General features: G+C 46.2%; 1 protein-coding gene across 5 annotated transcripts; it reads left to right on the plus strand.

Annotated features, from left to right (window-relative positions):
• The first annotated feature begins 11315 nt into the window (after positions 1-11315).
• On the plus strand, positions 11316-84612 carry PNP (purine nucleoside phosphorylase). Of its 5 annotated transcripts, none has more exons than XR_013594867.1 (7): positions 11320-11638; positions 75348-75517; positions 76941-77044; positions 79322-79497; positions 80142-80332; positions 80666-84355; positions 84429-84612. XR_013594867.1 is itself a non-coding variant. In XM_078644073.1 (6 exons), exons 1-6 carry the CDS (start codon positions 11607-11609, stop codon positions 80881-80883), a joined length of 891 nt encoding a protein of 296 aa, XP_078500199.1. In that variant the 5' UTR covers positions 11316-11606; the 3' UTR covers positions 80884-84612. The 5 variants fall into 5 exon arrangements, 3 of the variants coding, with proteins under 3 accessions (XP_078500199.1, XP_078500196.1, XP_078500197.1); XR_013594866.1 differs by lacking the exon at positions 11320-11638 and adding an exon at positions 54500-54781; XM_078644073.1 differs by having other exon boundaries at positions 11316-11638; positions 80666-84612.
• The last annotated feature ends 59567 nt before the right edge of the window (positions 84613-144179 follow it).

The following is a 144179-nucleotide window of genomic DNA, read 5'->3' on the forward strand; positions in this document are numbered from 1 at the left end:
ATTATTGTGATGTCATCAGGATTACGGTTATGTAACCACTTCTTGGGACGATGCAGGGTCTAGGGTCATAGGATGTCGTTTCCTGTGACATCATTAAGGTCAAAGGGATTATGATGTCACTTCCGCTACCCAGGGGCAGCTCTTCCGTTATGGTGCTTTTAAAAATTTTAATCGCCGCTTTTAATACTGTTTGCTGATTTTAACGAGTCAACAGTTATTCCCCTGTATTACTCACCGTGCCACCCAATTGTCACGGGGCTACAGCGGTGTGCTTCACCGCGCTGTGGATCGCTGCAGAGTTGAGTTGGCTGCCCTGAATCGGAATCACTCCCAGACCACCCCCACTGCAGCCGAGTAGGTGCTGCCGAGCGGCCCGCCATCTTGGGTGAGGAGCAGGATCAGGGCGAGCAGACTAGTGCTCGGCCCCTCCTGCCCTCGTCACTACAAAATGGAGCCGTTACCCCGGAAGCGCAGCGGACGCGCCGGCAGCGCGCCGAAGGCGCGCCAAATGCAAGCCCGTCTGCGCCCGTCATCGCCAAGCCAGCGCCTCTCGCCAGAATCCCTGGTCCTGACCCCATGGGGGTCCGAGTGTATGATGCTCTGACACTACGCTCATTGAATAACGGCCAGGTTTGTAACAACTTGCCGACTTGTTTTGGGGATTCGAACTATGCCTGTGATTCATGTTGTTTTACCCTACCTCGGCCAGGCTTGGTCGGACAGAAAGCGGGGGCGGATAAGCTTACTCAGCTGACTGTCCTACAGTTGAATGTGAGGTCCCTCGCTAAGCATTATTTAGATATTCAGGCACTCCTGCTTGAGGAAACACCTGATGCTCTTTTTATTTGTGAGACCTGGTTACATGATGCTGATATTAGCCTGCCCAATCTCACTCTCCCTGATGGCTATTTGATCAAACAAATTAACAGAGAGGCACGTGGTGGCGGGATCGCTGTTATTTTCAAGGAGCAATATACATGCTCCTTTATTAGAGCTGACATCTGTGACTGAGAATGCGCCAGATTCCAGATAGCTTTTTGTCCGCAGTTTACGTTCTCTGGACTTTATATTTACCGGCTCCCGGGACCTGCCTCAAAGTTTATTGAATCTTTACTAGAGGTAGTGAGCTCCCTAGTAATAGGACCGTCCAATTTTACTGTCCTAGGAGACTTAAATCTCCATTTTGACCAGAATCATGACGCTACCATCAGGAATCTTTTAAGTGATTTAGCGGCCCTTCAATTGGAATCTTTTGTCCACACTCCCACACATGTGGCGGGGCACATACTCGACCCTCTCTTCTCTAATATCTTGGAGCTTAGAGTAGACGTCCCTAAATCCATGGGATGGACGGATCACTTTCTGATTAAAGCTACCATGCAGGTCAGGGAACCTTTCAAAACTATGGGGTTGAACCGGGTCCTCAAAAGACCGTGGCATAAACTCAAATCTGATGATCTCCAGTCAACATTGGGGATGTTTCCCGGTGGAGATGAGCCAGATGTTAACGCCGCAGACTCCATCTTCCAGGTTTGGATCGTGAAGGGACTCGATGACCTTGTCCCTGCCAAATGGACTAAAGGGCGTAGGTCACCATCCCACCCTTGGTATAATGATTCCCTTAGAGCCTGGAGGAAAGAGTGTAAGAGAGCTGAACGCCTATGGAGGCGTGAATATAGGGATGAGCATAAACGGCTGTACTTGGCCAAGCTGAAACTTTACCATAAAGCCATTTGTTCCGTGCGTGCCGCTTTTTATGCTGAAGAAATTAAGGTCAGCCCCAACCCCACCAAATGTTTGTTTAAACTTGTACAAGAGCTTCAGAATAGTAGAGCTCCATCCTCCAATATCACCTCGGCACAGCAGTGTGAGGATCTGGCCACTTTCTTTGTAGAGAAGGTAAATACAATATATAGCTCCTTTCCGCAGCACCCCTCTGAGTCCTGTACTTACACTTGCCCTAGTTCTGAGGGGGCGGTCCTGGCCTGTATCCCAGAGATTACTGCCGATGAATTGGCTATAATCTGCAAAAGAGTTAAATCTGGGAGCCCAACAGATCCTATGCGGCCTGCCCAATTTGTTGATTCCCTGAATTTTTTTCTGTTACCCCTCAGATCTCTTCTTAACCTGTCCTTTTCCACGGCAACAGTTCCTGATGCTTGGAAACAGGCCTGGGTCTCCCCGATTATAAAAAAGCCGACGTTGGATCCATCCAAACCAGAGAACTTCACCCTTCTCCCCTGGGTGGCTAAACTCGCTGAAGCCCATGCCAACTCTGTGCTTGAACAATTTGTGCACCAAAATGACATCCTGGACCCATCTCAAAATGGGTTCAGACCGGGCCACTGCACAGAATCTGCATTGCTGGCTACTACTGAATACCTCCGAGAGATCCTCGAGGCCGGTCAGAGTGCAGCGCTGATCCTGCTTGATCTCAGCGCTGCCTTTGACACGGTGTCGCACGGGATCCTGCTCCGCCGCCTGGAGGAATTTGGTATTAGGGAGTCTGCCTTGGAATGGTTCCGGTCATTCCTTCAGGACAGATCTTTTCGGGTTACTGCCCCTCCTTTCCTGTCCAAGTCTCACCATATTGGTCAGGGTGTCCCCCAGGGCTCAGCGCTTAGTCCGTCCCTTTTTAATCTTTATGTGCAGCCACTTGCGGCGATCGCCAGAGAGTGGGGCTTGACGCTGGTATCATATGCTGATGATACTCAGCTGGTCGTCACACTCTCTGAGAGTCCATCTGTCGCTGCTACAAGATTTAGGGACGGAATAGCTGCAGTTGCTCACTGGATGACCAACAACTGTCTCCAGCTGAATGCCGGTAAAACTGAGATTCTGCTGCTGGGGAAGAATATGACCTTGTGGAACGAACGCTGGTGGCCTCCCTCTTTAGGTCTGATGCCTGCTCCTAAGGCTTCAGTGAAAAACTTGGGTGTCTGGATGGATTCCTCATTGGGCCTCCAGACCCATACCAAGAGAGTGGCAGCGACTTGTGTAGGTCTATTAAGGAGCCTTCGCCCTATCTTGGGCTTCTTTGAACCCGCTATGCGTCAGTTTGTGGTTCAAGCTATCATCTTGTCACGCTTAGACTATGCCAGTGTCTTACTGTTAGGTGCCAACAAAACTGAAGTAGCCCGTTTCCAGAGAGTTCAGAACTCGGCTGCTAGGACCCTGGTTGGTCTCCCCCGTGATGCTCTGCCAGAGCTACGATTAAAAAACTGCACTGGCTTCCAGTGGAATCTCGTATTAAATTTAAGGCACTTTGTCTGGCATTCAAAATTCTTAAACTTCAGAGCCCGGCCATTTTGCGCCCTCTTTTGGCTCCTTATGTCCCGCAACGTAATTTACGCTCCCTTGGTCAGCACCTTGCAATCATCCCTAGGAGCAGGCTCTGCCGTATGGGTGGACGCTCTTTTCAGGTGCTGGGAGCCAGGCTCTGGAATTCCCTTCCGGTTGCCATCCGTGGTATTGAGAATCTGCTTGCTTTTCGTAAAGCCGTGAAGACCTTCCTGTTCTCCTCCTCCTAAGGCTTCTGCCCTGCTTGGCCCGCTCCATTCATTCCACCCTCATTGATCGCTAGCACCGGGACGCCTCTTTGCTGGGGCAGCTGTTGCGCTCTTACAAACTAATAACATAACATAACATAACATGATGGAGAAGCATCGCCCCTCTGCTGAAAGTCTGCAGAGGCAAACGTGAAAAGTAAAATGATAAAAGTAATTTTATTATCATGTTATTTTTCACTGAAGTGGAGAAGTGTGGCTCTAATGGTTAGAGCGGCAGACCCTGATGCAGAGGTCTGGCCCAGGACCAGGGTTCAATACCCGCCTTGGCGGGTCTTGGGCTCAATTTCCTCGGACCTGATAATTCTCGCCTCGGTGCCTATTCTAATCATGGGTCCCACTCTGCGACTCTGGGCAATAGCTTGCTTAATCTCCACAACGGCCCCAAAAGCGCTGGGATGCCTGGCTTCACCTTGGGGGTGCCCAGGAGTGGACACTCACAGGGAACACCAGGAAGGGTTCCTAAGCGGTATACGGACAGCGCCGGGACACTACCTCAGGGAAGTAGCTGTGCGCTCTATAAATACCGGTACATTTACATTTACTGAGCCAGAGCTAGCCTGGTTGGGCGGGGCCATCCTCAGCTTTAGGGGGAAGTAATGAGGACTGCCAAGTGCGCATGTTGGTTTGGATGGCCATCCAAACCGACATGCGCACTTAGCCTTTCTCCAACCCAGGCTGTATTACACAGCTGGGCGGAGAACAGTCCCAGGCACTCTCTGAGCACCACGCCAGGCCAATCAGACCATACCCTACGCTTCTTTCATCTGGGTAATAATATTCCCAGCACGAGAGAAGCGTTGGGATTGGCATCCGGGAGTCTGCACAGTATGCACCAGCCATGGGCTGATGGATTCGAGGTTCGGGAGATAAGAGTAAAGCGTTGACCGTGGGAGCTGCAGGTAAGTACAATTTTATATGTTTTAATTATGCCTTCTGTGCTTTTTTTTGTCTTTTCCCCGCTGCTCCACCACTTCCTAATGCGAGCAGCCACCACTGCCGCTACCCCTGCCATTTGTGCCCCAAGCACCACACCCAAGGCCATGGGCGTCCGCAGAAATGTTTCCAGGGGGGGCAAAATTTTAACTTCATCACCATCCTCTGACATGGTTGAACACAAGTATTAAATACATTAAAAAAATCTAATAAGACAAAGATCTTAAATAAACAAAGAAACCCCTAAGGGGAAAAGAAAAATGTTTGAGGCGCCACAGCAGACGACCTGGCAACTACAATAAAACAGAGGGAAAAACTAAAAATAGCCGGAAAAAAACAAAAACATTCTAAATCAGGTTGATGTGGTTCTAGAGCATGGGTACTCACAAACTTTCTTTCAGGGGCCAAATTTACAGTGTGGTTTGTGGCCGAAGGTCGCACCAGTGCAGGCGGGGTCCGTGGGGGAGAGGGGTGGGGCTAGCAACAAAAAAAACTATGACCATGAGGTTGAACACATACCCGGCAACGGCCGTCTTCATCCACTGAGCCACCAGACCCGGCATACACACATCTATCTTTCTCTCTCTCTCTCTCTCTCTCTCTCTCTCTCTCTCTCTCTCTCTTTCTCTCTCTCTCTCTCTCCTTCTCTCTCTGTCTCCCTCCTTCTCTCTCTGTCTCCCTCCTTCTCTCGCTGTCTCCCTCCCTCTCTCTATCTGTCTCCCTCCCTCTCTCTCTCTGTCCATCTCTCCCTCTCCATCTCTCTGTCTCCCTCTGTCTCACTCACTCTGTCTATCTCTCTCTCCCTCCCTCTCTGTCTCCCTCCATCTCTCTCCCAGTCTCCCTCCCTCCTCCTCTGTCTACCTCTCCCTCTGTCTCCCTCCCTCTGTCTCCCTCCCTCTGTCTCCCACCCTCTGTTGCCCTTCGCCCTCTGTCTGTCGCCCTCTGTTTGTCTCCCTCTCTCTCTCTCTCTCTCTCTCTTTGTCTCCCTCCCTCCCTCTTTGTCTCCCTCCCTCTTTGTCTCCCTCCCTCCCTCTTTGTCTCCCTCCCTCTTTGTCTCCCTCCCTCTTTGTCTCCCTCCCTCTTTGTCTCCCTGTCTCCCTTTGTCTCCCTCCCTCTGTCTCCCTCCCTCTGTCTCCCTCCCTCTGTCTCCCTCTCTCTCTCTGTCTCCCTCCCTTTCTCTCCCTCCCCCTGTCTGTCTCCCTCTGTTGCCCTCCCTCTGTCTTCCTCCCTCTGTCTGTCCCTCCCTCTGTCTGTCTCCCTCAGTCTGTCCCTCCCTCTGTCTGTCTCCCTCAGTCTGTCCCTCCCTCAGTCTGTCCCTCCCTCTGTCTGTCTCCCTCAGTCTGTCCCTCCCTCAGTCTGTCTCCCTGTCTGTCTCCCTCTGTCTGTCTCCCTCTGTCTGTCTCCCTCAGTCTGTCTCCCTCAGTCTGTCTCCCTCAGTCTGTCTCCCTCAGTCTGCCTCCCTCTCTCTCTGTCACCCTCAGTCTGTCTCCCTCTCTCTCTGTCACCCTCAGTCTGTCTCCCTCTCTCTCTGTCACCCTTAGTCTGTCTCCCTCTCTCTCTGTCTCCCTCTCGCTCTGTCTCCCTCTCGCTCTGTCACCCTCTCTCTCTCTCGCAGGGGAACAGCACAGCCTGCTGTAATTGTGAAAATTAAGGGGACCAAAGGCGTCCGTAAAAGGAATGTTGACAGCCTCCCTGCTCAGAACACATGGGCGTCCGCTTCAGCAACGTGCGTTGCCTGAGTGTTAATACCACACTGTCACTGGGCCAGCACCGGACGGACCGGCGATCCAGGCAGACCCGGTTCTATGATTCTTGCTCAGGGAGGGCCACGAGCATCGATGAGTGGGCCACAAATATCGATGGGTGGGCCACAAACATGAACGGGGAATGGACAGGGTACAAAATATTGCAAAGATCTGATATTTTAGGTATTTACATTGTCAACTTTTGACATTTTGAACACCATAAGTATCAAACAACGAGGGACCTACATTATTTTCCCTGCTTTGCTTCTGGCTTTATGTTTCTGTTGCCACACATCTCTTTGCAGCTTTTCATGTTTAAAAAAAAAATTACATTCCACTTTGCACTTTGCAAAGCATTGAAGTTTAAAAGTGTGGTGCAGTAAGCCCTCTGACAACTTTGCACAAACCTGCCTAATAAAATAATTCAGACTTTACAATTATTTATCCTCCCTTTCTATGTACATAGGCAATAAAAACACAGTTAAAACTGAGCTATGGTTTTGCCAAATGTGCAAAACCAATGCAACTCACCAGTTGTGCTAACGAATGCACACATAATTCATGTTCCCCATCATGCTCAAAACCCTATCTTAACTGGGCCTGGGTCTTTCTCCCATCTCTTTTCAGGCCATCAAAGTTTTTACTGACATATTGCTTTTTTTTCCCTTCCAGCCTCTGGCTGTCATCCCTGTAGAGGTGATACTCTCAGCATTCACATCTCCCCCTTAATGGAATGAGCAACAATGTGCTTGAAGTGCTAGTAGTGCGTTGTCTGCTTGTTTAGGTAGGAGCGACCCTTTCTGGTAGCCACAGTGCTGCTAACAAGTCAACGTCAGGGCAGACAGTGTCTTCTCAAAGGAGGCTCCGAGACAAAAAAAAACCTCTGATGGAAGAGGTGACTCCAGAATCCAGGCAACAGGACACGAAAAGGAAGATAGTCAGCAAGGGGATGACAGACCTGCGAAGAAGAGGAGAATTGCAGAAGAAGGAACCAACAGGACCAAAATACCAAACTGTAGAAAAGTGTCACCAACAGAAGTGAATAGATATCAACAGGAGAAAAGAGACACCAACAGGAGTGAAGAGTGTTGCAACACAATAAAAATGAGAATTCCAGCCCCTTATATACACACAAGGACAGCAAGGAAGTGACGCAACAGGAAAAGGAGAACCACCATCTTGGTTTGGGAAGAAAAAGGAAGAAGGTTATAAAACCTCCATCTTGGAATGGTGAAGAAAAAACAGTACTCAAGGCCCTCTGGGAACCAGACAGAGGAATTTTGGAAGGAAGGAACATGAAAAAATAGCCCATAACCATGACTGCAGGCAGCTCATATTAAGGTCACTCTAAGATTCAGATAAGTCTACAGCACCTGGTTTTCCCAGGCAGTCTCCCATCCAGGTACTAACCAGGCCCGACCCTGCCTAACTTCAGATGAGATCAGGTGCTTTTAGGGTTGTATGGCCACTGCCCACAGTGGCGGCGTACCCCAAGAGAAAAGAGAAGTGCTTCATGGTGCGTCTTTGCACCCAGAAAAGAAACTGCAGGGCGCCACACTGAGCTGCGGCATGCCCAGCGTACAGATATAGGTGCCACGGACCGAGTTACAGCCCGCAGCTGTGAGGCGGGAGGTGCGCAGGTTATGACCCAGTACACGGCGTATCACCAAATCTATTAGATTTTCAAAGTTTCTGAATGTCTGACCATATATCATACCAACTTTTCATTCTGTCTCCCTCCCTCTGTCTTTCTCTCATTCTACCAACCCCTCCTTTATCATACTCTATCCCATTATCCATCTCTTTCATTATCCATCCCTCTTTTCCCCTCTCTCTTCCCGTTGTTACCCTGATTTTCCCATTTCAATTGCCCCTGCACTATTTCCCTCCCTCTCTCTTAGTCTATAATTTACACCTCTTTCTCACTTGTCTCCCATATACACTCTATACTTCGTTCTATTTCTACCTCCTATGTCCTTAGTCCCCACTCTCCAAATTCCTATTGCTTCTTTGAGATTTACATCAGTTCTTTTTCCTGTATTGAAAATTCTCCTGTTCTTCAGTTATGTCTTCTTATGCCAACTACCTGCTTTATCAAACCTTGTCATTTGCAGAAGACCCTTCTCTGTAGACATTAAATAGATTCCTGTCCCTGTGAGTGCTTTCAGTTCTGCATGCTTCTAAAGGTTAGGAAAGTGGAAAGACCTTGTTCAACCCTTATTAGGCATTCGATCAAAAGAAAGTTTATTGCTGAGTGGTAAAGGAAAATCCACCTATTTCTGGAGGAGTTGTTGGAGACTGTGGAGACTCCACATGTGGCATTTCTTTTACCAAACTATCCTTTTCCTGAAGTGATAGTGCCATATTTCTTTGATTCTACTCCTGATTTGGCACTTCCTCAAGGTATCACCAACCTCTAAATCATGCTGTAGGCTGCTGAAAGTTAGAACTAAGAAGTGTGTGTGAGGCCTTGATTCATCCTTTCCTTATTAATACTGACCAGGAAACTTCTAATAATCCTCTTCTGCATCCATCCTTTGCGTTGTCATTCAGTATTCTTTTTACTCCCCTTGCCATCGCCCTTCTCCACTTTCGTTTCCTACCCTATCTTTACCAATCTCTTGCTCTAACCTTCTCTCCACTTAGTCTGTTCTCACTTCATCTTTTACTTGGCTGTTTCCCTCTTTCATTTTCCCCTCTCTCCTTGTACTTATCTATAATTATGTCCCTCCCCTCTCGCCTCTTTTCCTATCTTCTCTCGTCAATCATTTCTCCCTCTTTCCTCTCCCCATCTCCGTTTGTCTCTACTCCCCACTCCGTCTCTTATTTTTCCTTTTGGCTCTGTCTCTCTCTTTATCTCTCCTCTGCTCTTAAGTCTCCCTTGGTCTCAACATGGAGGGTTAGTAAGATTTTTCACTACAACATTGTCAAAATCGAATTTTCATTTTTTTCCCCATTTTTAGTCATATTGTTCTTTAAATGTAGTTATTTCAGTCTTCAGTGTTTTTTCCGGATTTTTTTCACTCTCGGATATGTACAGCACTCTTCCCATTGCTCAAACAGATTAAGTGCAGCCTGTGTTGTCACGTTATTCCAATATCTTCATAACACTGAGACTTTCCAATACCTCTAATAAGGAGCCAGAGATGAGTTACCAGAGATGAGCTGCACAAGTTGCCTCTCCTTCTAATGCTCAAACGTAGCTGCTGCTTTGACTGGAGTGAAGTTTTATTTTATAATGGTAGACATTTCCATCATTCGTTTCATAGAGGGGCGGGGGTAGTTATGGTTCAACGAGTTATGTCTGTAATGTATATCATCTTATTATGCGAACAATAGAAATACTGGCACAGTTACTATACATTGTTATGTTAACTATGTAATTATCAGCGTCCTGCTTTGCATGTACTATATTCACCTCAAAAACTATAAAACAGATGGTGTGGTAGTTTCCTTTACTCCCACATAAGTATTTGTTGACATGAGAGTCGGTCTTGCGATCCTGGTATTTGAATTGTGACTTTCAAATAAAATTGATCTCCTTTCCCTTGGAAGGATTGGTTCCCTTTAAATCCGACTATTAGTAGTAATGCGCATTCCGTGATCTAACTCAAAGTGATGGGGCTCACTGCAGAATACAAAGTGGGCAGTGCTTAATATGAAAATAAATAAGAAGTGCTAGGGATACACATTGCTCCTGCCAGAGCTGACAATGACAACCCCTATCTATCACACTGTCACCAATGTGACAATTCTGAATATTCCAGGCCCGGCTCAAATCTGTAAGAATGGCTTGGGTTGCAGGTATAAGTCATTCTAATGTAGGTAGAATTAATAAACGACTATTGTGCTCATATCTGAATTAGGCAGACAGCGCTACCCTGCAGTAGCCTTCCATAAGTTGCGGTGTTAACAATTGAGTGCTGTTTTGAGCACAGGAAACAATCGGCTCAAATTAAATACTAATAGAGGGCCCACTGAATTTAAACATATTTCACAATCCGGTCTGTCACTTCATAGTTTTTAAACTAAGAATATTGGAACTAGCCCCGCTCCCCAAACGCCCCCACCCGCGCCCCATACCTTTGTATCCGATCGTTGTTGCCTGCTGTGAGGGACTAAAGATCACGTCCCCTGCCTAAGACTTGTTAATTGTGCTGCTTGAAAGCATCAGCAGCACCCCAAGGACTCAACCTCTTCTCCTGAGGCGTGGGATGGGAGGAGATGCTCCATGCTGTGTCTCCTCTGCCGGCTCATTATCATTCTGACCATGACAATGCAATGGCTGACTCTGTGTCCTGCTGAGAGTCACACTCGAGCTGTACAGCCTTTCAGGTGTTGCCCCAGCAGGAATGTGGGCCTGCTTTTCCACTTCTGAATCGCCTTGGGAATCGGGCCTAGATCCGGGGGGGGGGCAAGCGCCCCCTCTTGCCCCCCCCCCCCTGCGGACGCCCATGAAGGCTCTGACACTGTGCACAATCCGAACATCATCCCAATCAGCAGGCAGAAGAGGAGTAAGTGACAGGAAGGGGCACCCGAGCTGATTATAAATCAGATTAAGGCCCAAACCTCTGCACACAAATCTCTCTCACTCAGGCAACCGAACCTGACTAGCACGGGGGTGTTCATACCCAATCGCCCCCTCCCTCACCCCACCCTGCCCAGCCTCCTCTCTAAGATACGCTACCGGAATGGAAATGGCGCCTGAAGGGACAGGAGGCCTGGAATTTTTCTTAAAAGTGAGGGAAATTTGCAAGCAGTTTGCCAAGCACGCTCAATGCTCCGCTCTGAACCGAGGCACCCTGGGCTTGGGCCAAGGTCGCCCACACCAAAAGCCGCCTCTGCTTCAAGGCCTGCTGAGATGCATGGTGCGGTGAGGGCTGCTTTGCTAGTTCTTGCCAGGAGTAGGTGTGCTTGCAGTCTGGCCCTGTCGGTTTGAGAACGTAGTCATTTACTCACTCGCTGCCATCCTGGCACTCCCTGGATCTCATGCCACCGTCGGCTCTCCCCTCATAGGTTAACACGGCCCCTCCCCCTCCGGTAACAGGAGTGAAGCATCTTATTGAGCAGGTATTTCTGGTTGGAGATCAAGGCGGGCGGTGCTCAGACTCCGCAGGTGATGCACGCCTCTCTCCCGCGCCTCCTTATATCGGGTGTCGTGGGTGGGCCGGGCACAGAAGGCTCAGGAGCACCGCAGACACAGCAGTCCCCTCGAGCGGCGGCGAGTCACTGAAGAGCGAATCCAGCTGTTCCTCCCAGAGCACCGCCGACGACGCATCCATCCCACGCAAGGGGTGAGACCCGAAGACAGGCGTCCTCCGCACAGAGCCCACCGCAGGCGCCGCAGGGAGACCGGGAGATGACGACCCAGGCCCCTGCAAAGGACGGCAGGTACCAGACTCCCCGGAGGCCTCACGTCCTCGCGAGCCTTTCAGAATCTCCTGCTCAAATGTACCCACTACCCACTTTCTTTTGCCTTTGGTTTTTGTAATGTCTTTCTCTCTCTCCCTCTCTCTGTCTCTGTCTCTCTCTCTGCCTGTCTGTCTGCCTCTCTTTATCTCGCTCTCTCCCTCTCTCTGTCTCTCCATCTCTATCTCTGCCTGTCTGTCTGTCTCTCTTCTTCTCTCTCTCTCTCTCTCTCTCTATATATATATATATATATATATATATATATATATATATATATATATATATATATATATATATATATATATTTTTTTTTTTTTTTTAACTTGTAAAAACAAATAAGTGCAAGCGCCCAAAGTTTTTCGTAGGAGCACCCTGCTGCCTTCTCTTGAGACCACGTCATCCACCCGACACTTCCTGTTTCCTTCCCACACTCTTGTAGGTTTTGTTTTGGACCCGATTTCTTCTTTTGTCGCTGTTTTCCTGTCTTCCATTTTTTCCTTCATTCTCCCTAATCTGTCCTTCTCTTTTGCTTTGGGTCGAAGCCTGGGGATGGAAAAGAAGTCCGAGCCCCCATAGAGGGTGTAAGTCTGGTGCCCCACCGCGTGCACACATTAGATACTAGCACTTGGAAAGAGTACAGTAATAATTGCAGAGTCCCTGGGGGTAGGGCGTTCAGCGACATTGCTGACAGTCTATCACAAGTTACGTTCTCAGTTAGCATGTGTTTTTTACTCCGGTAGCCTGAAGCTGGGATTTGACAGGCCAACAGCAAACCTATAAATTCTGGGAATACAGGCAGACATTTTGTGTTATAGTTTTACATTCATGGCTCCCTGATACCCAGGATCTAGTCCACAATACAGCACATTAATGATGTAATTCCGGTCAACTGCGTGCCTTTCAAACGCATCTGCTGCAGTCTAGGCATTCACACATGGATACCAATGACAAATGCCCGTGACCAAACACATTCTCAGCAATACCCAATAGGGAATGTTTGCATTTCACTTGGAACGTGCAAGGTCCCATGCAATACATTGTAGTAATGGGTATTTCAGCTAGATAACAGGCACCAACTGAACGCAGGATCTAAGGTTTCTTAGTATCATGCATAAGTAATGCATCTATCCAGATTTTGGCTTTGCATTCTGGTACTTGTAGTCCTGTTTTTAGAATGATATCAATGTACGAAGTGCAAGGAAAAACGTATACTGGGGAACAGCAGAGCTCTGAAGCAGATTCAATATATTCTACATGGAAAGGAGAAGCCTATATCGGAAAGCACAGTTATTCTAAACCACAAAGTCTCATTATTTAAATTTAAAATTAGTGTCATTTGGAAATTAAGATACTGGTTTCGAGGAGAGCAGAAAGAGAGAATTTGCCAAAAAACATGGGTTCCCCATCTTCAGCTCTGATGAAACAACCACCCTATTTATTGTATGTTGACAGACAAACTACCAGTGGCCCAAGGCCTGGAGGTATCGCCGGAAGACATGGTGGTGGAGCACATGCCCAATCTTGGATGACTGCTCTGCTACCACGAATATGTCTCTTCACCCTGAATACTATCATACCGCTGCCGAATATGTCTCTGGCGTTGCATACACTTGAAAATGGTGGTAGACTTTAATTAAAATGAATGCATAATGTTGCTGACCACATCACGTTAGGCAGTCGGTTATTTGGGTCTCTGGTGTGTTCCCTCACTTTGGGGCTACATTCCCAATACCTATGTCTGACGTGAAATTTCTACCTGCTATGGTGGACGTCGGGACATGTTCTATTAAAATGTAGCGAAGTGGCTCCTTCCATTTTGGACGCAGCTACTTTGGAGGAGAAATATCTGGCAGGCAACCCTACATCAGGTGACGTTTCACCCGCTGTCTTGGCTGAAAATGTAGGCCATCCAGCAATGGACACAAAAATGGCAGAAACAAAACTTAGAAGCAAGATGTAATGCTGCACCTCTACATAGAGGGTGGTCCAGTGTGGTCGGCGTAGGAGTCTCGATGGTGCAAAGAAGAGAAACACAAGGGCCTCTGTAGTGAGACCCAACAATGTTGCCCATTACAAATGTCCTTCACGTACAACACTGTGGGACAATAATATGCCCAAAGTAAAAGCACAATCATCACATTGTCCATAGTATGGAGGTCTTTTGTGCACACACTGTGTACACAAGTGTTTTCTCATCCCAGACAGCTGCTTCAACTTTTTTCACAGTTAACACATGCATATGGAGATATTTAAACATTGTAGGAAGAGTCACTTTTTTATTGTCATACATTTATGCTTATTCATCCTGCTAAAAGTACTTCTCTTAGCTGATGCCTGTTTACCAAGGGACACCCATGTCTTATGTGAAACTTGCACCCAGGCCAGGCCTTTCAGGTAGCAGCATTTTGCAGCAGTGTGGCCAAAGGTAATACAACAGTCACATTGAAACCATCACTTGATCAAATGAGGTAATTCATGTGTGCACGACACAGCAATAACAGCGGTGACATCCCTGTATGTTCCCCCAAATGATCCCAACCTATTACGTTTCAATTTAATTCAATATGACAAACTTTGACAGCAGTGGGTTGGTTCTACGTTAGCAAACTTACTTGCCCAGCTGTGAACAGGTGCATTCTGATACGTGTAGTATTTTCCCATTTGCAATAAGTGCTACATGTGCAGAAATACAAAATCAGTTACAAGAACAGATGCATGAGTAGATCCCTGTCCATCCTTAGCAACCAGAACATTCATTTAAATCTCTTCTTATCCGTAGTCATGTTTTCTATTTCCTTACTTTTGATACAATCGTGGCACCCGCACTCTAGCTTACGATGTTGAAAGCTAAACCATGGGTGCCACAGAGGTCTCGCATTTGCAACACTTTGAGCTATTGGCATTTTAAATGACAATGCTGTTTATTTATGTGTTTACAAAACCTGCAAGCGGTGTTTACGCACCGCTAGTAGGTTTTGTAAACAAATATATTTAAAAGGCATTATCATTTACAATGACAATAGCTCAAACTCATGCAAATGAGAGACCTATTGCATTGCAAATGCTTGTTACTTACATTGTGAACAAAATTTGGAGGTTCAAAGACACCTAACACCAAACTTTCTTTGCTGTGACGAGGAGGTGAAGAACGGGCAACCGGTGCAGTTCACAACTATTCTAATTTTTGGCAGATGCTGTACAGGAGAGCAGATCAGAAATACATCAGCTTCGGTCAATCACACACTGCATAAAAACACTCCCCCCGCGACAGTGCCTTATAAACATAAGTCCTATTCCTCGCCTCTGTTTGCTCCACAACATGCCAAGATACATTGATGACAACTCTGGCCATCACACACAAGACCGAAGGACTCCACATAAAGGCTGCACTACAACCCCAACCATTTCCAACCAAGCACAATCCAAAGAGCAGAGTGGCACCATTCTGCAAAGCACTTTAGTACCTCATTCGGGGGGGGGGGGGGGGAATGAAGCACTATGTAAATACAACTTAATGTATGTTGGTATCTGTAATCTTGATTTCAACGTTGGATCCAACTGAATCAAATAAGCAGATTGCAATTGTCTACAAGTAAAGCCAAGCACCGGTACAGTCTCCTCGTTGACTGGCAGTGATCTGGTCATCATACCGTAGGGAGGAGTAGGAAATGTGCACATAGTCCTCAATGTGTGTTCGAACTATCTCTTTAGCCCAGCCTTTTATATGTATAACTGACAAATTTGCATATATTCTAGTTATTTTTTTCCACAAAGAAACCCATCGTGCTGAACATTGAAATCGACGTTTTTCTATTTTTAGTGATTTTAGCAGATAAATCGACAGAGAGGTAAATACCCACACACTGCCACACAGATTCAGAAACGACTTTTATTGCTAGCGTGTCGACCTTAGAATGGTGACTAGCCAAGTTGGCCCTGCAGAGATTCAGATCTGCATGTGCAGGGTGCACACAGAAGAAAGCCGAGCCCTAGCAATATCTTACTGGGATTGGAACCGAGGGCCGTTTGGTTACAAGTAAATCTGTGCAGCAGACCCATAAAACCCCTTCTCCATCACAAACTTTATAAAATAAAATAAAAAAAAGCCCCACGTCCCCTTAGCCCCGCCGAGTTATCCTACAGCTCCAGGAACATGTGATCTGCGTGTATTATTGTAAAGCAAATCAGCCGCAGGCATTTCAACAACGCGAACGGTCTGACTGTGATAGGAACACGGGGTCTAGTAGTGGTCACAACGCACCTCTGCAGCGGGCAAACCTGCCCTGTGTGCATTATCACTGTAATTGCATCGGGAAGGCGACCCCCTTAGCTGTCTTGGTTTATCGCATGTTATTTCCCTTATTTATTCTTCTGTTTTAAAGTTTTCAAGATAACATGTAATCGGAAAGCTGCGTGACTGAGTCACATGCAGGGACTGTTTCTCAGCCAGGCCTACAGCGATGGAAGTGGGTGGAGGGGGGTGTGTCTGAGATCGCCAGTAATGATTGGCCCGTTTTAGGAGGTGTGTTCGCTTAATCCTCCTCTGAATTGAGTCATTCAGACGTACAGCATCTGGAACGCAGCAGAGCGGAACCGCTGTGAAACCAGACGGCCGGGGCCCGCAGGCCCAGTCCTAATGGGGAAGTGAAAACTGTGTACACAGTCACCTTTTCCCTCCTCCCGCTTCCCTCTCTACACTCTGCTCTACCTCATGTATTCCCCTCACCCACCCCCGCCTTTCCTCTGCGCTCTTTATCCCGCACCCCCCGCCCCCCCCCCCCGACTTTTTAAACCCCCATCCTTCTTGCACAAAGTAGAATGCGGTTTTCTTGAGGTGGAGATGACGTCAGACGTGCACAGCTAAAGCGAATAAAGTGCACAAACAGAACGGTGGATAAAAGCGCATTCTGTACTTTCTGTAGGGTGACCAGACGTGCCCGGATAGTCCCGGTTTTTCATCGGCAGTCCCGGCAGATTTCGATAATTTTGGCTCATAGCCCGGTTTATAGAGGGGGTCGACTGAAAGCATCGAGAGGCACTTTTTTTGGGTGTTATAAGGCTGTGCCAGTGAGCAGCTGTTATAAGTAAGCAGTTTAATTAATATGTATGATGTTGGTTGTAGAAATTACATTTTATTTTCTTAATGCCTTTTCTGTGACCTTATGTTGATGAAAACTGTAATTCTGCACCATTCTGTTGATGAAAAATGGTAGTCCTTCTTTTTTCCTAAAATATCCCGGTTTTTGGTTCTCAAGATCTGGTCACCCTAACTTTCTGGGCAGTTTCGGCGTCCGTGGCCTGCGGAGACGTCGTGACGGGAGGGGGAGCAGACGCAGTCCGTCAGGCTGAGATAATCAGATAGCCGCAATGGCATTAATATAGTGCTTCGCACACGGTGACTCTAAAGAAGTGAATCATTTCACTCCAGAGTAATATTACCCCAAAATTACACAATACCCCACCCGAAAGGTGGGATGTGGCTGTTCCAAGCACTGGGAGTTTGTGATCACCTACAAACTTGTGAGTTTGTGGGCAGTCACATCATTTCCATCCCCTTGTCCTGCACGTGTTCAGAGATTTACTCTTGCCCATGGCATTCTCTATCCTTGTAAAGGACCAACACACTCTCCTCAACTTGGCCTGGGATCGAGCGCCAAAAAACGACAAATCCCGAAGGTTCAAGCAGGACTTTTGGAACTTGATGAGGAGGTTCAGGATGCTCAGTGTCTGAAAGATGACATCCAGCCGACCGGTGGCCGGGCTAGGAAAAATACATGGATGGACCAATCATCGTGATGCCTTAAGAAATACACTGCTAATGGAAACCGCCTATCAGAAAAGCTAGAATGGTTGTAAATACTCTGGTTTTTTTGCCCGAACATAAGTGTAAAAGGGGGAGAAGAATCTCAGAGATCTCCAGTCTTCCTTCAGAGTCAGGATCTGTAGGAGATGTGTGGATATGCATCCTCCACTCTAAGATAGCTACAGATTCCTGCAGGAAGCTAAGAGGGTTAGGGCCATATATATCAAGGAACCATTTCGCGATTCTGTAATAGCGATTTTTAAGAAATCGCTATTTCAGAATCGCAAAATGGTATGTATCAAGAAAAATGCATTTTTTTAGCGATTTCCTGATATTCCTTAATTGCGAATTCGCAAATTGCGAATTCGCAATTAAGGAATACTTTCCCATTCATTCCTATGGGCCTCCTGGCCCATAGGAATGAAGGGGAAATTTGTGAATCGCAATTTGCTAATCGCAAATTGTGAATATTTTCAAGGGTGCAGGGGTGTCTCAAGAACTGCACCCCTGAAAATGACATGTGTGCGCATATGGCGCACATACATGCCCTAAGGGCCCTAAGGGCATGTATGAGCGTCACATGGCACCTTTTGATTTTTAAAAAAATGCTTTTTTAAAAGAATTCACAACTTATCACCAACTAGAAGTTGGTGGTAATTTGCGATTCCTTAATGGCATTTTGGAATGTTTTTTTCCTTGATACATTGCATTTAAGGAATCGCAAAATTTGCAATTCCTTAAATGCAATCGCAAAATAAGGAATGGCAAATTTAGCGATTCCTTATTTTGCACCATAATTTGTTTCATACATACCATTTAGCGAAAATGGGTTCGCAAACGCCGGAATTCTGCGAATTTCGGCGTTTGCGAACCCATTTTGCCTTGATACATATGGCCCTTCGTTTTTCTGTGTGATATGCATCTAGAAGTTCATGATTCCCACGAGGAAATGTCCTCATTTAAACTTGGTGATTATTTTGGGTGCTTTATGGCTTTGTGAAAGTGAAATTCTACTTTTGTCTAGGACATCTTCAACTTCTGGAAAATCAGATCCCCCACAAAGGTTCCATGACAACTTTCATCCATTCCCCGAAATGCAGCCGATGGCTGGAGTAGGCCTTTGGTGGCCATTCCTACTCCGGAGGATTCTGTGATGCAGTGCAGGAACTGAGAGAGGCATGGTGTGTGTATAAACCCTGTCAAGGAGTGAGTGTGATACCTACAAAGGGGTTTAGGATGGTTCTCTCCCCCCTAGAAAACAGGGGGAAAAATAGCAACAATTATGCATTATATATCCAATTGTATACGTTTTTCCTCAAAACAGACTTTGTGCTACCCCCATGTCGCTACTTCTATTTCAATTCCAAGCGTCGCCTACTAAAAAAGAGCACACAGAGAACTGTCTACATAAAACAGGACAAGTTAAGTCCCCTTCCAACAACGCGCATGGCATCCCCTTGACAAGCTGTAACACAGGAAGGAGAGCATGCTTCCTAGATCCTTCAGCTGCCTCCCTTTGCATGGAGAGGAAAGGATGAGAGAGTAATCATAAGGGGAATCTGGTGAATAGTTATTTATTTGACACAAGCAGCAGGATATTTCTCATAGAAACACAGTTCATAGAGAAGGGTGATAGTTCGCATGGTATGCTGAAAAGGGAAGAGAAAGAAAACAAAGTGGATGCTTGAGGCATTGACCGAAGACGTAACAACCAAATAACAGTTTAGTTTTACAATAGGCTAATTTACAATTGGCGTAGTAGATGAATCCTTGGTTATTATTACTCTCTATGATCACATAAGATCGCTCTCGAGGCTGGCTTTGAACTCGCTGAGCATGGGGTCATGCATGGATATAAGTACCGTGGAGGATGAGCAACGGGGTCAAGGTGGTGGGTGGGAATTCCTGATGAGTGCAGAGGGTCAACATATCGGAAGGGTAGACCGTTGCAAGATCATGGGCCACATTAAAAACAATTGAGAACAGCTGATTCTGGCCAAGAGATGCAGATGGCCAGCTTCCTGGTTACTGCACTAGATTCCAGCAATATTCTTTTTTATATGTACATATATTATTGGCTTAAAGTACAACCACCATTAAAATGTACACGCTCTCAAACTAATGACATTTGCACTCCTCATTTGCCCTCGTTCAAGCTTAAAACTGAATTTGAACTGATTACCATTATTGTACTTAAACAAGATTGTAAACAACAAATTAAAGAGCACAATAAAAAAAAATGGAATTAATACTTTAAGTCAATATAGTCCCTTTACCACAAGAATTGGAGCCCTGTGAGTCCAACAATGCAGTGCCTGACCGGCTGTGGAGTGCATGGAAATACATTGCTGTAGGTACCAGTTAGGAGGGAATGCATGGATAGTGAGGTAAGAAAGACAAGTAACTGGTAGAAACAGCAGAGGATTATTGAGTAGTTTGGGAGTTTGAAGGGGGCTGAAGGTGCACAGGAAGTGGGGATGAGGACATAGTGATGCAATTTTTGAAAATACTTGTATTCGGCTTGGTTGAGAGACTGAGTATGTTCTAGGTGTCAAGGTTTTTTGGGGTCCTACATTCACTCCATTTGCGCAGTCTATTCTCCTGGTTCCTCTGCCTTCAGTGAACAGAACACGGCCCTACATTTATGTAAACTTTATAAGCAAAATACTGAGACAGCCTCTTGAGCCCTCAAAGAGCACATCACTAAGTCATCAGGACCCTGGGTCAGGCTCGTGTGCCCTATGTAAGCATACTCCTGTGGGCCCTCAGAGACTAGAGCTCTGTGCTCCTGTAACTTCAGTGAGCAGCTCACCTCTGCCAGCTCCTGTGCTCACTCAGTGAGCAGAACAATGTTCTAGGCCTTTGTGTCCATTGAGGAGATAAACCAGATAGCGTGCCCTCAGTGAGCAGGGCATATTGCAGCATGCACTGGCACCCTCTAGGCACTAGGGACTCTCTGGTGCAACGCTCTTCCTCTTTCTGTCCCAGCTCCGTCTGAGCTCATACATTTCCAGAACACCGACAGTAAGGAAAGCCAACCATGCATCATTTCTGACTTGTGATTCAGCCCCATGACCGATAATGGCAACAGAAAGCACAAGAGAAGGATTAAATAAGGATTCACAGTAGGACTGCCAACGAGAGAGATGGGTTGAATAAGGACACACAGTAGGACTGCCAACGAGAGAGATGGGTTGAATAAGGACACACAGTAGGACTGCCAACGGGAGGAATGGGTTAAATAAGGATACAGAGTAGGACTGCCAAAGCCTGAAGTGCCAGCGCGGCATTCTAACTGGGAGCACATGTGACCTCATGCATGTTACTACCTCTTTCTGTGCAGAAGCTCAAGCTTGCAACAAGCCATGTGTGATCCTGATCTTGTGCACATCCCCCAAACACCTATGAAGCTGCAAATCAGAGTTGGGACCTGAGGACTGCTGTCAACCCAGGAGAATACAGTTCTTATTTACTTGAGCAATGAGTGATGATGGGCAAGACAGTATCTCTCTGTGTTGCAGGGCCCTTTTCTTCCCTAAATGAAATTTCCTATACTAATGTCTTTTACATGTTATAATAAGATTCAAGTCTTAAACAAGCATTGGCAAAACCAATAGGTAGTGATGCCCAAGCTATTGGCCTTGTCAATGTGAATGTCTTTAATCCATGTTGCCTAGCAGCACATCTGCTGTTCAGCTCCAAGACTTGGCACTTGGCCACCAGCAGAAGATGTTTCTATTTTTAAAACTAAGCCTTCACAGGCCGGCCTGAAAACAAAGCAGACAAGAGAAGCATCGAGGGAAGGCTTGGCTTTGCAGTTCGGGCTGGACTGCTCCCATGAGCCACAGGGTCAGTCTGATTTGCATATGGCCATGTCTGAACTGGGGTGGCAGAGTGGGCTAAAGAATGGTGATGGATCAAACCCAGATCTGTTGACTGGGTGTGAGTGTCTGATTGGTTCAGATGCTCCGTCCACCACCACCCCCTTTTGTACCGCTTTGGCCGCCATAAGTTGGCAGGGTATGCTCAGACGCGAGTCCCTTGCTCACTTTGCCACTGGATTCAAGCAAGCCTGGCTGAAGACGCTGTAATGCCAGAAACCGGTCCTAGGGAGCTTGTTTCCGGCCCAGGGAAGGCTTGGCTTAGCAGTTCGGGCTGGACTGTTCCCATGAGGCACAGGGTCAGACTGATTTGCATATGGCCATGTCTGAACTGGGGTGGCAGAGTGGGCTAAAGAATGGTGATGGATCAAACCCAGATCTGTTGACTGGGTGTGAGTGTTTGGTTCAGATGCTCCGTCCATCACCACCCCCTTTTGTACCGCAAGAGAAGCATTCAAACATGACCCCAGCATCACAACAGCGGGGACCTGGGCAGCCAAGACAACTCCCCTGTGTGGCCCCTAAGCAAGCTTGAACCCTGTGGTTTACCTCAGTATTCCCTGGCCTTGCTTTTCTCAAAACCATTCAGTTCTAAAGGCCCCTCCAAAAATGTCCGTAGGTCCAATAGTGGTTACAGCTTAATGTGCTCACACTGCACCAGGACAGAGATGAGACCAGACGCACGGCTGTATCACGTCTGATTCAAATATGGAGACAACTAATCTGAGGGCTTCACCCAGGCATGAGGTGGGGGCACAAGCCAGTCACAAAAGAACACAGCTCAAGTGATAGATAATGCAATGTCTAGACAGAGGAAGTGAAAAATACGAGACACCACTTTATGGCCATGAACGATCAACCACCCACTGATGGACATACCTGGTTAGAGCCCGAAAGTAATGTACAGCTTTACATATAAGGGGAGGCGGGAAGGCTCTGAAAAACGACTACATTTTCATGGGTGTGGACGGCTGGCAAAGTCTGTAAGAACCGCGCCATAAACCGGAATTTCCTGCTCAGTGAACTCTCTGAGAGTGACTGATCTAATGGGGACAGGCAGAGTTTGGCTTGTATTGAAAGAGTCATTTTGCAAGTGCCTGCAGGGGATATTATACACGGTTCTCCACCCTGGTGCGTATTTAGATGTGGGGAAACGTGCTTTAGACGAATTCCGAGCCTTTGAATTAAGGGGGCAGATTGGTGGGGCTCAGAGAGCAGGCAACACCTGCAGGTAGAGAGAAAAACAACCTCGCCTTCACACAATGCCAATCATAACAGCACCTATTGCCAAATAACAATACAGTATAAGAATAATAATTCTACAGAATGCACGTTTATTCCTTCTAACGTATGATTGAGTGTTGTGAACCACCAATTGCATATGGTGCTACTGCTTCTGTTGACCACTGTTGTAAAGATATTTCGAAACCTTACCATACTCCTTCCCCCAGAGTATGCCACGCTCCCATGCACTGGCAATGCCCATAGATGGTATGACTGTGATATCCTAGGTTGCCAGTGACGCTAGCAGACAGGGATGTTCGGCCAGGGCTCGCGTGGCACCCAAAAACAAGGTGCGCTGGCTAGGCTGTATCGCGGTCGCTGGCGGGTGGAGCGCAAGACAGCCCCTCCCAAGCCCCTAAATCAGCCTGTGTCAGGTTATTAATGCAGTCGACTCCTCTGACCTTATCACAGTACTTAAGAGAATACTTACTCTGTATGTCATGTTTTGGTATTTTAGGTGCGTACTACCAATTTTATGATTTTGCAACCTGAACGGTTCGGGGGTACATATAATTTTGACCAGAGTGAAAATTGTTTGTTGGCCTGCTATTTGGTTGTGTTTGATATTTTTTAACGGTGTGTCATATTGTTTCATGACCTGCTAAATCTTGGATCTCTGAGGAGAATTCTACGTGTAGATCTGTGCGCCGAAGCGCGCTGCCGTTTGCTTCGTTCTGTTGGGTGTACTGTTGTCCATTGCTCGGCACTGGTAGGAAGTGTCCGGTCCCCTTTACACCACAGGTCGGAAGTGTGTGAAGGGGCGGCGTCTTGTACTGACACCATCCTTGGACACTGGTGGCAGAAGCTGATGTTCAACGTCAGTTCTTTCCAGCCTTCTCTCTCTTAACAAGGTCACAAAACTCAGCCTCTGTAAAGTCCTAAACCCCCCCCCCCACATAAGTGACTTTAATTTACTTGTTTATTTACCTAATGACTAGTTAGTGAACCTCCCAAGATATGCACAGTCTGCCGGTTTAAATGGGCATGCCAGGCTCGTCCATGCTCAGTCCAAAGCTGACCATTTGGGAGTTGCGGACCTTGGCCCAACCTCAAGGGAGGCTGTGGGCGGGGCACACTCACCCCCCTGTGGTTGTATTAGGTTAGAAGTGACTGCATTGGGCCACGCCATTCATTGAGACACATGCCTGCGCTCCGCCAGCACTGTGAAGTGAGAAGTGACTGCCCTAATAAAAGCTGTTCTTATATGTAAAAAACCTAATGAAGGAATTTGAATATAAAATGTCATGTTATCCATATGTCTATAGCGCACATCTACCGTTAGTACACAGGTCTGTCTGAAATGCATTTCCACGTGACTGCTTGTCAAGGGATGATGTGTTTCCAGGTCGCGTGTTGCAGTCCATTGCTGAATGTGAATGTTTATGCACATGCACTGCATATACCGAGACATTATGCTATCAAAATACATGGATTTGTCTTGTATTTTTATCACAGCACCAGGCATACATAGTTTGACAACAGTAACACTACTTTCACCCTTCGCTGCACATTCATTCATTGTGCCTCTGTAGCCTGCTTTCTGTGTATATAGAAGTGGGAAGTAAATCTGAAAAGGTTACTGAGGGGCGAGAGTCACACCTGAGCGTCATGCTTGTCTGACTCCAGTGGCCTGTCACACAGTTATACCTTCCTGTTTTCTGTTAAAAAATAACTTTTGGTTGAAAAGCTTACCGTTTCTCCCGTGTGAACTACTGGACATTGAGCTGTACATGTGATAGCACGACCATAATATTATATTTTTTTCACTCCGCTGACGTTATTACCTATGCCCTCATCAGCCCATGGGGATGTTTGGCTACAGCATGTTCCATAAACAAGTCCCTTTGACACTATATCAGAGCAACGCCTGTCTCGAAAGGTCAAAATTAAAAGCATGAGGAGCTCGACGATCATTAAGGCCTGGGAAGCTAGGCCCCCGTCTATGTCTGGGAAAGCAGACGTCGGTCAAGGCCTGGGGAGCAGCGCCACAGTTCAAGGCCTGGAGAGTGCACCTTGGTGCATGGTTTGGTTTCTAATTCCTCATTTCAAGGACTGTGGAGAGTGATGCCTCAGTTCAAGACCTGGAAATTTGGAAGTTAATCCTGGGAGGCTAGTTCCCAAGCAAGATCTGGCAGCTAGCCCTCGGTTAAGGCCTGCAAAGCGCGGGCAGGTAGTTCTTGATTTAGACCTAGGCCTAGCTCCCGTGCAGTTATGTCATAGGGAGGAATCAGAGTCTGCGTAAGGATTAACTAATCATCATGGTGGCCTGTTAGAGTCCTAGGCCCGCGAAATCCAAGGCCACCAGGAGATGAGTCCTTCGCCATTCTAACAGTGTCTACAGCCGTTATGCTAACAGTGAGCACACTCAGACTTCATCAGATGCCTCTCCCAGACCGACAAATTCCCCTCCCAGCCCTCAAGAGGAAGAAAGAATTGGCGAGTTTCAGATGGAGATTAATAGGCACACTCCCCTTCATTTCCCTATGAAAAAGATAAGAAGAGAGGAAATGAGAGAGAAGACTTAGGCATAGAATAAACTTCCACAAACAGGTTGTGTCTCACTGGCATTGGGTATTTTGACCTCTGACAGGGAAGATGTATCTATGTTTGAGGAGGACTGCCCTTCGGTCTAAGATAGGTCATGCCATAGCCCACATCAAAGCTAGCATCACTTGGAATATGCTTCCAGATCTTAAGATCTGACCGAACTTGGCTGTGTCGCGGCTCATTAAAAAGAGTCCCATTCCCTTATCATAAGAGAAGAAGGGTTTATCTTAAGGTGAGCCTGGGAAGCTCCGTGATTTCAAGGACAACAGCCAGTGTGAATATTGTGGATTACATGTTCCATGGGAAGGTGTGAGAGTACTGTATCTATGTCTAGGTGTAGGAATAATAGTTCTTTGGTGTACGTAAGGCAGAAGGCTTGTATATGTGGACTGCATAGATATTAGATTCATCTAGAAGAAAGGGGTCATGGAAATTACATCACACCCCATTTGATCTTTGATGACATCACAGCGTTGATCCCCTGTCCCCCTCAACAGTTGCCTATTATCTGCTGATGGTTCAGGTGAAGGATAAGAAATGCTACAGAAATTACCAACAGTTGCTTTATGTTCTGTAGCTGTTTTCATGGCCCCTGAGATTAGTGGTAGCAAGAGCAGTGTCAGGGGTAGCAAGAACAGTGTCAGGGCTATAGTATTAGAAGACAGCAAAAGCAGCGGCTACCGCTCAATACCAAAAAATGAATGTGCCGGGTGGAATGGTGTAGGAGTGTGGGGTTTGTGGGAGGGTGAGCTAGCATTAGTTCCGTTCAGTCTCAGCAGAAGGCTGCAGCTGCTGTCTAGATAAGATGTAAAACACAGTTAACAATTTCAAAGTGATTTTCTTTTCTTTCAACTTTTCAAACTGAATGCATTTGAAACGAAACATTTTAAACTGCTCCTTAGATTGTATTTTTTTAGGGTTTCCATCTTCCTAGGTCATCTAATATTGCACATTTATAAAATGAAAAAGACAGGGAGCCAGTCCTTCTCAGACCCGTCTTCAGGATACTTTAAGACTCAACAGCGGAGGAGAAAGGTGGAAGAGAAAGAAGGTAAGATGGCAAGAGAATAGAGTATAAAGGAAGCAGAGGAACCAAGGAGAACCAAGGAAAAGAGAGAGTGAGAGAAGGAAAGAGGATTACACAGTCCAGGAAATGAGGGATGAGAATGAGGGGAACAAGGAAAAGGAAAGGAACCGAGGATGAGAGGACAAAATGGAAGGAAGAAGCCAGAACTGTAAACGAGGAGGAAGAAGATGAGAGCAATAGTAACAAGCATTGGCATGGCCACTTGGTCTCGCCTTTGGGCCCTTATAAGTGTTTAGCCAAAGGCGAGACCTATTGGCTATGCCAATGCTTGTTTTTTACTGTCGCCACCTGGAGCAAGTAACAATGCCCCTTAATGTTTAGGTGTCTGTGAAATCTGCACCATTGGAAAACGCTAAATCCTTGAATGCCAAAAAAGTGCCTTAAAACAGGAAGACGCGTTTCAATGATCTAGGGGAGAAAAGAAATTTACTTTCAACCGCGACATCAAGAAAACTGAAGCATTTTTTATTAGTGCCCAGTAATGAACGAACTTCCCAAAGAGTGGGGGCGTAACTTGTGGCTGAGCTCAGAAAGACATGTTCCACAAACATCTTTTTAGACGTTATGGCTGTGTACAGCGCCTTAAAGACTCTTTAAAGCATAAAATAATACAAACTATGAATAAGCGCCTTAAATACAAAACTTGCAAAAGAAATCACCAACCACAAGTATAAACAACAAAGTACGTGCATATTTTGTATCTTTTATATATATTGCCTTGTGGCGATTCGGCGCTCTGTGTGCGCGACAGGAGACCTGTACTTTACTTTCTGAGGCTGTTGCCTTTCACTTCTCTGTGGAGAGCAGCAATAAATAAATAGTGAATTGATGTTTATTTAAAATACACGCGAACAGTATATCTTTAAGTGCATTTTTGGCGACAGTTATCGTACAACCAGCAGTAGTTTTACAACCTAAAATTTGCATCAGTGAGCATCAGATGTGGTCCGCCCTGGACAAATACCTGGGAGCAGTCAAACCTCCATAGGCAGACCGGCATCATGCACCACAACGCCTGGATGCAGGACAAGCACGAACACACCACCTACCCTGTCCCCCCCTCTCCTCTCCTCTCTTTCTCCTTTCTTCCTACTTTCACCTTTCTCTCTTGAGGGTAATACTAGAGTCCATCACAGCCAATCACGCCAAGATGCCGTCCACGACTGACTGCACAGGCTATCACCCTTATCTGATGTCACGCCCAGGGCCGGACTGGGAACCAAAACCGGCCCTGGAAAGTGCTCGGCCGGCATCCCCCCTCCCCATTCGGGGGGGTTGGAGGTGCTGCCCTGCGCCGATTTTGCAGCTATGCTGCAAAAACGGCCCTGTAACAAAATCGGCCCCCAGGAGCTCAAAAACGGCCCCCACCCTTGCGGCGCACCGGGGGATTGCCCGGTGCCCGCTATGGCCAATCTGGTCCTGGTCACGCCTAATGTAACCCCAACGGCGTTGGTAGCCCATCTGTATTGCCTTCACTGTATCGGTACCAGCCGCGGCCGGTGGTGGGAGTACCGGCCGGACGGTGATGTGGGGAGGGGGAGGGGCAGGATGGGGGGTAGTAATATATGGATTACGGACTTTAACAGGTAAGTAAACATATAAATAAATAAAACGAATTTCGTTACAAGCACTGCATCGCATTTGGTGATGCAGTGCAGGCAACGAAATTCGTTTTATTAATGTATATGTTTACTCACCTGTTAAAGTACGTAATCCATACATTACTATCCCCCACCCTGCCCCTCCCACTCCCCACATCACCGCCCAGCCGGTACTCCCACCACCGGCCGTGGCTGATCGGTACTGTACTGTATATACAATAATCTTCTAATAAAAGTCTTGAAATAAAAAAATAAAAAAAATCAACATTCAGAGCAAACAGACGCATTTAACCAAAAACTGTCTGGAGCAGCTGCTAAAACCTGCAGACAACACAATTTTGTTAAAACAGCCAAAAAGTCACCTTTCCCAAAACCTCATGTAACTTGCAAGAACCAAAATATCACTTTACTTACAAGAACAACAAGCGCAGCCCCGCGGCAGCGAAAGTTAAAGCGGCGCGATAATTACCAACAGATGGCGCTGCTGCTCGCTCCCGCAAGGTAAACGCCAAACGTGCACAAGTGGCAATACAAACCAATGCAAATCATGCACGCATTTAACCAAAAGTGCTGAGCGATTGCAAAAGGTCCCCTCCTAAGCAAAAACGTAAAGCAGAGAGTTACCAGGTCTCAGGAAAACGGTTTTCAATCTTGGCCTTTTAGTTGCTAAGTAGCTGTGTCCAGGGAGCTCTAGTGTTGGTTCAGTTTAATTGAACTAATTGAGTAGATGCAACAGAAAAATCATTCAGTAGTCCAGGACTAGATAATTTGTGCACTGATGGCACAGAATCATGTGGTAAAACGAAAGAACAGTGAGGGGTGGAAATACTATAGGGCAGATTTACAAGCCCCTTGCATCATCTTTACAACACTGTTGCGTCACTTCTGTGATGTAGCGGCGTCGTAACCCATGCGCCTCTATGCAACAGATTTACAACGTGACGCATCTAGTGAGATGCGTCACGTTTAAAGCCCTGCGCTACATTATACCTGCGACAGGTATAATGTAAGCAGGGTGGGCGTTCCGTCGCAAGGAAGCCCCGTTAAAAGTGAAGCAGTGAAATCTACATGATTTCACTGAGTCACTTTTACGTCCATGCTGCGTCAAAACCTTATGCCTGCTTGTGGCAGGAGTAAGGAGTGACGCAGCATTGCAAGTATAGGAGGCCCCTGAGAAGTGCTGGAGTTGTGTCGCGCTTGCGACATGACTTGAGCACTGCATCACCTATACGTTGACAGATGCGTCACGCATCTGTCTCTCCTTGCGCCAAGGTGCGCCGCATTGTAAATGCGGCGCATCCATGGTGGCACAAGGGGTTCCTAATGTCACACGAAATAACTGGCGCATCCCTGCTGATCTGCAGGGATGCGCCAGTTATTGTAAATCTGCCCCTTTAGTGAGATGGAGCAGTAAGGAAGGAGATAGCAAAGGATGGATGGGAAAGTCGAATTATAAATTGTAAATTAAATAAAAACCCGCTACTGAATAAAAAGAAAATCCACAGATGTTAAATAGTAGGGCTTCATTGGAATCTGCAAACCTGTTATTTAGAATGGGATCATGGTCCAGGTTTCTTTCCCAAATTGTCCACCGAGTCGTCTGCTGTGCCTAATGAGGGACAATCTGCACATAAGAGAAATTTGAAAGATAATTTTAAATGAATGAAGAGAAAACACAACAGGTGTCAGAAATGTATCTGTATCATCATGCACAGCAGCATACTTTGAAGGTCTAGATAGCAGTAAATGCTTGCCTCGTAGACCTGCCCCTAGCCCACCCTCAAACTCCACCCCCAGTTCACGACTCAGGTTGTTTAGTACTTGCCCATATTTTTTCAGTTTAAATCACTGATTTTCTGTGAAGCACACTGTTGCCTAAGTGGCTAGGCCCACTCTATACCAATACTTTAAATAAATAAAGTATCTAAATAGAAGCTATTAAAATAGATCAGTAGAAAAATGCATCTGCTGTAGAGGTCTTCAAGCAATCTTCATGTCATGTGTTAAAAAATATTTTCATGAATGTTTTATTAAATTATTATAGCCAATTGCCCAAGGTTATAACTGCTGTTAAAGGCCCCAAACCCGAGTTATAGGCCCGACTCAGAGAAATGTATGAGCGTAAGTCAATACCAGCAATCAATAGCCCTGATCCACGTCATTGGGGCTCCTAACATTCCTAATTTCTAATAAAGGTTATTACCTTACAGTTATATTCCCACCTACCTAAGGGGTTTGGGTGTGTGCAGTTTATTTTCATAGCTCCTGCATAGACTGCGCCCCCATTTCCGCTGTGACTCATGGCGGGATGCTATCAGCCAGGACAAATGTATTCTCTGGACTTCGGTTTAAACCCATAGGAGCCCTAATGTGGGGTGCACAGAAAGCCCCTTCGCCTGGTTTTTACTGGCATGACCAGCATTTTTATTTTTCAGCCGGTACAAAAGTTTGGACAATCACAGAAAAAAGCTGTATTTTTTCTTATTCTTAGTACATTTTAAATAAGCATTGAAGCACTGGCCAAGCTAATAGGTCTTGCCTTTGTGACTTTGACCTTAACTTCGTGCAGAGAGTCAAGGTTCCCCCTCATAAGAGGGGTCACACGCTCAATGTCATTTTTTCAAACATCCCTTCTCTCAAAGTTGGCTCAACAGTCCCTTTAGCTTGAACGACCACTTTTTAGTCCCTACTAGTCTAGAGCTACTCAGGCTCCTAAACTACTGAAGCCATCGTTCTATCGCCTGTGCCACTCTAATGATGATGCCACCTTAAACATGATATGCTGTCATATAGTGGTTAACCAATGCACAGACATTGAGTTGGCAGTTGTGAGACAATGCCCCCTTTCTGCATGGTTGCCCCCACTTTTTGCTAAACTGCTGATGTACTTTGACTGAGTGTGTCCTGGGTTCCTGCTAATCAGGTACCCAGTGGCTATGTTCTTTCCCTAAAACTGCATTGAAGACCAAACCCAATTGGCACTCTCTGGCCACAGGTCTGCCACCTTTGTAAGTTTCCCCAGGCCTGTAGCTGCTTTCAGGAACTGGCCCCAACCAGTTTTCACCCTCACTTTGGGCTGGAGAATTGGCTGGAAACCCAAGGGAGGAAGAGAGGTGTGCCCACCTTTGTAGCCTTACGGCTAGAGCGGACGACCTCGGACCTGGTGAACCGGGTTGGAGTCTCGGCAACGACGCTCAACATCCTGTGATTCTGGGCGAATCACTTAATCTCCCCGTGCCTAACAAAAATGAATGTGTTCATCTGTAACTGGTGCTCATGTGAAGCGGTCTGATACACCATGCCTCGGGTCTAGTTCACGCTATATAAAACAACAAAAAAATACAAAAATCCCACACCTCAGGTGGGGGAGGCGTGGCGAGGTGAAGCACAACTCTCAGTCCCCGCCATCTTGAGGAAAGGTGGCATAATAGGAGGTGTACCCACCTCAAGGAAGGGACCCATTGGTCCCAACCTTTACTTGCCTGAAACGCTCCTAAACTTAGTACTTAGGGGGCACCCCGAACTTTGCCTCCTCAGACAAGAAACGGCTACAAGAAGAAAAGAAGGACTGAACAGCCGTGCTGAAGCTAAGAAGAGGAGGACTTCCACTGACTTGGCCCCAGCCCTACCGGCCTGTCCCCACCTCGAACCTGCAGAAGCGAAACTCCAGTGTGTCCTGTAGCCAGCAACCTCAAGAACTCCGCGGACCTGCCCTGCCTTCCAAAGAAAAGGCGTTGTCTCCCGTGAACACCGGATTTCTTCACCCACAGACTCCAGCTCTGGCAAAATCCACGAGTCTGCACCACTCTGTAGCCATCGCCAACGGGCTGAGTTCGAGTGGCCCAACACCATGAGGAGGTGTCCTCAGCAATCCTGGCCCAAGATCCAGAGATCGCTGACCTGCCACAAGCATCCAGCAGACACCTGCAGCCTAAATCCAGAAGGTCCCCCCAACCGCGACCAGGAGCTGGTAAGAAGATCCGACTCTGAACGACACCCCTGCACCTGATGCCCCACGGCCATGGGTTGCCCAACCAACAGTGTCTAGCCAACCCCCAGCATCCCAAATTACGTCTCCAAGTGGTGGTCGCACCCACAAGACCTTCGTCCCCGAGCCTGCAGTGTGGTTGCAAACCGGAGAAACCCCATTGAAAGTAACAGGGCGCCCAACACCAAAACAGCACTCTGCACCGGCTACCCTAGTGCCACTGAGGGTGCACCTTTGGTACTGTCTTGAACCCCCATTTGCCCTGAGCTTAAGTCCAGAAGCTTTGCTCCCACAACCTTGTGGCCTGCTCGTAAGCAACCACACTCCAGAGGACCCCTATCCCCCACTGGATAATATTGAGCCTCAGCACTCTGCACCCGGCTGCCCTAGTGCCGCTGAGGGTGTAGCAAGAGTGAATCCTTGACCCTTGGGGACCCCTGAGTCTAACCCTAGAAACCCAAAACCTACATCATATTACTTACCTCTGTACCGATAACACTATTTTATCCCATAGGATAACACTGACTGTTTTTCTATTAAACGTTTCAAAGTGTGGAGTTGAAAAATCTATAAAAGTCTTTAAAACTGTAACCAAATAACAAAAACGCCTTTACTTACCTGTTTACAGGAAATGTCCCAGTGCAGTATCCAAGAATACTACACTGTGTAGTAGTTTACTAGTCATCCCATTGAAAAGCCAATACAACGTATATGTGCAATATTTCAAAGTATTGCATTACCAGTAATTCTACTGTAACTATACCAAAGTATATTCACAACTGCAATTCAAAACTGTATTATTACTGCAAAGTATAAATCACTTACCTGTGCCAGGCTTGTTTGGTTCTAGGAAATAAAATAACTAAAAGAATATTTTTATACAAAACCAATTGGTCTGAAGTTCAGTCTTTGAGTATGTGCAATCCTTTGCTGATTGAGGGTGTACAATGAATGCTTACCATTACCCTCTGATAAAGCCTTAGTGCTCACCCACACTACCACACATAGAGAGTAAGTTGCTATCTACTTTTACCTCTGCCTACCTTTGGGGTTCCACGGGACTCTGTGCACACTATACCTCACTTTGGTATAGTATATACAGAGACAGCTTCCTGCAGCATTATCTTCCTTTGATTCGAATCTCAAGACTATTCTCGATGATTTAATACCTCTGAGAGTGAGCAAAAATAGAAGGACTTCTGCCTCAGTGTTCTGGTTCTCTGACTCTCTTAAAAATGAAAAACAAAAGTGTAAAACCCCAAAGAGGAAATGGTAATGCAAATTCTTGGAAGAAGATAAACTTAAGTATAAAAATGCTCTCAAACAGTTTAGAAAAAATATAACAAAAACCAAAGGTTCACTATTCACCAAACAAATCAATGAGGCAGAAAACTCACCTTGTACAAATTGTTTTAATTGTTCGTTCTTTAACGAAACCTGCTGTTCTAAATCAGACTGCACCTGCCTCCCAGGAGTTCATAGATAACTTAGTCGTATTTTTCTTAGATAAGGTGTTTAATATTTACTCAAAATTTTCCAACACCACAGACGCTGAGCTGGCCACCCCTGGATCAACCTTCTACACTTTGAACAGTCCAATGTTCTCTTTTGAAAAGTTCTCTTTAGAGGGCTCAGAGAGACTGATCCTTAAAGCTCATTCTGGCTCTCCACTTAACCCGGGCCCACCTCACAAGGGTCTCTCAATCTGTGAATCTACAGATTAACGCTCTTTAACCTCCACCCTTAATCTGACTCAGTGCCTACATGCTGGAGTGAGGCGCTGGTCCTTCCACTCTCAAAAAAATCTAATCTGGGCCACTCATGTCCTGCTAGCTATAGACCAATCTTACTTCTTCCTGCTTATGGGAAGATGTTGGAATATGCAGTGAATCACTAGATAATGAAGTTTATTGAGGCAAGTAATGTGCTCTATCCATCACAATCTGGGTTTAGATCCAGATTTTAGCACGGAGATGGCACTTATAGAGGTGACTGAGTTTATCAAAACCTGTCTTGATTTGGGCAACAAAACCATCATCATTCTGTTAGACTTACTGGCAGGAATTGTCGACACTGTATGGAAATGGATGACATCTTTTCCCTCCAACCACAAGCAAGCAGTCTTTCTTCCCCCTTTTCCATTGGGCTTTTGTGGAGGAATCTGTAATGTACCACAGGGTTTGGCCTTAACCACATCCTCGCGGCACATTTTTTCCTTCCTGCGCTGGGATTTTCAAAAACCCATTATTCATGACGAGCTGGGCTCGTCATGAGCGTGCGAGGAGGCTACCTCATGACGAGCCCAGCTCGTCATGAGCGTCGAAGGGGTTAAGCCATTGACTTTTCAATATTTACCTGGCTCCCCTTGCTGCTATTGATCAAGAGTGGGGTTTTAATATGGTGACCAACGCCATTGACACCCAGTTGACGTTTGCCTTCAGACACCCTGACACCTTGATCTCTGCCACCTTTAAGGTTTGCCTATCTGCAGTTGCAGGTTTGATGCAAAAAAATTGCCTTTGCTTAAACTACAAAAGATAAGAAATCCAGATTTTTTTGGGCTCCCCTTTCAATACCGGATTTGACCCACCTGTGCCCTTCTGAAATGGGACTACCCACCGGCACCATCTACTACTGTGAAAAACGTGGGGGTAAAGCTATACATTGCCCTCTCTTTTAAGCCTTTTGTTAATGCCACCGCAGGAGTCTGTTTCTCCCTTCTGAAAACGTTTTTAAAAAGTCTCTCGATTTCCTGCCAGAGCACACCAGAAAGATCATTACTCATGCATTAATCACGTATAGACTTGATTACACCAAAGTGCTGCTGCTGGGATCTCCTCAAGCATTGTTAAGTAGGTTATAACAAGTCCAGAATGCGGTATGCAGACTAGTGCTTCAAAGGCACTCTATTCGGAATGGTTTAAAAAGCCTCCATTAGCTTCTCATCAAGCAATAAAGAGAATTCAAAGCCCTGAAACAAATGCTTAGGGCCATTAAATTGAAAGGCCCTGTGTAGATCTGTGACAAAATCAAAAGATACCTTCCTCGCAAAGCCTTACGCTCAGCCAACCACATCCTGCTATGCATTCCCAAGATTAAAAAGACCAGAGCAGGTGGGAACTTCTACTCTTTCTTGGCCCCGAAATGCTGGAATCTCTTAGTGGACCACATTAGAGGCACCACATCAGAGAATTATTTCAAGCGGCTTTTAAAGTCCCACCTCTTTAGAAAGACCTAATGCTAGCTGGTCCCTGTTTTGTTTACTCTTTCAACTACGTCTTACTTTCACTTAGTGCCAGGACACTTCTATATGGAGTAGCTGTTTTGCGCTATACAAATCTATTTCATTAATTCATTATTGGCTTTGCCAATGCCTTTTGGTATTGCCTTACAACAGCAGGCTTTTTCCAGACACTGGGCAGCATTGTCAAAAATGAATAAAATATAAAGGAAACATGAAGTGACTGTTTCTAGTGACAACACAGGGGCAGGGCATAAGCACACATGGAGAGAAGAATGCAAATCTAGGGGCGCGGGGGACAGGACACCACCAACCACGGGGTAGAAGCATACAAGAGAGTGGGAAGCACAGAAAAGTGACAGCAAGTCTGGGACAGGGTTGGATTGGGTACACAATTCGGCCCGGGCAGCCAAAAAAAAGTATCCCACATTCGTAGATTGCGACCTTGCAGTAATTGTTTTTGTGGCTGATAAAGGAGAAGGGTGGATACAGATGTCTCTCCACTGCTAACATGGAGTGGAGGAGGACAAAAACGGAGGTGCTTTTTCGCTGGCCCTCTGAAACCCCCACCTCTCCCTGCTGCAGGTCACTGAAAAGTAAGTGCTAATGGGTTCCCATCAGCGCCTCCTTGAGTTCTCTGCCACACCCAGAGGGAGGCAAGCTCACCTCATGCTGTGACAGTCCGAGAAGCCTATTGTCATTCTGCCGCTGACATTAGTCCACTGCACTGAGTTTAGCTGCATGTGTTCATGTTTTGTCAAGGCTGCGACAGCCTTTCATGCTGTGTACCAAGGGGGAGTCCAAAAAACCAGCCCAAGAACTGGCTCATCCAGAGGCCCATCGGCCGATGCCCGATTGCCCGCCTCACCAATCCGAGGCTGGTCTGGGAGCAAGAAGGTGCATTTGGGGGCAAAAACAACATGGAGCCAAAGGTGTCAGGGAGAAGCACGTGAGAGACAAATACAGAAAGCAGGAGGTGATAATTTGCGTCTCACACCGTCAACACTTTAGCATTCCCAGGTGTGGGTGTTATTGAATGAGTTTTACTGGAAGACCCCAGAGAAATGTATTTCGTACTTCAAGAAATATGTGCAAAATGCAAAGGGGAAATCAAGCGCAGAGTGATTGATAATGCACATTAATCAAGAGGACTCAACCTGTGCTTGGTCCAATGCCCCAAAGTCAAAACAGGAAGTGATGCTTGCAGTGCGCTGTTCAATCTGGAAGCAGTAAAGAAGAGTGAAAATGGAGCCAACAAATGGAAAGTAAAGAGCGGGCTCCAAACCCTTTTTGTAAACAATACCCTTGCAAGCGATAGCGCGCATGTGCTGCTGTCGGCAGGCAAGACCTAAATAGCAAATGTAAAGAGAAAGCACTTTAAATGTGTTCCAGAGCTACCTTAATAATTCATGACTAAGAGCTAAAGTAAACAAAAACAGCAAAGTCTTTCGTAGAAGTCTTTAAAGACCTTGAGGATCTCTTTGTTTGACGTTTGTGATGTCTTGTTACTGTCAGTTATCACTGCAATCGTGTGTTGTCTCTGTTTGCTCTTAAGGTATGAGGCTAGTGCTTACCCTGCTCGGTTTGCTTTACATAGGTTTATAGCTTTATATTTATTTATACACGTACCCGCCCTCTCGCTTAGGATCCTGTTTAGTTCGTATTTCTTCCTGGTTAGTTCTGTCAGGGTGTTTTTGTCTTTTAGGTTCGTACTGTGGCCCCTTTCTAGGTCTTTAATCTGTATTTCGAGCTCTATTACTTTTTTATTCCTTTCTTTGTTCATTCTGGACTTGATGCTAAGTATTTTACCCCTGACTGTGGCTTTCAGGGCGTCCTAAAGGGTGCCTCTGTCAGTGCCTGGGCTGTCGTTGAACTCTAGGTATTCCTTTATGGTCTCCTCTATTTCGGCAAAATTATTCGGGTTTTTGAGGATGTCACTATTGAATCTCCACCTGCGGCTAGCTTGTTCGTTGTGCCTCCCGCTGAGTGTTAGGCTGATGAGTGAGTGGTCTGATATCGTTCTTGGTGCAATTTCTGTGAGATCTATGAAGTGTGTGTGGGATGCGGAGATGAGAATGTAGTCAATTCTGCTGTATGAGTTGTGTGGGTGAGAGTAGAAGGAGTAATCTCTGTCATCTGGGTGTTGTAGTCGCCATGGGTCCTTTAGGTTGAGCTTGGTGCACAGATTTTTCAGGGTGTTTTGCCCTGGTGAGCAGTGGCTGAGTCTTTGCAGGTGTCTATCTGTGGTGTGGTCTAGTACTTGGTTGAGGTCGCCGGCTACTATAGGAGGTCCTCTTGTGGAAGCATACCCAGTCTGTTCTCAACATTACCCCAGAATGCATTGTCTTCTGAGTTGGGACCATATATGTTGGCAATGTGTATCGTCTCCTCCCCCCTCTTGAGGCTGGTTATTAGGATTCTCCCTTCTTCGTCGGCGTAACTATCTTGTACTGCTAGTCTGGATTTTTTGTTTATAAATGTAATAACTCCCCTCTTTTTGTGAACTGCTGGCGAGCAGAGCGATTGACCTATCCAGTTTGCCTTCAGTCGTTGTGCGTCCTCTGCTGACAGTTTAGTTTCTTGGAGCACACACACATCGCTTTACGTTTTGCTTAGGTAACTTTCCTCCTCTTGACCAGGTGATTGAGCCCTTTAACATTGAATGTGACTACCTTAATGGTTGGGAGTGATTGGTTATGCGTGGTTAGTGTCATTCCTTAACTTGGGTGTCACTTATTGTTGTGATGCTTTGATGTGTTCCTGGTCGCTCTGCATGGTGCCCCTGACTCCCTTTGGCTGTTGCTCCCATGTGGTGTACGCTTTGTCGTGTGTGATGGCTTAGTAAACGCTTGTGTCTGTCCGCGAATAGGATGAAGAAGATAGGGGAAGAGACGGAAAAATGAAAGAAGGAAAGCATAGAAAGCAGAGATAGCTGTACTCGGAGGTCCCCCCTCCCACCCCACCCCCGCACCCCCAAATGATTGCATTACGAGCGTGCGGCAGCAAAGTTCCTCCCCTCCCTTTCGCCGAGGCTTGTATAGAGCTAAGTCTAAGCTTCCTTTGAGGCTGACGTCTGTCTGGCTCAGGAAGTGAGTGATGTAGGGTTCCTTTGTTGCCAATGTCAGTAGCTTGACGGTTAGACCGGGTAGCTCAGTTAAGCTTAAAGGATATGTTAGAGATCCTGTTGCGCTGCTGCTCCATCTGGTCGCCACACCACGCCTTTTTGGTCCTGTCGTTGAGGTAGGTTACTGTGTCTTGAGGTAGTTCAGTTGCTATGAGTCTGTGCCTGTCTCTTGCGTTGTGGTTCCTTATAGATCAAGTTTTGCGCTGTGACCGAGGCCGCGGTTGCGTTAGTTCTCCCTAGCTCCTTCCGCCTCAGTGTTACCTGCCGATGCTCTCCTTTTTCCCGCACCTGGGTTTTGGGCTTCCATGTCTTCTGGTGGTGGGCCTTGGAGATATCTTCTAAGTTCGCTAGGGTTATCGAAGACCTGCGTTCGCCATTTGTCTGTGATTCTTAGCCTCGCTGGGCCCGCAAAGCTAAAGGTAACGTTATCTTTCCGCATCCTTTCCCTTAGTGCTAGGAATCCCTTCCTGGTCTCCACTGTTTGCCGTGAGAAGTCTTGCGTCATTATTATTTTGTGTCCGTTCCATCTTAGATTCAGGTTTTTCAATGCTACTGCAAAGATCGCCTCCGTTTGGTTTGATCTTAGGGGCTTGCAGATGATTGGTCGTGGGCCGCGACCTTGAGGTGGTTTGGCTGCAGGCACTCTGTACGCTTTGTCTACCTCAAATTGTCTGTCAAATGTAATGCCTGTTAGAAGTGGTATCAGCTCTTCTATTAGGATTGTGCATGAACCGGGCATGTCCTCATCTCCTTCAAGGATCCCTAGCAGTCTTATGTTCCCCCTTCTGCTGCGGTCTTCTTGTTCTGCTAGCTGTTTCTGGAGTGTGGATGAGGTCTTGGCGATGGAGTGCAGCCATTTATTTGATTGTGCGTTATCATCCTCTATGTCACTGATGCGCTTCTCTGTAGCGTCGATCCTTCAGTTCGTTTTATGCTGATCCGCCCTTATGGCTGCTAGCTCCAGTTGCATAATGTCTATTGTCTGTTTCGTTGATTTACCCAGCTCGTTGCCTTCATTGATTTTTTTGAGAATCATATGCAGGTTATCTCATGTTTTTGTTTTAGTGGTAAGGTCTGGAGTATCTTTCCGGTATTTCTTGATTTCGTTGACTAATTTACTGTTGTGACCTGCCATTGTTGCAAAGCCTCTTCTGACCTGATAGCTCACTAGTCTTCCGTCTTTCTGTTGTGTGCTGAGGGGTTTGGTTGACACCCTTTTTGATACTGGCTCTCCGCTGTCTGTGTCTTGGCGGTTCAGCCTGTACCTGCTTGGCTCCCGGATGGTCCTTGTTCTGGTCTTTGCTCCTGCCAGTTCCTCTCTGGTGTCACCACCCTTTACTTGGCTAGATAATTAAACTTACCTTTCAGACGGCCAGGTCCCGCATCTTCTCTGCTCTCCTGCTCTCCAGGAACAGGACAATGGCCAGGTAGGTTATTTTTCACGACAAAGTTTAGTACCACTTACTCAATCATTCTAAGTGGACACACTTGTGGTTTAGTGTTTTTACTTATTTTTTCATTTTCAGCATTTCATTTATATATGGCTGAAGAAAGGTACAATTCAGTAGCAAAAGAATTCACATAAACTTTACACTTTTAAAACATAAAATGTACAATCACCGTGAATGAGACATGATTTTTTGACCCTAGTAATTGTCAAATTCCAGTATAGGCAAGCGAGCAGGCTAGTAATTACATCTAAAAAGTCTCCTGCTTGCTTGTAGTTTGTATACTAGGACTGGTGCCTTGAACATTTAATGAGAATAGGCATTTCTTGTTTTTTACTGTTCTTGTTTGTATTAATTGTATATTTGTAAGTAAGTGGTACTAAACTTTGTCGTGAAAAATAACCTACCTGGCCATTTGCTTTTTGTTGTCTCAGTTTGAGTGGTCTAGGCCAGATAGTGTATAGACCCAAGCCTTCCGTGTTTCCCCTCCAGGAACAGGAAGCAGAAGCAGGCAGCCAGGCTCCCTCCCTCCCCTTAGCCAATCACAACGCTGCTCAAGCAGTGTTGTGATTGGTCGGGATGCCAACCAGCCAGGGGCTAATGGGGAGGCCATTTTCTCAGGGGGCGACCAACAGTCTTTGCGCACTCTGGAGTGGGCAGGCACACCACTCCTCCCCTCCCCTGCTCTCAGAGCAGCCTCGCTCACCCGCCCACCCGTCCTCCAGCAACCAAACATAAAATGGTAATAACAGAAAGTACCATTTCATGTTTCTGCTTCTCTGACTGCGAGAAACAGTGGGGTAATGCTCCTCCGCCCTAGTGAAGGGCCTGCCCCTGGATATTTTATCCAACTTGAAGGCACGCATTTTAGGCCTGTCTAATGTCCTAATGTTTCTTCAGGCAGTGCATTAACCGCAGAGCTGTCTTAACAGCTGTCGTCTTACTGTTCACAGTTTCGGTTTTGAATCGTCAAACATTTTCCTATCTGTGCACCCTTTAAACAGGAAATTAGAGGTACATATCTGAATCAGTATTTAGTTAGAGATTATGAAAAACTGTGTGTTTTCAAAGGGCGAGTCTCGAAAAGCGCAGTATATGTTTGAAAAAAGCTACTGGGAAGGTAGTGGAGTTTTCTTCTTTTATAGTACTTTTGGCATGAAAATGACACTCGTTATCTTGAACTCAAAAAGATAAAAGTATGTGTCTTACCCTACAAAGATTTACACTATGATATCCAGGATAGACGCACATATATGCAGCAGGCAGTCAACTTCCTGAGTATCCAGACAAGTTACCACTGTAACAAAATCGGATCTATACAGAAACAAGATGAAGAATGTTTCTAAAGTGTCAGTCTGAGTCTGAAAAGCTGCATATTGAATTAAAATTCGTTCCTATTAAGGTTGGTAGGTAGGTTATTCTTCTTATTTAAAGAAATACATGTTTAACTGGTCACATGCAGAAATCCCTTGTGGGTAGACACTGGTGTTCATCTCTCCACAGTGGCTTAAAGGAGGACTTACTGATGTGGTACACACAGTCAGAGGGCTTCATGGAAGCAGTACTTTTGGTTCTGATTAAATTAATTTACCCCAGTCTTGTTGCTTTGTGAGGTATCTCCAAGCAGGGTTGCATCATCAGCAGCCTCTGGTGTCTGAGGAATCCTTGGGCCTGATATTCAAACCAAGGTTCCTCAGTCTGTTGGCACCATGTAGAGGCTCCCTCACACAGAGTTGGTGTATTCTTAGTGCTGTAGGCTAATGGCAGCGTCTTAGTGCTTGACTCAGTATTCACCTCTATCTTCACTAGTGCTTTGGGTTCATGATTCTGGGTCATGGCCTCATCTTGTTTGATTGAATGTCTTAGTATCATGGATCAGTGTCTTAAGCAATATGGCCCTATCCTTGCAACATTCTACTGTTCTTAGGCCCGGATGGAGCTGGCATTCCCGGTCATACTAGGCTTGGCAGCAGGTCTCTTACGACTCCCTCCTTGCTTCAGTTTTCCTCCTTTTGTTGTACGCTATGTCCACAGTTTGGCCTAAGTTGCACCGTGTCTGAAATCTTCACGAGCCAGTCAGAGATAAGCAGTGCTTAATTTGTAAAATATTAAGTGCCAGGGCTCTGATCAGGAGGACACTGCAGCTTGCACCACCCATCGTCCCTGTCATCGCAGACAAAAGATCTACTAACCATCTCTCTTGCATGTAAATGCGACAGTTCAGATTATTCCAGGTCCCCACAGCTAAAGGAATGGCTGGGGAGGCAGGTATTAGTTCTTTTTTAACATATATTGTTTTTCTAAACAACTGATAAACTGCTCATCTCTAAATTACATGAGCAGCGCTACCTTGTGGCAGACTGCCCTAAGTGTAGTGTTGACAATTAGGTGCCGGTGCCGAGCACCTGACACAAATTAAGTGCAGGTGCTCAGCACCTGAAAGCTCAGGCTCAAATTAAGCACTGTAAGATTTTTAAGCACGGCTGCGCCTTTTGTACAGGCACTGTCAGGAGTTTACTTCTAACCTCTGTTACACCACCCATCTGTCCCCCCTTCTCTAGGGAGGGGTACTGGATAATGTAACGCTTGCAGTTAACTGATCATGGTGTATAGGCATTGCTATGGTTATATGCTGTAAATTGTGCAAAATGTTAATAAAAAGATTTAAACAAAAAAAATCATGGATCGGTGTCTGAGGGTTCCCCACATGCAGTACTTCAGCCACGCATGCCTCAGGTTGTGGCAACAGATTGCCTCAGGTTGTGGCAACAGATTACTTCTTTCAAAGTAGTATTAGAAAAATCACAAATTATCTAAGGTCAGCCCCAAGTGCTCTCCCATCCCCAGCCCTGATACTACTCCTATGCTCCTCACCTGTTCCGTTTCCCCATCTCTTTCCGTTTCGCCTTAGGATAATAATGGGGCTTGTGACAGCAGCTAAACTGCCTTCTCACCACCCAGTCCACAAATAGAAGAGTCTAACCACCGTTGACTTGATCTGGGTCATATCACGAGAACTTCTCTTCATAACAGAAACCTGGATCAGCAACTACGCCTGCCCAACCTGTCATGACGCCGTCCTCCCAGAACATGGTACCATCTGCAGCAACCACCTCAAAAAGACAGGGGTTGGCTACAGTTGTTTGAAAAAACACAATGGATACACAAATATTGAAGATGTTTACCTTCACTGAAGGTGAATCTATACTGGTTAGAGATTTTCCCACTCCTACTTTTTCTTGCTTAGTCCTTCTGAAATAAAGATCACCTCCAAGTGACAAGAGTTTCAAGCATGACTTAACTGATTTGATAGACACCACATTAAACCACAGCAATGCACGTACCTTAGAGGACATTGACATTCTTGACCATCTGGGTTTAAAAAAAAGGCCTTAAACGTTTATGAACTTGTACTAGGATCAAAACCTACAGAAGGACACACCCCAGTGTAATCTTTACCATCCATGTACATACCACTGTTGCAATAAAATCTACCATAATCTACAGCGACCACCAGGTTATCTCTTTTAAAACATTAACCTCTACAGGATAGTTTTGATCGCTGCGGTGAGTAGGAGGTCGATCAGTTCTTTGTCCCCCTTGGATTCTATTGCCGGTGACATGAAAGCTGTGGCTAGAGTGTGGAAGTCTAGCTGTATTGAGAGGCCTAGGGCATTGTTTATGAAATCGCTTATTCGGCTCCAGAACTTCTTGATCTTCGGGCAGAGGAATATTAGGTGTGCCAGGTCCCCTTTATGTTTGTTACAGTTCCAGCACATATCACTGTCTCTTCTTCCTATTGCGGCTAGTTTGGCCGGGGTCCAGTATGTCCTGTGTAGCAGCCAGAATTTGGATTGGGCCAGGGTGGTAGAGACTTTCTTGTGTGTGGCTGATGTCCATAGTTTTGTTTTTTCACTCTCTGCGAGACGTTTGCCTGTGTGCGATTCCCAGTATTATAGGGTTTTGTTGTTTAGGTTGTTTTTTCCTGGGCTTAGCAGTTTGTAGAGGTGTGAGGTTTGGTGACCTATCTTATTTAGGTTCACTGCATATTGTAGTATCAAAGGAGTGACTTTGTTGAGATCCGCTCTTGTGACTGCCACTTTTATCTTGAGGAAGTTGTAGAACTCGACGTCTGCTAGTTTGTGTGTGAGCCTTATGGAGTCGAAGGTGATGTGTGTGTCCTGGTCACCCAACTGGATGGTGCTGGAGATGCCGTGTCTGTACCAGGAGGCCATGTTGAGCGTTTTCTCTTGGTATTTTATTTTAGGGTTGAACCATATCGATTCCCACCTGGTGTTCCTGATACTCGTGTCCATTAACCTGTCAACTTTGAGGAGGGCGTTTCTGGTGTTCTTAAGTACTGCATTGTTGGCGATTTCTGGGTGCTTCTTCGCTGTTAGTAGGACTATCGGGTCGAGGCCTTCTAAGATTCTTCTCTCTAGTGCTAGCCAGGCAGGTATGTAATCTTGCTTGGGGTTTAGCCAGTGTAGCCTCAGCATCATTTTGATTGTTTCCACTCTGCCCCACCAACTGATGAATTTGGGTTACCACGATTCTAGTCTGCCTTTCAGTTTGTTCAGGAGGGTCCTTTCGTTGTGGTCTAGTGTGGACTTGAGGTCCCGTCCGAAATGTAGGCCAAGGTATTTCAAGAATTTCTTCTGCCAGGCCAGCCCCGAGTTCCCTAGTACTTTCCTGGTGGTGTGTACGTTTAGTGGCTTGCACTCGGACTTATCCTTGTTCAGCTTGTAGCCTGAGGCTTGGGCATATTCTTCTATGGTGGTCATGAGCGCGGCTATTGATGGGCCTGGTTCTTCCATGGTGATGAGGATGTCGTCTGCATATGCAGCTAGCTTAACTGCTTCTCCACCAATTGGGATTCCCTTGATGCTTTTGTTGTCGCGAATCATGGCTAAGAGTGGCTCCAGGGCTAGTAGGAAGAGAGCAGGGGAGAGTGGGCAGCCTTGTCTCGTGCCTCTTACCAATGTGAGTGGTTCGGAGGTACCATTGTTCACCACTACGCGTGCCTTGGGCTCATTATAGAGTGCTAGTACCATCTTCCTGCAGTTGGGTCCTAGACCGAATTTTTGCATGCAACAGTCAAGGAAGGGCCATGACACTCTGTCGAAGGCTTTTTCCACATCCAGGGCGATCATGACCGCAGCGTTGGTGCTTTTGGACGCGTGGTTTATCAGGTGACATAGGAGTCTAGTATTGTCGTGAGACATCCTGTTTTTGAGGTACCCCACCTGTGAGCAGTGTATGAGGTTGGGCAGAAGCGTATTCAGTCTCGTGGCTAGGATCTTCGCGTAGATTTTGCAGTCTAAATTGATTAGTGAGATCGGCCGGTAGTTTTTGGGGTGTTGTGGGTCTTTGTCTTCTTTGGGTATCACTATGATGTTTGCTTCCGCCATTATGGGTGTCATTTTCCCTTTTTGGATGCAGCTTGAGAACACCTCTACCATTGTTGGTTTGATTAGCGGTAGGAACTGTCAGTAAAATCTTGCTGTGTAGCCATCAGGGCCCGGTGCTTTGTTGTCTTTGAGGCTCGCCACTGCCTTCTCAACTTCGTCCCCCGTGATGTCTAGTTCAAGTGTTGCTCTCTGTGGTTCTGTGAGGGCGGGCAGGGTGATCTTGTCTAGGAGTCTGGCTCCGCCGTCTTTGTCCAATCCTTGGTCTTCCTTGTATAGGTCCTCGTAGAACTCCTTGAAGACTTTGAGGATGTTCTTGTTCGCTGTGTGTGCTGAGCCCTTTGCGTCCGTAATTGCGACTACTGCATGTTGTCTTTATTTGCTCTTCAGATATGCGGCGAGGGCTTTCCCCGCCTTGTTGGCTGTGCACAGGTTGATGGCTTTGTATTTGTTCAGCCAGATCCCGGCTCTCTCACTCAGTATTCTGTTCAGCTCGTACTTCTTTTTTGTTAGCGTTGTGAGCGTGTTCCTGTCTCTTCGATTGGCTATGTGGCCTGTTTCTAGAGCCTTGATTTCTTTCTCGAGTTCCGCTTCTTTCTTGCATCTTTCTCTGTGGAGTCTTCCTTTGATAGAGAGTAGTGTGCCTCTAATGGTGGCTTTCAATGCGTCCCAAAGTACTTCTTTTCCTGTGCCCATGTTGTCGTTTAGCTCCAGGTATTCCTTAATGGCGTTGCCTATCTCTTCTGTGGTTGATTTGTTTCTAAGAAGGCTGTCGTTCAGTCTCCATCTGCGCGTGATTTTCTCATTGTGTCTTCCTGATGGAGTTAGGCTGATGTGTGAGTGGTCTGAGATTGTTCTTGGTGCTATCTCTGTTTGGTCGATGAGGTGAGTGTGGGTTTCGGAAATTAGGATGTAGTCTATCCTGCTGTAGGAGTTGTGGGGATGGGAGTAGAAGGTGTGGTCCCTGGTGTCCGGGTTTTGGAGTCACCAAGGGTCTCTAAGTAGGAACTTGGTGCATAGATTTTTCAGAGTGTTTCCCCCCTGCGAGCTGTGGCTGGGTCTTTGTGGATGTCTGTCAGTGGCTTGGTCTAGTACCTGGTTCATGTCCCCTGCGACTATTAGGAGGTCTTCTTGCTGGAAAGACACGGGGAAGGCATCTTTTAAGATATGGTTCAACTGGACACCATAACAGCAAACCAAACAACAACGACACACACGAATGCAGAAATGTGGCTAACCCTTGACAACTACCTATCCTCACACAAGCCCCCCTAGATCAGCACCCAAGTGGCACACAATCTCCACCGCACAAGCAAGGTAGCCTGACCAAGGAAACTTTATAACGTGCACTAGTGAACCTCCATCTCTCACTCCCTTTCTTTTCTCCCTTTTCTACCTTTCCTTCCAGTCTCCTAGGGGCGAATCCCCGAACCACGGACAACTTCGCATATGACATACGAATGCAACACGCATGCTCCTACAAAAGCCGTATGTAACCTTACCGGCACATAAATGTCTGTACAACAGCTTTTCCCTCCCTGGGAGACCATGACGTTATACCTGTATACTGTACCTTGTAAATACCTCAATAAAACTATTGGAAATCAAAAAAAAAGATTAACCTCTACGCCAAATACAGCTAAACTAAGGTGACCCAGAAAAGTATTAGTTACAGATCATGGAAAAAAGTAAACGTCAGAACAGTGGATTCATACCTCGCCCAACAAACTTACAGATGTCAAATAGCCATGTGCTACAACTGGCTCACCAATGGCGTAAGCCAATAGATACCATAGAAGACTTTCACAGCAGCTTAACTAAGAAAAAAGCCCAATGTAATAAAGACAAACATAAAGAAACTGAAAAAATGATTTGGGGCAGTACAAAGCAAATGTGGAAAGTCAAATGACAAGAAGGGTAAAATTGTTCTACTAAGCCATAATTGGGCATAAAAAACAATATTCAAAACAGCAAAGGGAAAAAAAATACACTATCCAACACGTACAGTCAATGCAGAATGCCCCTCAAAAGAATTACCCAGAATACCTGCAAAGCTAAGCAACCCAGAATGCACCACAGGGTTCTATCACAATAGTATATCTTTTGGGATGCAACCTCCAATGCGCTTATCCCCAAAATAAAGACACACGACAAGACAAAAGCTAAGACAAAAAAAAGCTATGGTTGGCCCAATTACTTAACTGGGAGGAGAAAAAATGATAACACCTTTGAAGACACATCTATACAAGTTACTCAAGCAATCAATACTCTCTGTAATATTGGATCAGCGTTCCATCATTTCTAATGTGTCTCACTTGAGAAAATAGCAAGGGTTAAACATGAGTTCCAGAAAATCTGTACCAGAAGGCACATATGATGGAGGTGTTGGGAAGAACGTGAAGGACAGCAGCTTTGGATAAATGCAGTGCCTACGGCTAGTCGCCAATAACTCTCAAGCAATCACAGTATTTAAGGAACAGATGTGGCTCCTCCATTTATCCAAAAGTGGGGGATATGTCCTGTTCTAAACTGAAGGCCACCTTACAGAAAATATAAACTCCTGTTACTAGTGGCTCCAATAACAATGGACTATAAAAGGAGGAACATGTCCACGGTCTAGCTAAGGACAGCAGATGAGGGTAATAACTAATGTCATACCTTCCCCTGCTGTCAGTGAATAGTGAAGTACTCGATGCAAGGGCTGCAGCTGCAGTTGTTCATGGACACTCCTAACACTGCAGACTAATTGGTCGCCCCTCATTCTTCCAGACCACTTCTACAAAACTCTCAGACTAGACAGGCATACACTCCTCAGTCACCCGGCCAGTCTCATTCACATATTTGATGTGTTGTTGTGTCGGCGCCCCGCGCACTCCCCTAGGGAGTCTCCTCTTCGATCACCCGTTGCTATGGGCAATGTTAATTTGTACCAACCACAGCACGAACGCCCAGCCCACGACTGACATCAAGGGGATTCATTTGTGGCTTGGGAGTGACCTCCCTCCTTGTTTCTGACTTACACCTCAGACTGGGCATAGCATGAACGCACTATGAATCAGAAAAATTAAGTCTGCCCTATATATTTAATTTAAAGGCTCAACAAGAGTCCAGAGACATTTAGTATGTCAACAACTGAGATCTCACTGTCAATTCATGCAGCTTACTGTGACTCAGACAACAGAGTGAAAAAATATATCATTTTATTTTTGGTACATATTTTTCATAAGATATACAAAATTTGTAATATCAGACAAGTACATAAATAACAATAGTTCAATCACATAAACTTAAAATAACTAAAGCGCCCAGGTTTCCCATTCATCTTTCATTCATCATCCCAGGCATTCTACTGTTCTCTCATCCCACATTCCTGCATTCATATACATTTCATACATTCCCATACACTTCAGTACCCATCGTACACAAATACACTGAAGTTGTCCTGTAATGTCCTCTCAGCAACTTGCTGGGGAACAGAGATGGTACTGCCAGGACAAAAACGTAACCACGCCAACGCGCGTTTCAGTGCAGGGCCCGATCTATGGCCGCACCTTCATCAGGGCAAGTATACATTGGGAAACAAAACTGGGCAACGAATCATCAAACACGTAGTCACTCTTATATATTTGAGAATCGCATAGAATATTCAGGCACGCTCCGAAGTGCGAGGAGGTAGACAGAGGCACTTCTTCATAGTAAGGAGAGCCTCTCCAGACAGATAAAATCGTCAGTATAACCCACAGCAATGAGGCTCAGTTTTTAAATACAGGACGATGTGAGCACAACACTGTCGAGAGGAAGAAGGCTCCGGGCTAGGATACAGTGTAACGGAGTAGCTTGGAAGACAAGGCTAATAGGAGGAAACAGCTTCGTGGACGTTTTTCACCGATATGGTGTATAGAGCTTTCAGCACAGTCGCCCTCTACTATGCGCATGCAGGTCACGGATTCTGCTCTAGAAATGGATATTCACGATTATTCAAATAGTCGAAAAAAATAGTGGCTGGTAGGACAAACGTCCAAGGAAGTAGTATAAACAGGCTCTGACAGGAGCCGATTCGATTCTCGCCGTAACGATAGTCCATCCGGGCGTGGACGCAGCCAGGTATTCATTCACTCTGCAAATAGGGCCTTTACATCATGTGTGAGAACTTAGCATAACAGTTTTCGTGGAATTACACTTATTGAGAACGAGGAGGCAGGGGATAGAAGTAAACTTACATTTCTCCAAAGGGCTAAGGTGGGATGTGAGATTTAAGGGCTCTAGAGCGAGGTCTCCAACATTTTTTGTAACAAGACCTACTTTTATTTATTGAAAATCATCCAGCGCTACTAATATCTTTAGTGTTGTAATAGTGGCTATATCGGGCACAATTACAGTGGTGGCCACCCCATGCACAATTACCAGTAGGGATCACTTTATTCAATCAGTCAGGGTTTTTTGCAGTAGTGTAAAAAAAAGGCTTTATCAGTTTTGAATGACTGTACATGGGTTATACATCACAGCCTCAGCTGCAATGCCCCTGGCACCCAAGTAATAATATGAGTAATGTTTCCCCCTCCGCCACATGACTGATCACGCGTATGTCGGCTTTAAATATATTTTGCAAATTCAACCCTTTTTCTCAAAACATCAGTTTCTGAAAAAAAAGTTTTGAAAATTAATTTTTATCTTGAATACATGTTTTTCCGTTTTTGTGTACATATATTAATTAAACCATGCAAAAGTTTCTGATTTAATAAGCTGTGCGGCACACTAGAGAGCTATTTACAGGTAGCTGGAGAGCTACCCGTAGCTCACGTACTAGTTCTTAAAGAAGCCAGTTTGAGGAACCAATACTTAAAAACATTGTAGGAAACTCCCCTTTAAGGTGTAAAACACGGGCATCTATCCTATTTTTATTGTAACTACAAAACACAACACAGCCTGATGCAGACAAGAGGTGCCTCTCTGCTATCTCCACAGACAGCCGAGGAACACTTTTTTTATTAACTACGCCCCTTACCCTATTAGAATGTGCATCCCTAACGCGAAACACACTTTTGCAACAATAGCCCTGCTCAAGACCTTGCAGTCCTGTCTTAACAATTGAATAAAATGGATTGCAAACAAAAAAAGGTATGTAGTAAAGCCTTACAATTGTGGGACCATCTGGATCCATGATATAGGCCCATGAAATAAGATTTGTTGCTACCTGTCTCTTTTTTAGGTCGAGCCTGGGCAGCGCATTTGCTGCTCTGTGAGGCATGGTGTATTAGAGTATGGACTTGAAGCTCTTCCCATTTTCCGCCCATCTTTTCAATTGGCTGATGTTACTGTCCTTTCTAAATTGTTGCTTTTCGTTCGTGAATAGGCTTATTAGTCCCTTCTTGGTACCGCCTGGCCTCCTTTTGTAACCTTTCATGAGGACTGGCCCTCTTACTTGTGCTGTTACTCAGTATGTGATAATTACAGCCTCAAGCACTATTTTCTTAAATGGTTTTCTTCTGCCTGCAAAAGGAGGCAGGAGAAAACCATTGAAGAAAATAGTGCTTGAGGTTGTAATTTATTTGCAGCGTGGACCACTGCATGCCTTTTTTTCTGTTTAGTCCTTTGCATGCAATGACGGCACCTGCGGTTTAGCTTTAAACATCTTAAGCTAAAGCGTGGTGCCACGATTGCTTCAAAAGAAAGGAAACGAAAAGCCTGTATTTTCTATTTCTTAATTTTTGAAGCAATCACGGCACCCGCGCTTTAGCTGAAGATGTTTCCAGCCAAAGCCCGGTGCGGCGATAGTACTTAAAGTAAATTTGAAAAATATAAAACGTGCAGCAGTCATTTTTTTTCCTGGAAAGGTTGAGTGAAGTTGAAGAGAACCTGTATTTTGCAGAGATGGGTGTGGGTCCGGGCTGGGGTAACTCCCAGCCGAACCCTTGCTGAGACAGAGATGCCTGTGTTGTGCCAGAGGCTAAGTTCTCCTCTCACAGGTTCAGAAACACGCTTGCTATAAGTTGATCAGAAGCTGCGTGGCCCAGCCGGTGTTTTGTCAAGGCAGAGGCTCACCCAGCTCTTCAGGGCAGGAGCTGTGTGTCCTGCCTCATCATGACCTTACTATCAGTCCCAGATTCGGCTGCACTGTCTAATCCCACGTCTCTTGTGTTATTCACCATGTTTCCAGTTTAGGGTGCACAAGTACCCCTTCCAGTGTAATTTGTTTGTTAGTATAAACTACTTTGTGTGCCCTGCAGCATCCTCTACAGAGAGGATTGCACACTCCTTGTTCTGGAATCCACTGCTAATCTTAGGACAATATTGCATTGTCAACATTCTGCTCTGCTCTGTTGTGTCACCAGACAATACACAGTTGGCTTGTGTTCGAACACCCTCTTGTGCACAGAGCTCTGAGACCTGCTTGTATGGAGTTTGCGTTTGCGTTATCTAGAACAATAATTGGCAAGGACAGTTGCGGCATCACTGGGCGTTCAAGAGTCATCATATGCAGGAGCCCCACCCTTCCCTCCCCCCCCCCCTTTAGCTCATAGAAGTACTGGTTGTCTGCTGGCCACTTCAGACCACTGCAAGGGGATAGGAGAGGGCTGTATGGAGTTGGTGATGGGAATGGGCTTTAAGGCCGACTACACCACTTCGAGGCACAGATAGGAGAATTAAGTGTAGGTGTGCGTGAGAGAGAACATAAGCAAAAAGGGGTGCCTGGGAAGCAGAGGAGAGCACTGCTTCTAGGCATGCCACCCTTCACTGTTCAGGGCTCCATTCACCTGGAAAGGACTCTTAATGGAGACTGTGAGGGCATCCCAGCCGCTGAGAATTGAGTGAGTAACAAGAGGTGCGGGAGGGGGCAATAGAACAGGCAAGACTGTTCCTTTCCGAGGGGGTGGAATTAATGGACCCCCTCGGCAGGGCCGGCTTTAGCACTGGTGGCAACCCGGTGTGACAATCTATTCTGGTAACCCCCACCATACCCTCCTCCTTCTCTGATTCCCTCACTGCCACCCGCAAAGTGCCCCTCATCACTGTATTGCCCCTCTCTGATACATTTCATTTGTTTTCCTTTCCCCTACCTTACATACCCCTTTGGACATGTCTTTGTCTATGTTATTTTAATTGATGTTATTGTGCAACACTGTTTTTAACTTTGTAGCTCACTGATCCTTATGTAAAGTGCTCTGATACCAACGGGTCTAGCCAGCGCTATATAAAACTCATAAAATTAAAGGTCTGTTAAAGCCTGGCTTTACTAATCCTCTCAGCTATCTACATAAAATACAGATATGTTCTTTGCAGCAGGTATATTAACATTCTGCACTACTTTAAGTGAGTCAAAACTGCCACTAGACGAAACGTTAATCTCTCTCTCTCTCTCTAGCATATGAACATTAATCAGAAGAGTTATCTTGACATTTTTATTGTTGGCTGAAAGATGGACAGACAAGGAACTCTGGAGCATTTGCTTTAAAATCTTGAGTTATTGCAAAACACAGCGCCTTCCTTCTGAGGTCAGTTACCCACCCGCCCCTAGTCAGCGGCCAGTGCAGCCGCACCCGTCGCCCTGCCCTAAAGTCCTAAAGCTGGCCCTGCCCCTCAGTGTGCTCAGCAATGGGTGGCTCTTGAAATGAAATTAAAATTAGGCAGGGGGCTTTGTCTCTCGTCTGCCTTCCTCACATCCCATCCTGCAGGTTGCGACATGTCGCCTCCTATAATTGTCCATATTTTAAGAGTAATAACCCATTTCAAGCACTCTAAACAATATATGTTACTGTTACCCTGTGAAATTATATTTAATTTACCATCCTTGGAAGGATGGAGGGCTCTGTTCGCCTTTCTGTGGTTCTGACTCATGGCCCGCAAATGACCGTACATCTCAGCAGTGAGTGTTTAACTCATGGAACCACCCTGCTGAATATCCGCACTTGCAACCACCGGCTCAAATTAAGCACTGGCTGCAGGCTTCCTCATGAACTGCACAGGGACAGCACAGTCGCTTCACTAGCTGTCTTGAGCGCAGAGGCTCTGATGAGAAACACGATGGACCAGGCCTCGTGATCTGCACAAATGGCATGTAGTTTTACTCGGATTCTGGGAATTTTTGTACCAATATTTGGACCCTTCAACTGGTAGAAAAATAAGAAGAATTTATTTTTAGCTGATTTATCAGTGAAAATTTGGATTTGTACCCGATTGTCAGTGCAAGTATCACTGTAAAATGTTGTCAACACCCATTCACAACTGTCCAGCAGATTAATTATACATGATTTGGTACTTGACCTGGTACCCAATAAAGCTCCACCCCAGTGCCCCTCTCTACCTGAGACGTAAATGCGCTTTTCCGTATCTGTGCAACACTTCAGGTAGGGTGTGCCACGCATGGCTTCCACCTTGTAACCAACACAAAGCGCACAGAAACAGATAGCAGGCATTATGGGCAGTATTTCTAAGGTGCCGACATCGCTCAGTGAATTAATACTTGTCACTGATGTCTTGTGTGTATGGATCACGCTGGCAAAACCAATTAATCCTTCCCAGTTCGGATAATTGGATACATAATGGGGAGAGGAGCTGGCCTAACGGCTAAGGCGCTCGACCTCGGATCTGGGTTCGAGTCTCGGTATGGGTTCGAGTCTCGGTAACGACGCCAAAAACCTCCTGTGATTCTAGGCAAATCACTTAATCTCCCCATGAAAGTGTGTCCTCATGTAAAAAAAAAACAACAAAAAAAAACGTAATTTATGCTATGTAAAGCGCTCTGATACCTGATTTGGTTCGGGTCTAGTTCGCGCTATATAAAACTCCACGAAAAAAATAAAATAATGCTTACAAACGGCAGAAGCGGTGTAAATCGATTTGGAACTAAAATTGACACATGTTGAACTGATGTTGCAATAGTTTTACTTTCAGTAATGCGAGACCTATTGCATTGCAAATGCTTGTTATGAATGAGACATGTCTACAGTTTACCTGCGTGCAAAGAAAATCCTTGACTGCATGAGTTATTCACGCCATTCCAACTGATATATGCGTGTGTGTAACCTCAAGCACCACGGCTGTACATAAATACACAGGGAACGGCTTCTGACGTCATTGACTACCAACCAATCCCCTGCAACAGCTCGGTCGCGCCCTAGGCGAAGTCATGGGAACCGGGCAGTCCCACCGGCGAATAGCTAACTGTTTCACAATGGAGTTTATCTTATGTCGCAAGAAGTGACGGGAACTATTGGTAAACATGAGCAGGAAATTGCGCTCACAGGAAGATGACCATATTAATTTAGGTCACGAGGTGTTATATAATACACGGATTGGTACTCACCAGTGCGGCCATGTGGAAGCTAACCTATCACGCGTTTTGCCATTGTTGATGTCTGGGTGGGGGCCATGTTAGGGTCAGGCGGGCGGACCTATGACTTTTCCGTGTTGTTCCAGAGGGGGCTCGGCATGGGAGTGCCGTGTGACGTAACGCCATAGACTGATTTTACTAAAACCGCTTGGCTGTGTAATTTGTCTGGTATTGTGAGGTCGCTCTCTCCCCCTCGTGCTTGCTGTCTCTGACGCGTGCTGGTGATTTCGGAAGCTTGTGCTCTTTGCAGTTGGTGGTCTGCCCCCCTGTGTCAGTCCTGTGCGTTCCCTGTGTCTCGCGCTGCGGTGATGGCCCCACATCCACACAGCCCCCGGAGGAAGGAGCACGAGGAACCCGGGGAGGAGGTGCGCTCGAGGAGCGGGTGAGGATCAAAGTCGAGGGGAACGTGAACATGGATACAGAGGGGGAGATTGGAGACTGAAAGAATGTATTTTCCCCATTGTTGAAGGAAAGGTCATACTAGGCTCGAGACTGCTAGATTTAAGTAGTTTTTGGCTTAGAAATTCCAGAGTCCTGTGGGGTCTCTGTGGAGAGGTATCCAAGCCACAAAATTAACAGGGAGCCGAGCCGAGCCCCTGACGAGGATCTTAAAGTCCGTGCACCAACTGAACCCTGAAAATGTTTGCTTTGTAATTCATATAACAATCGCCTCGTAACTCATAACGTTCTCTTCAAGATGGAAAAAAAGGTTTATTTAACTCGTGGAAGCCATGACATTAGTACGCCACATAGTACTTATTAAAAGTAACACTTTTTAAACACGAACCATTAGTGAACAAAGATGGCAAGAAAGCTGCCATGTAAATCATGTATGTGTCCGAGATTAATATAAAGCAACATTGTAGTGTATTAACTCGAGCACAATAGATTTTTGAAACAACTGATGCTATTAAGGCACTTGTTTCAAAGTGTTTACAGACGAAAATGAACAGAAAAGAGTTTTAGTGAAATAAAATATTTGCTTAAAATCACACAATTTAAGCAAGGAAGCCGTGATTTATGCTAGTTCTTGGTTTTATTTTGTAAAAATCAACCCGTAAATGGGTATCTATTTATATTTCTTATTCTTTTTTTTTTCTTCACCTTTTCGTGTAATTTTTATATAGTGGAAACTGGAGGCAAGTACTGGAATGCTTGACCAATACCAACCAGTTGGTTTACACAAGGTCCTTATTTATGTGGATGGGAAGATTCAACTATTTGTTCAGAATCACCGGATGCTGAGCAAATATCGAGAATTAAACCTGGTTCACGAGTTCCAAAGACGACAGCTCAGGCCACAATCAATGCCACATCCAAGCTATGGGGTGGGAGGCAGGAAGAAGCCACATGAAAACTTGGCTCGTTATGGGCTCGAGATTCTAACCGGACCTCGAGCTGAACCAGAGTCAGGCTTCAGGCTCCAGCCTGGTTTGAGCTTTCAATGGCTCGCCCAGCTCTAGTCTTTTGGCATGTTGACTTGTGTGAATTTAGTGTGGCGGCAGAACGGCATGTGCAGGCTTAGGGTGGAGAGTTCTAGTAGAAGCTGAAATGAAAAGTGCCGAGTGGCTGAATACTGTGTGGAGATGTACAAAGAGAGAGCAGACCAGAAACAAACTGTGGTGAAACTGTTTTTAGTAGAGACGGGCGAGCCAACAAATGGACAGGGGGAGCCGAGCGAAGGGTCTGGCTGGGCTTTAAGAGCCTGTGCAGGAGCGGAACCATGAACATTCTTTGGCATTTAAATCGTGCAACAGACCTTTGTAAAACTCTGAGGACAAACTCATCAGAATTAGGAAAGTGTTTTTCTTTAATCTGTGGAAGCGTTTGATCATAATACATCGGATTATATCACTGCGTTAAGGGGCATTTACTGACAGCAATCGTTTTTAAACATGAATGTAGAAACATACATGCCCCTCTCTCCCACCCCTCACGACAATGTCATTGGGGAACTGAGAAACAAGTCAATTGTCATCCTAGCTTCTAACTACACGTGTAATAACGTTAGTCTATTAAATCCAACACAAGACATATTTTCATGCAGCTCACATCCTGTACTCACAACTTTCAAGGTACTCATGTGAGATAATGAAGAAAAGGAGGCATTTGGAATAAAATATTTATACCTACAGTCTGGTGAAGTGGAAACTGGGATTGATCACAGGCTTTCTATTTTCACTTTATACTGTGCAGCCACTGTTGGGTATCTTTTTCGCTCATTTGTTTTACATCAAAGGTTAATGCTTTTTCTTTATTTCTTGGCATGTGAAGTTAGAGCATGGGTGGGTGGCAGTAGCTACTTGAAAGCTTGGCTTGCTTTGGGCCAAAAGGATCTCAAGCTGAGGCAAACATCTACCTTGAGCCTTCTGTTGTTCGACCACTTCTTTTTAGGTCGAGCCTGGGCAGCTCATGCGCTGCTCTTTGAGGTATGGCATAGAAGTTCCGCCCATCTTTTCAATTGGCTCCGGTTACTGTCTTAGCAAAATCGTTGCTCTTCTTTTGTGAATAGGCTTAAAGTCCCTCCTAGGTACCGCCTTGTCTGCATTTGTAACCTCCCATAAGGACTGGAATTTTTACGTGTGTTGTCATACGGTCTGCGTTATAAGTCGTTGAACACTATTTTCTTTAATGATCTTCCTCTATTTTAACGACAACATCGCAGTACCCTGCACTCTGCATGCTTTTAGTAATGTATTTATTTAAAGGACAGCACGGCCCGCTTTAACTATAGCTCTTCTCTTATTTAATTATTTTATTTATGGAGCGGTCCGCTTTCACATTAGAGGCCACGCTTATTTATTTAATTAACATCGCGGGCCTCTTTCGCTGTAGCAGCCGCTACGGGACCTTTCCAAAGTAATACATTTTTTTTTCACTTTGTGCAAAAGCAGCCCATGGTCTCTTTCACTTTAACGTTGGTCACACCCTTTTCTTTAGACATTGCTCACTGTAACCTGAATACAGGAGCAGCATCTAAAGAAAGGGGAAGGCCATCATTAAAGTCGGCTCACATTTGGGAGAGTTTGAGCTATCGGTATTAAAAATAACAATGCCTTTTATATATGCGTTGCTTTTAAAAAATGCATAAATAAAATGCATTCTCATTTACAATGCCAAGTTTAAACGCTCGCAAATGTGAGACGTATAGCATTGAAAATGCTTGTTTTTGGACGCACTGGGGTGAAGTGGATGGCAAGTGATGGGAGAGGTGGAGGGTGAATAAAGTGTATATGAGGAGGTTGGAAAGAGAGGGCGTCTGTTGACGCCGGAGAGTGTGTAGAGGCTAGTGTGTATGTTTGTGTGATTGGGTAGAGGATGGAGCGTTTGTAAAATGTGTTGAGACTGGAGTGTCGGTGTGTGTAGAGGAAGGAGTATGATAATGTGGGGGAAGCGTGAGGGAGAGTGAGTGTGTAGCGGTCAAGTGAGGAAGTATAGATAATGATGAGATATCTAGAGGGGAGGCTAAGGAGAGGATATTAACCCCTGGGGGGAGTGATGGGTGAATATTTTCTCAGTCGAGAGAGTGTGTGTGTGTTTGAAGGATATAGAGGGAAACGGTTGGTGGGGTGAAAAAAGTACATGTGAGACTGAAAATAGTGTCTAACTGCTTTTATATGTAGAAGTTTACGGATGTAGGGGATTGTGTGGGATAGTTTGTGTCTGTAGCGATTAGTGTGTGTGTAGAGGCTGGATTGTAACAGTGAGTGTGAAAGGGAGGTTGGAGTGTGAAGAAAACGAATGTGAGAGTATGAGCGGGGCTATTGAGGCAGTGGGGGAGAGCCTGTGTGTATGTGAAGGCCATGGGAGAGACTGAAATTATTATTTATTTATTATTATTTAGAAGTTTTCTATAGCGCTAACAAGACCCGAAGGTATCAGAGCGCTTCACAGTAGTGGGCATGAAAAAGAGAACAACATGAAACAAACCCAATAAAAGCAATCGGCGACAGACAATTTGGAAAGAAGAAAAGTTCGGACAGCAGGGCTTCTCAGTACTGGATTCAACAATAACGCATGGATTCTGAGACGTTTGCAGCTCCAAGTTATCCATAACCAAGGGAGCGGATCAGGTACAAGGATTTAAGTTGGCTCTTGAATTCTGCATAGGACGGTAGAGTTCTGATGTGCGGGGGGATGGCGTTCCATATTTTGGGGGCATTTCCTGAGAAAGAGCAATCCGCAGTTCTTTTCCTTGAAGGTGTGGGGCAGAGGAAATGGATTTGTGTGAGTGTGGAGGCTGTGAGAGGTGGTGTAGATGTGGGTGTTCATGACGGGGACAATGGATAGCTCTGGGGGTGAAGCTGAAGATGGTGCACATTTTTCACAGTGCTTATCAGTGGATCCCAAAGGTTTTCAGACTATGTGCTCATCCAGTCCTTGACCTCTGTGTAGTAGAGCATGCAGAGCAATGGTTAAGTACCTACTAATTGAAATGATTATTTCATGTAAAGTGTGTGAAAGAACATCACACCTAATGAAATATTGACTACCTAGAAAAGAGAGAAAGATATAGCCCAAGGAAATGCATGTGGAAGGAAGTGATGGAGATGACGTGCAAGACATCTTGATGGAAGATTTCACCTAAAGGTGGGAAGAAAAGGGGGAACTTGTCTTAACAGAAGTGGTGTGGTCAGCAGTGATTGAGACACTCCGAATACTGCCCCGACTTCCGCAGACCATAGTAGTGTTTAATTCACTGTCTCATCATTTCAGTATTGAAACAGTTGAAATTCTAATTCGAATCAACGTTGTTGTTAACGTTTTTCAGACGCAGCAGTGTGAAAGCCAATAGTCCTGACTTGTTTTAGATGTATGTGTTTGATTTTGTGTGATATGTCTGGCTGCAGTAACAGAAAACTCACCCAGGGGTGCCAACATGCTGGTCAGATGGCATGCTGTGTGAAGAAAAGGATTATAGTTCACATGTTATAAGTCATCCCTGAGTTTGATAGGCCATGCCTATTGCAAAGGATTCTTAGTGCACTTCTTTTGCCACACTCCTTTTTAAGACCCCCCCCACACACACACACCTTTTTGCATCCCATTTGAAGCCCTGAGGTTATCCTATTGCAATTATGAGCTCCACTTCTTATACTTGTTAAAATTGGGTTTTTGTATCTAACACAGTACATCTGCCAAAATCCTTTGTTGATTTTTACCTGCTCACCCACACCTCTTCACGACCCTCCCAGGTCCAGCATCCTTGAGCTAGGCCTGGAACAGGAGCTGAAGGGGGAGAAAGTTAGGAGCTGCCACCGACTGTAAGCAAATGTAGGCTGAAGAGAGCGCTGTGGTAGGGGGAGAGAAAGAAGGCCGAAGCTGGAGTGAGCAAAGACTGAAGAGTGGATCTTTAAGAATTGGAGTGAGGTGGAATATGAAGCCAATAAGGAAGCTGAGTAGAGAGTAGAGGTGGAAGATGGAGAGAGCAGGCAGTGAGAGTGTAGCTAGAAGGGGAGGGAGAGTGTTGTTAGTTCAGCTTCCTAACGTTACCGCCATCAAGTGAGATAAGGAGCTGGGTTGAAAGGAAGTGGGGCTCTACCGAAACAGGCTGTACTGATAGCAACTCTGTAGGTCTGTTGATCAATCAGTAATGGACTGTTGGCAAGTTCATAAAACACTTACTTCATTGAGATCTGGTGTTCTGATACCAGCCTCATAACGTGCTGTAGCGTGATCTCTGGACGCCATGTTCTTGGATTAGATCACATTGTACCAAGGTTCAAAGCAAAAAACGTCACCTTTGTATGTGCGGACACCTTGCACGGTGCCAGTTAGTAACTTTTCCAGTTCCTTCCTTTTGGGCAATCAAGAAGTGAGCAAGTGCTGGGACTCGAGGTCAGAGGGGAGTGTAGGATGCCTGGGGAGAGGGCGAGGTGTTCATTAATTCTAGATGAGCATGGCAAAAGCTTACCAGTTGACCACATGTCGGAATAAATTTACACTTTGTTGTAACGTTTAACAGCGAATGATCTGCCACGTGGTTTCAGCGGATTAACAGGGTAGCAATGGGTGACCTCTACTTCCTCATTGTGTTCAGCTCACACGTCCTGCCTCACTGAAAGGCACTTCCCTGTTGCCTGGCTCCAATACAAGTAATTGTACAGTGGTGTTCAGATGGCTCGAACTTCATAGGCCCGTGGCTATGCAACTGGTTGAGGCAGTGTCGATAATCTTCCCATGTTTGGAAGTTATCCGTTTGTGTTACTTGGGGAATTATGTTCTATTTTACGTGGCCTTTTTATGCTTTAACATAGTACAGTTTATTTCTTCAAGTGCCACTTCAAAGCGTCGAGTGTTGGCGAGAGAATTTAAATTTTACAGCAAATTTGGCTTTTTACTAGCTTACTTAGCTAAGCTTCAGCATGCCACTTTTCTTGAAGATGCGTCCCAAGGGGAAAAAAGTTCATGAGAGGGCAATACAAAAACCACAAGTGTTTTTCCAGTTTATCTCCTATAGAGAATATTTCTCACACTTACAGCCTGAACCACTAAAAATGTACAACAAACTTGCCATGTATGTAGAACTTTACTCAAAGTGTGCTGTCATTAGTTTGGTCATTGCATAATGGAGTAACCCACAAAGCCGAAGGACCTGGGTACAATGCGATGCATACAACAAAATGGTCCTAATGGACACCTAGGATAAACTAATTTAATTAACGTATCCTGATTCAACACTGATAATCATAGACCACCAATCCACAGGAAAGGGGTACATATTTTTTTCTGAAAAGGGAAGAGCACGCAGAAATTACATCACAAAGAAATATAATTAGGTGCAAGTATTTAAAATAATAATGAAAATTAACAGTATATATACATTTCTTACATACAATGGTTGCTACATTAAGTGCAACAAGATGCTCAGAGAAAGTGCTTGTGCGTAAGTTATAGAAGAAAAAGGGAGAAAACCACAGTATAACCAATTCAATTTGAACCAGAGCCTGTCTGTTCATCATATCAAAGCGCTAGATTCTCTTCAATTAAATATAGGTAATGGCTTGACTCAATCTTACCTCTATGTGGAAAATATATTCAATACATGCTGAAAAAAGTAGAAATTGTCGACGTTTTGACCCAAAACTGGGGAATGGGCAGTTAGAACCTTAGATGGTGTTCTTCATCAGGACAGGGTGATCGATAGAAAGGGGAGCAACCTAAGAATGAGAGGGAGTGTACATATAATTAAAATGATAATAGTAAAGATGTATGTAAAGTTGGTACGGACTCTTTCACTAATGTGGAAAAGCTCACCTGGAGTCCTGCTCAATCTGGTGAGGGAGATAACTGATGGATCCTGTTGGCAGTGAAGGCCAACTGGCACCTCATTTGTAGGGGAAGCACTGTCCTCTGAAGGTTGGCCCTAGTTTATCCTAGGTGTCCATTAGGACCATTTTGTTGTATATATGTCATTAGCTTGGTGTAAATCCATTTGGTCGTTTTTGAAATATGTGCATCTAAAAAAGTTGCGGAGTGAGGTTTAAAGGGTTCACACTTCTGTACATTTCTACTGTATTCGGACTAGTGAATAATGTATGGGAGCCCTGGTATTAAAAAAATAAAATAATCTAATTGTACAAGGGAACCTTTTCTCCCATGTCTCTTTCCAGTCAGTGCTACTAGTGTTGGTACCGTGAATCAAAGAGATCTGATTGGCAGAAGCAACAGAAAAAAGTATTGTACCATAGCCATTACATGTCTATGGGCACAGTCATCTTGTCCTGCATTTTTTTTAATGGCCTTTAGGGCTCAGTTTAGTCCCCCGGCCCGAAGTAGGGGGCCCTAAAGGACCCACACATTAGTGGAAATTTAAAAAAGAAAACAAGCATTGGAAATGCAATAGGTCTCGCACCATTAGAGTTAGTGCTTTTAGAATTGTTTATGGGTTTTTTTTGTAAATGTTTAGCATTTTTGTTTCCTGTAGCCAATGCTAAAGTATTACAAATAAAAAAAGCCATAAACATTTCTAAAAGCTCTAACTGAAATGGTCTGAGAACTATTGCACTGTGTGAGGGTGAGTGAGGGTGAGGGTGAGTGTGGGTGAGGGAGTGAGGGTGAGTGAGGGTGAGTGAGGGGTTGAGGATGAGGTGTTGAGGGTGAGGGTGAGTGAGGGTGAGGGTGAGTGAGGGTGAGGGTGAGGGTGAGTGAGGTGTTGAGGGTGAGTGAGGGTGAGGGGTTTTGGGTGAGTGAGGGTGAGGGGGAGTAGTTGAGGCTGAGTGAGGGTGAGGGTGAGTGAGGGTGAGTGAGGGGTTGAGGGTGAGGGGTTGAGGGTGAGTGAGTGAGGGTGAGGGGTTGAGGGTGAGTGAGGGGTTGAGGGTGAGTGAGGGGTTGAGGGTGAGTGAGGGTTTGAGGGTGAGGGAGGGTGACTGAGGGTTTGAGGGGGAGGGGTTGAGGGTGAGTGAGTGAGGGGTTGAGGGTGAGTGAGGGTGAGGGGTTGAGGGTGGGTGAGTGAGGGTAGTATGTAGTGAGGGTAGTGAGGGTGCAGTATGCTTTGGGCAGATGAGCAACCTCTAAAGCCAATGCCTACAGTGAGCGGAAGTATAAGTATAAGAAATCATGCCTCATTTGCAAATAATACAACCAAAATGCTGCAGTTGCTACACAAAGAGATAGAATAAACGAAAAGGCTAAATAAATGTAATTTATTTTGCGACTGGAATGGAGGGAACGTATGAAACGTGGACCCCTAGTTACCAGTAAGTAGCCCAACATATGAAATCGATCGTAATAAATACAAACGATAACCGAGAACACCCTCAGAACTTCTCGAAAATCCTTGCTAATAATAAATCAACTACAACTAAACTACAGTCAAAACAAGGGACTAAGCAGTGTGAAAGTATAAAATGATGAATCGGTATATGTGTTTGTGCCAAACGCATCACATCACATCACTCAACATTCAAAGTGTTCATATTAAAAGGTAGTTCACCTGCAAATGTAGCGCAAGAGAAGCATTTCGTTAAAATGGCTTTACAATTATTCGAAGTCCCGGAAAACGCTAACACTTTTAATACTGGCAAAACGCCTATTAAACATCTTTTTTAAAATTAGTTGTCTAAAATCGTTTATAGGTAAAACACTGAGATTTCAAAATGGACTGCGGTCTGAATTGATCATAAAAGAAACGTTTGCAAAATCTAGTTGGTATTTTGAATGGCAGATTTCACGGCAACGACTGGTTTACAAATACACTAACATAGCAAACCGGCATTAAATAAAACCAAAACTCGTAGTCCCCGTCTTTTGCAAACCACACTATAAGCACCATAACGAAGTACACAATAAAATGGAATTTATTTTCTGCGTGGGGGGTGAGAAACGTACGAACTCCCAAAGCAATCAAATGGCTTTTGCATTTAACCCTCATTAACAACAGGATGCAAGTCATTAAGTATTCAGTCGACTTTTTATAGCGAGCCCGGAAGCACTTGAGACACTTATGTCTGTAAATTTACTCCTTGAATTCTAAACTTAATTTCCGCAGGATTCCTTGACAAGGTTGTTTTTTTTTCAATTGTCTGTCATCTACCTGCTAAATGTAGAGTGAGCAAAAAATGTAGCGCAATCTTCCGTTCTTGGTAAACCTTCGTATGGTTTCAGGACGAATTCTGTTTTGGGGAGAAAAGAGAGGGGGCGAGGCAGCGAGTGCGAGCTTTAGTTCTGCGCCTGTACACAATTTATGCGCAGACTTCCTGAGCTTCTGACCAAATAGTCACTCGACCGTAGTCTGGTCTTCCAGACCGCTATCCCTATATAGTTACCGCATGAGCACCCTTTTTTGTTCAGAATCAATTTTTAAATTTGCACAAAAAGGACGATTTTTTTATAAATGAACTGAACGGACAAAACAAGCATCAGGCAGACCATTCAAGTAAAACTGGTTTGGTCAATGCCCGGAAGCTAATGAGCAGCTGCTTCGAATTTCAACACCTAGGCGGTATATTGTCAGCTGGAATGTTTTTTGTGTGTAAAAGAACCCCTAGCAATGCAATGTACAATATTAGAAAACAAGTTATGTCCGCGCAGCATCACTCAGCTGTTCTAAAGCATCTCGAACAGCCCTAATGCAGCACATTCGGCTTAGCTGTTCTACAGCTAGAGAAGAGTTATGCACGGCGGGCAGGGGAGGGGGCGGAGCGGGGAGAGCGAGAGCGGCATGTGGGTGTGAAGAAGCCGGGCCTTTGAAGTGAAGCTAAGCTTCACTTCAAAGGTGTCGGAGGAATGCGGGCGGCTGTGCACGCGCTTTTAAGCTCAATGCACATGCGCATTGAGCTTAAAAGTCACGGGCACTGCAAGGAACCGCCACGATTCCTTGCAGTGTGGATAAAGAGTGGATAAGTCCCAATACTCTCGCTTGCTCGATGCGCATGCGCATCGACAGGCGAGACCTAAAAAGGGGTGTTGCAGGATTCAAGTGCCTTATTTCAGCAGAAGTCTGTAGGCATTTGACGCCCACTGTAAATTGGGCACAGGCCATGGCCTCTGCCCAGCCCACTGCTGCACAGGTTCAAAGGTCATGCACAGCAGGTATTGCCTCCCGGAGTAGGTTGGGCACAAGTCCTGGCTGCAGGCAAGTACCTGTGTACTGGCTGCAGGCAAGTATTGTGAGCTGTGCTCTGCGCATTGGGCGTTTGTCCACCAGCGGTTGGTTGAGTGCTGGGCCTGGCCTTGCCCAGAACTCCCTGCCACCAAAGGAGTGTGCAGCGGAATTGAGACAAAGTAAGAACATTGTTTAAATAATTTTTAAAAAAAGTCGCTCAAAAACCTACAGTTAACAGTTGAGTTATTATGGTTCTGGCTCAAACATGTAAAACTACTGAATTTCTCCAGTTATGGTTATTGGCATACACTACACACTCCTGGATCAAAACACGATTAGTTATCAGGAGAGCAACAAGACGGAGTAAGTTGTAGCATGTGTTGTGTGTGTTGATAACCTTAACTGGCAAATTTTCGTGGTTTTAGGCATATAAATGCCAGAGCTATAACTCAGTTAACTGTGGGTTTTTCAGTGAGTTTATTTTTATTTGTATTTACTTTATTAACAAACCTGCTGCTCACGGTCTTTGGCAGCAGTGGATTGCTGGGGTGGGTTAAGCGCAGGACCTTATCTGTTGACGGTCCTTGTGCTGACCCACCCTAGTGATCAACCCCTGCTACGCATAGCTTTTGACTGTGTGCAACAGGGGTTGAGCAGAGGGACTTGCCTGTGCCCGAGCTCAACCCTTGTTTATCATATTTGTTTGTGTTTTGGACAAATATATTCAAAGAGAAATATTGACATAGATGGAAATAACAGGGTTACAGATGAGACCGCATTATGGGACAGAAAGCGATAGTGTTTTTTTTGTGGTTTAGACGTTTTACAGATCATAAATGAAGGTGATCTCGTAGAAACTTTTCTGAGTGCAGCTGGTGTGAGTGCTTGAAGCCCCCACCTTGTTAGTGTACTTCAAACTACACAACTCTTGAACAGTCTCATCTGCCGCAGAAATATGTGGAGAAAGATAAAATCATGGCACTTTGTCCTACAAGCTTGGCCCCTTTGATTGGTCTCTATAATTAGATGTGATTACCGAAAAACATCTGCACATGGTGGAAGACCCTTTCCTAATAGCCCTCTGGGGTTGACAGCAGTATTCAATGAGGGGCGTAGTGACCTCCTCTATGTAGCATTTTAAACGGCAGCTTCCTTTGGGCTCCATAGCTGTACCAAACTAAAACATTAATTATTAGCTCATGGGTCGCTTCTTTCTGTGCACAAAATGCTCATAAAATACACTGTTACGAATACCATGATAGAATGGTATGGGCCATGGGCTGACAAAACGAAAAGGAAGCAAAGAACAAGAAGTGATGAAAATAGAGAGAAATAGAACATTTTATAAAGAGGCTAAATCGTTGGTTCCGAAATTGTTTAGAACTACAACCCACTTTTTAGAAGAACAAACAATCGTGACCCAACTACCTTTTTATAGGAAGAGTCAGGGCGATGTTTGAATGTAACTAAATCATTGTGTGATAGAGCACTTATTCCATTGAAACGACCTCTAAATTTGGACAAACGTACAGTTTGACTGACTAAAGCTTTATAGCACACAACGGATAATGTGTGGAAATCAAGTTTCTGTGAATATTTACCATTTGTACATCACCAAGTAAGTGTCTTGATTTGTTGTGATCCTGTTGAAAATTAGTACGTTTTGGTGAACATTATCTGCGCCATCTTGTCTCTTCCCCTGATGCCACACTTTTGTCGTGCGCGCCCGCCATTTTTTTTAAGATGCCCCCGATCAGAACGAACCCTTTTGCATGCCGCTGGCCCCTGACATAGCCCTTCGCCTTCGCTAAGCCTGCACGCTGACCACCCCCTGCTTGCACCTGCCTTGAGTCATAAACCCCTCTTCGGCGCTGCTCTGCCCCAGGCCCTCATCCTGTTCCCAGCGCGACACCTCCCTGCTTCCCTTTCATGATCTCCGGCCCTTAGATGCAAACCCCCTCTTTCCCCGTGTGCCCGTTTTGTCTTCCCCGTTCCCAGGCCGACACCCAGCTCTGCCGATACCATTCCTTGCCCCTCCCCGTACAATAGAAAGCTTCCCCCATCAAATGATCCCCGGGTTGATCAAAGCCCCCACTCCATGAGATCCGATCAAACCCCCCACATTCCGTGAATCGGCGGAATATCCAGCTGCGTGATACTCATCACCTGTTATGACTAGGGTGGGGATTTCAACTGTAAATGTGTGTGGGAACGGGCCCAAAGGGGATTTCCGGGAATGTCTTTTCCATACATCAAAGCCTTAACATGAATGTGTAATTTACAATAAAGTCATAAACCAGGGTATAAGAGGCCAGGCCTCAGAAATGTATCTAGAGCACCTCAGAACGATACCTTCTGTCCGTTTCGTTGTGTTCTCCTCCGGAGAGAATAAAAAACCTTGTTTCCTGCTTTCCAGTCTCCAGCGCCTGCCTCTTCATTGACTAAATAACTAGAGGGTCACAGAGGCAATACCGCCGGGCAAATATCGATTGTCCCCGACCCGCCTTAGGTTTTAACAATCCTATAAAACATCTGTTTACAGCACACTTCAGAAATACAAAAAAGTGCTTCAGTTTTGCTTTCCTGACTGTTGGATGCTCTAACTTCATTTACAGGTATTTACAGTTTTATGTGTTTCGCAAAAAAACTAAAATCCGACATTGTTACATAATTAACTTTAAAAACTGCTTTCACTTAGCAGTCAGAGAAAGAAAAGTAAATCCCAATCTAAAAAAGCAGCCCAAGGTTCTGCCTCTGTCTTTGAATCATCAGCAATTGTGACAAATTTAAAGGCATCTTTTATTTATTGCTTGACCCATCAAAAATTAGCTTGCCGACGCACAGTATGGTAAACACGGAGCTAGATAGAAAGGAAAGAACAAAAGCAGGAATTAAGGTTGAAAAGATTGAAGGTATCGTGATGAAAGAAGGAATTAAAGGCGAAGGGGAGAAATTAAGGAGGGGTGAAAGATTGCATGGATGAAAGTTTGAAAGGACTGAAAGAAGAGAGTGAAAGGGAAAAATAGATCAAATGTTGAAGGGATTGTTAAAAGAGTGATAGGATCAACTGGTGAATTGAAGGGTGGTCGGAAGAATGGAAAGATTGGAAAGAATAAAAGGATGGATACATGGCTACATGGATATATTGACGGATGTAAGGATGTGTGTATGTATGAAAGGATGAACGAGCGGATGGATGAAGAGATAAAGGGATCAACTGATGGAGGGACGAACAGGTGGAGGAATAGATGAATGGAAGGAGTGTGAAAGGCAGAAGATAACTCTTCTAAGGAAGATCTGGTTTGCTCCCTTTGCTTGTTCGGTGTGGTTAGAGGCATGATAGCAGTGGTGGGCATTTTAATTTTCTAGCTCCTCTTTTGAATTTGATTGTAGTGGGATTCGGGTGCTTTCCATTTCTTTGTTTCTGGGCGCTCTCTGCAGCACTGACTCTTTTCGCACTCTGTCTGATCTGAGAGATGAGGTCCACTCCTGTTGCTGCAAGTGAAGAAAATAAACAGAACCCACGTCAATCTTCTGGAAGGGATCTGCATACTAATTCAGGAACGTTTGAATTATTTAGGATGGATGTCCACAGAGTCTCTTCCTTCACTTGCTGCTTCTGGATCATATCCCCATAGGATTGCTCTATTGGCTGTATCTGACCAGCTATGAGTACCCGTGGCAGCCTGTAAGTTGCACTTCCTTAGCTTTTTGTGGAACACCTTTTTGCTTGGTGCTGACATTCGTATCTACAGATAGATGTTTAGCAAACGAATCCCTAGAAACCCTTAGGCTTTTGCTTGAGCAATATGTACAGAGTTTCCCAAGAATACAGAATTACCCCTTTTTCCTTTGATTCTGTGGGAGACTTGACCCTCCATCTTTTACTCACCTCGTTGGCGATGCTGGAGTACAGCACAGACTTGAGGAGAGGACACCTCCGTTGTTCAGGCGACAGTTTGGTGCCATTTCACTTGCTATTGAAATCGGTGCTCATTTGTTTATTTAAGGAACTTTTTTATGACGCAATATATCGCCTAAACACTAGGGCGGTTTGTAAGTTGAATGGAGGCAATGTAGGGAAATGGTTAATCAAAAGCGCATCCTATCTGCCAGGTTTAAAGTTTTGTTCTGAAAGAGAATGGGTTTATAGTCTCTGAGCTGTAGATAGTTCCTTAGATGTGACATTGGGGACTGGTTGGGTGTATGTGTTTTAGTGACGAATTAAAGGTTAGAGACCCGCCTTTTAAACTTGGGAACCAGATTTGAGTCCTTGCTGTGGCTCAAGCCAGTGATGCTGGGCAAGTCACCTAATCTCTCTGTGCCTAAAATGAATTTGACCGTTTCTAATGTAACCGGTGCTCGTGCAAATAACTCTAATACTTTCTGGTCGAGTTCGCGCAAAATATGGGGGTAAAATGAGCGAAGTGATCTTGCAAGACCTTGTGGAGAGTGCTGGGGTCGAATACATAGCAGTTTTACACGTCCTTTTAGCTTTATCAACTACCTTTTGTATGCCTCCGTTGAGAAGTTTATTAGAGGAAAAGGGCGCGCGCAGTTCTAGCAGACTGCGTGGAGGCGCTTTGTCCCGTGACTGCTCAATAAATGGCACACTGTGGTCTCTGCCAGGAAAGCACCGGCGCCTGTTCCTGGCAGAGGGCGGGTGGCTTGTGACGCACGATGTCTCCAGGAAGCAACGAGCGAGGGGCACATTTACACTGTGTGCCACGGCGGGAGGGGACCAGGGGTTAAGTAAGACTGCCATTTCGCCATGTCAAAGTAGACACGCTTTCTTTCAGAGTGTTTGTTGCTCGTCAAACTCGCCGTTGCCTAATGCCTTGCGTGAAATAAAAACCGAGAAGGGAGGGGGAATGTGCTGAATGGGAGGCCTGGTGGTTCTACATTTGTTTTGGGAAATTCCGATTCTTTGCGGAAGTACCCCAACCGCGGCAAGGTCCATGACGATCAAAGACTTCTTTTCTGCTTCCAACTTGTTGACCAACCAGGCATAGACTCCATTATTGCTGTTGACCGAAGGGCTCGAAAATGAGTTTTACTTCTCAAAACGCATAATACGTTTGTATTTGTTATATTGAAGTAATTGACTCTGGCAGGTTGTGGATGATTCTGCCTGTTATCCATGCCTTTTAGGACGTGGTGCCTTTATTTATTTTATTTATTTATTTATGTTACCCCACTATTGTTAGTATTTGTGGTAAAGCTTAACCGCATGCGAGCTAGCGGTTTTCCCGCTGCGCGCTGCGATTTGAAAAAACCTGCGTTACATGACGAGCTCAGCTCGTCATCAGCGTGCGAGCGGCACAACTCATGACGAGCTGAGCTCGTCATGAGCGTCGAAGCGGTTAAAGCTATTGGGAACAAGGTTTTATATTTTTTCGAAGAGATATCGTTCTTTTTTCCCTTCAGCCAGAACTTTGGGGTGCATAGTTCCTTAGTGCTCGGTCTTGGGCCTTGTATGATCTGTCTGGCACATTCATTCAATCCTTCTGCTTCTTAATGCTCATGTATGCCCTTGACATACGAATAATCCATTACAGTCTCAGGAAGGAAACAGGGTGTGCCATTAATCTACATGGCAGCCTAAGCATATTGAGGTGGTACAGAGTCAGCGGTTGAGATCCAAAGATTCTTTCCTCCTCCGGGTCCCAAATTTCAGTTGCTCCTTTAATTGGCAGTAAAGCTTCTTCTGTGGCAGCTGCCTCAAATTGAAATCTGCTTCCATTATTCTTCCATTGGGGATGTATGATATTACCACGCATGCCATTACAACGCATGCCTTTACCACGCGTGTAATACCACTTGTTGACCTTTACAGCGTGTGTTATTATATCGCCTATACCACACATTGAGTTGATATATTTTTTGGGGGGGGGAGGTGGGGGGGCCAAGCCTCCTTATGTAAAATACATGTATACACAATTAGATTTTTGTAGGAAACTCCCTCAAACCCCCTTTCTCCACGAACTCCTATTCTTTCTTTCCCAAACCCTAAATTCACCCATACCTCCCTTTACCTCTAACCAGGGCACCAGTCCTAAAAAATGAAGTGGGGACTAACCAAGTTAAGCAGTATGCAAGTGACCTCGTGATGCATGAAATCACAGCGCGTGGCATCACAACCCATTACCCTACAGGAAGTGATAGCACAAGAAGTGGCATCCGAACTTAAGACTGCTTACATGTGTTTAGCAGTCTATCACAAGTACATTTGAGCGCATTACAATATTTATCAAATTAGATTTTGGGTCATGGTTTTGTCAAAAAAGTGACGCGACACTGAAGCAAAATCTGGTCCTCAATTTACATGTTTATTTTTTAAGACTGCCACAAAGAAATTGGCAACAAGGAGAAACGTGTTTATATGTCTGTTCTGCTTAATTGGTTGCAAGTCTGGATTTTAAAATATCTTACGGTGTTCAGGCACCTGCTACAGAGATCTTTGTTTGCTCATTAAATCTCAGGGAATAATACTAATGGTCATATAACTCTGGAGGTTAACACATGTACTGGCAAGATCTGTGTTTGCCTACTAGCAGTTTTGAATCAAAGTAGCATGGAGGGTGAATATGTCACCTGCAAAGCACATCATATCACATGCAGATGACTATATTTTATTGTACGTAGATAGTAAAGTAGGTTACTGCTTTTAAGACAGATCGCTTTTTCACTTGTAGTTCATAAATTGTAATCCTTCTAAAATAGCACAGTGAGCTAAGAAGGATGTGACTGCTACACCATGTAACTCTCACTGTCTTATTTAACACATCCTGTACATTGATGTACACATTTATATGATTTATTGTTAATGTATAATGTGTAAATGTGATGTAAAGCGCTCTTAACGCTGCGTTGAGGTGAGTAGCGTGATAAAAGAATTAATACAAAATAGTGGTATATTGTTATATATGTAAATAATGGGACAGAACAACACTTCTGCCACTCTTACAGTGCATGCATATCTTTTATGTACTGGGGCCGAAGAAAGTCAAAAGCATGCTTCTCTTAAGTACTTGTGAAGGAACAACAAGCTGTGTGCCTTTTGTTTCCCCTCCATTGCATTTTCATGTAGGTATGAGGCCCAGATAGCTTCCACCAGGATACTCGAACAAAAGAAAGCCTGGTCCCTTAAACTAGGCCTTTGTTTTGGGCCCAGCTGAAATGTAAAATAACAAGGCCCCTCGCCAGCTGCACCTTGCTGCTCGGACAGAAAGCAGACAACATGCAGGTGCTGCTCGATGTGTACCTGTGCAGCAAATTACACCAGGACGAGTTTAGCATATTTAGGTGGTGCCCGTCTTCTTGACATTGTAGATGGCATCCACCCAGTGAAAAGAGTTGGAAGACGCCGTATAGCCGCGTAGTCCCACGACTTATGGTGGAGAAGTGTGGCTCACTGGTTAGAGGAGGCAGACCCTGAAGCATAGGTCAGACCCGGGACCAGGGTTCAATTCCTGACGCGGCAGGGTCTTGAGCCCAAATATCCACGGACTCGATAATTCTCGCTTCGGTGCCTACTCGAATCACGGGTTCACACTCTGCAACTCTGGGCAATAGCTTGCTTAATCTCCACTACGGCCCCCCGTGGCGGGATGCCTGGCTTTCACCTTGGGGATGCCCAGTAGGGGTTATCTCTCAGGGAAAAGCCAGGGCGGGTTCCCAAAGCAAGCGCCTTGAGACCTTGCGGTGATAAGGCGCTATATAAGAACCTTTGACATGACATGACATGACATGACTTATGCCCTACCTCTACCCACCCCATGACCCTAAAATCACCTGTAACCTTTTTACCTCTACCATGAAATCACTCTTTCCTACTTTTACTTCTACCCACGCTTAAGCCTTAAATTCACCCTTACCTCCATTACATCTAACCTCTACCCATCCCTAAATCCTAAAATCACCCTTAACCCCCTTTTGCTTTACCCACTCCCAAAACCTCAGTCTTACCACCACTGTCACCTAAACCACTTTTTAGTTTCTTTAAAAACTGTAAAGTATGTTATTTAAAAAAAAAAAACGTACCTGCGTGTTAAAGGTTTTTCGTGCTAAAGGTTGTTTCTCTTAGATTAGTAACTGTCTCTTGAGAAGTTTAGGAAAATCTCAAAGACCTGGCTGTTTTCCCCTCCTATGGCTAACTAAGCTGGCATTGTTCAGCGTTTATAGTTTTTTTCCCTTAGGTAAACCTTTTCGGCCTCATAATAACCTTGTTGTATAAAATTTGAAGATATGTATGACACTTGCCTTTCTGTTTTTTGCTGAATTGTAGTGGTGTGGCCAACGTCTGATGGCATGCAAAATTTAAACTATGAGTAATAAATGGCACGAGATATGTTCTGGCTTATTACGTCAAGTAGTAGAGTAAACAAAATAGTCCTATCGGTAGCTAAGTACATTTGGAAAACCAATATTTCTTAATGATTAAACCAGAAAAATCACTCAACATAAGCAGAAATAGAAAACACAACCAGAAAAAGAGAATATTGGAAAATGCATATATTAAAGCGCAAGTACTTGCGAGGCTTGAAGCTGTTTGCCAATAGCAATAAGTGACGGCATAACGAGGGGCAGTAAAAGGGTAAAGTAAAACCAGCTGAAGAGTAGGAGCGGGCAAGGGGTGACATTCACATGGGACAGCATCTGGTGGAGGGGGTCTTGTTACAGCTTCTGGGGTGGGAGCAGATGTTTAGGGGTGAAATGTTGTGCCTCTGGTGAGCGCGCTTAACCCGCTGCTGGGATGGTCTGCTTCCAGGGGGATATGCCTGCCTTGCCAGGCTCCTCTACTCCTTTTACACTTCGACTCCCCAGTCAGGCGTGGACTGGCTGTACCCTTCTGCTCATCCTACAGGCCCCACAGGTCTGAGATTCTGCCCACGCATTAATGGGTATATTATTCACTGCACTCCCTCGCTGGTGCCCGAAGCAGTATGCTGAATGCCTGACTGAACTGATGAGAAGGAGTGTGACGTGGCACGGATCCGAATGTTGTACCCTAACAAAGTATGTTTTGTCCTTTAGTGAACAGATTGGCTGTTGTGTGCCTCAGAATCCTGGACACAAGAGTGCCTGCCGAAAGCGCTGGCGCGGTCTTGTACTCGCCTTCCAGCAGTGACCTGTTGTGGGCACCTTCTCTCGGTATGGTGGTGTTCCACAAGAGCCAGGCGTTTAGTGTGGGAATGATGGTGAACACATGAGGACGACCTTGCTTTGTATTAAGGCAATCTGTCTTGATAAGAGAAGCACATAATACCCACTGTACAAGCAGGGTTGGATTGGGATCAACAATCAGCCCGGGCACACCAAAAAAAGGTGGCCCACATTTGCGTATTGCCTTTCCGCAAAACACTGCTTCAGCGAAGTTTTATGGAAAGAAAGGAGGTGGGGCATGTTTTAGTAACTTCACTTAGATTTTTAAAAAAATGCACAGATTAGTTCACACTGCTGAGCCACTCATGAATGCAAGTGGAACACTTCTGCTCAGGCCCCCTTCCCCCGCTCAATCCGCATACATTCATGGGCCGGCCCAGCGAGAGCAAGGGAGTGATACCTCCGCCCATCTGCCTCTAGAAAGTCCACTCATGCACCCCCTGGGCCGGTGGTGGCATCCTACCAGCACAGACAGCCCCCAGGCTACCCAATAACACAGCTCACAGCTGGAACCGGCCATTTCCCGAGTGCCCGCATTACCAATCCGACCCTGTAAAGTAACTGTGTTCCAGACCTGCCAACCTAGAAAATATTCTCACTACGAGTGAGCGGTGAGGCCTCTATTAGATTGGCCTATCAGCTCACCGCTGACTAAAGGAACCTGGAGGAGGGGGCGGAGTTTAAAACCATATTGGCCTTTAGAGGCATTCTACATCTCACCAAGGCTTCTAAAGCTGACTAGGGGGGCTTTTAAAATGCAAAATGTTTTTAACCCCAAAAAGCCTTCAGCACAAGAGCTGGGAACCTGCTCCATGATGTAGCGGTTTGCAGCTCACTGTGTGACATTGCCTGTCAAGGGTGACCGTATGAAGGAATGCCAGGTTTAGCGTTTGCTGCTCAGTTTTTGGGCATTAAAGTTAATGTTTGCTAAATCACAAAACGACTGCCGATTTTCTAAATTGTATTTTAGTTATTTGTTTGGCTTGGGGATATTGGCGAAATGTTGATTCTTATGATTGAGACAGGTGGCGAAAAGAATTAGTGGGGTTCACCTTTTCAGCAGATAACTAATGGTGTTTAAAAAATATATAACTTTAAAGACCCTAGGAAATTAGAGCTTGATGGTTTGTTCCTTTATAGTGCTGTTAGTTGACGCAGGTAATCGTAACTTTTGGGCCGAAATAGTCCCATTGTCGTTGTTTGGTGGTTCTCTAACCTCTGTCCTATTTTCTTCCAGGTACAGCTATGAGCAGTACAAAGAGACAGCCGATTGGCTGCTGGCCAACACTGAGCACCGCCCCCTGGTGGCTGTTGTTTGTGGCTCCGGGCTGGGAAACCTGGCGGATCTTCTGAAGGAGCAAGTGGCCTTTAAATATGAAGATATTCCTAACTTCCCTGAAAGCACAGGTAGGAGGGAAGCTTGTCTTTTCAGCTACCATGTCTTGTAATTGTAATGATATGTCATGAGGTTTCTAGCTGGGATGGTTGGGCAAGATGGGTGCCCTGCTGAGCAGGCTGGACTTGTGGATGGAAACGTTACAACTTACATTGCCTTGTATACCAATAGCAATGGTTCTTGAGCCTGGGCTACATTCTTTGATTGACCAGTTGGTGGAGAAACTTTTTTTCTAACTTTATAAATCTGATGATAATTAGAGTGTTCATTTTCCTGGTGTGGGATGTCGCCCAAGGTAGGATCTGTAAATGCAGATATATGAATTTGCAGCAGAATAAAAAAATCTACAGAAGCAATACATTTCCTCCTGTAAGGTTTTCTTCTGTCTGTCCAGTCAACAAACGGCAGTGGAGTGATGCGCCTCAGAAGTCTGTGTGGTAGCTGATGATTCCTCTGTGATTGGGGTTCCTGTATCTCACAAGTACCCAGGCATTGGATGGGGAGGAACTGTGTGCATAGTTTCATAAGCAGGGGCTCTGTACCACAGAACGAGTAAACACGCTCTGCGCATGGCGTCTGTTCAAGTGAGGAAAAAAGATTTTCTGCTTCTGATAATAAGAACATGCCCCACTAAACCTTATTTTGTGTTAGTGTGGAGTATTTTTAACACATCGATAAAGCATTAAGATGCTTTTAGGACATTGAAATTCATTTATGGGAAGTGGACATGTAATGATCACTCAGATGTGGTCACAAGGAGAAAGGAGAGTAGAGGACACTTGTCAGAAAAAGGTAGGTGTTCATGATCTTGTCGGACTATTAAAATAAAAAATGTTAGCGAATGAGATTCATTGCTAGGGCCTTACAGGGCACGCAATGCTTGTAATTTCAGTCCCTCTCAAGCATTCTGGTGGGTGAAAGGGTTGGTGTGCTTGAATCAAATACCTTAACTAGATTTTTAAGGTTGCATTTAAACCTTGGTGTATGATAGTTTCTGCATGGATCTAACACATGGTTTTATTGCCCCCCACCCCCTTTTGGTAACGCAGATTTTGAATTGAATGTTCTGCTCTGTGAGGAGCTAATGGAGGAGTTTTAAACTTCAGCAAATGTGCTCTGACTTCTGTTGGTGATTTGTAATAGGCCAGTAGCTTGTTTCCTTATGTTTTTGGGGGCTACGTTTTTGATGGTTTAATCCAGGGAGCACAGTGGCTGCCACCTAACGAGTTGAACCCCGTTTTGATTGATTTGTCACAAACCCTTGTTGCTTTTTGTGTAGCGGTGACATTAGACAACTTGTGGTTTCTTGTTTACTCTGCTGCTGTCTCTTTTTGTGGCTTCCCGCTGATGCCAGGATGTATAACCCACCGTTTAATTGGGGGAGAAGGTACACCCTGCATTTTTCTGATGATTGTGTTTACATTTTTTTTTCAGTCCCTGGCCACGCTGGGCGGTTGGTGTTTGGTAACTTGAATGGCAAGCCATGTGTCTGCATGCAGGGGCGGTTTCACATGTATGAAGGATACCCGCTGTGGAAGGTGAGTGTGTTCACTCTACGAGCTTTTCTCACGGGCACTGCTGTACTTCTAAGCATATACTGCCAGAATGTTGAGTGTTATTAAAAAAACAATTATCACTAAGGTAATAATATACACGTAAGTTTTAGAATAACTATTCTTAACTTCACAATATACGTATCATCAAGGTACATAGATGTGGTGTAAAGAATATTAAAACTATACTCTCCTATATTGTATTGTATTGCAATTGCAATTATATAGCGCTTACTACCCCTGACGAGGCGTCAAAGCGCTTTTTCTGTGAGTAGCATACTTACCTTCATGATACGGTGCATGTTCTGCAGTGGATGTTGTTCTTTAATGATGTATGACACAATCCTCGCCAGGGATTCACAGTTTGATGTGTACTAAACCAGGATGTTGTTGCTGATTCAGAAGGAGTCGGAGCAGCTGGTCTCTTCATCACTTAAAGTGACTTTAGAGTCCTAAAAAGGACACTTTGAGCTTGGAATTCTGCCCCTCGACGGCAGGATCTTGACTGACACTGGTGGAATGCTGCATGGACAGGGTTGGATGGGGCCACAGTTCCGCCCCCGCAGCCAAAAATAGAGGCTGGCATTCGCAGATCACGACCTTTTGCAATAAACTGCTTGGTTACGATCATGGAGCTAAGGGTTGGCAAACATTTGCAGTAATCAAATTATTCTAAGGTTTACAGGGCCAGTAATTAAACTGAAAATCACCATCCCAGTGGCAAAAAAAATTCGAAGCTCAGAATTATGAAAAATACTAGGAACTCGTGTTTTAATTGCTTTTTTATCTGTGGAAGGTTTGATTAATGTCTGCTGAGAAACAGGAAATTACATAGACCTAGACTGCCCTGGGCTTTTAAATATTTGTTTTTACAGTCTTTAGAGAGGTGCTCCAATGCTCACAGACTGGTGAAAGGTGTAACTTTCTTTTTTGGTTTACTACTAACATCACTTTTAAATTCCAATAAAGGGAATGACGCTAATGTACAAATGCATAAAATAGTGTCACTTTACTCACATACATGCACAAAATTGGCCCAGAGGCTCTGCAGTGCTTTACAGGAGCACCAGATAACATTGTAAACGGTCAGATTAATTTTTTGGGGATCATGTAAATTAAGTGACTTGCCCAGAATCACAGGATCTTGAACTGGTGCTGGTAATTTCCCAGTTGCAAAATGGGCTAAGGCCACAATCTGTCCTTGTTGACTGCATTGATTGGTTTATGGCAGGCAAAGGAGAGCAGAAGAGACTCCCCTGTTGCATGCGGAGGGGGGGGGGGAATAACGGAAGAGCCCCTTGCTGGCTCCTTCTAGTCCTCTCCCCTGCCCCAGTCCCCTGCAAAGCAAGTGCTAATAGCTTCCGATCACCAGCTCCTTGAGACCACTGTCACCTGGAAGGAGCCAGAGGGCAGACACACCTCCTGCTGTGGCAGCCCGAGCAGCCCATTGTCCTTCTGCCTCTGACGGTGCATTAGCCGGACCTAAATGTGCATCCGGTCAGGCTCATATGCATGCAAAGGCTCTAACTATATAGCCTCTGACGATGTGCCCTTGTGGTGGAGACCGAGATGGCCACCAACAACCCGGCGCGCTAACGGGCCTCAACCACAGACCCATCTTCCGGTGGCCGACTGCCCGCCTTGTCCATCTGAGGCTGCGCCTGGACGTCTTGTGCACTCCAAGCTGGGTGAGTGGAGGACTTGCTGAGTGCATGTCTTCTGTGAGAGCTTGCCAAATATCAGAGCTCCAGTAGCGATCTGTCCTTGTTCTGGACAATGGCATGGATGTTTAGGAAGTAGGGGCCAGATGTATCAAAGGGTTTTACCCATTTTGTGTCTATGGGAAAATGTGTTCATACATATGACCCTAGATCTTTTCACACTGTTTGCGCAGCTGAGGAAGTTCGGTGAAGGTAACCGCTTGCTTTTCAATTATTGAGTCGGAATTTGAGAGGGAAATCTACAAATGGCATCTTGCTGGTCCACATGGTTGTATGTAAAAATATTATTCGAAAAAAATACGTCTGACAGAAATATCGCGTCTTAAATATTTTTTACCGAAATATTGTTCCTATGGGTTTATATTTCTGGGGGTGTACGTTTTCTTCTGTTCACTCCAGGTGGGCGTTATTTTTGTAAACCACATTTAGGACACAATATATCGGTCAGACGCGATCTTGGTTTTGATACTGTTACCATGTAGGTCCAGAGGAGCGGATTGTCACTAAATGCCGTTCTGATGTTTCTGTCCCTCGTTTTAAGGTGACGTTCCCAATCCGGGTCTTCCACCTGATTGGTGTGCAGACTCTCATCGTAACCAATGCAGCCGGAGGCCTGCACGAGGATTACAGAGTGGGACACATCATGGTGATCAAGGACCACATCAACTTTCCAGGCTTTGCGGGGCAGAACCCGCTGATGGGTCCTAATGAAGACAGGTGAGATCATCTGCCTCCTTGGCAGGAGATTGTACTCCCTTACCAAGTCTTACTTTCTCATCGTGGGTTTCTTTGCTGATAGTGCTCACAGTTTCATTGTTACTTTTCTCTCCCTCACTTGTTTTCTGCATCTACCTTCCCCCCCTCACCTCTTCTCTACCATTCTTCTTTCATGCCTTCCTCTTCCATTTTCTTACCCCGTCTGCTCCCTCTCTATGCCTCACCTTTCCTACCCTGTACCTTCTGTCCACTTTTCATTTTCCTATCCTAAGTTTTCCTCCCCTAAGTTTCCCCCCTCTCCTTTTTTTTCCTTCTCTCTTTTATTGTTCCTCTTTTTTAACATCCCATTTGCTTCCCCTTTTCTGGCCCTCAATTATTTTCCAGTTCATCTCCCTTCTGTGCCCCTTCCATATTCGTCCTTTCCCACTCTTCTCCACTTTTCTGTTCCCTCTTCATTCTCCTCCAGTTTTTCTCTCTTCACTCTCCTCCAGTTTCTCTCTCTTCACTGTCCTTTCTCCTCCATTTCGTACTCTACTTTCCCTTCCTTATTTCTCTTATTAGTCGACTCTCCTCTTTTCCTCTCCTGTTTTGTCTCTTTCGGAACATGGTGTTCGGTCGATAATTTCTCGTCTTTGCCGGTGCAGGTTCGGCCCCCGGTTCCCACCCATGTCTGACGCCTATGACCGTGACCTGAGGAAGCTGGCCATGTCTGCCAGCAGAGACCTGGGCTATGCGGCGGAGCTTCACGAGGGGGTGTACTGCGGCATAGGGGGCCCCAGCTTCGAAACCATCGCAGAGTGCCGCTTCTTGAACCGCCTGGGGGCAGATGCTGTGGGTAAGGATGCTGTGCCGTTTCTGGGGGGCTTCAGATGCGGAAATATAGATTGAAAGTAAAGGGGCGAGAGAGTGCCAACTGACAAGGTCGCTCAGCCTTCATAATTGTTAATCCCCCAAAACATAAATTCTTGGGTTTTCCACAGTTCTCCTATGTAGTAGATGAATCTTTGTTTTAGGGAACTGTTTGATAGGTGACTATCCAGATTTAGTGCCCCATCCATGCATTCCTGTTACACCCACCCTTATTTATGGAGCGCTTTCTGTCAGTAAGGTTTTGAGCCCACTACCTTCTCATTACATTGTCGCCTTGTGTCTCCCTTCTTCTTTCTAGGCATGAGCACGGTGCACGAGGTCGTCGTTGCCCGTCACTGCGGGCTGCGGGTGCTTGGCATTTCCCTCATCACCAACCAGGCAGTGATGGACTACAACAGCGAGGCGCGTGCCAACCACGAAGAGGTGCTGAAAGCTGGCAGGGAGAGTGCCAAGATGATGGAGAAGCTGCTGACCACATTGCTGCCACGGATTGAGACTAACAATAATGTCAACTAGACGCCCCCGAGTGCTAGTAATTGTGTGGGGAGTAAAAACTTGGGGTCAGTGGCCTGCCCAGAGGTCTGTACCTTGGAGAACTGATTATCAAGCATTCTTCCAAACAAAACCCGGCACTTAACAGCTGAGACCCAACTTCACTGTGATGGATGACTGGATAGCCTATGAAGGCAAATATCCAGACTATAACTTTGAATTTATTCAACAAGAGGTCAAACTTGGATACCCGTATTGCCTCTTTTCAAGACTCCTAATTTGGCTTGTGAACCCTTTGATTCACTGGTGTCATACTCTGATAAAGACGTAGTGGCCCCAATCCCCAGTAAGCTGTTGACCACCCAGACTTGCTGAAACCCTTGTCATGATCATTATACACTGTGAGGGCCTAGTTCTCATCCACTTGAGTCCACAAAGTGTTTGGTGCAAGTGGCATCAGTAGTCTCTGATCTGGTCTATACATTTCATTAAAAAAAAAATGTAGGCCTAGGAGGAGTTTCAATTATGCTGACGTAATTTCAGTAATTACGTGTTACTTTTTGATGCGGAATTACTGATATTAATGCAATTAAGCCTGCTCGCTTATTTAAGATTCATTTTAGGGGAAAATCCTACTGCGAGAGCCCAATTTGTGGCAGGAGCGATGGCTTGTGCTCATGAATAGTGCTCTGTTGTATCTAGCTCTTTCTTACTGCAAAATGCATCTTTGCATTCATTTGATACGCAAGGGTAAATTTTTTGTGAAGAAAATAGAGCTAAATGCCTGGAGTAAGTTTGGGGAAATCCTACCCCAAGTGCACATTTTGCGTGCCTGAGTGGCTGCTTGTGCTCGCTATTCTTGTTCTGTTGCATATAGCGCAACGCAAAATGTATCCTTGCCCATATTTTGTACTTTAGGGGAATTATTTGCCCTGAGAAAATGGTGCTAAATGCACAATTACTCTTCTTGTGTAATTCTGCGTGATTATGCTACACGAAATTACTCAAGTTACGCTCACCCCCAAATAAAGAAAAAGTGGGGTCTTGGTTATTTAACTGTTTTCTTCAAAGCATTCAGCAATCTATTCTTCTGTAGTTTACAATGCTGCAGTGGATTGTGTCCTGGCATCAGGCATGCTTAGTATCTGGTGTTAACGTCCTATTATTTGGTACAATACAGAAAGCTTTGATTCCAGACCATTTTTATTTTATATATTTATAACCAACTTTCCCATTATATCTATCCAGTCATCCATCCTGCGTGAGTTGTGAATTGAGGCGGTGCATTTGTGGCCCCAGGACTCTCCTATGCCACACCCTCCCTCCTACACTGTTACAGAGCCTTCCGCTCCTTGGGGCTGGTCTTTGTGAGCTGGGCATCTTAAAGCAACCCCTGCACTTTCTGCTTCTACTTAGACTTGAATTCATAGAACCAAACAATTGCCTGTAGAGAATGCTGGTTTGCTACACAAGCTTTCACACTGTGCCTTTTGCTAGCTGGGCCTGTCACCATTGCTCCTTTGAATGATGTGGATTCCTTGCTGCTGCTCCCGCTGCCCTAGGGTACCTGACTCTCAGTGGGTGGGTTTGGCACCAGGTGCTAAATTGGTGCCAACCAAAGGGTGCCCCCTGCACAGGAACTGGTAAATATGTGCGATACTGGTGTATCTCAAAAATACCTTCTTAGCAGATGAAGAGCAAGAACTTCTTGTACATAGCAGTGTCACTAATATCGCTCTGTATGCGGGCCACTGCAAGGGCACAGCATTCGGCCCAAACACAACGTGGCTCGCCTTAGTTCTACAGAGTAGTCTTGCACTGCAGAAGTCCAGCGTTTGGTGCCTATGTTGCTTGCACTTCACTCCCATAGCATCTGCTGTGGTACCTTCTAGCGCCTACGGCTCTCCTTGCGCTCCGTGTCCCACCAAACTAGTATTTAAGCACCAAGAGGCCTTTCAGTTTGTGGTGTGTGCTGTATAAGTGGTCACTCCTGGATTCCACCCGTGCGGGATTGGAGATGCCGTGCTTGTCGGTTCCTGCGAGTGAAACCAGCATGTTTTTGATGCTGCGCACCTCCTTCGTCTGTCTCGTATGACGGTACAAACCGCTCCTGCGCAGGTCATCTGTGGGAGCGCAGCCAGGGCGGGAGCTCACATTCCGCCACGTGCACTTATGAATTATATTTTAAATTATATGAGTTGAGTCTGGCATATATATTTTAAATTATGAGTTGTCTGTCATATTACCTGAAGAGTAGTGTGTAGTGCCTTCAAAGCGGATATCCCATTACAGAAAAAAGTGCTTAGGGAAGATTCATAGCCCAGGCGTTCTATTTTATGGGCCCACAATAATATGGGTGTAGAGCACTTCCATGCATGAAGTGCTGCCCCGGAAAATCTACATAGATTGGACAGTAGCATGTGCTAACCTTGCTGCAGATACACAGTTCATAGCATGTGACCTCATGTGCTTCGACCCCAGGGACTCCACAGTGAGGGCACTCAACCTTGTAACCACATTTCAGATTGGCAAAAAACGTGTCAGTTGGGGGTAAAATCAATTGACTCCTCACAATTCCATGCTTTACTTGAACTGTGGGAAAAGCTGGCCCGGATCACCCTAACCTGCAGCAAACACCAGTTGGGGTTAGCTGTAGTTATTGTCCAGTAATAAGGATCCCTACCAGTCATTGAGTAAAGACACCCTCGCAGTTGGAATACTCCACCGTGGACCCTGCTGACAGTTATGCAGCATTGCAAACACACTTTGATTAAAGGGTGAGGTTGGGGATTATTTCTGTATGTTAACTGTTATAACCATATGTATTTATGTATTTAAATGCGGTTGTTGGGGCGGTTCTCCTGCCAAGCGGTGTCTTGGATGCTGCGAAGGTTACCCAATGAATATTACACTCTTCTCCCCCAGGAGTGACCTGCAGGCCTGCAGAGAGAAGCGTGTATGACACAGGTGGTTTCTAAGCACATGTCTGGGTCTCCTTTTAAGCATCTGATTACTGATCATCTACACCAGGAACACTGCAACAAACCATTAATAATGTAAGCTCTTTGGGTCTAAGGTGTATCCTTTGTGGTTGGTGTGTAAAAGCATGGGCTCCAGAACATCTACTGTCAAAATACCTATCGTACATACGTGTCATTTTACATACAGGTAAAGCCGCTCCTGCGCTTGTCCCCAAACATACTAGGACTGAAGTTAGAATACCCTGTCAGTCTAGTCCTACAACAGGTGTGGCACAAGTTTTACTGTATTTCAGAATTTAGAACAAGTTCACTTTTTTGTTGGTCGGTATTTCTGTAGACTGGAGATGTTTTGAAGTCCGTTTTCTCTTTCTATGCTTTCACGCTGAACCCCTCTAATCTCTCGACGCACATTTGATGCTTAAACTCTTTCCCTGCAAGGTCTTCCTCAGAGGCCTTGTGAATAGCTCCTGGTACTCTGGGATTGCCGTGTGACTGTGCACATTGTGTTTCAGTTTGTACTGTAAGTGCAGCTCCTGGCAGTCCTCTGACCGCAGTCCGGTCGATGCCCTGCGTGTCTTCTGCTGGCAGCTGCACTCTGCAACCTTCCACTGTTCTAAAGGATTGTATCCTGAGAGTGGGCATTATTGTATTTTAACTCCACATTCCGCAATACAAATAACTTGCACTTTCCTCTGCAAGGCCTATTTCTATTTATAGTGGCTTATCCTGTACTTTATTTAATTTAAACTTTTATTAAAACAAAAAAACGACTAACTTGGTTGTGTGGCTGTCTTATTTCCCCATTCATAAGCTGTAAAATGCACATTTAACCTGCAGCGTGAATTTTGTTCTGCTCATGTTACTAAAGTATACCACTAGCTGCTGAAAATGCCTTGCTGCGCTCTACCAGCTGTTGATGATGTTGTTGTATTAAATGTCCTATTTCAGTGACAGACCAAGCTCGAAAAAGCTCTCCATGGAAGGATGCTCATTGTGTATTTTTATTAAAGGGCACTGGCGCTCCTGCCTCTCCCATCCCATGTACCTCAAAATCCCACACGTTCATCCTTCCAATGTATGTAAAAACATCTAACACCAGTGCTGCGTTTTTAAGGCCTGGCTATGAACAGCTTTAGTGTTTACCGAAATCTGCAAACAATACACCGAGGAGCAATGGAAATTATGGAATACCCTCCCTCATTGGCTATGATGTGTGAAGTATCCCCCTGCACAAGCATAGAGTGATTTCACTGCACATTAGACCTGCATCTGCTGAGAGTGAATAGACAGATTTCACTTAAAAACAGCACTACTGACGGCCGCATACGAATAGTAGGGCCACTACAATGCAATAAGTCAATAAGGGAAGAAACCACTGTATATAAAATGACATTTACACAGATATGAGACAGTAAATGAAGAGCCTTGGCTGAAACTATTCCACAAACGTATAAATAGTTGCACTAAATAAGAAATGTTAGTATCACCTGTGCAAACTTGCGGTCCCATTTGGTAGACATGTGGTGTATGTGGTAGAAGCTTCTAGTGCCTGCATACTAGAAAGCTCTCCTTCAAGATGACCACCACATGGGAAAAGCACAAGCGCAGTCTGGCCCTCACCCTCACCCTCTGCATGCACACTCCTGCTGTCACGTGACCTGGTAGAGACTGCCTGCGTCACATGCGTTGTCCGTGAGCCTGGCTGTATTCTGAGCTCGTTCAGAAGCCTCAGTCTTCTTGCACGCGACACTGACCTGTGCTAGCGCCCTTTGCTCGAAGAGAAGCCCGCTGAAAATGGAGTTAGTGCCCTAGTTTGAAGGTGACCTGCAGGAGTTGCACATCAAGGTCTGTGAGACCCGGAGTTTATCCTCCATCACCTGCGGACTCCTCTCCACATCACAATGGTGCCTTTTCCCCCGCCCTAGAGTTTCCTATTACTAAAGACACTTGTGCCCTCTTTGACCAGATATGCCACGCCTACTTACCCCATATCACACTGAGAACATCACTGTGGCAAGATCATCCTGAACCAGGTGACACCTTTCCCCTCCCTGTCTTGCTAGTGAGATTTGCTCCTCTCCATGAATGGCAAGATGGTAGCTTTTTTCTAAGGCCAGTGGCGTCCGCTTCTTTTAGGGCATGCTCAGGGAGGCTACTTAGATGGACACCAGGGGTCATGAAAACGGAACGCAGGCAACACCTATGATACACCCCGCACCAGAACCTGAGGGTTTTGATGTCCTATGGCTAGCGCTTTGATGATGTCGAATGTTTCCTAAGATCAGGGGGTCACACTCTGTCCTTGCGACCTTCTTCCCTGTCAGTCTACGCTCACGTTCCTCTTGATTCAGTCATATTTACTCTTTCTTGACCTTGACATTCAAATGGTAATTATTTACATATCCAAAGGTAATGTAATGATGGGAAGGTGAGCCGTTAGGGGTAAGTAGAACAAGCATGAGCAAAGCCAGTAGATCTGGATTTAGTTTGCTTACACAAGAGGCATTACCAGATTAAAGCGAGATACTTGGGAAGATTCCAGGGGAGCAGGTAGAGAGGATAATAGTTGTAATGTATTCCTTTTTGCAACTCAGTGCAAGAATTGGAGGGGGGGGGGATACACGGAGGCAGCCAATAACATTAGGTGAGAGATGTTTAGTCCGCAGGATTGGGCTAAGATGTGGTTGACAAAGTCACAAGCCCATGGCTCGGAGGCTAGTTGAAGAAAGCCAGTGGTTGAAAGGGGTGGACTAAATGCCCACTCCATAAGGTTAGATGTGTTCGTTTTACAGCTGTGATATCTGGAAGAGCATTTGAAAAAAAGGTCAATGTACGTTAGTTAGCCTGACAAGTCAGCAGTGTACAGAAAACAACAAATAACGTTTGGTTCATCAATCTCCGTATATCTTTCTAGTAAGCCCTCTGCAGTGTGCATCTTTAGGGTGTCGGTAGGGATGTTGCCACTCTCCATCCTATGTGGATGGACTGGTTCCATATCCTAGTGTCTCCTGATCTGAGATATTGTCATTATTCCTTTCAGCATTGTTTCTCTGCCCTTGTGAGAACATGGGCACACCCGTGTACCATGGGCATAAGATGTTGAAGATCTTCTATTCTACCAGATTGGCAAAGACATATGTTGGTTTTAGATTGCCAAAACGCTTTTCACAATAATTGGTCACTGGTAAATCGGCCCTTGCAAGGTTGAACTGGGAGCTAATATTCGGGTACTCCTGACTGGTGATGTGAAGCTGGACAGAGCAAAATTCCAACATTTCCTATCCGGGAACACGGTTCAGCTTTATGAGTTCCTCTTGCTATAAAACACCAGTTCAAGGTTCCCTAGCTTCACTATATCCATTTTAAAGTTCTATTTTGTTTGTGCGGATAACTATCCTTTCCCAACATTTATGTATGAAATGGTTTGTTACCTACTTTTCTTTGCTCCAAAAAAGTCAATCGTACCACACAATTCCAGTAGTCCTCCCCGTGCCCCTTTGTACTTCCTTTATATTTGTATATCCCAGGACCCCCACATTGACAGACAGGCCAGGCTCTTGCAAACTCTGCCTCAGTTCCCCTCAGTTCCCACGTTCGAGGGCTATTTTTCTGCGTCCGTTTCCACATGTTCTGGTCTGTTCCGTTCATTCTCACTCAACAGTAATGCGGGTTTGTTTTGCCGCATTTACGAGGTGGGACATTGTACAAAAACCTGGTGCCCCGAATCGCAAATGTTCACAGGTTTATCATACTTGACACCGACTCTTCAAAGAGAAGCAAGCACAGGGGCGGGCACATAGAAGCAGACCCACTCCAACCCGCAATCATTTCCTGCCTGCAGTGATTTCCTGCCTGCCAGCCGCAAGCGGAACAAACTCCAAGTGCAAGCCTTGCGACGTGTCTTCCTAACGCGGGTGACTCATTTCTGTTCTCGCTCCGAGGCCGATGATTGAGCGCAGCTCGTCTGTGAGGAGAAGGGCGAGGGAGAGCCGGGGCGCTCCCTCTGCACTGTGGGGTTTGGTTTAGTGACGTTTGGTGCTCTGTGCATCGCAGGCTCGTCTGTGACCAGGAGGTGCGGGTGTGGCGCGCGTGTTTCCAGGCCATACCACCTGTTGTTTCCTAGCAACTTCCGCGGTGGCAACACGAGGAGTGGGGGTTCTGGCCGCGAATACGTTAATCCACTGGTGTTTACATTAAAGTATGTATATTTTGCCAGTTATGGGCACTATTAGCAGCAGTCACGTAACTCATAATTGGTAAACGTTTTTGCACAGTAAGTACGTCACAGAACAAAGCAGAGCCATTGGTTTCGTCTCTAGCACCAAGCTAGAAATGGCGGTTCTTTTCTTTTTTAGTGCATTTTTAAGAAACGCGGACATTACCCGAAGGTGTCAGAGTGCTGTAAAAGAGAGCCAGGTACGTTACAAGAGAATAGTGGAAACTCAATACAACATTACAAAGAAAAACAGGAGACTAAAAATGAAAGTTACATATGTAGCGGTCGAGTTGCTCATCCTATGGGGGATGAACTCCTGGAAGCACCTTCACACTATGTATCACTCTCTGGCCAGGCGGGGCCAGAGAGCATAAATAAAGGGGCTGGGGTCGCTCGTGACTGCTGGGTCAGACGACCATCACTGTGTCTCTGTCGTCCTTTCTTGCATGCGCTACATATATAGGTGTATGTTTCCCCTTGGTTTAGCCTGTCGCATATGTGCATGAACCCCCACACTGGCGACGAAGGTGGGATATCATATGCCCAACACCCGCACTGGAGGAACAACGCCTTTCTGAATCTGAAGGTGGCACCGACAAGCGCGAGCCCAGTGGCAAGGAGGCTCTTAAGAGGAGAGCGCTGTCGGCGGCGGATCCAGAGGTGAGCGGCGCACGACCCAGCGAATGCTCCCGAGTGCCTCAGTGTTGAAAGGCGCTACTCGCATCAACCGACGGCGTCGCAGCGCAGCTGGAGGCTCCCGTATTCCCTGTAAACAACGCGTGCATGCACAGAGGCCGACACAATCCTTGCCAACGGCCGATCAGCGTGAAGGAAGACACGCAAGGCCACAACGTGACAGGCAGGGACCGAAGGGCTCAATTACCGGCATCGAGCACTGCGGTGCCCAGCGGCAAGATCGGTTTCCTCCAGACAAGCTCAAGCAAACAAGCATTGGCAAAGGCAACACCAGCTTGTGAAAAAAAGAGACAATAAACAGTGACAAAGGCGACTCACCTGGGGACAAAATCACACGGCGGCAAGGACGACATCCCCAAGAAAAAAAAAAAAAAAAAAAGACAACAAGCACTAGCAAAAACAACACAACCCGACACAAAGGTGCATAGAGACAGAGACACGTGGCAATACACTTGTGTTGCAGACAAGTGAGTGTACACCATGTCAAACCCTGCGGCGCAAGCAGCTCAACAGCAAGTGGCCCCACCTGCGCCACCACATCCAGTACACACCCAGGTTATCGCACTTCCACCATTCAGTGAACTAGTTGACCCTGCTACCGCGTCACCAAGATGGAAGGTGTGGGTTGGCCGCCTCGACAATTACTTCGTGGCAACGAGGAAGACAGACGGAGCCGTCAAAAGATCACTGCTTTTACATTTCGCTGGAGACGAAATATACAAACTGTTTGCGCATCTCCCGAACACCGGCGCGGCCACCGGCTATGATGCTGTGGTCAGAGTCTTGAACGCCCATTTTGACCGCAAGCTTAACCCTCACTACGAGCGGTTCAAACCCCGACAAGCCAGGCAAAGAGAGGGAGAGTCAATGGACACTTTTCATGCATGCCTCAGAGAACTAGCAAGCACCTGCACTGAGGACGATCAGACAAAAGAGGTGACGGCACAACTCATCCAAGGCTGCTGCAACAAGACACTGCGGACACTCATACTTCGACAACCCCGCATCTCTCTAGAAGACATTTTGATCCACGCTCGCTCACACAAATTATCAGACATCCGAGCAACTACAATGCAAAACGCGCTCAACCAACAAACTGAGCAACCAGTTAGCGTCAAGACGGAGCGGGCTGACGCCATTCGCACACCATCCCGTGGTGGGGGGGGAAGGTGGCCCACCAGGAGAATGCGACAGACACAGTGTGGCTACTGTGGGAGAGAAGAGCCCCCTCCAGATAGTTGCCCAGCGAGGGGAAAGACGTGCACCAATTGTGGCATCCCCAACCACTTCGCGAGCGTGTGTCGTGGAGGTTTGCGAGGTAGAGGCAACCCAGGGAGGAGGACACCAACAGGAGCCGTAAGACATCTAGCGCTAGAAGAACCCACAACTTCGCGATCAACAAGAACCTCCACTCGCCACACCCAGCGGCTGGATGACTCCTCCACGGAAGAAGACGAAGAATGCTACTTTGTATCGTTTGCAGGTGACCTCGAAAAGAGACGATGACCGCAACCCAAGTGCAACATTGAGATCGATGGGTCCCCAGTAACTGGGCTGATTGACACAGGAGCGACCGTTAACGTAATGGGGTCGCAACACTACAAAAAGCGTAACCCGAAATCAACACTTACCCCATCCAAAATCAGGATTCTCATGTATGGAAGCCAAAAACCGCTTCCTTTGAAAGGAAAGATGACAGTCCAAGTGAAGTCCGAGACCCAGGAAGTAACAACAACATTCCATGTTGTTGATAGAGAAGCAGATATACGAGTTGGGAGTCACACCGTCGAAGACCTATATTTGATTGCGTTTGCAAACGTAGTGAAACTTCTCCAAACCGACAACATTCTGGATTTGTTCCCACAATTGTTTAAAGGATTAGGGAATATTAGGAGACCACCAGTAAAACTGCATATAGATTAGGCAGTACAACCTGTTGCGCTAAGACACCGACAAATCCCTTTCCACCTCTGGCCACTAGTAGAGCAAGAACTCCTGAAGCTGGAACAACAAGGGGTGATCGAAAAAGTAACCGGGCCAACTCCTTGGGTATCCCCCATGGTAATCGCTGAAAAACCAAAGAAGCCAGGGAAGATTCGAATCTGCATCGATATGAGAATGCCCAATCAAGCCATAAAACAAGAGAGACACCTAACACCAACGGTTGACGACATTCTGGTCGACCTCAATGGTTCACAATGGTTCTCGAAGTTGGACCTAAATGCTGGCTATCATCAGCTGACATTAGCAGAGGAAAGCAGGTACATTACCACATTTTCGACTCACCTTGGGCTTCGTCGGTACAAGAGACTGAACTTTGGGTTATCTTCGGCAGCGGAGATATTTCAGAACACTGTGAGAGATTCTGTCAGGCCTCCAAGGCGTCCTTAACGTAAGCGACGATATACTCATTGTCAAAGTAGAACCCAGGAAGTCCCAAGCAATTCAACTCGCTCCTGCTCCAACCAACGCTTCTGAAGTAAGAAGTTTTCTAGGGATGGCAACATACTGCGGATGATGTATCCCAAACCTGGCAACAATTGCAGAACCATTGCGAAATCTCACAAAGAAAGAAACACCCTGTAAGTGGACCCCAGAGGAAGACAAAGGCTTCAAACAAGTAAAGTCAGATCTACTAGATAGCACAACTATGGCCTACTTTGACACCACTCGCACCACTGAGTTGCTGGTGGATGCCAGCCCTGTAGGCCTTGGAGCTCTGCTCACCCAAGAGACTGAACCAGGGACCTGGGTCCCGTTAGCTTTTGCAAGTAAAGCACTCACGGCAACAGAAGCCCGGTACTCACAAATAGAGCGAGAAGCACTAGCCATCAAATGGGCATGCGACCACTTTCATTTATACGCGAGCGGCCACCCGTTTCGAGTGATAACATACCATCAACCTCTTGTTCCTTTGTTCAAAGGGACTGCGCCTCATCCACCTCCCAGGATCGAAAGGTGGGCCATCCAATTGCAACATTACCAGATGGAACTAATGTATCGACCAGGCGCAAAGAACCCCGCTGACTTCTTGTCTCGCCACCCAGCGCTAACAGCCGAAGCAGACAGTGATCAAGAGACAAGGACAGAAGAGTTCGTCAACATGGTCGCCCATTGGTCGTGTCCGCGAGCTCTCTCGATAGAAGAAGTAAAGACGCATATGGACAAAGACATGGTCCTCCAGTGAGTAGCTGATGCTCTGAAGGACAGCTCTTGGGAAGGATTCCTTAAAAACATCCAAGGGTGGAGTGAGCCTGACAGGACCCACCTGGGAACATTTTGGAAAGTTCGAAACAAACTCAGTTCCGTGGAGAACGGAATCATACTAAGGGGCAGATGCATCGTCATACCGCAAAACCTGCAAGAACGATGAACGATACTCGCACATGAGGGTCATCAAGGCATTGGGAGGATGAAATCAAGGATGAGGGAAAAGGTGTGGTTCCCAGGTCTAGAAGACCGCGTAGACACCGTTGTGCGCTACTGGAGAGCTTGTCCACTCACAAGCAACGCCGAAGCTTCAGCACCCGTGATCACCAAAGATCCAGCCCCATCACCATGGTCATAGGTGAGCCTTGATTTCGGAAGCTTCCCTGACGGGAGAGTCACAGCTGTTCTCATCGACAGTTACACCAAATATCCAATCGTCGAAGTCTTGCCGTCCACAGCATTTGCCAATCTGCAACCCATTTTGGAAAAGTCGTTTGCCCTATTTGGCCTGCCACACGTCATCAAGGCCGACAATGGGCCCCCATTCCAAGGCAGTGAGTTCAAAGACTTTTTGGCACGAATAGGAGTCAAGCATCACCGAATCACCCCTCAGTGGCCACAAGCCAATGGTGAGGTCGAACGGTTTATGCGCACTACCAACAAAATATTACACATATCGATGGCCGAAAACACAGATACAGAAGTTGCTCTAAAACAGTTCCTGAGATAATACCGCAGCACACCTCACTGTACAACAAACTGTCTCCATGGTCACTCATGCTGACAGGACCTCGATGAGACATGTTACCCATGGTGACAACTGGAGGCAAGAGCCCTACGACCCAGCGGGTCCCCAAGCAAAAAGACCGAAAACTAACGACAAAGCAAGTCATCGACGAAGAGCGAGGGTCCGTGTAGTGACGCCTGGGTGCTACGTGTTGCTACGGAATCGGTAGAGCGGAGGGAAGTTCTGAACTCCCTATGAGCCCGGGGTGTGGACCGCCAAGTCAACCAAGGGAACGGCGGTCACTGTAGAGCGAGATGGCGAAATAATAACGAGGAACATTTCATGGTTCAAGAAAGTTTCGCCCCCAGTCAGAACATCCCGAGGGGCAGATCAGTCAAGAACCGCCAAACTGCAACCTGATGAGGCTGAATGTAACTCTAATGAGGCTCCACCTCAAAGTCCAACGGGGTCACCACCTTCTGAAGCTCTCGGTCTCGGGGACACCGCTAACGATCAAGGACCGATGAGTCCCTGGCAAGAGCAAGAGAGGCGCCAGCACTCATACAATCTCAGGCGGAATCCCCGGCCTAACAAGAGACTAGCTGACTTTGTATGTTGAAATCTGTCTTCTATTTGTTTGAAAAACCAATTTGGGATGGGATGTAGCGGTCTAGTTGCTCATCCTACGGGGGATGAACCCCCGGAAGCACCTTCACACTATGTATCACTCTCTGGCCAGGCGTGGCCAGAGAGCATAAATAAAGGGGCCGGGGTCGCTCGTGACTGCCGGCTCAGACGACCATCACTGAGTGTCTGTCGTCCTTACTTGCATGCTCTATATATATATATATATATATATATATATATATATATAGGTGTATGTTTCCCCTTGGTTTAGCCGGTCGCATATGAGCATGAACCCCTACAACATAGACACATAAACCAACAAAGCACGCAGGAGTGAGGAATGTACAGGAAAAAAAATACAAATTTAAAGGACCATAAACTAGCAAAAATGTGTGTGTGTGTGTGTGTGTGTCCCCGTGTTTTGGGAGGTAATAGAAACAACAAACTCTTTACAATGATTTACATTACTTCAAACTCTAATTGACGGCAGGGCCTGGCCTGTCTTTCCTGCTAGGAGATTCCTTTGGGCCAAGTCCGCTCTATATTTAAAAAAACGCCAAAGGAATTTAATAAACTGCATAAAAGTAAGCAACTCTTTAGACCCATGTTTTCTTTGCTGTCTTACTTCTGCCTTCATGGTAGCTGCTGCCCCGCCCATCCTCACTGAGTTCCGTGTGGTAGGTGCTGCACCACTACATCCTTGCTCTCTCGTCTCCTGTCTCCGACAGCTGATAAAGGCCATGCTGGGCAGCCAGAGCACAGCTTTTTTGTTGTTGTTGCAGTTTTATATTGCAGGAACTCAATCCAAAGGTATTCCCGCTCTTTACATGATCACTAATTACAATGCACAGGGGCACATTCATTTTTATGAACAAGCATTGGCATAGCCAATAGGTCTCGCAGTTGTTAGAGTTTGAGCCATTGGCATTGTAAATGGCACTGCCTTTTATTTGTGTTGGTTTTTAAAACGTAAATAAAAGGCATTGTCAATTACAATACCAATAGGTTTAACTCTCGCAAATGCAAGACCTATTGCATTAGTAAGTTGTTGGATGCAAAGTTACCAGACAGAAACCGCCACAACATTTCCAACAAATAATGCACTGCTAACCATGCCTCAGAAACAATCCTGCAAACCTACATTCAGAACATGCGCCGTTGTATGCATAATAACGTAAGAAGGAAAAGTGGCCGGTGGATATTGGGAGTGCATTCTCTGCTTTGGGGGTAGTTGGGTTTGGCGTCTGCATGCGGTCAGGTCGGGGTGTGCTCATGCTCGAGGGCTGCCTTCCAGTGGTGCGCATTGAAATGCAGTGCGTGCATCTGCCATCGACCGGGTGGCCCTGGGAATGAAGTCATCACTGAGTGCAATAGGTGCACGCCCCGGGATTAATAATGGCCTCCACTCACACTTCAGGCAGGCGAGCTGGGTGCATCCGTGCAGTCCGTGCATGCCACCGAGTGGGGAGAAACATGCAGGCTCCCGACAGAGAACACTTGGGACACAGGGGTGCCACCCTAGCCCCCCCAGCACTGATAGGGGAAACATACCATGTTGTAAACATGAGGAGAGGAGAAAAGAAATGCGACACGGCGGGCAGGGGAGGGGGCTGGAGGGGGAGGTGTGCTGGGAGAGAGAGTGGGGAGGGGGCGGGTACAGGGGGCGGAGCAGGGAGAGCGGCAAAGAGGAGAAAAGAAATGCGCCACGGCGGGCAGGGGAGGGGGCTTGAGGGGGGGGTGTGCTGGGAGAGAGAGTGGGGAGGGGGCAGCAAGCTGAGATGCGGAAAGACGTGATAAAAAAAAACCAAGAGAAAAGCAAACTTGATTTGAGGCACTTCATCGGCAATTACTGTTCAAAACAAATTGCGACGAGAGGAAGGCAAACACTGAAGTCGTGCAAATGTTTAAAATAAACAAGACGGAGGTAAGGAAGAGAAGGGGAGGGGGGGAGGAGAAATGCGACACGACGGGCAGAGGAGGGGGCCGAGTTAGAGAGGCCTGAGGCAGAGCGCACCATATGGAGAGGGAGGGGGGTGGCAGTGGGATGGTGATTGATGGGTGGGGCAGTGCTGGGGAAGCCTTTGATGTGGCCTGGCGGCCGTGGAGAAAGTGCCCTGAAGAAATGCGACACGGCAGACAGGGGAGGGGGCGGAGCGGGGGTGTGGGAGGAGTGCGGCTGAGGGAAAAGACATCCAGGCGGCTGGGGGCATGTGCACGCGCTTTTAAGCTCAATGCACATGCGCATTGAGCTTAAAAGTCACGGGCACTGCAAGGAATCGCCACGATTCCTTGCTTCTTAGTTAAAGCTTGTTTAAGCCGCAATAGGCTCGCAAGCTCGATGCGCATGCGCATCGACAGGCGAGACCTAATAAAGACACAGGAAAGCAAGTAAGGAGCGGGGTGGTGGGTTTTCGTTTTGAGAAGGAATGAGAAAAGCATCTAATCAGTGGCCAATTCTAACATGTCATTACGAATCCTGGGATCAAATCCCAGCATTTACGCTTTACTAAACTGCATGATCATTGTCATGTCACCGGGGCATCTATCTTCAGGGCCAGTACACGTGGCTAGGCCTTGCGAATGTTGCGGCGCACAAAACAGGACACACGTGTATTTGGATTGTAGCGCAGGACTTCCTCAGCGCAGCTGCACCTGTTTATTTATATGGGCAGTCCCATGACTGCGGGAGCAACCAAACGGGCACGGTCAGGCCAGAATGTCGGTAGGAACACCACTGCTTGGCAGGCCGCATTGCATTCCTCCTTTATTATAACAAAAATAAAACTATAAACCAAAGCGGCTAACTGCCTGAACTGTGAGGTTCACCTCAACATATTGTGTGAAACAGGTCCCAACAACAGGGTCGCCCTATATGAGGGCTAATACTTGGATACACTGTACACGTCGGGCACAGAGGGCCGAAGGCGCGCCAAAGGCAAGCCCGTCTGCGCCGGATTCGCGCCTAGGGCCACGACCCTTGGTCCACTGCCCTCTGGAGCTCTGCTAAGACGGGCTTTTAGTCGAGAGCAACTGTTGAACTTAAATCCGGGTCGGGATATAGTGGGCTGCACCACACTCAGGCCAGACATGGAAGACCTAACAAGTCCTCGTCGGTGTTCTTTATGTCAACTTCTTCTCCTGGTGTTCATATGGGATCGGGTCCGGTCACTTCACAGGACCTTCGCTGCGAAAGAGGAGCGAGGGGAAAATAAGATGAGCTGTCTCCTGATCAACGCAAGATCACTGGTAAAACACAGTGTGGAGTGTGTAGAGTTGATACAGGATAGGAACATACAGATTGCATTTATTACAGAGACCTGGACTGATGCTGCTTCAGGGCCCGATTTAGTAAAAGCTACTCCACCCAACTACCTTAACTTTGTCTCGAATAGGCTAGGGAAAAGGGGAGGGGGCCTGGCTATCATTTATCAGGCCTCCATCCAAGGGTCCTTTCAGCCTAAGGCGTATAAAACATGCGAAGCCTTGGGGTTTAAGCTCCTACTATCTAACCACCAGTCCTTTAAAGACTGTCTTCTCTATAGACCTCCGGGACCTAAGGCCCAATTTCTCGATGAGATGAGCGATATCCTAGAGAAAGCTCTGTGTACCAACTTTTTTACGGCCCTGGGTGAGTTTAATTTCCATCTAGAGGGTACCTCTGATCCGGATACGCACACTCTATCTGACGCAATGCATGGGGCAGGTCTTTCTCAGTTGGTCAAAGGAGCGACGCACTTGGCAGGACACACACTAGATGGGATCTTCACAAATAACGCGGATCTAAATTTTGTAATGTCCGAACCTCTGGCCTGGTCAGACCATGCCGCAATGTTGTTTAATATCTCTTGCCCACCAGTGCATAACTCAACGCAGGGTCGGAATACCGTTATGACCTGCAGGCCCTGGAAAAAACTTGATGGCAAGGCTTTTGAGGAGCTTTTGGTGTCCTCCAGGACGGTTTTGCCTACTGATGTGAATAGAGCAGCTGCTAGGTACACGGAATGGATCGATCAGGCATGCTGCTCCTTAGCGCCGTCGAAAGTGTGTCGCCCGCGGAGAGCGGCCCCGTCAGCCCCATGGTTCACGGATGATCTCAGAGATGCCAAAATTGTCTGCAAGAAATTGGAACGCATCTGGCGCTCCAATTACAACGAGACAGACAAGGTCAAACTGAAATCTTCCCAAAGGGTGTATAAAGATCTCATTAGGCAGGCGAAGAGTGCCTATTTCACCAATCGGATTGAGAAGGCAAAGAATTTATCTAGGGAGCTTTTTGACACAGTTGCGGGCCTGGCCTCTCCTAAACCAGTGATCGTTCCTCCTAGTCTGGAGCTATGTCAGGCTTTAGCGGAGTTCTTCCTCAATAAGGTGCAAGTTATCTTCACCTCTCTTGAGCCGCAAGTAACTTCTAGTCTACTTGCCGGCCCACACAGAACTCTAGCAAGTATCCCGCAGGAAAATACATTTGTGGCGTTTGAGCCAATTGGTTCGGCTGACGTCCTTAGACTGCTGTACGCAACCAAGTCAGGCTCCCCCTTAGACCCCTGCCCAGCATCAGTAGCTAAGTTGGCAGCCTCTCCAATCGCTGACTCCCTGGCTACGCTGTTTAACCTGATGTTTGACGTTGGGGATTTTCCGACATGTTGGAAACGAGCATCCATTTTTCCCCTGCTCAAGAAGCCTTCATTTGATATCATTGATCCAAATAGATACAGGCCCATTGCTAGGCTGCCACTCTCTGCTAAATTAGTTGAAAAAGCCATGAACCTCCAGCTGTGTGCCTTTCTGCGCTCATCACAGGGCCTGGACTCTGCTCAGCATGGGTTGAGGGAAGGCCAAAGTACGGAGACCGCCCTGATCAAATCTACGGAGGAGGTCAGGAAGGCTTTGGATGCAGGAGGCCAAGCGGTGCTGATCCTCCTCGACCTATCCGCAGCCTTTGATACGGTCCACCACAAAGTGTTGGTGGACCGTTTAGAGGACTGTGGGATTCAGGGGAGAGCACTGAACATCCTGAAAGCCTTTCTGAGAGATAGGGTTCAGGTGGTGGCAATGGGAGACTTTGAGTCTAAACCTTTCAAACTCCCAGGAGGGGCCCCTCAGGGATCCTCCCTAAGCCCTACATTATTCAACCTTTATGTCTCTTCTCTTGCCCCGGTGATCCGATCCTATGGGTTCAAGTTAACATCATATGCCGATGATACTCAGATTGTGGTATCATCGCTTCCCGGGAAGAATTTAGGCGTGGCAGCCAGGTTTCAGAATTGCATGAAGGCAGTCAGCATCTGGATGGAGAAAAGCTGTTTAAAGTTGAACTCCTCTAAAACGGAGGTGCTACTTTTTGGGTCAAACATCAACCTCTGGGGCCCGGAGTGGTGGCCGGAAGACCTGGGATCCCCTCCCTCCCCTGCCACGAAGGTAAAGAACTTAGGAGTGATTATAGACAACCAACTCTCCTACAAACCCCAAGTAAAGGCGCTCTCCTCATCCATCCATTAGACCTTGAAAATTATCAGGAAGATCCTCCCTTATTTACCAGCTGGGAGTAGAAAGACGGTGGTGTCAGCCCTAGTGCTTTCCTGTCTTGATTACTGTAACAGCTTGGTTCTGGAAGCTCATCAGGGCTGCTTGACAAGCTGCAGGTTCTACAAAATGCGGCCGCGCGTCTTATCGCCGAAATTTGCATCCGTCTCCAGGGAGCTGGATAAACTACACTGGCTCCCTGTGCGGAAACGGATCAGATTCAAGTCCCTCTGCATTGTTTATAAAGCAGTCCATGGAATAGGCCCAAAGTTTCTCTAGAAGCTTTTCCAATGGTACAAGCCACAAAGACACCTAAGGTCGGCTAACCTGGGGCTGATCAAGACTGCTCGTATCAGGAAGGTGCGCTGGGGGGGCTGAAGCTTTGCCAGAGGGACAGCGGTGGCTTGGAACGCCCTGCCTCTGGCCCTAAAGCAAAGTGCTAACCTTCTGGCCTTCCGTAAGAAACTGAAAACTTGGCTCTTCTCGAACTAGTCTTGCGGTCGGAAAGTTAGGGAGGTACCATCTTAGCGCCAGGACACCGGCTGGTATTAGTGCGCTCTACAAATGGTATAAATAAATAAATAAGTCAAAAATGGATACAGAAGGTACCACACTGGCCAACTGCCACCTCTAGGTCAGACCATCACTAAGTCCTGGAACCGTTGAGACAGTGTTGGGTTTTGCCTGAGGTGGTACCCCGGGAGACCTCACTCTGGTCCAGGCAATTCAGTCCCAGAGTGGGCCCTCTCTGTGCCTGGGCAGGTTCTCTCCCTCCGCGCTGGAAGGCGAGGAAACAGAATGTTTCTCAGGGAGATGTGTATGGTCTGCTCCCTCTTGGTTGTCTTGTGACTCCAGCATGTCCTGGTCCCCCTGCCCAGCTCTGAACATATTGAAATGGGATGCATTTCATGTGACTATCCATCGTCCTTGAGAAGCAGTTATCATGGTCCAGCTGACTTTCGATATCTTCCATGAGTTTAGTTCAAAGGGAAGCTGGAACTTGATTCCCGGGTGTCAGCCCTTCACAAGCACCCTGTCTCCAACGGCGAGCTTGGAGGTTTATGCTCTACTGCACTTTGCCTCCTGGCGTTTTTTTTTCCCCTCGCAGCGGTTTTTATTGTGGTTCTATGGTACCGTGGCTTGCTCCCAGATGGTGATGGGGGATGACATTAGAGACCTTCCTCCCATAACCGAGTGCTTTTGGCTACCCTGGTGGTCGTGTGGGGCATCAGCCGATAGTCTTTCAAAAATGTGTAGATGGATTTCTCACTGCACTGCGTGCAATGCGGATACTTTTAGTGATGGTTTGCATGAACCGTTCGACCTCACTGTTGGCTTGAGGGCATCAAGGTGGGCCATTGTCCGTGCACAGTTCTCGAATGAGGCTGTGGTATGCCATCACTTTTCTAGTTTTGGGATGGTATCCTCAGCTGAGGTGGTCCGGACTATTTCCACATCTGGGTAGCGGGAGTAGGCGTCCATGACATTGAGGAGATCTTTGACACCTGGCAGGCTGCCGAAGTCTGCACTGGTGCGTTGCCAGGGGCGGTCGGGCGATGGATCCGTGATGATAATAATATGGGAAATTTATAAAGCGCCTGGGTACGCGCAACGGCGTGGCCCCGCGCTATGGTGAGTGGAATCAAGAGTCGCAGCCGCAAGGTCGACCCGGCTTACTGCATATAAAGGTGGGTCTTTAACTTCTTCCTGAAGCCAAGTTCAGAAGGCTCCAGGCGAAGGCCCAGTGGTAGGGCATTCCAGCTTTTCGCGGCCAAATACCTAAAGGACCTGCCCCCCCATGAGTGCCTTTTTTATTCTGGGGACCTTCAGTAGCCCTGCACAGGATGAACGCAGAGCGCGCGCAGGCGCGTACCAGGTGACCAGACCCCGAAGCGGGTGGAGGGTCACCTCCCCCAGTGGCTTGATACAGGCTACACTGTTGGACTGTCGTTTTGGCCTTCTCATCGAGGCCGGGGAACCACACCTTCATTCTTAACCTGCTCTTTGGTGGACCTGTGTGCAAGGTCTACCATCTGTTGGGTCAGATTGGCTGGCACCACCAGGCGAGGTCTGCAAAGCAGACATCCATTGGCTGAGATGGTGGGCTTCTTCCTGCACGTGGCATAGTGAATTGAGCATGTTCTAGGCCTCTGCCATCCTCTGGGGCAGTGTCTCCATGATCGTGTCTAACCGTCCTGACTGAGTGGCTGTTATAGCTTGTTGGAGGCAGTCATCAGCTTGTGTAGCTTCAATAAACTCGGCCAGCCAGATGGTTAGTGGGCTCAATCTCTCTACTAAGACTCTCACATATGCTTGGCTCTTGCTCTTCTCTGGAGGTAGCAAGTTGTGCGGGCCTCAAGAGGTAGTTTGCCGGGTTGTGAGACCTGGGTCAGTTTTTCATGAAGAAGTGATACTCTTGGAGTTGTAGGATCCACTTCTTGATCCTCCGTGGAGGCTTGGACACTGAACCTTTGAAAAGAGGTAGATGAGGCTTGTGGTTTGTGTTGACCACGAATTGGTGTCCTTAGAGATAGATGTGCAAATGTCTGCAGCCCTAATGGATAGCGATCGCCTCTTTCTCAATGTGGGAGTACCTTTGATCAGTGGGAGTCAAAGCACGGTTGCTGTTAGCAATGGGAACCCACTCTCAGCACAGCTACTCCTGGTACAGGAATGCCCCCAGATCTGTGGGGCTTGCATACACTGACAACTCAGTGTCTTTGCTGGGGTCAACATAAGTGAGGGTGGTGTTAGCGGCCAAAGCTTGTTTTGTGTCAAGGAATGATTTTTTCTTGCTCCAGACACATTGGTAAGTTCCCGCAGCAGCCCATTGAGCTGGGTCAGGTTTTGTAGGAAACGGCCACAATACATGACCATTCCCAAGAAACTTCTTTTTCCTGTAACAGTGGAGGTGGCTGGTGGATTTTGAGTGTCGTGGACCTTGGTCGGGTCAGGCGTGATTCCTTTTGCAGAGAACTGGTATCCAAGTTCAAGTTCAAAGTGCTTTATTCGAGTTTTACTCATAAAAGCAGGACATACAAACATATAATAAAAAAACGATTAAATTTACAGAGTCAATTTAGACAAAGCACATACACAATATAAACATTTTAAAAAAGTATGACACCTTACAAAATTTAAACAATTAAAAAGACTATGACACATCATATATACAGGTGCAAAGATCATTACTATTAAAAGAGCCAGAGGAATAATAATCATAATGACAATGTGAGAATCCTCTAAAATCCATAGCATTAAAAGTTTTAACCGATGATACGTTAAATAAACATTAGCAAAAAATAGACAAAAATCTAGCAGTCTCTGATCAGCTAAAAATTACAGAGAATAAACAGTTAGTTTGGCAGTCTCTGGACTATTAATAAACAGTTACAGAGAATAGACATTTGTCTAGCAGTCACTGAACAATTTGGTAGTGGGTAATTAACTTACCAACAGTCTCTGCCTTAAGACCCATGCCCACCCCAAATACTTTGCAATGGCAATATTGATCCAATCTTCAGTAGTGGATTTTACAATACGCAACGCCACCATGCTACTTTTTGTGCCTAAGTTCCTACACATAGGAGCCAACCAGACACGCCTTGGAACAGAATATACTGGGCAACAAAACAAAAAGTGACCTAGAGTTTCATTTCCTACCCCACAGACTGGGCAAGTGGCTATGCCCCCAGATTTCCATTTAGATGTTAATTTACGAAGAGGGAGCAAGCCTGCCCTCAGTTGGAATAACAGTTTTCTGTCCATGGGGATCGTGATGTAATCCCAATACTTTTCATAGTTGGGATACATCTTGATTTCTAGGAAACTGGTGGTCAAGGTCCCACTATTAGTACTAAGCATGCTCCTATTGGCAACATATTCCCAAAAAATGTTTTTTAAAGCGATCTTAGTGGGGAATAAAGCCCCAGCAGGATCGGTCCATAGAGCATTTAGTCCTAAGTTGGACAATTCAGTTTTTAATGTTTTAAACCATCTGATTTTATGGTAATGGTCAGCTTTAATAACATCAATGAACCCATCCGCGTAGTGAGAGAGCTCTGGCGTGGTCCAAAGTCTACGCCAGAATAGAATCGGTCGTAATTTAGCCTTTTCCGAAATTTCTCTCCTTCCTAACTCATAACGCAGGGGCAATAGCGGACTGCTCTGTGGGGTACCTGTTAACAGCCTAAGAAATTTATTTTCTGATATTTGGAGCTCTTGGAGATTTTCATTCCCCCAAAGCTCCGCACCATACAAAGCAGACCCAATTGCTTTTGCCTCGTATATTATCAAGGGGGGTTTGATAGGTTTTGTCAGTGATTTCCTATGTTCCTTGATAATAGTGCCAGCTAGCTGCTTGTGCCTCAGTATAGCAATATTAAGGTGTTGTTGCCACTTATTGTCATTGGAGATAAGAATCCCCAAATAAGTGAAAGATTTTACAACTTCCAGAATGCGACCACTCATGGAAATATTTGATTTAAAATTTCTATGTGGATTAAAAGCCATGAGTTTTGTTTTGGACGCATTCACTTCCAGACCGTGATCAACACAGAACTCATCAAATATTGCCAATGCCTTTTGCAGACCACTTGGTGTTTTTGATCAAATTAAAGTATCATCGGTGAACATTAAAATAGGGACTTTCTCACCTGCCAAGGAAGGGGCATCCACAGCCCGAGTTTGCATGCGGGCAACTACACCATTAATAAAAAGGGTGAACAAAGTAGGGGCCATTGAACAACCCTGTCGAACCCCGCGCTCTACGGGAAATTCGGCAGTGTCATTCCCATACCCTCCCCAGCGTATCTTGGCATAGGTGCCCTCATGCAAACGCATAATTAAAGTCAACAAGTCCCCAGGGACCCCTAGTGTCTCTAGCACTTCCCACAGTTTAGCCCTAGGTACCAGGTCGAAGGCAGCCCGCAGGTCAACAAATGCTGCATACAGGCTACCTCCGCCTAGCACCACGGTCTTCCACTGTATCAGTTGGAAACGAAAGACTTGATCCACAGTGCTGGTTGCCCTGCGAAATCCAGCCTGGAAGGGGGATAAGATGTTGTTATCATCAATCCAATCTAGCAACCTATTGACAATTACTCGCCCCACTACCTTCTGGATAGTATCAATTAAACTAATGGGGCGATAATTACCAGGCTGAGCTCGATCTCCCTTCTTATATATAGGGATAATTACAGCACCCCGCCAGGTTACTGGGATGTCTGCACCTCTGGTGATATAATTTATTAACAGATAAATGTATTTGCACCATTTTTCAGTGTCATTCAAAAAAACATCTGCCGGAACCCCGTCAATACCAGGAGCCCGCCCACTTCGAACAGTATTAAGAGCAGTGACTATTTCGCTCTGCGTGAAGATGTCCTCCTCTGCTGGTAAAGAAGGCATACATCTTCTATCTACTGCCTGGTCTCTAGAAGCATACTGTTCACAAAAGAACTTGACCCAAGCATCCTGAGGGACATTATTAGAACTAGCCTCTTCTAACCTGTCATGTCCCCATTTGACTAAATGCCAAAATAACCTAGAGTCCTTTCGGTCACTTGCACTTTTTAAGTTATTCCAATGTGCCTCATCCCAATCTTTTTTCGCTTTTGCTATGCACTGTTTGTATTGCTTCCTGGCTAATCTAATAACCTCTAGATTTTTCTTTTTAATTGCATCACCCAAGAATGTTCTTGCCACCCTACATTCGTGATTGTACCATCTTGCTGCTCTATAGGTGCAGATCCGCCTTTTATTTACCGGTTTCAGAAAGTGGCATTTGATTTCATTAAAAAGAGCTTCATGGACCTTGGTAACAGTGTTTTTGCTAAAGGGGAGCGCAACCTCACCCTCAAGGGCCATGATAGCCTTATCAGTTGCCATACTTATTTTTTCTAGAACCAGCTGATCTGTTTTACCACTAGTCCACCTTAGCCTGCGTAAATCATTGGTTGGCACCATCATTGGGGGTAAAGGATCAGCAAAAATACTAGGTGCAATAACATCAAACAGACACAGTTTATGGAGAACACATAGGGGGTTATGGTCACTCTCAGGCCTTTCCTTGACCTCCATATCAATAATAGATGACCATAAGGACATACTGCATATAACGTAGTCAATGCGGCTCTCGGATCTGCCATTATTAAAAGTCATGGCTGGCGCTCTGTCTGACTTAGTACGACCATTCAAAGCCCTTAACCCGTGTTCGAGGCACATAGCATTTAAACCTAGAACATCCTCAGTCCAACGAGTTATTGGGATTGAATCAAGTGCGGGGATGTCCCAGATCTTATCTTCCTCCGCACCTAAAAAAGCCTCACCAGTATCAAGGGGTTCAAAGGTACGATTTAGGTCACCCGCCAGTATAATATTATTCCCAGAGGAGTGAGTGTCTAGGAGATTATACAGAGACGATAGGACTTCAGATTTACCTCCACTTCCTCCTCTAGCATATATATTATAAATGTCAATGGAGGTGGATGAGTCCCTCGTAAGTCTAATAAGCTGTATATCTTTAAAGTTAAGCTCCAGGTTTTTTACTACAATCCTCAGGGACTGGCGGACCCATATAGTGAGACCCCCCATCGGTCTCCCTTTGGGGCCCTTGGAAGCTGGTACGTAAAAGTCAAAGTACCCCAAAGCAAAGACAGGATCACAGGCCCATGTTTCTTGAAAAATGCAAACATCGTACTTACTGACAAACCCAAACCATTCTCCACAGTCCATTTTGGAACTAAGCCCAGCTATATTCCAGGATAATAAATTCCCGGAGGCTCGTACCGTACTTATTACAGAACTGTAATCAGACCCATTCAACTCTGCATCAACAGTAGCATTAACATTTTTGTTTGCAGGAAGTAGACCTACTGCAGCATCAAGGTTACATAGCTGATTTGGTGCACCTGTAACTCGACCATGCCTCCCGGTTATACAAGCATCTGAACAAATTTCTAGCAGGGGCAAACAGCTAATTGTTGGTCAATCACAAGCATCTAAATTGGAAAGGGCAGAAAATCTGTTTTCCAGACCTAGACCCCACTCAACGGAGCCAAAATTCTTACTGCCCCTTTTGGGTATAACATTCCATTTTGTTCTTAGAGTGCTTGGATTGGGGCCTCTGCCTTTTCGGGGATAGAAAAAGTCTAGAGTCAATGGAACAATAGAAGTAGATCGTCTCTGCGGCGGAAAAATATGAGGCAAGATGTTAGGTAGAACCTCAGGCTCAGAAAGATTGAGGACTACACAGTCTCCCTTGAACTTTTTTTCCTTATTCCCGATCCACTCAACTCTTCTTGCATTTACCAGTTCCTCTGCTAGTTGCTGTTTGCCCCACGGAGATATGGACATGTTATCAGATAGCCAAGATAAGGATTTATTAAGAAGTGATGATGTTGATTCAACTTCACCAGAAACTAAAGGAGGCACATTAGCTAGTACAAGAACTAATGGTGAGTCTTCCACCACCAGCTCAAATGACCCTTGCGCAGTATTGGGTTCACCAATAAGAGGGACAGAGGGTACAGCACCATGGGTATCATCCGTTGTATTTATCAATGGGGCCATTAGGAGGTTTAGGACAGCAGTAGAAGTCAGTCCATTAGATTTGATCGATTGAATTTCGCTCACCAAGGGTTGAACACTAGAGGTAATAACTTCTGGGAGTTTTCCCACCTCTCCCAGGGTTTTTCCAAGTAAACCTTCCAGTTTGGATACCTCTGCGGATAGTTTATCAATTTTACTTATCAAAGGTTTAACTATCCCTTTGATTTTTGTGTCCATCAAACTGCAAAATTTCTGGAATTGAGCATTGGAGAAGGTCACGTAAGTTTCATCAGACGAATCGTCCGCCTCCTCATCAAAATTTTTCCTTGGTGGCGTAGCAATTTTATTTTTGGCTGACCTTAGTCCCCCCCGTTTTTGTATAGCTTTCCTTTTGCCCCCAGTAACCCTCGGTGCTGGAATAGGAACAGATTTTACGATGCTGGACTCACTGGTTGAAGGGGTCACAGTCACTGCTTCATGTTCATTGTTATCTGCAGTACTGGCTACTATACCACTGGGCTGGATGGTAACAGAGTCCTGAGCAGAAGCATGAGCCACACCAGAAAGGCTACTGTTTAGCAGATCAAAGGAATCCTCAGTCTCTTTGTCTGGTAGTGGAGATTGTGTGGATGAATCTAAGCCCAAAGAAGACCTTCTGTCGCTATTTATCCTAGTCACTACTTGGACAAGGTAGTTCTCCATGGTGTTTGTAACAGGGGTTAACTTTCTACCAGGCATGTGTGCAATGATGTAAAAACGTAGTGCAGAATCAAGGCTCAAAACAATATGAGGGGTAATAATTATACCTGTGGGTCGATGGATCAGGAACGCAGCAATCCTCTGCGGGCCTATAGGAAGTTGTGCAGAGTCCCTGGCCCAACCCAACCTTGGCCGACCTCGGACGGCCTCAGACGGCCCGCCCTTTGCCCGGGCTTCTCCCGCGCGCGACTCGCGTGTGCGAGAGGCGTTCCCTGCTAATGAGGCGCCTCCTGGCGCGTAGCCGTCGTCACACCCGCCGCGTCCACCCCCGGGGCAGCTGGGTGATGTAGTTCCCCAGCTGCTGCTGCACCGGGTGGACGGCGGTGGATGGCGGTGTGAGCGCTGGTGTGGGCGCTGGTGAAATGCGCGCTGGCCGTTTCCCTCACGGCGCGGTTCTGAAGGTAAGCAGGGGTGAAATGCACAGCAAGTTGGCCGTTCCCCTCACGGCAGGTTATGCGGCGTTTAGAATGTCCCCAAAGATGTACATCTCCTTCGGAAACTCACATTTCTGTTTGTGTAGAGTGAGGCCTCAGCTTTCGAGTCCATAAAACGTGGACTGCAGTCGATGGAGATGTTCTTCCTAGGTGGGGGCATTGACCAAGATTTAATCACCGACATTCAGGACGCCAGTCAGGCCTGCCAATACACCTCTGATAATGTCCCATGGCTTCGGTCCCTCCAAATCATTGATGATGTTGGCCTTCTCCAGCTTAAGTAGTTCTACTTCCACTTTGAAGCATAGGCAGAACGCCGCTCGCTGATGTCGTAGTACAACTGGTTCCTCCATCTGGTCAATATGGAGGTGGACTGATAGGTCTTTAAGGCATCTGATACCTTAGAATAGTTGTTCGAACTTGACCAGCAAAGAATCAAGGGTGCTGATGTGGGCCCCAGACGTGAAGTGGACTAGCTGTAATTGTTCAGCGGTGTGGCAGCTGCGCAACATGTCCACCCCTCCTTTTGTGATGTAGATTTCTCCTTGATGGCGGATGGTGGCATTGAAGACTCATACTAGCAGGAGGCACGTAGAGGTTCCGCAGGCGTACACTCATGGTGGTTGGGCGCAGAGTTAGAGGTGTGTCCATCTTCCTGTGCAGCAATCTTGATCGAGGTCCGTGTATATTACCCCCACTAACGGTTGTCCTTCGACCATGATTTGGTATTGCGGGACCCAGCAGACTCGGCCAGGACATGATTTGAAAGAAGTGGACAGTGCCAGTTGACAGTCTTCTTCATCCGCGGCTCTGAGTTCCGCACCCACCTGGTTGGTAGACTTCTTCCTTGGTCCCTTTGTAGCTGACGTTGATCTACGGACCATGGCTAAATGGTTCATTTTTCCACAGTCTGAACACTTTTGTCCTTTGACTGGGCATTCTCCCATGTGTGGTGTGGGGCCCCCACACCACCAGCATGGTCTAATGGTGTGCTGCGACTTGGAATGGTCTGGCTTCACTTGAATCGAAGCAGCGGCACCAACTTGGTTGACCGATTCGGCCTTGATGGCCTGTTGGATCATGGCTTCCATGTGGGCCGCTTGGATTTGACAGCTCCTTCGACATGCACATGGTGAAGACCATTGTCATGCGTGGTACCTGCAGGATGTTTTCATGCTGCTTCGCCGACACACAACCCCAAATAAATTGGCCACGGATTTCCTCCTGCTGATCGGGGAGGGTGCATGTTGTTGCCAGCTTGCAGAGCCTTTCGTACAATTTGTCTACTGATTCTTCAGGTGTCTGACGCGCTTGCCTGAGTAGGAATCGCTCATAGTCTGGATTGGCTAGAAGAGCAAAATGAGCCATGAGTGCTGCTTTCAGCATGGTGTAGGTGTGTAGGGGGCCGTCTTCTTTTACCTTCTTGGACAGTTTGTGGATAACTGCACCTCTGAGTTGTCGAAGCGTTTGTCCTTGTCTGTCTTCTTCAAGTGCTGCTGTGGCGAAGTATGTCTGTAGACGCTGTACCCACTTGGCTGCTTGAGAAGATGGTGCCACTACGACTACAAAAGGTGCAATGGTGAGTACAGATGTCATGTGTGTGAACGTTTGGCACTTGTTCTGCCTTCAGGGGTGGTGAGGTCACTGGCGACACTGTGAAGGCCTCCTTAGTCCTATTCAGCTGAGGCGCTGCTGGGCACAGGCTATGTGCAGGTGAAGGCTGCTGGGCACAGGCTATGTGCAGGTGAAGGTTCTGTGCTTGACTGGCTTGCTTGGGTGCTCTTAATGCCTCTTTTCTACTGGGTTTTGATGTGAGAAGGGCCTCTGCGCTGTTTTAGGCCCTAAGGGTTATGCTTACCGTGCTGGTTGGCTGGTGCCTCTTGTATGCGAGGATCACAGGGATGGAGACTTGAGTTTTTTTTTCCCCTCCCCAGACTTCTGGGGTTTCCAAAAACTAGGCTCGCTGAGCACATGTTTTTAGACAGGCATAGGAACGCAGTGTGGATTGTGTGCCAAGTGCTGCAGGGCCGCTGAAACTGCTACAGAACCTTACTGGGATTGTTTGTGGTCAATGGGTGGAGCCACAGTGGTACCGGCAACAGTTTCCTGCTGCAGAAGGTGCTGGCAGAGCAGAGCTTGCCTTGTACTGTGTCGCAGGTGGTGGACCCTGGTCTCCGTCGCCAGTTGTCATGTTTGTCCCTGGGGCCTGTATGCTTCGGGCCGGGTCATGTGTCTAGGCCCTGCGCTGTGTTGTGGCGCTCAAAAAAGGACACATGCATAGTTGGATTTTAGCTCGGGACTGCCTCAGCGCAGCTCCATCTGTTTATTTATAAGGGCGGTCACATAACTGCGGGCGCTACGAAATGGGTGCGGTCAGTCTGGGGTGTCGGCAGGAACACTGCTGCGTGGCCACCCCATTACAATTATCCACATATCACTACTAAATCACACTTCTTTTTTTCTTGGCCAAATGACACGACCAACGCTTCGGTCACGTGTGGCACTGTCGTCATGGTATTCTTGAATGTGTCCAAGTTTTAAAAAATACTAGCAGCCCGTCCCGACCTTGTCCGGGAGCAATCATGGCTTAGGGCCCCCGCCCGCCCTGACTTAGTGCAGTATTATGGCTGTATGTTTACTTTTGGAGGCTGTTGTAACCTGCACACGTTTATTAACCTGCACGCTCCTCACTGCCCATGTCACTTTTTGTCACCTGTAGACGTTTCTGTGACTTTTTCCTCTTGTAATGGGCTGTTTGCTACCCGCTCCACGTTTCTTTTCCGCGGCCGCTGGCGCCCTGCACACGTTTCTTAACCTGCACGCTCCTCACTGCCCACGTCCCCGCCGCCACTTTTTCCTCCTGTAATGGGCTGTTTGCTACCCGCTCCACTTACCTGCACACGTTTCTTTTTCCTGTGGCTCGCTCCCCGCTCCTCTCTGCCTCCGCTTTCACCCTACCTCATCCGCCGCTCATGTCCGCTGCTCCCCGCGCTGATAGTCACTGCTTCTCCCTGCGCTGTACGCCGCTCCTCCTGATGTCAGGAGGCACGTTGCGGCCGGCGCTACTTTGGAGGGACTACTTTTTTTATATAACTTTTTAAATAACGTTTATTTTTTTAATTTATATAGCCTATAACCATCTACACACCCTGACGATTTCAACGGTGTATCGGGTGTGTAGATTGGCGCTGTGGTTCCCGAGTTTACCCGCCTCAAAGCCTGAAAGTTCTTGCTTTATTATAGTAGTATAGATTATGTCTGTTTTTTTAAATACGTTTTTTGTGCAATTTGCATTCAACTTTTTACAAAACTTTATGGTTGTGGTTTGGCCCATATCTAATGTATAAATGTGCAGAACAATGTCTTAAAGTAGAGAAACAGTCTGAAGGGGCACACCAGTAAAGCTTGCATGGGTAGACCAATGGCAGGTCTTCGATGCAACCGAACACGGCACCAGAGGATTGTTCTATTTAAAAAAGTGGAGGCTTGCCCCTTGCTCAGTGTGCATTGCAGCATGTAACATTACACAAGGACACATTAATGACTTCTGATGGCGTTAGTGGCAGTTGTCTTGCATTGTAGTTAGCAAGAAAAAAACAAATACATTCCCCCTACAATTCACCCATCTTCAGAACACAAGGCATCTAAATCCTTGATGAGGTGGATTTTAGAGGTTCAGCAGAGTTGAAGCTTACTGGTGCTGTTCGGGCTGGGGGGGGGAAGATCACACTGGCTGGTACCTCTGTAAGCCTCTTTGGAGGGGAGGGGAGGGGAGGGAAAAACGCTTCCCTTATGACTGAATTCCACTGCAGTCTGCATGCTCGCTGTGACTGGGCGGAGTAGGGTTTCACTGGTGGCAGGCTGCCGCTGGCCCTCTGTGATCTCTGACTTGAGTAGCCAGCGCAGTGCTTACGTTTTTTAAAAAAAGTTCCAGGGCCCTTTTCAGGCAGCCACTGCAGCTTGCAGCATCCATTGCCCAAGTCGGTGACACCGGTGACAGCACACACATACCTCCTAACATCACACTCCTACAAGTGTGGCACTTGAGACTACTCCAGGCCCCCAAAGCTAAAAGAATTGCGTGGGTGGCAGATATTAGTCATTTTTAATGTATATTGAAGTCATAAAGGACTGTTGTTCAGCTCATCTCTAAATAAAACCAACAGTGCCACCATGTGACAGGCTGTCATAAGTGCTGGTGTTGGCAATTAGGTGCCGATGCTGAGCACTGAAAACCACAGTACAAATTAAGCACTGAACCAGAACAGTGTTGTGCTAGCCCGGATGATGGTGGTTCTGAAGATCTGTCCCGAACGGCTGGGCACAGAGGATGTTGACTGAACAGATGATGATGTTGCTGCTGCTCCAGCATTGCAAAAAGAGAAGGGAAATCCAGAGAGAAAGTTTTTCTTTAAAGGATTTCCCTTCCTGCTACAACACTCACCTGACATGACCTCACGCTGCAACTTCTACACTAGCGAGAAGCGAGCATGCGCACATCGTTTTTCACACTAATGCGCACGGTCATTCCTACCTCTTGAGCAAAAATCGGACCGTCTGTGCCACAAGCATGAAAACACAGCTCAATGCAGACCTGTTTCGATGCCCCATTTCAAAAACTGCTGGTACTGGCAGGACCCGCCCCACTTTAAGCCCTGCGTACTTGCTGTGTTTAACATCAAGAAGCAAGGCCCCATGAAGAAAGTGAGAAGGCCGGCAGTGAGGAGAGACTCGCTACTCAGAAGCCGCAGAAAAAACAACATTTTTCACCAATAGCTGCTATTCTTAAGCTACATTGCAATCGAGGACAACCGTTAGCGTGCGCAATAAGAGGCTGATTCAAACATTAGTGAGAAAATGATTTCCTGCTCTTTGCAGTTAAAATTTTTTTTTTTTATCTTTTAGCATATCTGCCAAGAGTCCCCCCGTCCTCTCTGACGCATTGAGACAGCCAGTCTTTATAGTCAGCAGCTGTCCCTTATGGGTATGGGCCTGTAAACCTCCATATGCTGAGAGTTGTGTCCAGGGCACACGTCCTAAAAAAAAAAGTGGGGGGGGAGGGCGCTGTCACCGAAAATTATGTCATGACAGGAAGTGACGTCACGAAAGGTGGCTTGCACCATCTGGATCATTGCCTATCCTCGCTCACCCCTTGGATGCGATTGCATCTGAGAAGTCAACGCGTGAGCAGCGTGCTGTGAGCTCCGATCTCGTCTCACAGAGGCCAGAGAGTGAAGTCCAGCTGTTTCGCAGGGGGGACGGCATCCACCCGGTAAAATAAGTGGGGGACACCGTCCACCCGCGTGGTACTCCGACTTGAACCCTGGTTGTGTGGTAAATGCCAGGGCCGGCTTAAGGTGCCAACAGGCTCCACAGTCAGTGCTTACATAAGAGGATCTGTGGGCTCAGGAGTCCCTGGGAAAACCTCTTGCTATTAACTTTAAATCCCTTTCCCATTAGTACGGATTACTTCGAGCTTTAATGCCGTACTTGCAAAGTTAAAAAGTGTTTACAAATGCAACAGATTTCACCTTGCCAATCCACTCCCTAAAACCTGCCATTGTTTAAGACATATCTGTCAGGTTCTGGAGAGATGATTGGTTAAGGGTATCCACTGGCGTACAGAATACATACGGTCACTTGTCCTGGTTCCTCCATTTTCGAAGCCAGCTTGATTTAAATGTATTAAAAATTGTTTGTTTGCTCCCTGGCATCACCATCCCTTAGCTGCCCACAACATGCTTTGAATTGCCACCATTATGTTAAAATGGGCATACTCATACCCTGTGTGGTCACAATGTCTCGAATTACCACCATAAAGGAGAGGTCAGAACTACATCAGGCCTGGGATGCAAGTCTTTCCCAAAATATGCCAAGAATTGCCACCATTCTGCCAGAGCCGTCACAGTACAATGGATGCTCACAATACTTCAGGAATTATCAGCTTGTGACGGGGTGAACAGTGTGACACGGTGGGGCACCAATGTGCAATGGATGATCACAATATTCTAGGACTGCTATTGTCCCACGGGTGGGCAGGGGTGGCTGGGAAAGTTTTGGGTGCCATTCCCCCCACAGCCATGCTGGGGGGAATGGAGCAAGCAGGGGAGCCTGGAAGGGTGAGGAATGGACCAAATGTAGTGCAGGGGAGAGGGAATGGACCAAGTGGGATTGGCAAAAGGAGAGGCGGCGGAAAGTAACATGCAGGGATGATTGGTGGAGGGGGTGGGGGTGGGTCAGTGATAGAGTGTGGGAAGAGGCCAGCAGTGGGGCAGCAGAAAGGGGTCATCAACAGTGGGTTGGGTCGCCTGTGCGAGTGCACCCCCACTCAAGCTTCCCAGCAGTAGGAAAACCTCCAGTGGAGCTGCTTCGGCAGAGGGATTCCTTTTCCGTTTGGTGACACTGCGCTGAAATGGTGAGCAAGAAGTACAATCAGCAAAATGCACGTCCTCCATTGCTGGATTCATTTCTACTAACTCGAATTCCGTAACAGACAGGAGAGCAGACTCCCCACGCACGATACAAGCGAACATCTACCATGTTGCATTGCTCTCGCGGTCAGAATTGGCAATTTCTGTTACAATGCAATCAATGCCGTAATCAGCCGCACGCATGCAATACTTTTTCTGATACAGAACATCTGACATATATTTTGCCCCTACACTCTTTAAAGAGATTTTTTTCAAAACTGTATGGAGTCATTTTGCATAAATTATCCGGGCGTTTTACTCTGCATTACTGAATGTGGTTTAGAGAAGCACGTTTCTCAGTTATCAGTGCGCCCAGCCTTTTTGTGCTAAAAATGAATAAACACACTTGTTTGGATTGCGAGTGCAAAGCAATAGTAAGTCTAGGTCGGACTGCCCAGACCCTTAAACAAACCAGGTGAGGGACATGAACTTAGGAGGGGTGTGAGCCAAGAGAAGTTAATGAGAAAAATAACTTTTGAGGTCGAGCTCTGCAAGACCTGTCCAGTCATCTTCTGTGGACTATGGCACACCCACTCTTCTGTGGGCTCTGGCACGCCCACCGATTGCCATTGGTTGTTTCATGGTTTCATGTGGCATTTAGAATTGCTGCCTTGTTATTGGTGCCTTTCTGGAAAGGCCGCTCCTTTGTGTGCCTAGTTCTCTTGTCGCCGATTTCACTCGGAGAACACACTGACCATCCCACTGTACAGCGTGTGATTGTCCCTCCTCCTTCCTCTCTCCTCCTGTAAGGGCAATTGCAGCCTTCACACAACTTGGTTCCCTCCCAGCTGCACGGAACTTGTAAGTGCTCCTCGTTGTTGTTTTGTTGGCCAGCCTTGTTTAGGATTTGTGCCCTATGCACTTAGATGAATACAACACTTGTTAGTCAAATACCAACTGGAATTAAACATATATATTGGAATGTTTCTTTCCAAACGTCTGACAAAAAAGTACCATAAAGATATTTTCTCATTGCTGAAAGCCTGTTATTACACCCGAAATTGGCCAGGTGGGTTTCTATTTTTTAAATCCGACAGAAATTCAAGAGTGACATCAAGTGGTCTTCTGTGGGAACACATGCCATTGTTACATCAGGAGGCCGAGGCCGGGACACAGGACTAACTTAAGACAAAATCCTACACTTACTACCATTTTAGTATTCACAGAAGGCACATACTCATTTCGGTATTCACAGAAGTTAGGAGTCCTAACTTTAAGACTCCTAAACGCCTTCTGAATACCGAAAGTCTTAAAGTTAGGATTTTTCTCAGTTTAGGAGTAGTAAAGTTAGGACTCCTAACTTTAGGACTCCTAAACCGAGAAAAATTCTAACTTTAAGACTTTCGTTATTCACAGAAGGCATTTAGGAGTCCTAACTGTATTACTCCTAAACTGAGAAGAATCCTAACTTTAAGACTTTCGGTATTCACAGAAGGCATTTAGGACTCCTAACTTCTCTGAAATGAGTAAGTGCCTTCAGTGAATACCAAAATTGTAGTAAGTTTAGGATTTTGTCTTAAGTTAGTTCTGTGAATCGGGCCCACAGTTATCTGGCTCAGGTGTGGTAAATAAATAAATAATACCCTATTTTTGAATGTATAAATGAATAACAGATAGCTCAATAAATAAGAGTCAAAATTCGAGGTAGTAGGAGTTTTGCAGGTTTATTACAGCATAAAGGACAGGAACAGGACAACCTGCATAGGAATAGGATGGCAGGGCCCAGCAGCGCTGCTGGTGTCAGGATCGGGACAAGGGAAAGGATGACTTTTTTAATAACAGTGCATGAGCATATATACATAACGCAAACACATAGCATTACATTGCAATAGGCGTAGCAGTGGGTGGAGCAGAAGGTGTGACGCGTAGCAGTCGCGAAAGATAAGGGTGAAAAAAGAGGTGTAACGGGGCGTATACATAGACATGTGATGCAAACGTAACAGAATATGTCATGAATGGGGCGGAAACCATGGAGGGGGCTACCTAAGGAGCCGGGACCTCTAACCTGATGGTGCGCGCAAACTAGCAATGACGTATCACTAGGAGAAGCTGGGGGCTATGAACTCTGTGCTAGGAGCAGAGACTGAAGTCTGGAGAGTCAGGGCGACATGTACCTAAACAGTATCTAGTATCTGATGTTTAGAGAACATGTTGATATAAACTAGAAGTCAGGAGGGGAAAGGCTAACTTGATTCTAAGACTGGACCATGCATTATTCTACATGTAGTGCGTGATGAAGAATATTAAATGACCATTAAATGCAGTATTTCTCTAACGTGGAGACGTGAAGGCTAGACAATGACGGAAACTATTGATGAGGTTCAGTAGCTTAGGAATGCAGAGAAGGAGGACTGAACTGATAACTGGAATCATAACATACTTTTGGCAGACTCAGAGGCAGAGCCAGCTGAACCGGGCACTGCGAGGCAGGAAGTAAGTGAAGGGTCGAGGATACAGGTGGGGGCTGTATCGCTCCTCAGCGAGGCTTTAGGAGACGGGAGCTGAATCTGATGTCCGGGCCCTTTTGAGGCCTAGAAACGGGGACTTTACAAAATAACGTGCACACTGAGAAACGTGGCAACGTAGCTTTACATAGGCCTGATATTCGTAGTATTCACGAGAACTGGAAACTGGCATACTAGAGGTGGACACAACTATAATTGCGTCTTGAATCGAACATGGGGAGTACATATGCATATTTAATCATGCACACATAACATATGATGGATGAGGCGTAGGGACACAGAACATGGCAAAATTTACTTTTCCACATTCCCTCCTTGTCACTACGTTTCCATCAGGAAACATCAATTTTCATGATACCGTCTATCATTTCATACAGTATCATTTGCTCGTCTCGAATTATCCTGGAACGGGATTTAGAACGGAGCTTGGGACTAGGAATACAAGAGGTAGCACAAATGCCGCAAATCGCAGGGCCACATTGTATACAGAGACAGCAGCTGAATATGATCGCTACTGCAATACCTAGGAAGGACAATATTTTCCATCCCCATGCGGAAATTATATTCCAGAACCAACCGGACCATGTCCAGGTGCCTGGATCTTGGTGTATCAGATGGGCAATTTTATGGAGTCTGGTTATAGCTGAATAAACAGACGGCGCGTTATTTGGAATGAAAATGCAGCAACTAGATCCGATGACTCTACAGGCCCCGCCCCTATCGGCCAGTATGACGTCAAGGACGAGACGATTCTGTAAAACGACAAATCTCATAGCAGATTGCTCTTCTGTTAAGTTACCTAGAGCAGAGGCAGTCTCATTTACTACAGCTTCGAGGGTTCTGGTTAACCTACGGATTAGCTTACTATTCTGGATAGGTCCTATAAAGAAAAAGAAACCTCTGTTGAAATCTGTATATTGTTCTAGAGCAGTTTCAGTATAATCGACAATTGGGGACTCCCTTTTATGTCTAATGTGTACTAGATGTGTGTTTCTATGATAATCAGGTGGGGCTAGAAAAACAGGTGGCAGTAGGAAGGCAATGTAACAGGTTCCCTCCCAATCGAGGGGCAGACGAACATATGCGGTTTGACCACAAATAAAATAAGAATGACGTGAAGCTTTGAAAACAGATTTCCCACTGTCACTATATTTGACAATAGTAGTACATTCACTATGTCCTATATGTACAGAACCATTATTTCGGACACATAATTCGCCTTTGACTGGTAATACTGAGATAGCAGGTAAGTCTGGAGTAGTATCAGACTGAACATTCAAGACCATGAAATTCGACGAATAATTACCTAAATTATACACTTCATTTTCTAGATCTAACCCTGTTCTGTGGGGAAGACCTTGCTTGTCTGGAAAACATGTACTGTTAAGAAAAGACATATCTATTGAGGATGACGTTAACGTGGACCATGCTCCACACGAACCATTATGTGAGAATGGATAATGAAAAAGTAGCAGAACTCCCTTCGGTGTCTGGAAAGGGGGGAGTCGACCACACACCCAACAATTAGTGGCATTGCTGGTCTGGTGTGAGTAATGTAACATGCGGATGAATGAGTTATTTCGCATAGCGAGGCGGTAAGAGAGTTCATGAGGAGGCAGATCACTAAACGTGTGCTCTACTGTAGCATTAGCAGACTTATTTACATGAAGAACTGGGAAATACAAGAAAAATGCATAACTGGTGCAGGAAATCATAATGCTGAGAAACAATATGAAACATAGAAAAACGATACATCGGATTGAGTTTTGACTAACTCTCTCACTATGGGGGTCTATTTTATACATGTCAGAAACAGTCTAACCGTTTCACCTAGGGGAGGACTTAGACAATCAAACTGACTGACTTATTTTACTAGACCGGAGTTTTAGCTTGTACTCCTGCTGCGGAGTTTTCTCTAACGGGGGAGGGGTTGTAGCAATGTATTTTGCGGGACAGTCCTTGAGAACAATGCTTTGGCAATCCTTCAAATCCTGGGAAATGTTCTTTAAGACGGGTTTCAGTCCATTAAAAAGTTTAATATGAGAAAGGTGTACCCAGCCTTTGCGTCCTTCCAACTTCACGGCTGTACGGGTGGTGAGGAGGACCTGTCGGGGCTCTTTCCAGCGAGGCTCCAGCGGACTTGATCTGTCAAAGTTGCGGACCATCACCATGGATCCTGGAACGATTTCATGTGGTGCCACCTCGGTATTGTCTGGAAATGCGGCGGCAACCTGTGAACGACATGAGTTGAGGGCAGACATCAAGGAAGCTAGGTAATCTGTCAGCATATTACTTGAAACATCGGTAATACTTCGGGGTCTAGGAGTACCCCACATATTTGGGGGGCGGCCGAAAACGACCTCATACGGGGACAGACCTGATCTGGAATGTGCGACCATGCGCATATAAAATAAAGCGACTGGTAGAGCTACTAGCCAGTCCACACCTTTCTCTTTACACACTTTGGCGATACGGATTTTCAGAGTCTGATTATGTCTCTCTACGAGACCGGCTGCTTCAGGATGGCGTACACAATGAAACTTCCACTGGTACCCTAATAACAGGGAGACGTGCTTCATGAGTTCAGATGAGAATGGCTGGCCGTTGTCAGAATATACGACTCTAGGGAGTCCATAACGAGGGAAGAACTCACGAACCAACTGCTTGGCAGTGGTCGCGGCTGTGTAATCTGGGACTGGATATGCTTCTGTCCACCTGGACAAAGCGCATACAACTACAAGGACATACTTGAAACCTCGACATCGCTCCATCTGAATATAATCCATCTGGAGGACTTCAAAAGGGTGGTCAGGGGGCTGGAATCCACCTTGTTCCACCGGGACACTTTTACCTGGATTAAACTGACAACATATCATACAGGTACGGACTTTCTGCTTGGCTGCAGCTCGTAAATGCTTGTTGAACCAAATGTTCTGGATACTGTCTAACATAGCTTTTTCTCCTAAATGTGCTGGACTATGTGCGGTATTAATAATGACTTGAACCATAGAGTCGGGGAGAAACCATGTGGCTCTACCCTTCGTTAACCATCCTTGATCTGTCTGGACCCCTCCTTGTTCGGACCATTTCTTGATTTCTTCGGGAGTAGCATGTAACTGGATATCTATGACATCTTGTGTAGGGTCCTTAACTGTCATACATGTGGTCGGATCTGGAGTATGTGTCTGTGTCGGATTAACTGGAAAGTCTGGAGTCTGTGCTGTAAGCTTGGCTGTGCGATCTGCTAGATCGTTACCTTGAGAAATGGTGTCAGTAACTTTCGTATGTGCTTTGCACTTCATGATAGCGATAGATGTCGGTAAGTGTATGGCATCTAACAGAGCTTGAATAAGGAGACCATGCTGTATCTTGGTTCCATGAGAAGTCATGAAACCTCTCTCCTGCCAGAGCACTCCGAAGTCGTGTACAACTCCAAATGCGTAGCGTGAATCTGTGTAAACATTAACTTTCAAGTTCTTGGCGTGTATGCAGGCTTGTGTCAGAGCAACTAGCTCTGCTGCTTGAGCGGACAGGGTATCAATACGGTGTGTTTCAATAACTTCAGTGTCAGTAGTCACTGCATACGCGGCGACTAGTTCTCCTGTACTTGTTCTCATACATGAACCATCCACATAAAGTGTCAGGTCGGGGTCTGGTAACGGAGTATCTGTCAGATCTTGTCTTGGCTTTGTCGTAATGTTAACTACTTCCACGCAATCATGTGTGGCTGGATTTGAATTAACTGATGGTAACAGTGTAGCAGGATTCAGGATGTTGCAGCGTCTGATTTCTATGTGTGGCTGGAACAGTGTCAATTCATAACCAGTTAAACGTGCAATTGTCAAGTGCTGAGTTTGTGTTCGGTTTAAAAGAACTTCCACGGAATGTGGAACTTGTACTGTCAAGGAGTGTCCTAAGACTATGGAATCACTTTGTCTGATAGCTAGTGCTGTGGCTGCAACTGACTTGAGGCACGCAGGCAGAGCCTGGGCTACAGGATCTAATGTGCTCGAAAAATAAGCACAGGGCTTGTATTGTCCTGCTTGATCTTGTGTGAGAACAGATAATGCTGTACCTTCGCGTTCAGTAACGAAAAGTGTAAAAGGCTTACTGTAGTTCGGTGTAGCTAGAACTGGAGCTTGGCATAGGGCTTTCTTTAACTCATTGAAACTAAGTGTATGTTCAGATGTCCAAGGGAGGACAGTCGATACGGCTGCCTCCTGTGTCGTTTACTGTATCAGTGGTTTGGCTAGAAATGCATACTGGGGAATCCATTGTCTGCAGTAAGAAGTGAGGCCGATAAAAGCACGTACCTCCTTCTGGGTCTTGGGCTGAGGAAGACTCGCTATCAACTGGATACGGTCTGGTGTCAACTGCCTACCCCTCTTGGACAGTAAGTGTCCTAAGTATACCACTTGCTGGACACAGAATTGGAGCTTAGAAGGGGACACCTTGTGCCCCATCTCGGCTAGGAAATACAGGACTGTAAGGGATGCTCGCTCGCAAGCACGTTCAGAACGGGCTGTGATCAGGAGATCATCGACATACTGGAGCAGGGCAGTGTCAGTTGGCATGTGAATGTTGTCTAGTTGTCTCTTAAGTGCTTGACTGTAAATACTAGGACTTTCTGTGAAACCTTGAGGAGCTCGTGTAAACATATAGCTCCTTCCATTTAAACAAAATCCGAAAAGGAACTGGCTGTCTGGATGAATAGGAACACTGAAAAATGCGTTCTTGAGGTCTATGACAGTGAAGAACGTGGCTTCGGAATCAATGGCTGTCAATAGGGAAGAGATGTCTGGGACAACTGGGTACTGCGGAATAATACATTTATTAAGCTCTCGTAGGTCAATCACTAATCGATATACTGGGGGTGCATTTGGATCAGTACGTTTCATGACTGGAATGATCGGAGAATTACATACATTGGAGTCAGTTTCTACAACCACTCCTTGAGCCATGAGCTCGTCAATAATTTTGGATAAGGCTGCTACAGCCTCAGGTGGCAATCTGTACTGTCTGATTCGTGGTAACACTACACCTGGCTTGAGAGTCACACGATAGGGTGTGATTTGCATGTAACCTACATCAGTTGGACCTTGCGCCCATAAGTGCTGCGGAACATTAGACAGTCTTGAATCAAAATCTCGTAATACATAGTGACCCTTAAAGTCACGTAGGAACAATCGTATTCCCTCTGGGGAACAGCATATAACTGCACCTAACTCTTTCAGTGTTTTAATGCCTAATAGATTTTCTGGACATGACTTAGTAAGTAACAGATCAGTAGTGCGGGACAATGGACCTACTTCTAGAGTAACTGGCTTTGAAATCTCATTTACGATAGGTTTTCCTGAAAATCCAAGGGAAACATTTCTTGAGCCTGAGAGCGGAGCCCCTGGAACTTCGGCGTGACTAATTGTGGTCCTACTTGCCCCTGTATCAATCAAAAACTTTCTGTCTTTCCCTAATACTTGACTGTGAACATAGGGACCTTCTTGATCTACAGGTATCTCGATGAGAGGCAAGCCTACCTCCCTCTCTAGGCTGTTTCATGAATACTGCTGGTACTCTGGATACTCGGACTGTGCATACTGGTACATCTGCGATGTAACATGCTGTGTTGCAGCGATAGGCTGCGGAGCTGTAACTGTCTGTGGCGCATTCTGTGGCTGAGGAATCTGTGAAACTTGTTCTTGTCTAGGCGGACGTGGTCTTTCTTTAGTCTTACCAGTAGCTATGTTGTGTTTCAGAACTGCACACTCATTTATAAAATGACCTGGCTGTTTACAATAATTGCAGTTCCCTTTAACGGGAGCTGCAGGATGACTGGCTTGATTCGGACCCCTCTTCTGACTGTCTTGAGGAACAGATTGTGCAACTAGTACTTTCATTTTCGTGTCTTTCATACGTTTTCTCTCGTGTTCTTGTTCTTCCCTGATTCTATTCTGGTGGTATTGAAGCATCTGCAACATCTGGGACGGGGTATTAGCTTGCCAGGTACTTTCGACTTTCAGAACTCGATTTTTAATTGATGGACTTGAATTCTCGACTAATTTGGTAACAAAAAGGTGAGGGTATGACTCACTACTTGTCTTGAGGCCACTGTTGATGCTGAAACATTTTTCAAATCTAGAATAAAAATCACTAATATCCTCATCTTGCTTCTGTTTACAGGCTGAGATTGCATGCCAGTCTTCTTTTCTAGTTGTCAATAATCTGGGTAAAACTTGAATCAATAATTCTGGTAATTCTTTACATTTATCTCCAAGACCGGTACCTGGTACTCGTGCCTTGTCTTCAGCTTCTAGAACTGCCCAATCGATCTTTTTCTCTCCCACCTCCCATTCTTTTTCCTTGAGCTTTTCATACACCCCTGCGGGCAGCAGAACTTTTAACATTTTAATTATATCTGGATACGTGTATTCTCCCATACGGAGCATGTCTTTTAATTCTCTATGGAACCCTGCTGGATCTTTGTCATGACAGGGAATTAATTTCTTCATCTCGAGGAGTTCCATCTTTGTAATCGGAGTGTAAACAAACACTCGTTCTAGTTCGCCACCCGTTCCTCTAACTGGGTGGACTTCTCGTAACGGATTCTGTCTCTCCATGTAAAATGGTTTACTTTCTGGGGGTGAGACATGAACAAAATGCGGGTTCAGAAACGTTCTATATTTGTGACGCTGTTCTAGAATGACACTAATTAAGTCGGTACCTAGACCTTTCCATCTATACTGGAGTAACTCGTTCAGGACATCATGTAACGGACCTGGATCAGAGTGCTGACCCTCATACAATGTAATGAGGTGCTGGATCATATACATACCCGCCAGTCGTTGTTCGGCTGGGGGCATTTTCAGAAACATTTGTGCCACTATTTCGTCTGGAAAAGTGATAGAATCAGTAATCCATCGGACTGCTGATCGGGCTAGTTCTTGTTCATGCATGGTACTTAACTCACTGTAACCGATTCGTGATTTCAGAATGTGATCGGTAGCTTGAAACACTTGTTCTAGTGAACCTTGTTCTGGTGTTGGATGATGGAAAGTAGACTTGTGTTCTAGGCGTAAATGGCGATCTGGAAATCTAGATTTTCCTACATACGCTATTCTGGCGGGATTCTCGTCCTCTACCTCTTCAGTATCAGAGTTACTTTCTTTCTCGCTTACTTGTGCTGCTTTACGTTGTTCGTGTATCTTTATTATTTCTCTACGGATTTTCTTGTACATACTCTCCACAGCACCGACGGTCTTGTGCTTACCCTCGGCTATATTATCACTCCACCTTGTCAGGATTTTCATTTCCGCTGGATCTTTAGACGGGTAATCTTGTTCTCTTATTAGACAATTGATCAGAAATGTTAATATCATGAGCTGGATCTCGGCTTTCCTTTGAGACATGGCCTCGTTAATGCTTTCTGGATCATCCCCTGTACGGATGAAACGATATATTCTGTCTAGATCTTCTTTCATATTCGGTAAGGTGACTAGATACTCGGCCACCTTTCTTACGCGGAATGAATATAAAACCATATTATCCTCGCCTGGGACTGGATCATAGCCGCATTCGGCAAGGGATTTTCTTATTTCTGCTACAGTCTGATGTCTGGGCGTACGCTGTGACGCTTGTGCATGTAATTCGGCTGTCGTTAAACGCTTGTGTGGCGGCGGGGTTTGAGGAGTACCTCCCCCTGCGGCCCCTAAACTAGAGTCGTCTACTGAGGCTCTTCGTCCTGGCAGAGTGGGAAATGGAAATGTAGGCTGGACTTGTATGGCGGGCTGGACCGGGGGTACCGTAACAGGTACTCCGGTGTCTGGAGAAGCGGGAAGTGCCTGATTTACAGGGACTGGCGGAGCGCGAACAGGATTTGCATATTCTGGGACTGTGTCGTCCAAATAGGACGAAATAAAAATATCAGCTGCGGTCTGTTTGTGACGTAGCTTGGTCGGAACTAATGGTGGCGGGAAATTACTGGATGCCTCTGGGGTCGCTTTTGGCAAGCCCTCGGCAAGGAGAGGGTACATACCCCTAATAAGGGCATGCCTCTGTCTGTCTGACTGTTCGGCTTTGACTTGTTCACCTATCTCGATTAGTTCTTTTTCTTGTGCTCGTTCTAAGGATTCTCTACTTAATTCTGACTTTCTGATTTCCTTTTCAGTTCTTTTATGAGCTTCTTTGCGCCATAACTCGATGGCATCTTTCTGTGACTGTCTGGCTTTCTTTTTCCATAATGCTTCTTCTACTCGCATGATGCATTCAGCATCCCATGTACCCGATACGGGCCATCTATACTTTTCTTCTAACTGTTTGGTATACTCTACCCATAAATCTAGATACAATATGGCGCTTATGCCATGCTTCTGATACATAAAATGACCTGGACTGTCCCTAGGCGGAACTGGAACTGCTGCTTCCAGCAGACCCTTTCTGGTTTTTAACTGACGTAATTTCGAAAAGAGCGGCATGACTGAACTATAATCTAGACACAATACAATACACAATAAACACGATACTTATTCCCCATTCATACCACGACATTAAAATACATGAAGAACATTTAAAAATAACAGTTCGAACAGAATACTACCTGAAATACGGAACACAGAATACATGAATTTTCTCGAGAACAGAACTGACTAGAACAGGAACTAGATGCACTGCTGAAACAGTACGAAACTTACCGGTCTCATACAGAGACACGTCAGGACCCGCATCCACCGAAGTGGACACTTCGTTTGTGGGTCTGTGTACCACCAACCCACGGACCAGAGTCAATTAAATTGACCCTGTCTAGATACTACCCCAGTAACGGTACTCACCGGGCAGCAAGAACGGAAGGCCTCAGACTGGACGGGACTGCTTAGACGCCGGACGGGCGAACTTCGGACTTCAGTTACGGGTGGGCCTCCGGATACCTCGGACCTTGGACTCTTGGCTTGGGCTCTGGTCGGGACTCGCCGCGTTCCTCCACCGTCTCGTTTGGATGCTGGACCGCCTCCTCCGTCTCCTCCGTGGGCCTGAGGGATACTTGAAGCAGAAATATCTGCCGGTGCGCAGAAGAGTTCCGTCACGACTGCAGAGGGTCAGGGGGTCGGCGTGGCTTCACCGACGCGTGGGGAAAGGGCAAGTCCCTGTTCGGGCGCCATTATGTGGTAAATAAATAAATAATACCCTATTTTTTAATGTATAAATGAATAACAGATAGCTCAATAAATAAGAGTCAAAATTCGAGGTAGTAGGAGTTTTGCAGGTTTATTACAGCATAAAGGACAGGAACAGGACAACCTGCATAGGAATAGGATGGCAGGGCCCAGCAGCGCTGCTGGTGTCAGGATCGGGACAAGGGAAAGGATGACTTTTTTAATAACAGTGCATGAGCATATATACATAACGCAAACACATAGCATTACATTGCAATAGGCGTAGCAGTGGGTGGAGCAGAAGGTGTGACGCGTAGCAGTCGCGAAAGATAAGGGTGAAAAAAGAGGTGTAACGGGGCGTATACATAGACATGTGATGCAAACGTAACAGAATATGTCATGAATGGGGCGGAAACCATGGAGGGGGCTACCTAAGGAGCCGGGACCTCTAACCTGATGGTGCGCGCAAACTAGCAATGACGTATCACTAGGAGAAGCTGGGGGCTATGAACTCTGTGCTAGGAGCAGAGACTGAAGTCTGGAGAGTCAGGGCGACATGTACCTAAACAGTATCTAGTATCTGATGTTTAGAGAACATGTTGATATAAACTAGAAGTCAGGAGGGGAAAGGCTAACTTGATTCTAAGACTGGACCATGCATTATTCTACATGTAGTGCGTGATGAAGAATATTAAATGACCATTAAATGCAGTATTTCTCTAACGTGGAGACGTGAAGGCTAGACAATGACGGAAACTATTGATGAGGTTCAGTAGCTTAGGAATGCAGAGAAGGAGGACTGAACTGATAACTGGAATCATAACATACTTTTGGCAGACTCAGAGGCAGAGCCAGCTGAACCGGGCACTGCGAGGCAGGAAGTAAGTGAAGGGTCGAGGATACAGGTGGGGGCTGTATCGCTCCTCAGCGAGGCTTTAGGAGACAGGAGCTGAATCTGATGTCCGGGCCCTTTTGAGGCCTAGAAACGGGGACTTTACAAAATAACGTGCACACTGAGAAACGTGGCAACGTAGCTTTACATAGGCCTGATATTCGTAGTATTCACGAGAACTGGAAACTGGCATACTAGAGGTGGACACAACTATAATTGCGTCTTGAATCGAACATGGGGAGTACATATGCATATTTAATCATGCACACATAACATATGATGGATGAGGCGTAGGGACACAGAACATGGCAAAATTTACTTTTCCACACAGGGACACAGTTCAGAGGTGAGTGGAGCACTGGCATAGCAAAGAGCCATGTATGCAACCACTACACAGCAAACACATAAATAAGCAAGCATTTACAATGCAATCGGTCTTGCCTTTGTGAAAGTTAGAGCCATTTGTATTGTAAATGATAACTTTTTTTAGTATGCTTATGCGTTTGCAGTGTAATGGATGTATGTTGTTTGTAGTGATATTATGTTGTTTGTATTGGAATTGCGTGTGGTAGAATTGTGCAGCATTTCGCGTATTTGTGTGTGTGTGTGGAATTATGTTGTATGGTGAATAGGTAGTAAATTTGAGAAGGTCAGGTAGTTTGTGCATGAATCACCTGTGGAGGTGGTGTATGAAAGCAGGTGGGCAATGTGGAGACAGGGTAATCTCATGGGCTGCTGGAAGGAGTGTTGAACACTCTGCTTGTGCCCTACTAGGGATTACGGAGGGTGCTAGGTTGCGCTTGTGCCTGCAGACCCTGCTGGACCCACATTGATTTTACTAGGTGCAGATTCACACCTGGTAATATCAAATGCTGTGTTTTCGCTCTTGACAATATTGAATGCATCAATACTGGCCCTTTTGTGATTGGGAACAGGAGTGGGAGGGGTGTAATATCAAATGCTGTGTTTTCGCTCTTGACAATATTGAATGCATCAATACTGGCCCTTTTGTGATTGGGAACAGGAGTGGGAGGGGTGTACCCCGCCGCAGTGTATATAATGGTGCACTCAGGAGTGTTGACGCAGTGAATGTCAAAAGCAGGGCGACTGGAAAGTTGATTGAGAGGTGCTTGAGAGACATGCAAATACGTTATTGTGTTGATTTTAGTAGAGGAGGGTAGGTATTATAAAAACAATTAAATACATCAAAGCTGCGAATCCTGTGGACGAGTTGGAATACAAGAAGAATCTGAATATCTCAAGGGTATACAGCAGAAGAGGAGAATGTGAGATTAGAGAGACATTTATATACTGTAGAGATAGGAGGAGGGAGATGAGAGAATTATTTAAATATTAGCATTTCACACCATGATAATTTATTGTAACAAGAAATATTTTGGTCAATATCATGTACACTATTATCATTTACTAAATAATGCTGCTGATCTATGCTTGCTTGCAATGCATGTGTCTATAAAGCTTGGGGCTTGTTGTACCTTATGGAGCCATGTTTTGTTTTTATTTGTGCGCTCGATACTATAATTTTTAAAATCAATAAAGTTATGTGCATTTAAGTACACAGGAGGTTTAAATAACTCAAGACTATTGACTTGGTAGATGAGAGGTAGGGGACTGGGAGAGAGTGTGAAACATAATGAGAGTCTACCCTTACTCCCTAGCCCCTTTGCCCGTTATTTCACTTTCTCTGTTTGAATCATAACTGTTATGGCTTGTGGTGTGCATGATGTTTGTTATAGAAGCCAACTTATTAGGTCCATTTACTGGATGTTTTTTCAAGATATGTTATGGGGACAGTGAGCAAGGAACACATAATCGTACTAGAAAGGTCACACGTGCAAACATTTCTATTTTTAAAAGTTTTGTTACAGCAAAACAAAAAGTACTTCTTTTACTGATTCCTCATGGGAATAAGTGGTTTGTATTTCTTAAATCCGTTTGATGTTACTCCCTTATTGCCCATAAAACGTATTCTTTTGTAAAAGTCGCCCTTCTCTCCTGGTCTAATAAAAATGAATGTATGACGTTACAACGCATGTATTTTCAATGCATGCCTTTACAACGCAGTTTTTACATCGCAACATCCTTTACAACGCATTCTTTTACATTGCATGCCATTACATTGCAGTTTCAGAAACTACCTTTACTCCACCTTCCATTACATCGCATTATACCTTTAGAACGCATACCATTACAATGCATACCATTACATCGCATTTAAGGTAAGTGTTGGATAGTATAGGGGTAATAACTACTATTCTTACTCCAGTGAGTGCAACAGTAGGGTAAGTGTTTGATAGTTTAGGGGTAAAAATTACTATTCTAACTCCAGTGAGTGCAACAGTAGGGTAAGTGTTGCATAGTACAGGGGTAAAAATTACTATTCTAACTCCAGTGAGTGCAACAGTAGGGTAAGTGTTGGATAGTGTAGGGGTAAAAACTACTATTCTAACTCCAGTGAGTGCAACAGTAGGGTAAGTGTTGGATAGTATAGGGGTAAAAATTACTATTCTAACTCCAGTGAGTGCAACAGTAGGGTAAGTGTCGGATAGTGTACTATGTGATGTAATGGTATGCGTTGTAATGACTTGCGATGAAATGCTTGCGTTGTAGTGACATGTGTGTAGTGACATACGATGTAATGGCTGCATTGTAATGACATGCTATGTAAAGGATGTTGCGATGTAATGACTGCTATGTAAACGTAGTGCGATGTAATAACTGCGTTGTAAAGGTTGTTTCCCAATAATAAAAATGGGTGCTGTTAGAAATAATTCAACAAACCACAGAAAAGCTGTGCTTGAAAAATAAGTAAACAAAATGCTCTTTTACTGACATTGTCTGCTACCAGTGGGCATAAGAATGAAAAAGATGTGTTTGCTCCCGAGATATCGCAGACAGGATTGCTCATACAACGTTGCAAACAGCTGTGGCGCTTCGGCGCTGGATCGGCCCCGGTTACTTAATCTGTTCTCAATGTCCGGTAATGCTGTAAAAACAGGGAAGATAATCCGGTAGAGAACAAAAAGTGGAAGACAAAGAGATGAGCCAGATGCTGCCCCTTAGTTTGTGCGACCGACCCCATGTCTGCTCAAGGGACTGCTGTATGTCTTTAGGGTCTACTGGGGCACTGCCCATGAGATCTGTTGATTGCTGACTGCAACAAGCTACGAGAGGGGGAAGGGAAAGCAACAAAAGGGGCAGGTGTTGGAGAACTACAAGCCCCAGATCACCCAGAAAAGCTTACGAGGCAGGGAGGCTCAGCAGCGGGCCGGTGGGACACTTCTTTATGAACTTATCTACCGAAAGGATGCGTCTGGAATATAAACAATAGTTTTTTTTTAACTAAAGTAGCAGACACAAAAGCTTGCGTTATTTCCAATGTAGCGTGACAGAAAAACATAACATTTCAAAAGCAGGACATTCACAAGACAAGGAAGAAAGCAACAAAGGGAAAGAGTAGCACGAGAACGAAGTATAAGATAAATGGCAGATGGCTGGACCTACATAAAATGTAAAAATACGCCAAAAAATAAAAACCAGAATCAACCCCCCCCCCCCCCCCCCAAAAAAAGCATTGTAAATACCCGCTGCAAACGCAGAATCCGAGTCATTGTGTGTGGGCAGAGGGTGGGCTGAAAAGGCTGGAATTACGAGTTTGCAAGCCACGCAAAAAAATAAAAAATAAGCAACGACCTTGCAGAAAGGAACAATTCAAACGAAAGAGTTCTCAAAAAGTACAGATGAAGAATGAAAGTATAATTAAACTAAAATAAACAAGCAGCGACCTTGCAGAACGGAACAATTCAAACGAAAGAGTTCTCAAAAAGTACAGATGAAGAATGAAAGTATAATTAAACTAAAATAAACAAGCAGCGACCTTGCAGAACGGAACAATTCAAATGAAAGCGTTCTCAAAAAGTACAGATGAAAAATGAAAGTGTAATTAGACTGTACTTGGCCGGTGCTCCGGTGCCTTTAACAGAAGTGAGGTATCGGCTGCCTGAACGACTTAGAAGGCTGCAAGGAAGACCGGCGCAGCAGTGACCCAATGGTAAGTGGCAGGAGGGAATAAAATTGGTTTATTTATTGCTGCAGGTCTTGCAGACAGTGCATGTGCTCTGACACTCGACCTAAAAAACAATATCATTACAATGCCAATAACTAAAAATAACAAATGTGAGATCTATTGATTGGAAGACGGTGGAGCCGCTTGTGGTGCTTGGATTAGCATAGTGAGTTTGAGGCTGCCCGCGGCCCACGCAGGGGGCCCCCTAGGAGGGTGGCCACCTTAGCACCACATGAAGGCACATAGCTGTCTGGGCTGTGTTTTGACCCTCCTTGGGTACAGCGCATCATGCGTCATTTCCGGCGCGGCAGTGGGTGGGGAGCCAGGTATAGCTACCTCTCCCGCCCACCTGGCAATCCTTTTTCGCAGCGACTGCATCCCGTTTACGCTATCTGGCTTCTCGTGTCCCCGGTCTTGTGACTCCGCGTACGTCGGTTTTGGGCGGTGAGTGCGGAGGCATGGTCCCCCCCCCACACCCCCTACCCTCCTTCCCCTTTGGTACTTGGCTCTGGTGTCCTGGTTGGGGAGCCCAGTTGCTCGGGTGGAACTTGGCGGGTGTGTAGGGTCGAGTGTCCGGCCTCCAGTGCGGCGTTTGTGCCCGCGCCTCTCACTGCTTTATTTTTTTAGGTCTCGCTGAGTCAGCGCATGTGTTGCTCTGCGAGACATTTTGTCAGTGGCTTTTGGAAATGCTTCCAAAGGCTGTTGCCACCAGGTTTCGGTTACGCACACAATCACGCGTGCCTCGCTCCGCCTCTGCAACAACCCTGCTGCGCGCACATCCCTCGCATGCTGAGCACAGAGCACTTCATCGTGATCGCTTTCGCTTTCACCGTGATGACTTTGCTTGTTTCCCAAGTTCTCAGTTTGGTTCTCACCCTTCCTGTTGATTACCCCCTCATTGCATCTCCTTATTCCTTGCCCCCACCTAATGTTGCTGTCACTTGCACTAGTACTTCTCACCCCCCTTTCGAAATGTGCTTGCCCTTATGCTCTGTTGCACTTGTTTTGATGAAGTTCTCAGTTGGCTTGACTTTGCATCTGCTACAAACGTCTCTGGCTCCCTCTGTTGCCGAGAGCCACCCAGCTGATACCTGTGTCACGATCACGTCACCTCCTGTGTTCCGTCGCCCCCTCCTTGTTGCGCCTGACTCTGAGTGTGATTACTCATCGACCTAGGAACATCCCTTGCTGGTGATCTGTGTCCCGGGTAAATTCAGAGTTTTCCGCCGCAGGGACCCTTTTCTGTTCCTCCAGTCACTACGCCTCTGCTTGGGGTCACTGTGTTCGTGGTAGGTAAGATGTACGTGAGGTACATGCCCGGAAGTGTTGTGAGCTCACACCTGCCTAGCCTTCAGGTTTCTTAGTCTACACTGCACACTAATCCTTGTGACTATACCATCCCGCTTTTCCCCAAAGCAATAGAATACGTAATGCTTAATTGGTATTTCTACCTGTGCACGTATTGTCAAATCTATCTGTTTACATTGCTTCTTATTGTATACTATTGCGATACCTTTTGTATATTAAGCTAAAGGCATAAGGTTGCCATTTCTTTATTGTGAAGTGGATATCATATCTATGTAGTGTGAATATCTTGTAGTCACTAGATTGTCACGTCATCGATTTTGTTTGAATGTTTGTTCTGTTCATCACAAACTATCTGAAGTAGAGAGTTGCCTCGTTGCTATGTGTTTGGTACATTTGATATAAAACTGAGATTTTAATTTTTCTGTAAGGCACATGTGGCTTTGTTTGCAGATACTGGTTTCTTCAGGTTTGCTTGTCTAGTTTAGGGGCGGTGGAGTGACAATGCTGTATCCCACCTTGATTCATAAGAGAGCTGATGCCGGCGTCTAGCGTAGCCCGGAAAATCAAGACACGGGCCCTAGCATCCACAAGATGTTCACCTATATCACGCAAGTATTATCAATAAAAATGATGATAAAAATACTACATCTAAAACTCAAAAAATAGGACTTGAACATCTGTGTTTCAGGTTAATGCATTAGATTATAACGGAGCTTTGAGTTTCATTTATTGAAAATTATGGTTTTGAGGAGATGTAGGATAGCTAACTTTCCATTGTCAACTTTGCAGGTTACATTGAGCTCTCTTCAGAAAATGTTTGTTGGTGAGCAGAGTACCCTTATGGATTGCATTTGACAACTCTCTCCTCTAAGTCAGGCCACCTTAAATGATATTGGGGTTATTGAGTGTGGTTAGTATATCATACCTTATTTACTGCCTCCTGGACAAGCCTTGTTTCTTTTCCCCGCTTGCCCCCCTGTGTTGCCTTCGGTAAGCAACAAAAACAAGCATTTGCAATAGGTTTTGCTTTGGCAAGCGTTTGAGCTATTGGCATTCTAAATACCAATGCTTTTTATTTATGTATTTTAAAAACCCACAAGTGGTGCATGAACACACACTTTGTGCATACACTCGTTGCTAATGAGAAGCAACGCTGGCAGTAACTACGTCTCTTTTACTGCCAGCCTAGCTTCTCGTAAGCAAGGACTAGAAGTACAAAGTGTGTGATGCGCCGCTTGCCACTTTTCTAAACACATAAATAAAAGGCATTGTCATTTGCAATGCCAATAGCTCAAACTCACGCAAATGCGAGACCTATTGCATTGCAAATGCTTGTTTTACATGGCCACGGGGGATTGTGAGGGCAGTTGAAGGATGTCGTTATGGGTTTCAATGTCTTGGGTTTGGGACGGGTACGGTGTTTGGCTGCATCCGGGAAAAAGCATGTTCCTGTGCGGGACAGGGCGGACTGGCCTTTTATTAATTTTGGAGGGGGGTGGCACCGGCTTGCCTTCCTTTGCCGTGCATGTATTCATAACATTACTTGTGCATGTTTTCGAAAACGAGTCATCCTGCAACTTCCGGTCAGAGTACGCAAACAAGAGAGCCTGGGTATGTTGGGTCTCTACCAATCAGCATATTATGTTTCTTAAGTTATTTAAACCACTTCCTCACTCGCGTCCAGATGTACTACAGAAATCCCTTTGAGCACGCATGTGTCTAAATTATCGTTCTGTTTTTAACAGCAAAATCATATGACTAGGCAAACGAGCGTCTCAAATTAGGCCAGAGACAAAATTGAGCCACAGATACTGTACAAGGTAAAGTATTTGCCTCTGCATGATGTAACCACTATTCAGTCAGCCATCTTCATTTGTAACTTCCACTTCTGATTGGTCCAAAACATAACCTTGCCCTCTCTGAGTCTGTACTGTAGGATGAACTCCCTTCCATCGTAGTCTAGACCTGTGTTTTGCTGTACTCTGTTATGTTATGTTTACTTGTAAAGCTCTAATTTACTGGAGGCTTCGCAATTGGCTTGAATGGAGATGTGGGGCCTTGCAGCACCTTGGAGTCAAGGGGGCTGAGGCGTGACGCAGCGCGAGTGCTGTGGGGCCCGTTGCTTACAGTGCTGTTTGAGACTATCATAGGCAGGGAGGATGGGTGTGTGTGTCGTGGGATCGACAGACACCTTTGGGTTGTTGTCCCTGCCGACTTTATGCGGGGTGTGGTTTTGTTTGTGGATGGTTAGTGAGTTGTCCAGATATCACGGGCATGAATTTCGTGTGGCGGTGGTAGCCTTGTGTCCACCATGTGGATGGCGGCTTTGGGTGCGGAACGGGTTGAGGGTGCATTGGTGCACCCAGAGGTGGCGCTGCCATCTTGCTTGGCACTCAAGCCAGAAGATCTGGCCTTACTGCCATGGCTACCGACCTTGGAGCTGGGGAACAAGGTTCGAGGCTCGGCCTCGACTCAGCATCCTGGGATTCTGGGCAAATGACTTAATATCCCCGTTCCTACCAAAAGAGAATGTGTCATTTTGGGGGAGTTGGCAAGTTCTAATCCATCGTTTCACATTGGAGAAACTGCGAGGATTGGCCTTCAGATGTGGATGCAATCTGAATGCAGGATTTAATTGGCTATTTATAACCATTTTCCATGTGAACTGTTTTCCATCTGGGGAGCCCATACTGGATATGGTGTGTGTGTTTGTCTTGGGGGCCGTGTGCTCCTGGCGTTGAAGGTGGTGCACTTGCCTGGAGAGACTGCCGGTGTGCCCAGAGGGGGTCGCTTTATTTGTGGCGGACTGTTCTGTGCGCAACGAGTGAGCGCTCAAATGTATTTGTTTTTATTGTATTTATAAGGCGCATACATCATCCCCAGGGGAACGTCTCTGAGTGAAATAAGGGAGTCTTTCTCAGAACGAGTGCAAGCAGTGCACGCAGACCGTTTCTATGACGGAATGAAGTTTGTTATGGTTACTGGAGCGGGACTGAGTCACTGTACAGCACAAATATATTCATTCATTCAGCCTTTGAAAGGCTATGCCGTGCAGCAGTTTTCACTGGCCTAGCTAGCTTGCAATCTTTGTTCTCGGGGTGAGGTTGCTGCCGACTGCAGGGTCTTGGCACGGTCCAGGTTTGCCTGCTCTGTGCTAATTACATCCTGCCTTTCGGTGACACAAACAGGCTTCACCCGGCTCGTGCGCCGGGACAGAGGGCAGTTCATTCTAGAAAAGCGCTTTCTGTAGCTTTCTCTCGCCCATTGTGCAGGTTGCTTTGCTGGGCGCGACAGCCCCTCCCACGCCTGTACAGAACAGGGCGGCGCAGCCCAGGAGCCGTAACATAAACTGATGAGGGCTGCATGTAGGGGCTGAGTGCCGCCTTCAAGGTGGCATGTTGTGTCCTGTCGGATACGGAGTTAGCCGTGAGTGCGGGGCCCTTTGGTGGCCATGGCTCCTGCACCCGGGTGGCTTCCTGCCTGGCCGGCTGGCTCATTTTGCCTGGCTGAGCGTGGTGCAACCACTGGCTATGGTCACCACATATTGCACTGTTTGTCAAATGGGTGGGGAGGGGGACAAAGAGCAACCAATTTGGTTTATTTAGTCATTGGTTATTTAATGCAATTTTATAGAGCGCGAACTTTACCCGAAGGTTTCAGCGCGCTTTTCAAAAGGACCAGTTACATGACATAGACTTCAGAGTACATGAGTTACATCTAAGATACAAGCACAAAACCTCTAATTCACAGAAGAATGATGGTATCAACAAAAGTTTAATAGAGATACTAGTGTTTAGAGTTACATATATACAACGTGCGAAATTGACTCAAACATAAAATACTAGCATGGCATGTGTATGTAGTCACTCTGAAAGGGCATCAATGGGAGTGTAAAACGTTACTAAGTTTAGCTAGTAAAGTTTGTTTTAGTCAACTATTTATTTAATACCTCTTCAGCAGTTGTTTCACACGGAGGAATCACTTTTGTAAAGGAAGCGTTCTCGGCAGCGTTCCAGAGCTTTTACAGAGCCCATACCTCGCCGCACCCGCTTCGCGGGTGCCGCATCGTACAGCAGTGCGTGGGGCAGCGCAACTCACGGGAAAGGAGTGGTAAGGCGGTTCCGGGTGAGAGGCTTCAGCGGGGCTGCGAGCGTGCGGGGACTCCAACAACCAGGAGTCCCTGCGAGACCGATAGCCAGCATCCGGTCCGCTCTCCCTGCTGGCCCGCCCCCGCCTACCTGAGACAATTAAAAGCATTCCTTTCCATCCTTCATCGGGTCAGCAGTTGTTTCACACGGAGGAATCACTTTTGTAAAGGAAGCGTTCTCTGCAGCGTTCCAGAGCTTTTACAGAGCCCATACCTCGCCGCACCCGCTTCGCGGGTGCCGCATCGTACAGCAGTGCGTGGGGCAGCGCAACTCACGGGAAAGGAGTGGTAAGGCGGTTCCGGGTGAGAGGCTTCAGCGGGGCTGCGAGCGTGCGGGGACTCCAACAACCAGGAGTCCCTGCGAGACCGATAGCCAGCATCCGGTCCGCTCTCCCTGCTGGCCCGCCCCCCCGCCTACCTGAGACAATTAAAAGCATTCCTTTCCATCCTTCATCGGGTCAGCAGTTGTTTCACACGGAGGAATCACTTTTGTAAAGGAAGCGTTCTCGGCAGCGTTCCAGAGCTTTTACAGAGCCCATACCTCGCCGCACCCGCTTCGCGGGTGCCGCATCGTACAGCAGTGCGTGGGGCAGCGCAACTCACGGGAAAGGAGTGGTAAGGCGGTTCCGGGTGAGAGGCTTCAGCGGGGCTGCGAGCGTGCGGGGACTCCAACAACCAGGAGTCCCTGCGAGACCGATAGCCAGCATCCGGTCCGCTCTCCCTGCTGGCCCGCCCCCCGCCTACCTGAGACAATTAAAGGCATTCCTTTCCATCCTTCATCGGGTCAGCAGTTGTTTCACACGGAGGAATCACTTTTGTAAAGGAAGCGTTCTCGGCAGCGTTCCAGAGCTTTTACAGAGCCCATACCTCGCCGCACCCGCTTGGCGGGTGCCGCATCGTACAGCAGTGCGTGGGGCAGTGCAACTCACGGGAAAGGAGTGGTAAGGCGGTTCCGGGTGAGAGGCTTCAGCGGGGCTGCGAGCGTGTGGGGACTCCAACAACCAGGAGTCCCTGCGAGACCGATAGCCAGCATCCGGTCCGCTCTCCCTGCTGGCCCGCCCCCCGCCTACCTGAGACAATTAAAAGGATTCCTTTCCATCCTTCATCGGGTCAGCAGTTGTTTCACACGGAGGAATCACTTTTGTAAAGGAAGCGTTCTCGGCAGCGTTCCAGAGCTTTTACAGAGCCCATACCTCGCCGCACCCGCTTCGCGGGTGCCGCATCGTACAGCAGTGCGTGGGGCAGCGCAACTCACGGGAAAGGAGTGGTAAGGCGGTTCCGGGTGAGAGGCTTCAGCGGGGCTGCGAGCGTGCGGGGACTCCAACAACCAGGAGTCCCTGCGAGACCGATAGCCAGCATCCGGTCCGCTCTCCCTGCTGGCCCGCCCCCCGCCCAACACGTTCCCTATATCACAACCTCAGACTCCCGCAGTGCGGGACGCAGCTCGGGGCGAAGACCGGGCAAAGAGCGGGCCGTTTGAGGCCGTTCGAGACTGTGAGAGACTGGTCTGGGCCACTCTATATACATCAGGTATTACTTTAAAATCTATACCCCAGTTACAAAAAAGGAAAATTACTACGCCCTCTTCTTATTCTCCACTGAGTCCTATTCCCAATTATGAGCCAAATGGAGACCAGGAGCAAAGCTAATCAGGTAGCTAATGGCCCCACAACAACGGCCCCAACCCAAGGTACAATTGATAACTACTTTCTGAAGGCAGGCTCTCTCTTGATAGACGATATTAATCTCCTTGAAAGACGAATCTCGCAGGAAATAGAGTGGGTTAAGAGGTCATCGATGGGTGCTATAGCGATGGCAAAAACTCCCGAAGATAGGCGGAGTAGAGACACTTCACAACATGGTGCCCATGGTGGGGCTCAGCGACCCACTAGCATAGACCTCTCAGAGGCAACAATAAGTGACTTAGAGGACATGAGTCTTCTCTCATTGCCTATAACGCAAATTACCCAACCACCTAACCTAATAAATAAGGGGGAGGTCACTGATCTAGCAATTCAATGCCCCACCCCACTTAGGGAAAAATCGACCATAATTAATGATACCCCAAATTTAGTAGGGACACCTAGTACAAATCGGGGGATAAGGGAGGGTGCTATACAAAAAAGGGTACCAGGGAAACATAGCACTAAGGAAAGAAAGACTAAAAATGTTAAGGGACAAATAGGGAAAACCCCTATCATAGTCAGCTGAGACCACACTAGCCAGGAAAGAACGTCACAAGTGATAGCGATTGACACCTCCCAGCAATCACACAGTGACATTCTCACTGATCAGCTACCTCCCACTACTGAACATAATTCAGAGTCACCAGAAGAGGACATAACTTTAGCTGATATAGGCCACCTTCTGAAGTCAATTATAAGTCCTTTAGAAGCACGCCTGATGAAAATAGAGGCGAGACTAATCAAAATAGAGAAAACAGCCCTGCAGATTATGGACTGTTGGAAACCGGGGGCTTCCTGCCCTACGATACCCAACACTGAGCCAAAAGATAACAGTAATTTGGTCACTCCCAAACCTCCAAAAGGTAACGAGGCAGTAACAACATCTACAGCGGGTGACAATAACACTAAATCATGTAGTAATCAATCATTAATATCAAAACTTAAACCAGCAGCGCCAGTGATTTCTGGTCCTACCAAACAATCTCACGCTATACAACAGCAACCAACTTTAGTCAATGATAATGTGCAGTCTAATTCACAACATATGAGTTTTCCCATACCTCCCTTGATTACCACCCACGATATTCATGATCCGAACCTTATAAAGGTAAAACCACCGAGAACAGTTACTGTCAATCTCCCACCTGAGGTTGCTCCATATACTGCTATTTTAGTTGGGGTACCCGAATTAAAATCGGACTTGTATGAAACTGATGAATCTCTGAAAAATAAAGTCATCAACTGGCTTTCAACACATAGACCCCTCCCTAGAGGCATGACCAGCGATATTCGCATGGTCAGAAGAGTCTCATGGGTAGGTAAGAGACCTAAAACAATCAGTGGTGACTACCTATTGGTGAGCTTTAGAGAACCAAGAACAGTCTCATTCGTTTGTAATCCATCGTTGGAAGATGAAGGGAGTAACATTTACCCAGTCCCTCTCTCGTTCTTCTATCCACCTAATGCTCATAAAATTAATGCCCAGAGCAGAGGACACTATCAGAACTCAAAGGATAACTGGGAGGGCAATCAGGGAAGGAGCAGAATTCCCGTCACCCAACCAAGAATACCCCCCTTCCGCTCCAACACATATAGTGAGCCCCATGGATGGGAAACGGTTCAGGGAAGAAGGACGGGAAGGGGTGGATTCGATAGAGAGGAGCCATGGCCACCGAGATTTCATCAGCCACCACTTTTACCACTTTTCAATTATTACGACTGCCTTGAAATGGTGGACTGACAGTTGGCCTCTACAAATGGGGCAAAAGCACAATCGACAGGGAATGAATGTGCTAATTATCCCCCCCTTACTTGTAGGCAGGAGAAAGCTCCAACGGGGATTTTTGATTTATCTCAGGACACACATAATTGGGAAATTGGTCTAGATGACCTGCAATTGGACGAAGGGGAAATTGAAACCCCCCCTCTGTTAGAAAATATTAATCCCATGCCCAAACAACTCGATAACCAGAATGCCCCACAAACCTTAAAAATTCTTTAGTGGAATGTGGCTGGCCTGAACAACAAAATAGAATCGGACACATGGGCCGATCTAACGCAACCTAATAGCGTTTGTCTCTTTCAAGAGACCTGGTCAAGGGATGAGACCTCCTTCAGGGGCTTCCATACATTTTCAATCCCTGCTGTCTGGGGTGGGAAAGGCAGACCTTCTGGAGGCTTAGCGACCTGGGTGGCTTCGGACATAGGATGCCGAGCCTCAAGATATCCAGTAGACTCTGCTGACATATTGGCTGTCTTACTTGAATGGCCGGGTCTTTTTAAATTACTGGTTATAAACATTTATTCAAGGCCAGTCAAAATAGCGTCCACTTCCAAAACCATAGAGGCTCTGTCATGCCTTCTGGAAACCATCCCTATGGATACGTCTTACCTAATAGGGGGGGACTTCAATTCACATTTTGAGCCTCTACCTGGTCTACTTGATGGACCCTCCCTAGAGGAGGATTCAAGTTGGCAGGTTCCTCGGACTGAAGCACCTCCTCCCAGAGCATGGACATCCCTTGCCGTACAGATAAACACTCTAAATCTCACCCATGGTTTGAGAGCCTGTAACGGCCGCACTAGGTCTGACATCCCGTCCAAATGTACATTTAATAAAGCAGGGAGGCAATCCAGAACAGACTATTTCCTGATACAGCTGCAGGCATGGAAAAGGGTGGTTGATTTTAAAATAACCCCAGGCATGATAGTGACCACAATGCCTTAGAACTAGAGTATACCATCCCTTGGGTAAGAGTGATAGGCGAGGAGAAACCGAAAGGAGGAAACCTTTTAGAAAACAATAGGAGGCGGATAAAATGGGAAAAGCTCGCCTCCAGTGGAGAAAAGCTTGCCTCTCTCTACGCTGGGATTATTCCCATCCTTGAGGAGGCTTTTGCCCTGCGGAATTCATACTCTACAATGGATAGAAGTGAGGATTTAGTTCAAATACACACTCATCTAATTAAGAAGCTTGAAGCTGACCTCTTCAGTATAGGTCGCCCAAGAGCACAGGGACAAATCACAAACTCTTGGTATAACAGTACTTGCCGCTTGGCAAAACGAGATCTCCTTTCCACTATAAAAGAAGGAGGTGCTAGTTCGGAGATCCGCTCTAAAAGGAGGGCCTATAAATCACTTGTAGCCAACGCTAGAATAGAGTGGGATATACAGCATTGGGAGAATCTATCGGAGTCCCTAGCTAAAAGGGACTCCCGTAGATTCTGGAGAATAATCAATCATGGGAGTGGGGATCTTCCATCTGCAATAGAACCCAATATTGCTGCCAATGTCTGGCAGGATCACTTCCTAAAATTATATGCCCCTGAAAATGATGAGTTAGTAGCACCAGCACCCACCAGCTTTACTACATATACATCTACCCCTTTTACTTTAAAAGATATTGAGGTGGCCATAGCGGGGCTAGCTTCTGGAAAAGCCCCAGGCTTAGATGGGGTGCCAGGCGACCTTTTTAGACAGGAACCTGGGATCTGGGCACCCTACTTGATGGTTTTATTCAATGCAGTGCTGGGGGGAATGAAGCTACCAGATACTTGGCTGGGAGCAGAGGTGGTCCCGATATACAAAAAGGGCTCACCCCTGCTCCCCGCCAATTATCGCCCGATCAGCCTCATTGATGTAACTCAAAAGTTGTTTGGAAGGCTAGTCCTAGATAGGCTGCAATGCTGGATGGAAGAGACTGAAATTTTAAGTCCCCTTCAAGCGGGGTTTAGGAAGGGAGTGTCAACAGTGGATCAATTATTGAGATTGAATATCCTATTTTGGAAGACAGCATATCTTGAAGGGGGGTCACTGTATGCGGTCTTCGTGGACCTCCGTGCCGCCTTCGACTTGGTCCCTCGGGCCAAGTTGTGGGCGGTACTGGGGGACATGGGTGTACCTGGTGATATTCTCCAGATTCTCATCAGGCTCCATACAAACAACTACGCCCGGGTAAGATATGGAAAGGGCGGAAGGCTGACAGATAGGTTCCCCGTCCAACGCGGGGTAAGACAGGGCTGTGTGTTGGCACCGACCCTGTTTTGTCTATTCACGAACGGGGTGATAGAGCACCTGTGTAGAATCCCCAACATTGATGCGCCGCAATTGAACAGCAGCAGGGTGCCAGCGATCATGTTCGCAGATGACACCCTGCTGTTGTCAAAAACACCAATGGGGCTACAGAGGGTTCTGGACGGATTCTTGGATTTTTGTAACAAAAGGGGACTAGAAATAAACCCCGCGAACACTAAATTCATGATCCTGAGCCACAAGCCCAAAAGTTGCCCAAATCCCCGCTTGGGATCCACACCCCTAGAGAGAGTCCAAGTGATTGAGTATTTGGGCATAACACTTAATCAAAACTTAACCTGGTTGCCACACAAAACAAAAGCAACCACAAAATTAATCCAGAGGGCCGGTGCTATTACTAGAATTGCTAAAAAATCTTCCCTTCGTCCATTGGCACCCGCAATACACATTTATAAAGCCCAAGCACGAGGAGGTATTACCTATGGGGCCGAACTATGGGGACACACATCGCTACAATCTATACAGGTGGCAGAGAACAATTTTATCAGACAATTGACGACTCTTCCTCTGAGCACTCCCCTACTCCCATTGAGAATGGACTTGGCACTGTGCCCAATCACCGAAGAACTGAGCCTCAAACCCTTGACCTATTGGAGGCGGTTGTGGAGTAGCCAGGATTTCGGCCACTACAGAAGTGAATTACAGGAGCTCCTTAGATTAATACAAGTGACCAAAATTCCATGGCTTAAGTACATTAGGGACATGTGTATGACCCTCGGAGTCCCAGAGCTATGGTGTAATCCTGAACTAACGTCTGTAAGGCTTCCGAGGAAAGAACTTACTAAATTGTTCTATGCCTTTATGCTACAAAGATCTATGAGTTCAATCCGGGAGGGTTCTCTAACCGATATATTTACTAAAGTAAAAGACTCTTACAGTCCTGAATACGTCTTAGATGTTATGTCCCCAGTGTATGTAAGAAAGATCTATCTTCAATGGAGATACGGCTCTCTCCCCTTGAGGTCATTCACTAAAACCTGGGAGGGTAATCAAGACTCAGGCAACTGCCCTGCGTGCAATTACAAGCTGGAAAGTGACTTACACGTGGTCCTGTTCTGTAAAGCCTACAGTAAAATCAGGAGCTATTGGCTGGTCCCCTACCTAAGGAACTTGGGCTTTCGTACTTATGCCCCAGCCTATAGAGTGCTCAAAACTGACCTTACATCTCCAACTGTGTTTGTAATGGCGAAATTTTTGACGGCAATGTGGAGACTACGTGCAAGAATTATAAGGGACTCCGAAGCGGCACGACCAATTAGTTGTTAATTTATGCCAAAAATGTAAATTGAAACTTTGAAAATGATTTCTATGAATTTTAAAATTGATGAATCTATTTTTTAAAACAAAATACTACTTTCTCTTTTTAACGATCTGCTTGTTATTTGTATATCTTTTATGATCTTAACGATCGAAATAAAGATTATTTGGATTGGATATTTAATACCTCTTCACCTGCTGTGCGAGAATATATCCAGCGTACATAAAAACTAATGACCCATAGGCTATTCCCTCAATAGTGCTGAAAAAGATGGGCTGGATGACAAATACGGACAACTACCAGAGCACATTTTGCATTCATATTTAAGAGGGTGCAGGTACATTGCTCATATGTTTCCTCCGTGTCCTCAGACATGGAGTAAAACCTTTAAAGGTTTGCATTGACAAACCTTTTGGCACCCTGGTATACCGTTAGCATAAGCTGTCGATGGGCTATTACTCGGGTGGGGACACCAGCGTACACCCATACAACGGAGGTCAGCGGATAGAGATAAGGGTATTGTGTTGGCCACAATTAATAACTGTTAGCAATTATACTGATGGCCTTGGAGGTGAACTCCACTATGTTTACCAGTGAATCCTTATACCAGGGACTGGGCAGTAATGGGTAATCACAGGACTCGGCAACACCTAACAAAAAGGCCCTTATTGGCACAAAGGGCACCGTAGGGATTTCATACTGAAAGGGATTAAAGTAGAGATCAGTTGGCGCAACACCGGGGAGGCCATTGAACATGCCTTTGTGGGTAAATAAAGCTGTAGTTAAATCAGAGAACAGTAGTTCCCCATTTAAGTGGAGGCCATCAAACTTGCCTACGGAAGGGTAAATAAGCCATGTGCAAGCCCACTAAGCATGAGGGGTTGGTTCAGCTCCAATTCAAAATCAAATAAAATCAGAAGGGTTTGGTGAATTAGGCATGGTCTCTTTAGTGCATACATCGCAAGGTTTCCCAATAGGGCCTGGAAACACCTGTCGAAGGCAGATGGGAATTGTCCAGGTCTGTAGAGGCCATTGAAATTCAAGGAACA

The sequence above is a fragment of the Lissotriton helveticus genome, chromosome 5_1 (assembly GCF_964261635.1).
Source record: "Lissotriton helveticus chromosome 5_1, aLisHel1.1, whole genome shotgun sequence".
Lineage (NCBI taxonomy): Eukaryota > Metazoa > Chordata > Amphibia > Caudata > Salamandridae > Lissotriton > Lissotriton helveticus.

Excerpts from the sequence above, each read along its gene's own strand:
- PNP (XM_078644070.1), top strand. The coding sequence starts at position 11,607 with ATGACGACCCAGGCCCCTGCAAAGGACGGCAGGTACCAGACTCCCCGG. Across the intron at positions 75,518-76,940 it reads TAACTTCCCTGAAAGCACAG|TCCCTGGCCACGCTGGGCGG; the intron begins GTAGGAGGGAAG and ends TTTTTTTTTCAG. Across the intron at positions 80,333-80,665 it reads CCTGGGGGCAGATGCTGTGG|GCATGAGCACGGTGCACGAG; the intron begins GTAAGGATGCTG and ends TCTTCTTTCTAG.